The sequence below is a fragment of the Schistocerca serialis genome, chromosome 5 (assembly GCF_023864345.2).
Source record: "Schistocerca serialis cubense isolate TAMUIC-IGC-003099 chromosome 5, iqSchSeri2.2, whole genome shotgun sequence".
NCBI classification, from domain to species: Eukaryota; Metazoa; Arthropoda; class Insecta; order Orthoptera; family Acrididae; genus Schistocerca; species Schistocerca serialis.
This window is the reverse complement of record NC_064642.1, coordinates 445,028,795-445,172,973: the sequence shown is the minus strand read 5'-3', so window position 1 is coordinate 445,172,973 and position 144,179 is coordinate 445,028,795.

Here is a 144,179-nt window from a genome sequence, read left to right as displayed (position 1 = left end):
TATATTTTATCAGCAGGGCGCATTTCGGTAGCATGCTGCTATCATCAGGGGCATTTTCATTGTAGTTAACATAAAATGATGATGATTTCCTTAGCTGTTTGTTTCAGTTAGGTTATGGTTCGAAAATTAATTCTGTTCAGGAAGATAAATGTGTTATCGTGTGTGATAAGCGTGGTTAGTAATTTTGTTAGTGCATTCCCTTACATTTTTGTTGGTAATTTCGTTGTGTGGCGCACAGAGCATAGTGACATCACAGCTTAACACATTAACAAGCGTTTGTTTACAAGAATAGAAAGATTCTTAAAAACTAAGATAAAATAATTTCTGTTGCTAAAACAGTACTATACATTGAAAATGAAACATTTATATGTACAAGGGTTTATGTCACGGCAAATATTAGGTGAGTAGCTACTAAACACAATATTTTTAAAAACTCGGCAATAGCCACCGATACAAAGAAAGGACACCCATTCCATGATATTGCGCATGATCTTCATATGTTTCATAAAATGGACAAAGGACACCAAATGAATGTATATGAAGCACTGGCAATATTCATTCATGGCACAGTATGTGGAGACATGTTACTAAATAATAACTTGGAACTCAAAATATTAACTTCTTTTAAAACTTCTTCAACGTTGAACGCCTATCTCATGGTAAAAAAAATCGTTGTTAGCAATTACTCACCTAATACATTTGTCATAATATTAACACCTCTAGCAATAAACAATTAATCTTCTCTGCACACTTCTGCTTTAGCAACAGAAACTAGTTTATCTTAGATTTTAAGACTCTTCAGAGTGATGTAAGGAAATAATTGTTAAAGAATTGGGTTTGTAGTGTACTTGTTACTGTGTTCTGTGTGCCAGACTACGAAATTACCAACAAGAATGTAAGCAAATTAACTAACAAAAGCACATAATCATTCTTATCACATAATGTACACACGATAAGATATTTAGCTTTCTGAAAAAGCGTCTTTTTAGACACAAAAAGTCACTGACACCTACAGCAAAGGAAACTAGCCTCATTTCATATTAAGTACAATGTAAAACAACTGTAACTGCTCCTTATGATGGCAGCATGCTGTCGAAACTAATAAAATATGAATAACAAGTGAGTGTTGCTTTATATATTACTTCATACAAATCTTACACTTAAGTCGTAGCCTTCAAATAACAACCATATAACATGGATAAATTCAGGTAAACTATCAATGTTACCTAAATAATTGTTGATAAGATATGGGAATAGTATAGCTGGAAAAAGGATCCCGAATCAGAGTTTGGGAAACAGAAGAGTAGAAGGAGCCTTGACTTGGGGAAGAAAGAAAGGAATCTATGAGATCTAGAACTAGGAAGAAGGATGATTAAAGTTTAACGTCGCGTCATTAAAGGCGAATGGGGAGTGAAAATGGCAGTGTACATTTAAAACTAACTAACCAGACACATTAAGAGGTTTAAGGAAACCACGGAAAACCTAAATAACAGGCCGGAGTTTTAATATACCGGCTTCCAGAACGCTAGTGCATCTTTTTCCATCGTGTCACCTCACTCGGTAAAATGTCGGCGAATATGGAGACAGATTTACGATCATATACATGCAGAAATTTTAATAATCCTGGGTAGCTAGAATGCTGTAGTAGAGGAAAAAGGCAGAAAACCGAGTAATGGCGGAATATGGACTCGGTAGTAGAATGAGAGAGAAGAAAGGCTAATTGAGCTGTGCAATAAGTCTCAGCTAGAACGACGATACACTGTTCGAAAATTTGGAGATATACTTGGAAAAGGGATATATACTTAGAAAAGGCGTACAGGCACTGGATTGTAAGACGTACTCAAGGGCATTTATGGACTCAGTCCATAATAATGATGAACAGACTGAATATGTGAACCGTCCGGAAGAATCAAGTGGAAAGAAGTGCGATACTGAAGTGCTGAGGAATGATTAGATGCACATGAAGTTCTCTAAGGCAGCAGATGTTGCAATAATGAACATCACAATAGGCAAATTGCTTGAATAACAGTGGACATACCGTAAAAGGACAATCACAGAAGTCAGACACCAAAAGTTTACTGCGAAGCAGCCTTGAATACTAGAAGAAATACTTCAATTGATCGACAAAAGAAGGAAGTATAGTAGGTGCTGGTACGGACAGTAAATGTAAGTAATTTAGGAACTAAAGAAATGGAAAGTGCTACGGAACGAAGGCGCAATGGCTACAGAAGAAATGTCAAGAAATAAAAAAAAAGTTCATGGATAGGGCTGACTCAGCATATAGAGAAGTCAGAAGACCCTACGATGCAATTAAAAGCAAAGGTGTCACCATAAGAGTGCAGGGCGAGTGGATGGGTGGAAAGAGTACAACAACGTCATGGAAAAACAAATGGAAGTCAGTATTTAACACATAGAGAACCCAGTATTCGAAGCGGAACATAACATAACTTTGGAAGACTTGCGATCAAATATGGCGTTACGCATAAATAACATTCCTCCCAAATATATGAAATCTTTGAGGACAGTGGCAACCAAACAACTGTTCAAGTTCGATACGATATTTCAGTGCCTTTGTTGTTAAGAAGAATGGTGTAATGTTCATTCGGACATGCACGCATGCATGTTCCTAACAACACAAGCACTGCGATATTATTTATATCCGCCGAAAGCAGGCAGCGACTTTAATAAGTGTCATCCCTCAGCTGTAATTACATAATGTGTGTACGAGTATAAGCTGTGACGTATGACTGTCTGGGTGTGGCCGTGAGTCGTACACGGTTAAGGCGACCACTCGCGTAAAACGGGTTCGAGGCCCGGTCCGGCACAAATGTTCATTGTCGCTATTCCCTTCGACAACCGGTGGTTGTCCGCATTCGCATGTGCGAGTACATTTCATGTATAGCTATTCACGTCGGTTGTAGGCCTAGAAAAATCGTTTGACAATGTAAAATGGTGCAAGAACGAAATTTTCCGGAAAATAGTTGAGAGTTGCAGGGAGTGGCAGTAGTACTCAACGTGGACAAAAATCAAGAATGAAAAATAACAGTGGAGGATCTAGAACGAAGAGCTCTAACCAGGAGGGTGTAAGATAATAATTCGTTCCTGTTGTTCAAGCTATACACAGAGGCAAATAAAGATTTGGGAATGTGTCAAATCTCACGGTGAAAGGATATCAGCAACAAGATTCGCTGATGACATTGCTGTCCTCATTGAAAATGGGGAATAATTGCATGACTTCTTGAATGAAATTTTAATGAACATGCAGTATGGGCTGAGACTAAATCGAGGTAAGATGAAAGTAAGGAACGAAACAGGAGTGAGATTGATTGATTGATGACGAACGTATCAAAACTATGGTGAAGAAATTCTGATACCTTGGAAACAAAATAACACTTGACGACAATGACTCATAAGACTCTTTTTGAAACGGCGGTCTGCCTTAACTTGAGCAGAGATGTCAAGAATGTAGCTGTATGACGCAACACTACACATTAAGGCATTTTACATGCTGCTCTAGTGATTGGCAACGTGGGACGCCTGTCAGCAAATATAATTTTTAACAACAATTGATTTATTGATTTCAGACATGTTCAGAATTTACGTAATGATTTCACGCCTCCTCAGCAACTTTACGTTGCAGCTAAAGTACGTATGAAGGAGACTACTAGAGAAAAAGAGGGTATTTCTAGCCAAAATGAAAGAGCTGATATCAAAGGTCGACTGTATGAGGAACCCAGCATGTGGAAGACAATAACAAGACGGACAGGTTTATAGGGTGTAGGCGTGCTGATAAGAGTGATTTCCACAGAATCGGTGAAGGGCGGAAGATATCATCTATAAGAAGAAAGTAGTCGATGACAGAACATGTGTTACGACATCAATGAAAAACTTCCATGGTACTTGAGGGAGCTATACAGGGTAAAAATTATGCAGAAAGACAGAGACTGGAATATCCCTAAATAAGAACGGACGAAGTTCAGTGCAAATACTACCCTACGCTGAGGATGTTGACAGAGAATAGAAATTTGTAGCAGATCGCATACAACCACTCAGAATACTGATAGAATCTTTTTTGGAAAAAAGATGGTTTGATGCAGCTCGCCACGCTGATCTAGACTGTTCGATCCTCTTTACTAGCGCATTCTTATTATAACCTCCATCTATTTGAACCTGCTTACTGTGGTCACCCTTCGGTCTCCCTCTACAGTTTTTACTCCCAACACCTCCCTAATGTACCAGGCTGCTCATTCCTTGTGTGTCCCATCAACCGATCCCATCTATTATTGAAGTTGTGGCATGTAGTTGTTATCGTCCCAAAACTGTTAAAAACTTCTTCATTAGTTACACGATCTACCCATGTAATCTTCAATGTTCTTCGGTAGTACCATACTTACAAAGATTTTGGTTGTTCGTGTCAGAAGTGTTTATCGTTCATGTTTCATTTCCTGCAAGGCTAGAACTTAGAACTCCTTCAGAAACGAGTTCCTAACACTTAAAATTTTATTCGATGTTAACATATTCCTCTTTTTAACAGAAACTCTTTTTTTGCCATCAGCAGTCTATATTTTATATACTTTTCACCTTATACATTGTTAGTTACTTTACTTCTCAAACAACAAAAGCGATTCACTACTATTAGCGTCTGCTTTCCTTATCTAATTCCCTCAGCATCGCCAGATTTCATTCTACAGCATTCGGTTGCCGTTGTTTCACTCCTGTTGATAACAAACTTTTAATCTGTTTTCAAGCCATTATCGATTCTATTCGACCGATTCGAGGTCCTTTCCCATCTGACAGAATTACGTCATCACCCAACCACAAAGCTTTTACTTCTTCTCTCTGAACTTAAATTTACTTTCCAAATTTCTCCTAGGTTCATTCCACTGCTTCTGAAATATTGCCACCCTTGCATACACATCGGCTCCTTCCTGTACAAGTTGTAGATAACCTTTGTTAATTGCATTATATCGCTGCTACCTTCAGGATTCAGTGTATTTTCCACTAAACATTGTCAAAAACCTGTGGCATGTATTGTCACTGAATCCTCATTTACTGTCATAGTAATGAAGCGTAAATAAGGTGGTGCATCTCATAACCCCCCCCCCCCTCCCCTAGTACTTTGATAAGCAAACGTCATTGCAATATTACGTACTGCCACTTGTTTAACTGCTCAAAGTCCATTTCGCCTCTGATTTCACTGTGGGAGTTTATTTACATAAAATATTTTGTAACTGTCAGATAAAATATATAAACTGGTATCAGTCAACTAGTTGTTTCGCATACTGAGAAAAATATATTACCTTAGAGTAAGCTAGGATAGGCGCTCCATAAGCAATACAACACATTATTTTGCGAAAGCAGGTCAGTTGTATTCCCAATTATTTTGACTAAGAAACCCTATTTTTCAATATAATCTCGTTCAATACGACGACCTTACACCACGTTACTGGGAGGCCGTATATGCCTGCGAGATACCGCCCTACTGGTCGACGTCGGAGCCAAAGCCGTACTGTATCAATAGTGTCTCCATTACCCATGTACTGCTTCCCGCGGAATGCATCCTTCACTGGGCCAAACAGATGGCTGTCTAAAGGTGCGAGATCCAAGCTGTATTTCGGATGAGGAAGAACAATCCAATGAAGTATTACGAGCTTCTCTCGAGTGAGCAACAAGCGTGAGGCCACGCGGGAGATAGGGACATTTTGGTGCGACCCTGTTGCGATGATGACATACGCCTCGCTCAACGACTCAGCGTGCTTTTGTTCACTGCCGGGTCTCCACAGACAATCTGAAAGCGTCTATGAATGTCTCTGATGGTCTAATTTCCCTTGCAGACAATAAACTGGTAGCCAAGATCGCAGGAGTTATTTTTACCCCATGATTACCGGTTTCGGCGAAACTAAAGCCGCCACCATCGGATCTAGGGAGGACAGAAAACACTATAAAGTTGTGCTTGGATTCCACTTATATATGTATACATATAAATTTAGTTACATATCTTAGGACACATACAGGCTACAACATCAAGGCAAACAATGGTGATATTAATAATTGCCTATAACACGCAGGCCTTACAAAATTGTTGTAAGTAGCACATTGGCCTCAAAGAGAGATGACATTATAAATGTTATGTGCCTCCATCACATACAAGCGCAAGCTAGGTACTACCGCAACTCCGGCTCTGTTCTTACACTACAGGCCGCGTCGCGAGATGGCTCTAGCAGAAGAGGAGCCAATGAATGTCACAGCTAGGGTCATAACAGGCTCTGGTTGTGTGGTAAGACTACGTCATTAGGGCTTGTCCATAATTCTAGAGATTACTGTATCACGTAAACATACACAAAATTTATGAAAGCTGCAGACCTACACAACTGCACATCTGCCTGGTCGCATATACGACATATCGAAAAGCAAATGCAAATTTCATGAGAACTGCGGAATTACACAAATGTACGTCTGTCTGGTCCTATGCGTAATAAAATACGATCATACACAGATATTTTAAACCCTGTAGATCCCACAAAATATCTATGTATGATCGTATCTTATTACGCATAGGACCAGACAGACGTACATTTTTGTAATTCCGCAGTTCTCATGAAATTTGCATTTGCTTTTCAATATGTCGTATATGCGACCAGGCAGATGTGCAGTTGTGTAGGTCTGCAGCTTTCATAAATTTTGTATATGTTTACGTGATACAATAATCTATAGAATTATGTACAAGCCCTAATGACGTAGTCTTACCACACACACAGAGCCTGTTATGACCCGAGCTGTGACATTCATTGGCTCCTCTTCTGCTAGAGCCATCTCGCGACGCGGCCTGTAGTGTAAGAACAGAGCCGGAGTTGCAGTAGTACCTAGCTTGCGCTTGTATGTGATGGAGACACACAACTTTTACAATGTCATCTCTCTTGGACGCCTATGTGCTGCTTACGACAATTTTGTAAGGCCTGCGTGTTATAGGCAACTATTAATATCACCATTGTTTGCCTTGACGTTGTAACCTGTATGTGTCCTAAGGTACGTAACTAAATTTATATGTATACATGTTATATAAGTGGAATCCAAGCACTCCTTTATAGTGTTTCTGTCCTCCCTAGATCCGATCACGGCGGCTTCAGTTTCGCCGAAACCGGTAATCATGGAATAAAAAGAATACCTGCGATCTTGATACCAGTTTATTGTTTTACAAGCATCTAGATCGCTCCCACATGAGCACAATGTGCTCCCTACGAAATAGTCCACATTCTAATTTTCCGCCAGAAGAAACTCAATGACAGCTCTCTGTTTGGAACTCACCTCCGTTTTAGATGCCATTTTGAAGGCTACGTATAGCACCGCCACCTATCGTAACTTGTAAGAGGTCCGAACAGATGTAATTTCGATGTATTGCTCATGAGCTGCCTGCGATATGCAAGGTCTCTGACCAGAGAGCAGTGTTGACTGCAGTAGGAACTGTGTAGCTGTAGCAGTAAGTTGTTGCTAGTCTGGAGTCTGCTCTGGTCTGGTCTGGTGTATCGTGTTGGCTGGCCCGGTCGCGGTGCAGCGATGCCGGAGCCTGAGCATTATTGTATAAGGTAAAAAGCAGCCTCGCGCATATGTAGTAATCTTATCTCAACTCCCATGTAAATGTTTTAAAATTCTCGTAATAATAATGTTTCTCATAAAAAGTAACTTTTAACAACCATTCATTTCAATTTAAAGAATTTACTGATTTCTCCAAGCCATGATCATCCCGATTGTTGCAAATGAAAAATCAGTTGCTTTCTTTCATAAATGACAGATAGGTCGGCCAGCATTGCACAGAGCTGTGCCGGAAAAATTTATTGTAAGAGCAGATATATCCGGCGACTTCATTGAGGTAAGAATTTTTCCTTTTTTTATTCAGAATGACCTTTCAGGGCTATGACGCAGCACTGCTGTCGTCCAAAATTTACCAGGTTAAATTCACAGTGAATTATTGAAAAGTCATGAGTGAGCGACAATTTAATTGAGAGGTTAGTGACATTGTTCTATTACCAGGTTACTGAGTTTATTTTTTTATTGGGACGTTACACTGAATGTGAACGACATAATTATAATTTTTACTGTTGGGAGGTTTAGGAATTTTTGTGTTGTGAGGTTACGCTAAATGTGAATGAATTTTGAGCTTGGATTAAATCAGAAAGAATTTTGTGTGGAGGTTAAACGTGAATGAATTTCTGTAGGGAGGTTATAAATGGGAACGAATTTTGTGGGGAGGTTACACTGTGAAAGAATTTTGTTTTGAGGTTACACTAAATTAGAATCTTATTCATATTATTTATTTATTTTTTTTTATTTTGTGGGGAGGTTACAAACTTCATGAAACGATAGGGGCTGAAGTGGGAATGATCCCTGATGTCCCACAACAAATTCCGAATTTTTGCAACAGAAACTGGTTGAGAAAAAAATGTGTTACATTACTTATCGAACGCCCCTCGTGGTAATCGTTTTTCAGTAGCAACAGATTTGGATCGATACTGGAAGGTTTTATGCGTGCGCCGTTGCGTGTATTAGCTGATAAGAGAACCAGGCTTTCCCGTTATTGCAGCGGACTCCCGGGGTGCTGCGCAAGGCGTCTCGGAGACACCTCCCACTCCCGCGGCGAGACCGACGCGAAAGGCACAATAACGGCGGCGAGCGCGGTTCCTGCCGACAGTCAAAACAGGGGCAGCGGGAACAAAGGTTAGATCAATAGCTGCCGGTATTCAGGTCGTGTATTGAAGGGAAGATTGAGTCCACGGATGTAGGGGCATCGATCTGGCACGCAGGTGGCAGCCCTGGTGCCTCACCCCGGAGTCCTGTAGGGAACCGAGTATTCTCGCGGGAGACCGGCCCGCTTTCGCTGCCTTACCTCTGCCCTTCGCAACGGGACACAGCGCGTCAGTCCTCGATTCCTATGAATTTCAACCCTCTGTCTCCTGCATACCAATAGGGCGGCACACAGGAGGGAATTGTCGTCTCCACCTGTCCCCGTCAGGGACAATACCCTTTGTTTCCTGGAGCTCTTTCACCGCTTTATCTGAAGCTATACATCTACATCGTATTTCACATACCTCAGACGTCTGCAGTGTAATCCATCACTTATTCATGTAATACATTTCTGTATCTCAGCTACGTCTCTTCGGGTCTCTTCAGTGCGCAGACAATGAGACGCAATTATCCTGTACATGTTCAAATCCTGGCCTTAGCACAGATTAGGTACAAACTGCGATTCATGTGTGCTTCTAATGCGTGTATCAAACGAAACATATTCCCTGTACTACATTTGCAAACGTTCTGTCCCCTTAGGTCCTTAACGTTTCTCATGCGCGTTTCACTTATATTTAAGGCTTTACTCCGGACAAATAGCTTCAGAAAAGATTTTCGAACACTTAGATTTGCATTCGTTGTTAGCAAATTTCTCTTTTTCATGAGCTCTTGTTTTGCTACTGCCAATCCGTATGTTATATCTTCTTTTTTTCGGCTACCATCAGCTATTTTGTCACTGCCGTTAGAGTGATACGGAAAATAACTATCGACACAGACCCTAAACTAAATAACTGCGCGGAAGGAAAGAAGAAGGGCGTCTGCTGTGCTGTTCGAGTTTAGGGGGACTAGCAGTTGGCTGACGCGTGACGGAGACGTTTTAGGGCAGTCTCTGCAGATGTAGAAAGTCGTATGTCAGGGTGACAGAGCGGTTAGCACTTGTGCCTAGTGAGCAGGAGGCACGGGTTCGAAGTCCGGCCTTGCAAATTTTCATTCGACGCTTCAGTCTGTACATATACTTCACAGCTGTCTGAAACTTGCAAAGGTCTCTGGAACCGTATACGAGGGTCGTTCCGAAAGTAATGCATCCTAAGTTTCTCCTGGCATATACAACTTTCAAATGACTTCCGGGATTTCAGCCAGGTAATACTCTCAGCGACCGCCGATATTTCGGCGGGAGAACCCTCCCCATTTCCAAGGCAAACTGCAACGGACAGGCGACGTACATGCAAATTTAAAACCTCCGTTCTCGGAGTGATGCAGGGAAGATAATACACACACTGAACCTATTTCTTTACATATGTGGACGATACCTTTGTTGTTTGGCCTCATGGTAGGGAGAATTTGAGTGCCTTTCTAGAACATCTGAACTCGATCCACCCGGACATTCGTTTTACGAAGGAGGTGGAAGAGGATGGTTGCCGTCCCTTCCTTGACGTGTTGGTTAGGAGGGAGGATAATGGATCATTGGGATTTGCAGTCTACAGGAAACGTAATCACATCGACTTGTACTTACAGGCTAATAGTTGTCACCATCCGGCTCAGCGTGAAGGGGTACCTCGTACCTTGGTACACAGGGCACTTGTCTCTTTCTGACGCTGAGACTTTGCCAGCTGAGCTGTCCCATCTTGAAATTACATTTCTTCAAAATTGTTATAGTGACAGACAGATTGAACGTCCGTTGCGCTATCGACCAACTGTACATCGGGTGATTGATGATAATTCTGACTCGACACCTAAGTCTACTGCCTTTTTGCCTTACGTAGGAAACACTTCCAACAAGATCGGTCCTATTTTATGGAAATACGATGTGAAATGTGTTTTCCGATTTCCATTAGAGCGCTTTTGAGTTCTTTTAAGGATGATCTTGGTCTGCGTAAGGCGGGTGTATATCGCATTCCTTGTAGCTGCGGCATGGCATATATTGATCAAACTATCAGGACTGTGGAGGACCGATATACTGAGCATAAACGGCACACACGATTACAGCAGCCAAGTAGATCTGCTATTGCCGAACATTGCTTGGATACTGGTCACCTTATGTTATATAGCAACACCGAGATATTGGCGTGCATGTCCACCTATTGGGACAGTGTTTTAAGGAGGCTGTTGAGATTAAATTAGCGAGCAAACTCGTTAACAGGGATGGAGGTTTCGGTTTAAACCCTGTTTGGAATCCGGCTCCCTCTCTTGTCAAAAAACAGAGGGACAGAGTCAATGCTACCTCACCTGCGAGTCTGTAGTCTCACTATCGATAGCTCTGGTCATCTTTGGTGGCACTAGTGTTCAGTGTGTGTGTTATCTTTCCTCCATCAGTCCGAGAACCGAGGTTTTAAATTTCCATGTACGTCGCCTGTCGATCGCAGTTTGCCTTGAAAATGGGGGGGTGTTCTCCCGCCGAAATATCTGCGTCGCTGAAAGTGTTACCTGGCTGAATTCCAGGAAGTTATTTGAAAAATGACTCCTATTTTTTGTGGTGACTTCGGATGACCGCGCTATATGTCGTTGGTGCAGTGCTAATGCTTTTACCTTCCTTTTCACTTTCAGGTCGTTCCGTTGTTCTGATTTCGTTGGCGGCAGCAGAGATGTGTTCCAAAATAGTCTGATATGAACGCGCGTATAAAACAGCATGTGTGATTGAATTACTCACTGCTGAAGAAATTGCACCGAGTGAAACCCATCGATGCTTTCTTAACGTTATGGGGACGATACAGTAGATGTCAGCAATGTGAGGCAATGAGTACGGCATTTTCGAGGTCGTGAAAAGGTATCCATGACAAGCCATGTCTTAGCCGACCTTGCACAGCTGTCATCTCTCGCAATGAAGAGTATCTTGAGCATTCATCCGTGCTGATCAGCGGATGACGACCAGAGAATTGTGTGGAAAGCTGAATGTCGGCTGTAGTGCCTTAGAAACAGTGTTGGAACATATTGGATATCGCAAAGTCAGTGCGAGATGGGTCCCACGGATGCCCACAGAAGGGCTAAAAACTCATCGACTGGACATGTGTCGGGAACTGCTGGACCAATATGATGAAGATGAGACGTGGTGTCACCACTATGAGTCAGAATCCAATAGACAATCCATGAAAAGCCGGCATAGGAATTCTCCGTCAAAGAAGAAAGACATAGCCGCCTGCAGGCAAAGTGATGTGCACAATCTTCTGGGATAGCCAAGGTGTGGTTCTTTTGGAGGCCTTGGAGCCTGGAGAAACTGTCAGTTCATCACGCTACAAGACGACACTGACTAAGCTGAAAACCCGAATTTCCAGGGTAATACCAGAGAAGAAGACCAACTTTCAGCTGCAACATGATAACGCCAGGCCCCACACCAGTTTCGCTGCCACGCAACTCAATGTAAAATTCTACTGGATTGTCTTACCACATCCACCGTACAGTCCCGACTTATCTCCTTCAGACTTCCATCTCTTTCGGCCTCTGAATGATGGACTATGTGGCTAACATTTTCAAGACACGGATGCTGTTGTAAAAGCTGTAAGGATATGGTTAGCCTTAGCCAGCTCCGATTTTTACAACAGAGGCATGCAGGAGGCTCTGGTTCATCTTTGGCAAAAGTGCCAACAAAAGGTGATGTCTATGTCAAAAAATGACGGTCTGTAGTTGAAATATTGCTCTATGTATCTGTGCTGTCGTGATTTATGTATCTTTCTGTGGTTTACATGAATAAAAATAGGAGGCATTACTTTCGGAATGATCTTCATAGTTTCGTTCAGTGTGCATTAATAACTGTTTGAGCTTCATAATAGAAAGAAAAACCTGCGAGCGGTACCAAATCGTCGTCACGATAATCAGCCTTGGATGTTACACAAAAGCCATTAATAATTTGACCACTGCACACGATGGGAACACCATCACATTGTAACAACATCCTAACTATATTCGTTAAATAAGGGTCTCCTAATCATGGGAAGAGTTGTGAGAAGTAGGGTTTATAAGTGGAAGTCGATATCATAATAGTAAATATTTAATCGAAGTGAAAATGAACATGGATTCTTATTACAGTCTGTCTCGTAAAAAACTGAAGGACAGGAAACTAAAATAAAATACTGAAGTTAATTGTGTGATACTTTGATTGACATTTTTACGACAACTGAAGAACAGTCGAAATCAGAGTTCCTTATCTGCTCAACTAGCATTTTAACATCAACCCAATGAACTACGCATCCAGAAAAATGGGAACTGTTCAGAGTACGGTCTCTGAGATATGAATTTAACATCTCATGCAGTAGCAAAAAAAGGGCACTTACACCTTTAAACTGTATAGGCAGCACTGGACGACAGGCAGGAAGAAAATGATAGGAGACACTGTAAGAAAACGAGTAACCAGAATGGCTATCCCTGCGGTGGCGTACAAATACGCAAGGGCTCTTTCTAAGGTTGGTACCCAGTTTGAACGGTCTTGCGTTATTGGAGGGCGTATCTCACGCAGTGTATATAAGGCAATTCACATGATTGGCCAAATGAGAGAAGAACTGTTGAGAGGGAGCTAAATTTCTCAGATAAATTTCTCACTTTTCACAGCAACGGGAAGGTAAAATTCTTGTTGGTACCCAGGCTGAATAAGTACCTGCATCTCATGTGGGAACTGCGGGATAAGGCACAGCTGCTGCTGCACGTCAAGGATAAACTCCCGGAAATCACAAATTCAGAATATGACGAGCAGGCCCTGCAAACCACCAAAGAATCCCACCCAACTTTTGAACGAAGTTTCTCTATTGTACAGGGCACTGACCAAAGACAGTCTCGGAATTCGCTTCCTTCCTTGGAATACTTCCAGAAACTATCCAACAGATGCGCAGTTGCTTTGTATATGAAAATAAAATGTAACTGGACTGATACATAGTAGTCTAGCTATTTGTACCGGTCATGTTATATAGTATCTGGATCCACATGCGTCATTTTTCTGACATCAAACGGTGTCAGGGGAGGGTACTCGCTGCACTGGTTTTTTACGCCATTGGCGGCTGCAAGAAACTGAATGTATTTAATACCGCGTGATCAAAAAGTCAGTATAAATTTGAAAACTGAATAAATCACGGAATAATGTAGATAGAGAGGTACAAATTGACACACATGCTTTGAATGACATGGAGTTTTACTGGAACAAAAAAAAAAGTTCAAAAAAATCCGACAGATGGCGCTTCATCTGATCAGAATAGCAATAATTGGCATAACAAAGTAAGACAAAACAAAGATGATGTTGTTTACAGGAATTGCTCAATATGTCCACCATCATTCCTCAACAATAGCTGTAGTCGAGGAATAATGTTGTGAACAGCACTGTAAAGCATGTCCGGAGTTATGGTGAGGCATTGGCGTCGGATGTCGTCTTTCAGCATCCCTAGAGATGTCGGTCGATCACGATACACTTGCGACTTCAGGTAACCCCAAAGCCAATAATCGCACGGACTGAGGTCTGGGGACCTGGGAGGTCAAGCATGACGAAAGTGGCGGCTGAGCACACGATCATCACCAAACGACGCGCGCAAGACATCTTTCATGCGTTTTGCAATATGGGGTGCAGCGCCATCCTGCATAAACGTCGTACGTTCCAGCAGTTGTTTATCAGCCAGGCTGGGGATGATGCGATTCTGTAACATATCGGCATACCTCTCACCCGTCACGGTAGCAGTTACAAAACCAGAATCACGCATTTCCTCGAAGAAAAAAGGCCCGATAACGGTAGATGTGGTAAATCCAACCCATACCGTGACTTTCTCGTAGTGCAATGGAGTTTCCACGACAGTTCTAGGATTTTCGGTAGCCCAAATTCTGCAGTTGGGGGCGTTGACAGACCCTCGGAGCGTGAAATGAGCTTCGTCGGTCCACAACACGTTACTCAACCAATCGTCATCTTCCGCCATCTTTTGAAACGCCCACACCGCAAATGCTCTCTGCTTCACTAAATCGCCAGGTAACAGTTCACGATGCCGATGGATTTTGTACGGATAGCATCAGAGGGTACACCTAAGTGCCAACCAAACAGTAGTGTATGGAATGCCGGTGCGACGTGCGACTGCACGAGCGCTGACTTCCCCGTGCAAAGACGAACCCGCTACAGCCTCCATTTCTTCCTGAACTGTCTCAGCAGAATTACGCCTTGTGCTAGGTCGGCCACTACGGGGTCTATCGTCTAAACAACCTGTAGCTTCGAACTTCGAAATCATTCTCGCCACAGCTGCATTTGTCGACGGACCTTTACCCGTTCGAATCCCCTTGCTACGGCGATAGAATCGTAACTCTGAACTAGCACATTCCCCATTCTGATAATACAGCTTCACTAAAAGCGCCTTTTCAGGTAACGTCAACGTGCTGTGACTGCTGGCGCATCTGATTCTCTCTCTCATTACAACTCCTTTTATACACGATTGTCATGCGCAGTCACTGATGTTTTGCTGTCCAGCGCCATCTGTCGGACGTTTTGTGAACTTTTTTTTATTGTTCTAATAAAACCCAATGTCATTCCAAGCATGTGTGTCAATTTTTACCTCTCTACATTATTCTGTGGTTTGTTAAGTTTTCAAATTTATACTGATTTTAGGCTGTGTACTCTGCCTGACGCAAAAAGTAAAAGCGAGTTCATTTAAGGGTAAATAATAGTACACTGCCTAATATTCTCTTTCACTGTTCCGATATTCGCAATGGACGTCACTTGATTTTTCAAGAACAACGCCAGAACAGTAGAGCAAAGGTTTATACTATCTGATCAAAAGTTTCCGCACACCCTTATGTAATACGGAACTGACCACTAGATGTTACGAGGCGCGGGCCCACCAACATAAAACGAGAAGCAATAAAAGCAGAACGGGTGGGTCAGGAGAGCTCAGAGAACGGGAACTAGTCATTGGATGTCACATGAGTAACAAATCCATCATGGACATTTTTACCCTTCTAAATCTGTCCATGTCATCAGTTGGTGATGTGGAGGTGAAACGCGAGGGAACAACAGCTAAACCAAGGCCAGCCAGACTTCACGTGCTGACGGACGGGGACCTTGGAACACTGCGTAGGATGATGGTAAATAATCGCTGAGCAATGACTCACTCGTGAATTCCAAATTTTTACGAGAAGCTTAATGACTTTTTGTAACGACTGAAAAAGGAAGGGCTGAGCCGTGGTAAAATTTGCTGTTTTGAAGAGCGCGCCGCAGCGCGTAGTGTAAAGCAGTTGCCTTCCGTTTCTGGCGGTGGCGCCACGGTGGAAATTGCAGCTTTTGTGTCTCCCACTGGTGGGAAAGGGAAAAAGTGGCCTGTTCACGTGCATTTAAGGGGCGCTATGAGCTCGGCAGTTTGTCAGTCTGTCAGTCTCGCCGAGTCTGGTCAGTTGGTCAGCCGAGTCAGTGTGGGGCAGTCAGTGTCTGTCCGTCGTCCGGAGTGCTAGTATGTGTTAGGCCGCTAGTCTGCTCAAGTTGCTCAGGCAACGGTCATTGGCGGTTGGATCGATCGGTTGGTCGGTCGCGCACTGCGACACAAGATGGCTTGTCCGCCTTGAGCGTCGGTGCATGTGAGGTCGCCACTTAAGTCCAGTGGGCCGCGCCGCATAGCGAGGGTTAGTGGCTTCACGGTCGACACGAGAGCAACAGGAGCCAACCCACGACATCGGTCTGGCCGGGGCGAGCCGCGACGCCGTGAGACGGGAGATCGGCGTGCCTTCCTGTGTCCGTTGAAGCGGCTGGCAGCGGACGGTTCGGGAGAGCGTTGGAGGTGCTGCGCCAGGTCCTCGCCAGACATCGCAGTTTTTTTTAGATGTTATGTGATTCGTGGTATGTTGTTTCATTTACTTGTTAAATTCTACTTGTTTTCTTGGTCAGTCCCTCGTCCCCAGCTAGCTCGTTTGTCTCTTGTCCGCATTTGTTAGGCAGTTAGTGTTTGTCTGTCTGTCTGTCTGTCTGTCTGTCTATCTGTCGGTCTACCGTATGTTAATAGCGGCCTCTGTCATGTTTGTCGGATTCGGTGTTAACGAATTTATTGCTTAAGGTGTAAAAGCCGAATTCCTGAAATATGTTTTTATCTTGTCTATCATCTTGAGAGGTGGTATATGTGTAATGTAGAGCATGTTTATACATTTTACGTAAGACTGCATTTCATGGGTTTTATTTAAATGGTCATTTTAGTATATAAAGTTGCCACCCGTCCACCGTAAGAGTTCTTTTAAAAACAAGTTGCACTTTCGGCGGCAAATAATTTTTAATGTGAGTGTTTTGTACCATTCCCATCCCTCTTACGGGGTTCATAGTTAATGTGTTTGTGTGAGTTGTTAAAATTTTTAGTTTAAAGTAATCTGGTGTGTTGCAGATTTGCGCCAGTTTAGTCTTTCAGAGGTTGTTGTGAGCGGTCGTGACTACGGCCGTGTTAAAAGGGAGCGGCAAGGTCCTCAGCCTGAAAGCTCATACTATCAACTAAAAAAAAGTGTTATTTCTGCCTCTGAATAAATTGTAACTTGATATTTACAGGACGCTTTCGGTTTATAATTAAATCAGTTAAAAAAATAAAAAGCGGCTTTTACGAATAAAATTTCCATTTATTAAAAAAAAATTTAATTTGTTCATCAGTTACCCATTGGCAACTACTTCCATGTTCACATAGTGTCATTAAATGTGTTAATGTTCTTGATGAATCGCTAGTAAATAAAGTAACTTCTTAAGAAAAGGTTTTGAAAGTAAATTCACGGTTCAAGGGCTACAACAGACTATCAGCTTCCCATACGCGAAACATTTCTGTAGTAAATTGTAAGCGACGCCTGAGACGGTGTAAAGAGAGACACCAGGGGAGAGTGGATGACTAAGATTTGGAGAGATGAATCACGCTACACCCTGTGGCAACCTCATGGGATTGTTTGGATTTTGCGAACGCATGCCAGCAGATGTAGTGCCAACAAGAAAGTACGAAGTAAGTAATATTGCAGTATTGGAATCTTCTTCGTGATTAGAGAGTTAAGGAAATGCTAAATGTGAAATATATGAACACATTTCGCAGTACAAGAACATTTCGGAGACGTTGACAATTTGTATCAACATGACAGTCACCTGTCATGAAGTGGTGTCGATGAGTCAATGAATTGTGGAGAATGACATTCCTGAAATGAATTTTCCTGCCCGGAATCCTAACCTCAATCCAATGGGACGCCTTTTAGGATTTATAATGTGTGCTTTGCTCCACATCCCATTGTCCAACGTCACCATCTTCTGTGTTTCGGCTGTTGTGACATAATGGACTGCCTTTCGTCCACAGACATTCATAAACCTCATTTAATATGAAACCAGCAGAGTTCAAGCCGTCGTGAAGGGTGTGTACACTCCATATTAAAGTCCACTATTTACTGTCGGGATACATTTGCTCAGATAATGTATAGAACGCAGGTCACCTTAAAGTGTGTTACTGTGGGTGCGCCTGCAAATACGACATTTTCGCTCATGGCCCTAAGTATTCTCTCTGATTACAGTCTGTCATAGCTGAGGGTAGTTCTTAGAAATATCAAATGCAGCCAACATAGCTCCCGAAGCTGGAGACTGGAGACTGTAACAAATCTGGAACAATCGAGTGAGCTGATAGACAAGGCTTAAGTGAAACTACTGTACACTAACGTGGCTAAAGCGACAAAGAACGTGAGACATGGGTTGGCTGCTGATGCTCTTTAATACGTTATATAATTGTGTTATACTTGATGTTTTCCCCCACACTGTGGCGTTCTTAATCCCCTCCTTGTGGTTTTGGTTCCTCACACTTCGAACGAGTAGGTACCGATTGCGCGCGAAAAGGTCTACTGTTTGCCCGACTGCACGCGTGCACTTACCGCAGCAAACATGTCGACTGCGCGCGATGAGGTTGGTCATAAAGAGGACGACTGCGCACGAGTGTTTCATTTGCCACTTGGAAATGTTTGCTCTGAACCGTTGGTAGCACTGTTATCATTAGTCACTTTCTCTAAGTGCTGTGCTGTGCTGTGAGTGCCGGTTCCTGCTCCTCGATTGTGACGTGTAAGTCATGTATTTACTGAAACGATTCTTCAACCAACACTCGGTTTACTAAGGAAGCCAGTCACAATCATGCAGCCGTTGATAACTTAAACACACAAATTTTGTAAGACGGAAGGCTATTACTGAATAATGTGGCAGACATTTAAAATTAATTCCTAAGGACGTTGCCTCCAATGGACTCGGTATATCCAGCAAGACAACCACCTACATTAACATAAATGACATATATTGCTTCACGGATCTAGTAATAAACGTGAGAAACATAGAAATATGCGCAGGATTTGATGTTATAGAGCAGGAATGGTACTATGACACTTTTGAATTTTTTATAAAGCGTTTCTTATTATTGTCATAGGGAACAAATATAGTTTCCGTGTCTTTTTAAGTACTTTGACAAGTGCCCCATTATGGGCGTCAGTATTTTATCGAGCGTTTTTAGCTGTACCTGTAACTGTTCCTGCTTAGCGGTCACAGAAAATGCGAAGAAAAATGCTTAGTGCCAACTTGTGTTTTCCTCCGCGCGCTGTTAACTTGGCTCAAAACTCGACCATCACGCGCAGTTGACCATTCCGAAAAGAGGCCGCGAGCAACTGATTTCTCAAATAGCAGGTAAAACTTTGGATCTGCTCGCAGTCGGGATCACCCGTATCGATAATACAGACTTATCATTGCTAGACGTGCAAGAAAAAAACCTTTGCTGCTAAAACACATTACTGCTTTTCCACTATACTACCTCTTTTGTTCATTCAACGAAGGTGCCACCCTTGTATTATTAGCGAGATGTAGTATAATGTTTTTGCAACTCATGTCTCAGCCCTAAAATCCCAGATTTAGACGATACTCTCTTGCCACCCTTCCCTGTTACATTCGCAAATTGTACGTGCGGAAAAAAAGGATTGTTGGCAAACTCTGTCCTAAGCTATAAGTCGTCTGATCTTCTCGTCGTGGTCGGTTTGCGAGACTCCTGTGAGATGACGTAATATGTTGCCCGACTCTTGGAACTTACTCTCATGGAATTACAATAAACTTCTTCGTGATTTACAATGCCACTGCCGGCCGGTGTGGCCGAGCGGTTCTAGGCGCTTGAATCTGGAACCGCGCGACGCTACGGTCGCAGGTTCCAATCGTGCCTCGGGCATGGATGTGTGTGATGTCCTTAGGTTAGTTAGGTTTAAGTAGTTCTAAGTTCTAGGGGACTGATGACCTCAGATGTTAAGTCCCATAGTGCTCAGAGACGTTAGAACAACGCCACTCTTGTAATGTCTGCAACTCCATTGAGCATTTACGCAACGCCCTCGCGCCGACTAAACCATCGCCTAACGAATCGTGCCACTCTTCGTTTGATCTTCTCTTTGTCTTCTATTAATATGAACTGATAAGGGGCCCAAACGAGCAATACTCGACGATCGGTTGACGAAAATATTTGTAAGCCAATTCTTTCGTGGATGAATTAGTTAATTTGCGTTAAGATTGTGCCAGTGAATCCAGGCTTCATTTCCGCTTCCATTACAATTAGTTTTACGTGGTCATTTCACGTTATGTCACTCAGGATAGTTACTGCTAGGAATTTTTCTGATGACACTTCTTTCATTGATTTGCCACTAATCCTACAGTAGTGTCTCTCTTCATCTGTATATCCCCGATGTTTCATTTATTTGCGTTCAGCGTCAACTGCCAACTTCTGCTCCACTCGTCTAGTGTCTGGAGGTCTTTCTCGATCACACTGAAGTTTTCGTTTTTTACAACATTCCTATAGAATCCAATTTCGTTCGCAAATGATCTCACAGACAATCCAGCATTGCATCCCAGATCACTAATATACCTGATGTGTCAAAAAGAAGGACCTCATTTTAGAGTGTAATAATTACGAAAGATGGGCCACACCGAACAGGAAAAGTTAATTAACTAAATGGGCAAGGCTTACAGTTTTAGAGAACAGCTAGATGTCAGCCCGTGAGTCTACTCAGTCAGTCTGGAAAAAGATGGTGTCCGCTGAAGAGAAGGCGTTTTGTGTACTAGAGTTTAGAACACGTAAGTCAGTGAGTGCAGTCCAGAGTGAGTTTAGACGTTGTTTAGCGGCTGATCTTCATTCCCCGAAAATCATTCGTCGTTGGTATCGTCAGTCTGAAGAGAAAGGATGTTTACGGAAAGGTGAGAGTCCAAGTCGACCCTGCACGTGTAGTGAAACGGTGGAAAGAGTTCGGCAAAGTTTGTGCGGAGTCCACAAAAGCCTGCTCGCCCAGCATACAGCAAAATTTCAATTTCTCATATGACCTGAGTGTTAAGGTGATGTTTGTTCTATAAACCGTACAGACTACTATAACTAGGTTGGTGATGAAAGCAATGTACTTGTAGGAGACGAGGAAGATGACAGATTTCTATCATTGTTAGTCTTCAGTGTTGCAACATTTCATGTCAGCGGTAAAGTCAACCAACAGAACACGTACGTATGGTAATTTAGAACTCTCATAAAACTGTTTAGCATGAAAGAGACGTCCAAAGTGGAAGATTTTCGTGCCATTTCTTATGAAAAGTTACATGACCCCTTCTGTTTGGAGGAAAACACAATGACTTTAATGAGATATCTTCGAATTATGCAGATTTGGATCTCCTAAAACGCGAGGAACATTGTAATAACTTCATATTCCAACAAAATGGAGTTCCACCCCACTAACACAACACTGCGCGACAATTCTCAAAGAAGGACACAGGATGCGATATTGTAATGCCCGTCTTATTTCGAATTAAACACAGTTAACTCAATATCATATTTATCCGCCAACACCAGGCAAGCGACTTTCAAGTAAACTGTCTCCTCTGTACGGGAATATACGTAATGGATGTAGAAGCATAGGTTGTAGACACGTGGTTGACGGCATATGGAACTTCGGATCTGGCCTTGAGCTCTGCTCGGGAAGCCAAATAGTAAAAGGCGACTGCTCATGATGAATGGGAAATCCTGTTTCGAGTCCCGACCCAGCACAAATTTTCAATGTGTCATTCCATTATACGTCTGATGTTTCTCCATATTCGCAACAGCAAACACACTTCCTGTACACAGAATGTGTCCGTTTGCTTTTCTTGTGTTAATATTATTATTAAGTTATAACAGTACGCCCCGGGCGTTTCTGGGCACGTAAGTCGCGATTCATAAGGTAAGCTGCGTAAGCGCCAGTATAACTTTGTGAAGCACCCTGAAGATAGTTCTTATGACGTAGTGAGCGGGGACTAGCCCATTCACTCTTCAGTTTAGAGATATGTGAAGGAGCAAAATGCATGACCACAATCCGGTGACCAACCCACCCCCCCCTCCCCCCCGGGTTCTACCCCCTTCCCCTGGTCCACCCCTGCCTCCCGCCACTGGACCCCTGGACCCTGTTACACCTCCATAAGACCCTATGTCCATCAGTAGGGCTCTGTAGTACTGAAATGTGTTGCATGCATTTAATTTTGTTCTTGAACCACTTCACTGAACAATAAACATTAATTTTTGTTGTTGAAACACTATTTTAATAATCAGCGGTTTTCTCATTCCCTGCAACGCGAAAACAACTGCTCTTCGTGAAAAAAAAATCAATTGGACCCTTTTTGCAGCAAATGTAACGTATTTACTAGATGCCTCGGTTATCGAGTTATTCAACAAAAATATAAAAATGTGTGCTTTAGATGCATTCCGAGCCCTTTGCTCACACCCCACCGGCTGGTTTTTTTTTTTTTATGCTTTCCACGACACTCCCTCCTAACACCGTACAATAATTTTGCGACTACGTAAATTACTTCCCCTGTTGACCTTTTCTGGTCTTCATTGACTGGGCGGAAATGGTCTCCTACGCCAGCAGTGTGCTTGAATACCGGCATTACGCTAGAAACCTATCCAAAATTCTGGAACCAAAAAATTAATACAGTACCGGTGGTCTAGGGGTAGCGTCTTTGATTCATAATCAAAACGTCTTCGGTCCCTGGTTCGATCCCCGCCACTGCCTAAATTTTGATAAATAATCAGCATTTGCGGCCGAAGACTTCCGGCATAAGAAGTCAGCCTCATTCTGCCAACGGCCTTGTCAAAGAGGGCGGACGAGCGGATAGAGGTTCAGGGCACTCTCTTGTCCTAGGGGTTGGAAATTGCCCCTAAAGGCGGAAGAATCAGCAATGATCAAAGACATGAGGATGCAGAAGGCAATGGAAATCACTGCATTAAAGACACGTAACGTGTATCCACAGGACATGTGGCCTGTAATTGAAGAAGTGTCATGATGATCTCTCCATTGGCAAAAGATTCCGGAATAGTCCCCCATTCGGATCTCCGGGAGGGGGCTGCCAAGGGGGAGGTTACCATGAGAAAAAGACTGAATAATCAACGAAAGGATAACGTTCTACGAGTCGGGGCGTGGAATGTCAGAAGCTTGAACGTGGTAGGGAAACTAGAAAATCTGAAAAGGGAAATGCAAAGGCTCAATCTAGAAATAGTAGGGGCCAGTGAAGTGAAGTGGATGGAAGACAAGGATTTCTGGTCAGATGAGTGTCGGGTAATATCAACAGCAGCAGAAAATGGTAGAACAGGAGTAGGATTCGTTTTGAATAGGAAGGTAGGGCAGAGGGTGTGTTACTGTGAACAGTTCAGTGACCGGGTTGTTCTAATCAGAATCGACAGCAGACCAACACCGACAACGATAGTTCAGGTATACATGCCGACGTCGCAAGCTGAAGATGAACAGATAGAGAAAGTGTATGAGGATATTGGAAGGGCAATGCAGTATGTAAAGGGGAACGAAAATCTAATAGTCATGGGCGACTGGAATGCAGTTGTAGGGGAAGGAGTAGCAGAATAGGTTACAGGAGAATATGGGCTTGGGACAAGGAATGAAGGAGGAGAAAGACTAATTGAGTTCTGTAACAAGTTTCAGCTAGTAATAGCGAATACCCTGTTCAAGAATCACAAGAGGAGGAAGTATACTTGGAAAAGGCCGGGAGATACGGGAAAATTTCAATTAGATTTTATCATGGTCAGACAGAGATTCCGAAACCAGATACTGGACTGTAAGGCATACCCTGGAGCAGATATAGACTCCGATCACAATACAGTAGTGATGAAGAGTAGGCTGAAGTTCAAGACATTAATCAGGAAGAATCAATACGCAAAGAAGTGGAATACGGAAGTACTAAGGAATGACGAGATACGTTTGAAGTTCTCTAACGCTATAGATGCAGCAATAAGGAATAGCGCAGTAGGCAGTACAGTTGAAGAGGAATGGACATCTCTAAAAAGGGCCATCACAGAAGTTGGGAAGGAAAACATAGGTACAAAGAAGGTAGCTGCGAAGAAACCATGGGTAACAGAAGAAATACTTCAGTTGATTGATGAAAGGAAGAAGTACAAACATGTTCCGGAAAAATCAGGGATACAGAAATACAAGTCGCTGAGGAATGAAATAAATAGGAAGTGCAGGGAAGCTAAGACTAAATGGCCTAAGACGAAATGGCTGCAGGAAAAATGTGAAGACATCGAAAAAGATATGATTGTCGGAAAGTCAAAACAACCTTTGGTGACATTAAAAGCAACGGTGGTAACATTAAGAGTGCAACGGGAATTCCACTGTTAAATGCAGAGGAGAGAGCAGATAGCTGGAAAGAATACATTGAAAGCTTCTATGAGGGTGAAGATTTGTCTGATGTGATAGAAGAAGAAACAGGAGTCGATTTAGAAGAGAGAGGGGATCCAGTATTAGAATCGGAATTTAAAAGAGCTTTGGAGGACTTACGGTTAAATAAGGCAGAAGGGATAGATAACATTCCATCAGAATTTCTAAAATCATTGGGGGATGTGGCAACAAAACGACTATTCACGTTGGTGTGTAGAATATATGAGTCTGGCGATATACCATCTGACTTTCGGAAAAGCATCATCCATACAATTCCGAAGACGGCAAGAGCTGACAAGTGCGAGAATTATCGCACAATCAGCTTAACAGCTCATGCATCGAAGCTTCTTACAAGAATAATATACAGAAGACTGGGAAAGAAAATTGAGAATGCGCTAGGTGACGATCAGTTTGGCTTTAGGAAAAGTAAAGGGACGAGAGAAGCAATTCTGACGTTACGGCTAATAATGGAAGCAAGGCTAAAGAAAAATCAAGACACTTTCATTGGATTTGTCGACCTGGAAAAAGCGTACGACAATATAAAATGGTGCAAGCTGTTCGAGATTCTGAAAAAAGTAGGGGCAAGCTATAGGGAGAGACGGGTCGTATACAATATGTACAACAACCAAGAGGGAATAATAAGAGTGGACGATCAAGAACGAAGTGCTCGTATTAAGAAGGGTATAAGACAAGGCTGTAGCCTTTCGCCCCTACTCTTCAATCTGTACATCGAGGAAGCAATGATGGAAATAAAAGAAAGATTCAGGAGTGGAATAAAAATACAAGGTGAAAGGATATCAATGATACGATTCGCTGATGACATTGCTACCCTGAGTGAAAGTGAAGAAGAATTAAATGATCTGCTGAACGGAATGAGCAGTCTAATGAGTACACAGTTTGGTTTGAGAGTAAATCGGAGAAAGACGAAGGTAATGAGAAGTAGTAGAAATGAGAACAGCGAGAAACTTAACATCAGGACTGATGGTCACGAAGTCAGTGAAGTTAAGGAATTCTGCTACCTAGGCAGTAAAATAACCAATGACGGACGGAGCAAGGAGGACATCAAAAGCAGACTCGCTATGGCAAAAAAGGCATTTCTGGCCAAGAGAAGTCTACTAATATCAAATACCGGCCTTAATTTGAGGAAGAAATTTCTGAGGATGTACGTCTGGAGTACAGCATTGTATAGTAGTGAAACATGGACTGTGGGAAAACCGGAACAGAAGAGAATCGAAGCATTTCAGATGTGGTGCTATAGACGAATGTTGAAAATTAGGTGGACTGATAATGTAAGGAATGAGGAGGTTCTACGCAGTATCGGAGAGGAAAGGAATATGTGGAAAACACTGATAAGTAGAAGGGACAGGATGATAGGACATCTGCTAAGACATGAGGGAATGACTTCCATGATACTAGAGGGAGCTGTAGAGGGCAAAAACTGTAGAGGAAGACAGAGATTTGAATACGTCAAGCAAATAATTGAGGACGTAGGTTGCAAGTGCTACTCTGAGATGAAGAGGTTAGCAGAGGAAAGGAATTCGTGGCGGGCCGCATCAAACCAGTCAGTAGACTGATGACCAAAAAAAAAAAACCGGTGAGGTATACTTATTGACTCGTCTCGTATGTGAGCCACACAGGGGTGGCACTACATAATGTAGGCAATAAAAGTCTTGTGTCTTTGCGCACAAATATTATATACAGGAAGTCTTCCCAAGAGTCGCGAAGCGCAGGCTCGCTGATGTTTCGGCATATGCCGCATTTGCAGATTCGTTTTTGTAATATGTAGATAGTTTCAGACAAACAAATACTGCACATCACGCCTTTTGTGCGTCGGGGGAAAGCATCGGTAAGAGTTTCGAACCGAAATTTTATGTGCTCATTCGGTAGAGCGGTCTCATATTAGTGTAGCGCGATTTTCTTTTTATCGACATGCATTAACAGCAACAGTAAACATGAAGAACAAACAGCAATCCAACAACAACATCTCCAATCTGTTTCGCGCTGACTGCTAGCGTCATACAGCAGCACAGTTCAGTCGCTCCTGGACTAATGGTTTTATAAAGCCAGTTATTTGTAACGAGAAGCGCACCAACACTTCCTGTCGGCTCTAGGCGTCGCATATAATGCATGAAGAGCAATTTTTGCTTTGGCTGACACCAACTACATACTGGAAAAATGAAGTTACGAATATCTGCCGGAACACCAGAGAAAATGAGCCTAACGGCTCTTACGAGAGATACCCAGTATATTTTCGATTGGCTCTCACTTAGCTCTTCTTCATTCTAATATAGTTGAAGGGTACATTACAGAACTGTAATTTGCACAAGACGCTGCAGTACAAAAAATAAATGGACTGATAGGCACACCATTACTCACGCCTTAAAATAGCATAATCGATTCGGCATAACAAGATCCCTGACATTTGCAATAGGTTGGGTGGGTAGTTTCACGTGCCTACCTCGACCAGTCATGTAACTCGATTTTCTAACAACTCCGTTGTGAAGCTTCAGTGTTGTCACAGCTCTACCGACGGTTACCGTTTTTCGCCCACTGGCGTTTGCGCATCGAGTTGAAAGCTGTCAGGGATCTTCTTACGTCGACTGTGTTATAGTCGTTTTGGGGCTCTGTGGATAGTGTAGAATGAACCACCCAGTAATGTGAACTCCATTTCTGTATAAGTTATAGCACTGACCGTGATATGTATGTACAGAAAGCTAAATGATTACATCAGGTTACCGTCCATTCAGCGGCTGTTGCACGCAGCGACCGTTATTTTGATTTGTAAATAATAGATTTCAGCTATCAGTCGTCCTTTGGAATTTTTACTGGCAGATCTAGATTTCAGCTAGAGACTAGCCTTTCTCAATGGACTATCCTTTTTTTGTCGTCAATGCATGTAATGCTTGTTGGTCTGGCTTTGTACACAGTTCATTGAGTATTCAATGAGTTTCTAGCTGAAATCTAGATCTGCCAATAAAAATTCCAAAGGACGACTGATAGCTGAAATCTATTATTTATAAATGATTACAATTTCGAAAAAATTAGATGATCGGCAGGCATTATCTTGTAGAAAAGTAAGCCAAGGATGGCTTGTCATGAAGGGTAGGAAAATTAGCGTATAATACGTCGACATACGACTGTGAACAGATATGGCACTCCAGAGAATCACTCATGGTTGTCGGGCCATATGGCGGGCCACTGTCAGGCTGGTATTCCATCACTGACCAGGGCGTCTCCATACACATCTTCGGCCAGGAATCCCGTTCACTGGAGAGTGGTTGTCTTCGAAGATGAGTCCCGCCTCGAATTGAGCCTGATTGACCGGCTAAGATTTCTCTGGAGACATCCTGGACGGTGGTGGGGTACCAACCGATTGTCGCCCACCTTATGGCCTGACGACTGCGAGTGATGGTCTAGGGTACTATTTCTTTTCATAATAGGACCCATTTGTTGTCATCCGCGGTACCCTTAGAGTGGTACGTTGGCGACATAATACGCCTGGTTTTGTTGCCCTTCTTGGCGAGTCATCCAGAGCTTGCATTTCAGCAAGTTACTCCCTCCAGCATACGGTGAAAGTTTCTGCGTTAATTTGGTGCTTGCCAAATACTATCTTTGCCAGCAAGGTCCCTGGATCAATACCCAATTGAGAATGTTTGGAGCATTTTGGGCAGGGCCTTCAATCGGCTCGGGATTCTGACAATCTGACACGTCAACAGGACAGACTTCGGCACGATATCGCCCAGGAGGACATCCAACAACTAACAATTCTATCAATGCTTGCATAAGGGCCTGAGATGGACCAACGCGTTGCTGACTTCTTCATATTTTGGCTATTTCTCTTGAATTTTTCTGAGATTGTGATCATTTGTTTTCTGTACTGGACATGTACAGCACATCTACCGATTTACGTTCCATACAGACAATTGTTTCATGGTGTATCGTCTTTTTTTTTTTTTTTTTTTTTTTTTTTTTACTTGGAGTGTAGTTGCGTCCAACCTCCTACAGGAAAGCTACAGCTCATACAGTTTATTTCTCAGACACACCACACACACAGACACACACACACACACACACACACACACACACACACACACGTCCTCTCCCCCCCCCCCCTCCCCGTCTTATGAAACAGTATTCCATATCTAATTACTTCATTTTGGTGGGGTAATAAACCATACCCTAGCTTTTTGTTTAGTGTGTGCATAAATTCTAGAGATCTATGTATTTATAAGGTCATAACTTAATATTATGAACGTATAAGGTGACGACAAGAACTGCAACAGAGGAAATAAATTCTGGTTGTGTTATCTACAAGTCCAACAGCCAAAACAAATGTGACTATCAGAATCAGACGCCAATAGTAAAACAAAGGTTATGTCATCCGGTACTTTTCAGTGCTTCATCTCCGGAAGCATCATTATAACAGAGAACTGAAGGAGTCGGACGTGTGCGCTGATTTCAGTCAGCTAGAAACGTAATGCAGCAATTTTCCGTGAAATGAGGCTCTGGTTTCAAATTTAACGATGCGCCTGCAGAGCGCTCCCTCATCTGAAACAGTAATAATGCACCGTTTTCATGCCCCAAAAGGGCTCTGCAAATAGAGGAATCGGATATCGACAAATGGATGCCGAATGAAAGCTGTAGAACTTCGGCATAGGGGATGGAGCATGCCTTCATATAACTGTAGTTGCTGCTGTTTCATCAGCTAGTTCTCCTTGTTTCAATCTGAAATAAAATTTACTTCATCAGACGATGGTATTCACAGAAGTATACATTCCCAGAGTCACAGGTTCCCACTAAACTGAACCTTAGCGACGACGCTTCAGGTACGTACATGGACGTCATTTGCTGCAATTGTATTCAAACTAGGTTGCGCTCTAACAAATTTGCGGTTCGGTAGGCGTGGTAAAGAACGTAAATGAAGTCATGAATGGTAGGACAACCGGTAGAACTGATAACATTGCTAGGGAAAAACCATAAACGAATGTGAGAGAGAAACGCTGGGAGCTGATGAGTTCTCCTCGTTTTTGGTTTGTTTTGCTCATAATTAGAACCGCATATCGTTCAATGTTAGTCCAATAACTACTTTGTATTGTTACAAAATACAAGCAGTACTTTATAAGTTATAGAAAGCTAGCTGATCGCGTAACTTCCGCGTTTTTATGTAACCAAAGCAGTTACTTTTCATGTGAGTACAGTTTACATGCGCGAACAAAAAGAAGTCTGTACTGTTATTATTATTTTCTACTAGTGTTTTTCGTCATGATCAAAGGCAAGAGTTTCCTGTTATTATTGATATGTGAGAAAGTTGCTTATGAATAACAGAAATATATTTTATATAAGCTGGACGAAGTACTGAAGCGATGTTTAATATATTTTTCTTTTGTGTTTTTATTATTTTCGTTTTTGCATTTTATAGCGCTATGTGATTTACCAGTATTATTTAAAATCCTTTCACTTCTTCAACATCCCTGTGTTTCACTTTATAACTCAACAATTTTCTAACAAAACCAGAATTAAGCTTTGACAATTTCAAGTTTGCTATAAATACTGCTTATATACAAACAACGGTGGATGATTATTATATAGAACAAAAATCTTTCGAAGCTTTCACATCCATCTACAATCCTCACTCAGCTCCTAGACGCTTCACCGCTTCCGTTTTCGAGGGGAACCTTGTAAGAGACTGAAGGCATATGTGGAGAAACAGATCGAAATGAGGTAACGCCCGATAGGTATTCAACACACCTAACTTACAGAAAACGCAGGTGAGATTTTAGCTGACGAAAGCGACTAGTCTACACGTACCTACTCTATGTGGTCAAAAGTATCCGGACACTGCTAAAAACACACGTTTTTCATATTAGGTGCATTGTGTTGCCACTTACTGCCAGGTACTCAGTGGTCATTAGACATCGTCAGAGAGCAGAATGGGGCGCTCCGCGGAACTCACGGACTTCGAACGTGGTCAGTTAATTGGGTGTCACTTGGGCCAGACGTCTGTACGCGAGATTTCCAAACTGTTAACCATCCCTAGGTCTACTGTTTCCGATGTTATAGTGAAGTGGAAACCTGAAGGGACACATACAACACAAAAGCTTACAGGCCGACCTCGTCTGTTGAGTGATAGAGACCGCCGACAGTTGAAGAGGTTCGTAATGTGTAATAGGCAGATATCCATCCAGATCATCACACTGGAATTCCAAACTGCGTCAGGATACACAGCAACTACTATGACAGTTAGGCGGGAGGTGAGCAAACTTGGAATTCATGTCGAGCGGCTGCTCATAAGCCACACATCACGCCGGTAAACGCCAAAAACGCCTCGCCTTTTGTAAGGAGCGTAAACATTGGACGATTGAACAGTGGAAACACGTTGAGTGGAGTGTCGAATCACGGTACATAATGTGGCGATTCGATGACAGGGTGTGGGTATGGCGAATGCTTGGTGAACGTCCACTGCCAGCGTGTGTAGTTCCAACAGTAAAATTCGGAGGCGGTTGTGTTACGGTGTGATCGTGTTTTTCATGGAGTGGGCTTGAACCCCTTGTTTTGCGTGGAACTATCACAACACAGGCCTACATTTATGTTTTAAGCACCTTCTTGCTTCCCATTGTTGAAGAGCAATTCGGAGATGGCGAGCACCTGTTTATAACGGACGGCCTGTGGCGGAGTGGTTACACGACAACAACATGGATTGGCCTGTACAGAGTCCTGACCTGAATCTTATGGAACACCTTTGGGATGTTTTGGAAAGCCGACTTTGTGTCAGGCTTCACCGATCGACATCGATACCTCTCCTCAGTGCAGCACTCCGTGAAGAATGTGCTGCCATTCCCCAATAAACCTTCCAACACCTGAATGGACGTTTTCCTGCGACAGTGGAAGTTGTTATCAAGCCTAAGGGTAGGCCAACACCATGTTGAATTCCAGCATTACCGATGGAGGGCACCACGAACTTGTAAGTCATTTTCAGCCAGCTTTCCGGATACTTTTGATCACATAGTGTATGATGGTCTACCGCAGCCTACAGTACTTTTACAACTCTCATTTAAACTGTATTTGCTTCGAATTCATCTTCAAAGGCGTGCTGACTACAGTGAAAAAATAGTATAAGGGGGAGGGGGCGGGGGGTGGAACTCGAATTACAAGACAGGATAGCAATTTTACAATCACTTACGTAACTAATCTTGAAACTGGAAGTAAGTATGGGTATCAGAGACGTATGGAAAAATGGCGTTAAGTAACGAGTGGGGCAAGAGGTCTAGTAGCACAGTTTAAATCCTTATATAGAGAGAGCACCACAACTAACGTGTCACATGGTGAGACACTAAATTCTCGGAAAGTGAAGGCTCTAAAGTAGACTACTATCGTGTGCAGTGCTCGAAGTGTTGTAATTTTCGAGACCTACAACATGTTCTTGTAGAATAATTAGCCTGATATTTGGTCTTTGTCTATTACAGACGACTACCTTTAACAATGTACATGTCACAGTCATTATTTATCCGCATCTTATCCCTGTAAATCTTACTCCTGAAAACAAATAATTTTAATATAGCTCACTGGGGCAAGTTGACGACCTCTCATTTGCTAAGCACTGATTATTTCAAAACTGCTACCGTCGCTAAGACAGTTAAGCGTTCAAAGAATGGTAGATGAACCGTATGATCCCCTTGTGTTTACAGATTATGATTTTGCTACGGTGAAAAGCACACCTCTAGTTCTTGTTACGGTTTATGGCGAAACTGAAAATGCTCCGGTTCAGGTTGCTGCACGCAAAGGATCACTCAAAGAGACGCCTAATTAAACTCTTCATGAACATGAGGTTGTGCATAATCAAGAAACATGGCCTTCAAATAATGTTGTCGCAAGTGAGCCAAAACGGTACCTAACTGTTTTCCATTCTAATCCGTTGCCATGTGGGAAAAACGGAAGCTCGCCTGTAAAACCGGTGTCGATTGACAAAGAATCACACAAGATGGAACATGAATACTTGAAACAAGAAAGAGACACTTCCAAATAATGTACAGTACAGTGTTCTGCATTTAATAAGATGCACATTGACCCTCGACCAGAACACTGGATAAAGTGTATCAAACGTCAAATGTGGTGCGATGGGGCCTGCACAAACCTTGGGGAAAAATTTGTGTCTTCGTTTTCTGCCTCAGATGTTGAATCCCATAGTACTCAGAGCCATTTGAACCATTTTTCATTTTCTGAATGAAAAACACTGATCTAAGGTTGTAATAATTTTCATCAGAATAGTACTTTATTAAATATTGTTAAGTACAAAATATATTGCCGTGTTTGATTAATTAATGTACAATATTATATTTTTCATAAATATAAAAATAATAAACATTGCCTGGGTCTCAACATTTTATTACCGATTACCGGCACAGGAGAGGAATTCGTGGCTGGCCGCATTAAATACAGTTAGAAACAAAGTGTAATTCTCCTGAGAGATTACACTCTTGTCTTATTCATGTTTCAGAAGGCAGTAACTACAATAAAGAGTCTGAAATTTTCCGTTATTTTAACCGCCCATATATGTATTATCTGATTCCAAATCGTTGGATTAGCCCAGCCTAAACGGATATGAAAAACCTCTTCAAACACATTCGCAATATGATCGGCGCACCACACAATCTTTCATGCACGTTTCCGTCTGAAACATTCCTCAATTGGGGTGAAGAACTACTCTCTGGCGTCATTCATGTCTCGGATAACAGTAATTGCACTGAAGAGCTTGACACTCTTGATTATTTTAACCGCCTACATTTCGTATTTTTATGAGGCGAAGACTGGGGTCCAACCGACGTGAAACGATCGTGCAGAACATCCCGAAAATCACCCTCAGGTTGATCGGCTTATCAGACCAACGATCGATAATAAGTGCGCCATCGCTTCTGACCAGGCTGCATTACTTTATTCAGCAGTATTGGCTAGTTCCGAAAGTGTACTCACTCTCAAACGCACGACGTGTGTAGGTACATCATCCTTGTAAGCAGTAGAACATTGAAGCCTCACGCTGTGCTCAGTTATGCATAGCGTAGCCGTCAGTGCACACACTGTCTGTAACTCTGCATTGCTTGTGGTTTATGTTTCATATTACCAAAGAGAATGACGTACACATGTCTCTCATGCACTTTGAAATGAGCGCACGCTCTCAACTAGCTAGAAGTGCAAAATAAAGTGATGTTGTCCGCAGCTCGTGGTCGTGCGGTTGCGTTGTCGCTTCCCACGCCCGGGTTCCCGGGTTCGATTCCCGGCGGGGTCAGGGATTTTCTCTGCCTCGTGATAACTAGGTGTTGTGTGCTGTCCTTAGGTTAGTTAGGTTTAAGTGGTTCTAAGTTCTAGGGGACTGATGACCGTAGATGTTAAGTCCCATAGTACTCATAGCCATTTGAACCATTTTTAAAGTAATGTTCTAAAATAACATTCTGGACGAATTCGATGGCTTTCTTTAAATTTATCGAAGTTTTGGTACCCACTGAGTAGAAATAGTTGCTAACCCGTAGTGCATTTCCGATTAATGTCTTCATTACGCCCTGTCTCGCACGCTGAAGACCAGATCAGTCAGCAGACGATATAGAAAAAAAATATTTTTCGGAAACTCTGGGCAATGCCACAGGCGACCCATCAGCACATTGTGGAACGTACCACGCCCCCCACCCCGCACCCCGCCCACCTGAAATCGTGTTAAAATTGCACTGGGGATCCGGATCAATTTGTAAGTTCTCGCTTTATTGTTAAATCTGAGGGCACACAAGGATGTCTACAGAAAATCGTCTGACTGAAACGTCCTCTTATAACATGAAAGTTGCTGACCCACGAACATTTTATTAGACGTGATCTGACTGTATTTTAAGAGCAAGTCAACACGTGGAACACTTACTTTACGAAAAGTGTTGATGGCTGGATATAAATGAATATTTGAAAGGATTTTAATAAAAAAAATCGTTCAAATGGCTCTGAGCACTATGGGACTTAACTTCTGAGGTCATCAGTCCCCAAGAACTTAGAACTACTTAAACCTAACTAACCTAAGGACATCACACACATCCATGCCCGAGGCAGGATTCGAACCTGAAAGTTGTGAATAAGCACGATTGTTGAAGGCAAATGATCATGGCAGGATCGCTACTAAAGTTTAATTTGGAAAACGCATGAGCGCATGTCATGCTAAACCACAATCAGTTTAATAATGGCAAGGAACGCCAATAAATTCAGAGAAATCGTAGTCAAGCTAGGGATTATTTAAACTCAAAACACAGCTCATGCAACATGATGGAATACAAATATTTATGTGTGAAGCACATAGTGTTCTGTGCCATTGCATCAAAAAGAATTGTCGCTCAAATTATCCAAGAACCCTAAGACAAACTGACCAATGGTTAAGTAAATTAGGACATGATTTATTTCGTTCGCCTCTGATGAACTACAGAGAAACCGATTTCTCTTTCACGTGAATCTACGTTTACATCTACATAGATATTCCGCAAGCCACCGTAAGGTGCTTGGCGGACGGTAACCCTGTACCACTGCTTGTCATTTCCCCTTCTGTTCCACTCGCAAATAGAGCGAGGGAAAAACGACTGTCTGTACATTTCCAAATGAGCCCTAATTTCTCGTATCTCACCTTCGTGGTCCTTACGCGCGTTGTATGTTGGCGGCAGTAGAATCGTTCGGCAGTCAGCTTCTAATGCCGGTTCTCTAAATTTTCTCAATAGTGTTTCCGGAAAAGAACGCCCCCTTCCCTCCAGGGAATCCGACTTGAGTTCCCGAAGCATCTCCGTAACACTTACGTTTTGTTCGAACGCACTGGTAACAAATCTTGCAGGCCACCTCTGAATTGCTGCGATGTCTTCCTTCAATCCGACCTGGTACGGATCCCAAACACTCGAGCAGTACTGAAGAACAGGTCGCACCAGCGTCCTATACGCGGTCTCCTTCACAGGCGAACCACTCTTTTGTAAAATTCTGCCAATAAACCGAATTCGACGATTTGCCTTCCCTACCACAGTTCGGATATGTTCGTTCCACCTCATACCGCTTTCCTAACTTACACCCACATTTTAACCGACTTGAAAGTGTCACGCTGGACACTAGTAATACTATATCCGAACATTACACGTTTGTTCTACCTACTCATACTCATTAACTTACATTTTTCCACATTTAGGGCTAGCTGCCATTCATAAAACCAGCTGGAAATTTTGTCTAAGTCATCTTGTATTTCCTACAATCACTCAACTTCGGCACCTTACCATTCACAACCGCAGACTGCTGCCCACCCTGTCAACCAAATCATTTACGTATGTAAAGAACAACAGCGGTCCTGTAACACTTCCCTGCGGCACTCCCTTGTCTCTGATGAACACTCGCCGTCGAGGTCAGCATACTGGGTTCTGTTATTTAAGAAGTCTTCGAGCCACTTACATATCTGTGAACTTATTCCATCTGCTGGGGCACCAAGTCAAATGCTTTCTGGAAATCTGGAAATATGGAATCTGCCTCTTGCCTTCATCCATAGTTCTCAGTTTATCATGTGAGACAAGGGTAAGTTGAGCGAGGCCCTTTAATGCTATGCTGATTCGTGGACATAAGCTACTTAGTCTCAGAAAAGTTTACTATATTGGAACTGAGAATTGTTCAAGGATTTTGCACCAAACAGAAGTTAGGAATATTGACCTGTAATTTTTTGGGTCCGTTCTTTTACCTTCCTTATATAATGGGGTCACCTGCGTTTTTTTCCAGTCGCTTGGGACTTTGTGCTGGGCGAGAGATCCTCGGTAAACGCAAGTTAGGTAAGGGACCAGTGTCGTACTCTTTCTAAAATGTAACTGGAACTCCATCCGCAGCTGGTGATTTAATTGTTTTCAAATCTTTGTATTGCTTCTCTCCGCCCGGCATTCTTATTTCTGTGTTGCCCTTACGGGAGTCTGTCCAATGGTCGAATGTCGGTATGTCTATATGGTTCTCCTGCTTGAACGATTTCTTGAAACTTAAATTTAAAACTTCGGCTTCCGTTTTGCTATCTCCAATTGCCACACCAGACTGGTCAACAAAGGACCGAGTGGAAGCAGACACGCTTGGCGATTTTATATACAACCAGAATTTTCTCGGGTTTTCTGGCAGATCTTTTGCTAAAGTGTAACGGTGGTAGTTATTGTAAGCTACACGCATAGATCTTTTCACAGACGCTCGAATCTCTACTAACCTTCGCTTGTCCTCGTTTGTACATTCCCTTTTGAACCTAGAGTGCAACAGCTTCTACTTCTTTAGCATCTTACGAATTTCGTTACTAAACCACGGTTGCTCTTTTCCATCATAGGCACGTAACTCTGCAGACCAAGATTTATAGTCTGCTTAAAGTTTTCCCATAATTCCTCAACATCAATCTTGCTGGTACAATGTGATGGCAATTCACTGTCTAAGCGAGATGTTAATAACTGCTTATCTGCTCTATCTACCAGAAACACTCTGCTAGCCTCCTTGACTGGTTTATTAACTTTCGTAACCATAGTTGCTATAATCACATCATGATCGCTAATCCCTATCGCTATATTGACATTAATCCCCCTTCTATCTTGACATTGTCGATAAGGGTCGGCCTATTTATAGCTACTAGGCCTATGATACTTTCACTGCGTGTGGGCTGCTGACCCGGCTGCTAAGGACAATTTGCATAAAACGCGTTCAAAAGTATTTCACATGACTGTCTGTCTGTACCCCTCGCAGTGAACTCATAGACATCCTAGTTTACACACAGCAGACTGAATATCTTACAGTAAGAAGAATGTTGAGTCCCGTCATTTGTAATGCCTCAGTACGGACCCGAATTTGCATTCAACTAATACGCGAATCTGGGATGTGCAGTGCTCAGTGTTTTACTTCGTAGCTCGGAACAAGAGAATACAGGAAGCAAAAATCATGGCAGACCCGTACCTCAATCTCCCCCAAAAGGAACGTCTCAGCTCAAAGCTGCTCATACAGGCCAAAGCAGTACGGATGGGAGACCGCGATGAGCTCCTAGTGGAAGAGACACTACCCACCAGAGAACGTCACTGCCGGCCGAGGTGGCCGAGCGGTTCTAGGCGTTACAGTCTGGAACCGCGCGACCGCTACGGTCGCAGGTTCGAATCCTGCCTCGGCCATGGATGTGTGTGATGTCCTTAGGTTAGTTAGGTTTAAATAGTTCTAAGTTCTGGGGTACTGATGACCTTAGAAGTTAAGTCCCATAGTGCTCAGAGCCATTTGAACCCTCGAACGTCGCTCAGGCTACCCATCTCAACTGGATGAAAACCGTCTTCGTCTCTGTCATCTCATGCTGGGCACAAATACGTCAGCAAGTGTTCGCTAGTTACAAACTGAAGAAAACAGCGAAAGCTGAAATTTGAAGCATGTGAAAGCGACTTTTTTAAGTTCATATAACTTTCTTGTCCACTGGTCGTTAACTGCCGCACTTGCACCCAGGTCATAGTGCTCAGGTCACGAGAAGACCTGGTGAAGCATTATTTTCTTGTTGCTAGCCCCGCTGAGACCTCCTTCGGAAGGGCACGTAACTCAAGTTCGCGGGCATGAACTCTTCCCTTTAACCGGGAATATGCGCGTGATAAAGTGGTCACTGGGGCATGATGCGTCTGCGGCGCCGCTGCACAGCAGTTGGCTGCAATACAACTTGAGGCGCCCTCCTGGGGACGTCACGCACAGCTGCCACGCTACCAGCAGCCGCCCGGTGCCCTCAACGACCGCGCCAGCAAATCAAGCCGATTATACCCTGGCCGGGCCAAAGGTTACTTCCACCACACACTCAGACATCGTTGCCACACCACATGAGGAAGATCCAGAACAGTGCGTCGAGGTGGCAAACATGAACAAAAAGGTTTTCACAGCAACTGAAAACGGGAACAAACCCCGAGAAATTAAACACCTCCCAACGGCTTCTATGAATTCCTCTCGCCCCTCTCGTCGTGAGAAGGTACTTTTCGCTAGGCTGCGTATTGAGCACTGTCGTTTCAGTCACCGTTATTTGTTAAGTGGAGACCACTCTGTGCTCACTGCAACCAACTATTGACAGTACACCTTTTTTCTGATGCGATGCCGATTTTATAACCGTTTACGTTTTAATGTATGTTTGCTGCAGATCATGTTTTACTTTTTAATCGTAGCGGAAATATGGCAAAGGAAATTTAATTTTAATCCGTTTGAGCTACCTCCTTTAAAGGGTAATGATCGTTTTCAGCTACCCCTTTACCCCAACCGATTAGGCTGTCGACATGATGGATTTCACATTCATTTGGTAGTTGACACGATCGCTTATAATCTCAGCCTGTTTGCGTCCTGAAGCAACAAACAAACCAAACAATAACTTATCATACAAGAGTTCTTCATCATTAGAAGTTTTGAGCAGTCTGATGCCTCTTTCTTGTCTACGTGAAACAGGACACATGAAATCGAGTACGTTTGTGAGAATGAAGTCTTTCGCAGGGCCTTGTAGTACAAAATATTCTCAAACTTCTTGCCGTATCAGTTCAGAGTAAAACCTCTAGCTTTAGACGATTACCTCTATCGTCTTCGTCAGGAGCGACTGGCACTTGCTCCTGAGCAAGAGGTAATTGTTGAAACCTTTAAGTCTCACCCAGAACTGATGTGGCAAGAAGTCCGAGTCAATTGCTCCTGTCGATGGAGGTAATCGTTGAAAGCTTGAGGTTTTACCCTGAACTGACGCTGAAATAAGTCCGACAATATTTTATACGAGTTGAAAGCTTGAGGTTTTACCCTGAACTGACGCTGAAATAAGTCCGACAATATTTTATACGAGTTGAAAGCTTGAGGTTTTACCCTGAACTGACGCTGAAATAAGTCCGACAATATTTTATACGATTACGTCAGTATCAGAATCAAAAATGTTCCTATCGTAGCACAAAAAAGGCGGATACGTCCTCGGCGGAATTAGGGATATAAAAGACCTGGTTAATGTTATCAAACATAACGAATAGAGCCAGAATGGAAAGTGCTCCTATTATACAACAAAAAGGTGAATACTGGACAGATCTAGGGATGTGAAAGAAGGAAACTAGCTTTGGACGAGAACTAGCTTTGCGATTTATCTGCCAGTTTCAAAGACATTTAGATCAAAATATCTAGATCTTTTCGCCCTTTTTTACTTGGCAGACAGTACGAATGTCACGCAATATAAATCATCGTGTCAAGTATAGTAATATGAAATATCATGTCATGTTGTATAAGATGGAACATTCAATCATGTCATCCAACATGGCATTTCTCGTGTCGTGCAATATGGCACAACGTATAATTTTAGTTCAGGATGCATGAATCCTCACTCAGAGATACTATTACAGATGCACCCGCACTCTCGGATACTTCCTATTGTAGTTGCATATCACTCTCTAGAAGCATATAAATTTGTGTCGATTTGTTCTTACACATGCTACCAAACATGTAACATGGAGTGGGTCTAAGGGAGTTCACTGCGCTGGGTAACTTGGGTTAACTCGCAAGAAAGAGCGAATATTTCAAGACGTTTTGATTTAAATGTGTTTGAAGTTGCCACATAAGTCGAAAAGCTGGTGCCCTGGTGCCCTAACTCAGCACAGGACGTGTTCATCTCTTTTTATAGTGCGTTAGGAGCATTTTTAATTCCGGTTCACAACTTGTTCTCTACCACAATTTTTGCATTACATCGTCATAGCTCGGCGACCGGTATAGATTCGGCCGACGACTGATCCGTATAGTTCTCTTTATTGCCTTTCGAGCCATGTTGCATACATCGTGGCAAAGAATAAAGCTTTCACAAAACAACAAGACGACCATTAATTAAGTGTATTTGTTTATAGCCTTACAAAATTTGGACCAATTCGCACAAGTTCGGAACACAGAAGTGGTACCCGTGAAAAATAATCATAAAAATCTATTTTTTATTTATTTCACGCACTTTAATCGGCTTCCATGCATTGAACTCATATAAGAACGAAGTTTACGTGCTACATTGAGCTCGGCTTTAATCCATCACATCTAAAAAACGGATAAAGATCATACCATAAAAAAATTGTTTTGACTGTATCCATTTACCTACCTCCGAGCAAAGTTTGAATCGATTCATATAAGTTCAAAGTATGTGGTGCGCTTCAGGAATCTCCGAGAAAACCCTGTATTTGCTCATAAAATACAAATGAAGCAAGATTTTTTCGAACGGTTAAAACTTATGTTAGACCAAGGTTTTATACAGCGGTGAACCAAATATAAACCACCAAACTCGACCCAGTTCGGAGTTATTTAAGGGTTTTTCTACATAATCTGTGAAGGAGGGTAATTGTTTTTGCACTTAAAATCCGAAAGCTGCACATTCAAATGGTGCCATTATCTGAGCGTTAATTTCAGCCCAATTAAAATCTGTTACAAAAGAAAATAACAGTGTCTCGCAATTTGCCTGGACGCCAGCTCCGGTTTGTCGTTCAAACCTTGGTTAATGTACCATAACATAGAACAGTAAAACAGATGTTCTAATGGATATAGAAATGGCCGCTGGTCCGGACTAAACCAAAAACTTCGTACCCCACGTTCGAAGATCAAATAGGAACCGAGCACCAAGGCTCCACATCACGATTCTGCGCACGGGCATTTCAAGCGTTTTGTTACGGCGCTTCCACGCTGTAGCGGTAGTGGCAGATAAACTTGTTCTGGCCAGAGTAGGAGTCGGGTGTTACGCTATCTGGGACAATTGTGTAGATCACTAGCCTTTCCTGAGAACATCTACCAGGATAGGAGTCGTGTGGTACTCTATCTGGGAGGATTGTGTAGATCACTAGCTGTTCCTGCGAACATCTGCCAGAATGACTCCACAGGAAGAAAGTAAAACCACTGCATGAATAACTGGAAATCCTTCAAGAGGATGTTCAGCCGCTTGGTGAGAGTTTCTTAATTTGGCACCGCTTCAGCGACTTGCGTGCCCTAACCTACCTCAGTAATACTGTTGGAGAAACGGGATCTACATTGTAAAGTGGAATCTTAACGACGTGTCTTTCCTATCATATCTTCAATGAAATGTGCAGGCTAGGGTAGAGGAAGTCTGAAAAACTTCGTCTGACCCTGACTGTATCCCACAGCGTTCCGCTTTCCGAGCATGAGCTAGGTCACAAAGCCCGACAAATGTGAAGAAGGATCGTTTGACAAGAAATTACTGTTCTAAGAATTCAGCGGGCAATGAGGTGCATACAAACCCAGTTAGCGATAAAGAAATGGCGCTCTTATAACTGATGCAACAGCAGCTCAGCAGTGACACATTTAATGAAAAGAGGGAAACTTGCAGGGTACACAATCAAACTCAGCTGAAATAAGCCTTTATTGAAGTACGTTAACGGCGTTGCGACCCGCCGGGATATAATACAATGCAAACGGCCGACGACGCTGCTACCCAAAAAGTGACGCATTTGTGTTAACTTTCATTACATCATTGTTACCAGAGCATACTTTATTCACTTTATTCTACTGATTGTAAGGCTTTGTATACGAAATTCGCTAAGGTGCTTTAAGAGTCAAAAGTCTGACCACATCACAGGGTGTTCCAAAATTAAGCTGGGATTTTGAATAAGCGCTACTGAAAAACTGTTCATCTGATAAAATAACTGTTATGATTTTGTTCACGGCTGTATTTCAGCAAGTGCAGAATATATCAATAAAGATAGAAAATCAGTCTTCAACTGCACAAGAAAACATTTATTTGAGTCACTTTACCGGTTTCTACAGTTTAAATAGTGATCTTCAGAACTGAAATAGGCTCAATTAAACCAAACTAGTCGTTGACTTTCGTCATACATACCACGTACGATGTGGAATATGATAGTTTGTGTTCCACTCATCGCACATAACATATATTTTTAGCCATGTCAGTGTTTTATTGATTCTGTAGTAAAGGACACCATAGTCCTTTTTTTTTTAGTTTGGCTTACGATTTGAGCCTATTTCAGATCTGAAGATGACAATTTAACTGTCGAAACTGTTAAAGCGAACGAAATAAGTGTTTCCTTGAGCAGTTGACGTGTGGTTTTTTATGTACATTGTGACTAGGTGTTGTTTACCGTGCCGCATGAGGCCAAACGTTGATCTTGACATGCCCCAAAGAGTTGAGCACTAGTGTGCCGTCACTTCGACTCATAGCACGATGTTGACTGTGCAACAAATGGAACAGTGTGCTCTTTGGTACACAATCAATTGATAGTATGCAGCGTCGTTTTCGGTATTAACTAGGACAGCATGCACCCGATGACAGAGCTGTTCGTCGATGGTTCAACTAGGTTTGAGATACAGAAAGCCTGTTGAAAAGAGTTTCACTAGGCTGGCCTAGAACATGTGAATACAAATTGAAGAAATCCGGCAGTCATGTATCAGAATCCCGAAGAAACCTCTTGCCCGACGAAGTCTTCATTTGAAGAAACCTAAGGCAACACTCTTCAACGTCATGAGTAAAAGGTCACGACACATGCCTACAAAACTGAGATTAGACAAGAAATAAAACTGATCCCCCTATGCGTACAAACTTCCCCAGTTTAATTCGAAAAGACATTGATAACAACCCAAATTTTCTTAAATAAGTAGTTTCCAAACGAAGCAATATCCGATAGAAATGGTTGTGTTAATTGTCAAAATTGCCGGATATGTGGTTCAGAACAACCTAGCGCTGTGCACGAATATGTCCGTTATTCCCCAAAAAGTGAACATTTGGTACGGGCTACTTAATAATTAAGTTGTAGGCTCTTTATTTTACGTTAAAAGAACAATTGCAGGCATGATTTATCGGGTCGTAGTTCAACTGATTGTGTTTCCTCAGATCGCTTAAGGAGAACAACAAATTGGCCAACGTTGTAAGTAGGCTGTTTAGGTCTTTATGTAGGCTGTTTAGGATTTTATGTTGGTAACGTCACGTAGCGCTCTGTATGAAAATCGCTGACTGTGCTGTGTGCAGTCTGTGGCTGGTTTGCATTGTTGGATTATTTGCTACTGTAGTGTTGGGCAGTTGGATGTGAACAGTGCGTAGTGTTGCGCAGCTGGAGGTGAGCCGCCAGCAGTGGCGGATGTGGGGAGAGAGATGGCAGAGTTTGAGAGCGGACGATCTGGACGTGCGTCCATCAGAAACAGGAAATTTGTAAGCCTGGATGTCATGAACTGATATATATATATATATATGACTTTTGAACACTATTAAGGTAAATACATTGTTTGCTCTCCATCAAAATATTTCGTTTGCTAACTATGCCTATCATTAGTTAGTACGTTCAGTAGTTAGAATCTTTTATTTAGCTGGCAGTATTAACGCTCGCTGTATTGCAGTAGTTTGAGTAACAAAGATTTTTGTGAGGTAAATGATTCATGTAAGGTATATGTTATTGTTAATCAGGGCCATTCTTTTGTAGGGATTATTGAAAGTCAGATTGCGTGGCGCTAAAAAAACCGTTGTGTGTCAGTTTAGTGTTGATCAGAATAAGTAAAGAGAGAAATGTCTGAGTACGTTCAGTTTTGCTCAGCTGTTTGAAAATCAAACAACGTAGAGGTTTTTCAGCACTGTCATTTATAATTTTTCCTAAGGGGATGTTTCAACGTGTCATTTTCGTGCAAAATGGCACCCCGCCTCGTCACCATCTCGAAGTGTGCAACACACTAAACAACAGATTTCTAAATTGTTGGATAGGCAGGAATGTGCCTCTTCCCTGGCCTCCCCTTTCGACTTCTTCTTCTGTGGCTACGTAAAGAACATTGTAGATGCAGGAGAAAAAATTAAATCTGGGGCATCTGAGGAAGAGAATTTCGACAACCATCAAGACTGTAACACCAGACGCTTTGCGAAACGCATGGCGTGAAATCAAACATCATTCTGATACCTGCAGAGGAACACACGGAGCTCACATTGAAATTTATTAGGATATGAAAAAAAACTTTGTTTTTTTCCTCTCCAGTTTGACATTTAAATCGTTTCAAGTCTTGAACAGTTTTTCTGCACGCTTATTCTATATCCTGGCATTTTTCGTGGAACACCCTGATCATTAGGCGATGGAAAATGTGGCATACGTCTGGGGTCCTTAACAGACTGTATTACTAGAAAAGATGGAGACGATTCATCGAAGAGTGGCGCGTCACGGGACCGTCGACGCGAGAGCATCTATGAGACGCTCCACAAACTCCAGTGTCAGACTCTGCAAGATATCCGTTAGCATCTCAGAGAGGTTTTTGCTCTTGCAATTCCGAGAGCGTACAACCCAGGAAAATTCGCGGAACGTGTTTCTTCCTCCAACATAATCTCTCAAAATTATGTCAATGAGAAAATTAGAAAAATGAAAGATCAGACGGAGGTTTACCAATAATTCTTCCTCTCACGTACCAGTCGCGACTGCACAAATGAGTAGAAGATGGTAGTAGCAGAAGTACCCCCCCACACACCGTAGTGTGCCTTACGGGGCGCAGATGTAGTTGCAGAAATTGCCATCTGGACGTTCTCTCTTTCCCTCGAATGTTTTGTGTGAATACTGGTAAGATTCCTTCGAAATGACTTTGGACGATGTTTCTCCCATTCTCGTAAATTGAGAGACGGCTAAATCTATAAAAGACATCAGTGGCATGATAATTCACTGCTTGGCGCAGCAGGACGATGTAAAATAGCATTTAGAGTAAATTTAAGGTTCATTGATGTCATATTCTCGTGTAAATACACGAAAACAAATATGCAGTATATCTAATAATGTAGCTATGCTCCATTGTAAGTGTCTTTCAAGTAATCTAAATGAGCTTGCTAGTGAGGAGCTGCTTCGAGCGATGGTATAAACAAGTGGTATTTCGAAACAGAAATATAAAGTAAGTACTTCCGTAGTTTTATACAACACCGACAAGATTGCAAAACGCTGCAGTTCTTTAAGGAGAATGAAATTCAAGAGATTGGAAAATCTGCAAAAGATCTAAAGTCTTGTTTAGATAAGTGCACGAACGTTCTCTATCCTGACGTGATTGCGAAAATGAAAATAATGAACCCTAAAGCCCCAGCTTTGCGTGCCTAAATTAAAACTCATAAAGAGAATTACCTTATACACCCTCTATCTAGTGATATCTATAGCCCGGGTGAACTTGTAGAAAAATTTGTATTCAAGGAGAACTTCACAATATGTAACCGGAAGGAGTTAGTTGATTCATTCACTGCTAGTGTCATCCCATCTAATTGTCTTCTGATATAAACGAGCACAAAAAAACCTTTACACTATTGTTCCGGTCAATCCATCAATCACTCTTATACGAGAATACTCTCTTATTTAGACGAAACCAGTGAATTCTTTTGTATCCCTTCGCTAATGACGGTTTATAATTACTTTTCGTTTAACGACAAATACTATAGGCTAACCGACAGCTTGGCTACGGGTAGCTCCTTAGCAGGTTTCATAGACGATTTATTTATTAACAATTTTAATAATAACATAGAGAATTCCAAACAAGTCCTTTTTTATCATCAAAGTGTATTTAGATTTGCAGGTACAACCCAATGGAGGTAGCATACAGTTTGATATTTACCGAGAACCTACTACGAGCGACATGGAGGTACGTGATCTTCTTGTCACCTGTTCTGTTAGAAACTTACTTTCTTTAAGGTTATGATTCACCGGATTTGTGAACTGCCATTATCTCCAGCCTTCACAGCGAAAGAGCTATGTATTCTTAGGTACGTCGCCGTTCGCAAAGGCTATAACCCGTTGGTATTTGATAAACCGTACAGAAAAAAATACTACACTTAATGAGAACATCTCTCTTACATCTCCATAATGAACACCCACATACAGACAAATGTAGCGTTTCTGGGGTATAAATGATTGACTGCAGAGACTGTGATGCACCATATATTTGAAAAACAGGCAGACGTTCAAGAAGAGATTCCACGAACATTTATTGAACAAAAGGGATCAAATGATATATCACTCAGCATTCATTGAACACCTAAATGCTAGTCGTCACCATCCCCCGACCTTAAATACTTCAAGTGAACTTCATTTTCAAAAAAAGGGAAAAAATTGAACCTACTCGAAGAGATGGAAATGTCTCTACATTTAACTTGTAGTACTGGTGGGCTTCAGAATGATCAGTTGTTCAAAAAGAACCATACTTTTTATGAAATTGTGATACCTGTCATAAAATGTCTAATTTGTTCCCAGTTTTTTCCTTATTTTCCATAGTGTACTGATACGATTTTAATGCACTGGAAGTTTCATGCTCATAAGTTTATTCGTTATGTTTTATTTACACTCGTTTGAAACTGCTTGAAATCCTTTACTGTTTTCGTGGCAACATTTCTGTTATTATATTTCTTAATGTCAGTTTCCTTTAACTTTTAAGCATTATGAATTTTCATCCTACGCGCCATCATTATTTCAGTTAGGGGGCTAGCTTATCACTTTTACTTATTGCATGTAGCCGCTTCTTCTTACACCTTGATTAGTTTAAGTTTTACCGACACTAGAGCCTTCTATTGTTGTACTGCCCTACTAGTGCCTGAAACGTGGTTTTCCTCCCTACTAGTTCGGGAAATGTGGTTTTCCTCTGTGGATGAGGAAAACCACGTTTCCCACGCTGGTAGGTACTCTAATTTCAATGTGGCCGTCTGTTAGACTGTTTAATCACCTGATATCCAAATCACTCAATGTACGTGTGGCTCTATGCTGCGTTCACCTGTTCGCTCTGACTATTTTTAGTTATTTCTCGTTCCTCTGTGCACTTTCCTCCCATTTATGTTCGTCTTGATACATTTATCTCCAATTTTCATCCTTTTAAGTGTATGCACTTGGTTTGATTCGAGTGAACCTTGTTCGATCGTTCTCCCCTGAGATGGTTTGTTATCTCAGTTCTGACTAACCGCCCTACCAGCGGGTAATACGGAACGCTTTGCTAGTCTTTCGTGAATGTTAATTTGCTCTTTTACTCCCCCCTCTCCCCCCCCCCTTCCGCCCCCGGTCGGCGTTTCGAGTTCTCCCTCGAGTCCTCGAGTCCTCATTCGGGCATGGGTGTGTGTGTGTGTGTGTGTGTGTGTGTGTGTGTGTGTGTGTTGTCCTTAGCGTAAGTTAGTTTAAATTAGATTAAGTAGTGTGTAAGCTTAGGGACCGATGACCTCTGCAGTTTGGTCCAATCAGACCTTACCACAAATCTGCAGATGTCCTTATTACGTATCAGTAGGGAGAGGCAATATCAACGCCCACTCTGTGCCACGCCCAGATTTGGGATTTGCCCCCCGTTGGAAGCTCGGATTTGCTAGAGTTCACAGTGATGTAAATACTTCCATGAAACGTTCTTTTTTAACATTGTTAAACAGTGGAAATGTGTCCTACAGGACACCCTGAAAATAGCTATTTATCGAAAAGTAACACAGGAACAAGAGGGAAATGATGAAAGGAGATGAGAAAAGAAATGAAAGCCTTTTGGAAGAAATCGTGTCCACTAAGAGCCACTTAAATGAAATACAAACTACAAAATGACAAGGTTTAATAGTTCTGTTCGAATTAAGTGAAGGAGTGCTCCTAAGGAGATATACGGCAGTATTCTTAAGATAATACGCATGCGGGAAAAGCGAGTAACAGGAGAAACAGTGCGTTTGCTAGGCGCAGGAACTAATGGCAGATTTTACGCGCAGAGATCGGCATCATTGGGGTTAATCGTGAGAAATGATTATCCGATAGTCTACTTGCTGGGATAGATCCACCAGGGCTGAGTGCGGCGGCACAGTCCCAGTACGAGAGCTCTCCGGTCAGCACTCCGCTGGGCGACGATCCACTCCAGCCTCCTCGCGCCATTGACAACACTTGACGCCGCCCTTCCCAGCGCAAGTCAACGAGCGAGTCTATCGTGCCGCATGTGTAGCGGCAGCTAAAGCACTGAGACATCGTGCAGAATATGACGTCCTCAGTCTAATGGAGCAATACGTGTGCGTAAGCTTAATAGAGAACGCCAGGATTCATATTAATAAATTTTTGGTACAGACATAGCTTTATAAATTAAAGATAAGTGTGTAGTCTCAGTTTAATTCGATCTTCCAATAGAGCCGTATAGGTAAATGATCGTCTCAATTTTGTCTTTTTGAGCTAGGTCTCTGTACGTTAGCATCATCCCTAAACATTTAATCCACTTGGTATTTTCCTTTTCTTTACATTTTTTAATTTTTATTTTTTCGAGTCACCAGTCTTCTGACTGATTTGATGCGGCCAGCCACGAATTCCTCTCCTGTGCCAGCCTCTTCATCTCAGAGTAGCACTTGCGACCTACGTCCTCAATTATTTGCTGGATGTATTTCAATATCTGTCTTCCTCTACAGTTTTTGCCATCTATAGCTCCCTCTAGTCCAGTGGAAGTGATTCCCTAAGAACTTAACAGATGTCCTATCATACTGTCCCCTTCTCCTTGTCAGCGTTTTCCACATATTCCTTTTCTCGCCTCGCAGAACCTCCTCGTTCTTTGCCTTATCAGTCGTTCTAATTTTCAACATTCTTCTTTAGCACCGCATCCCAAATATATCGATTCTCTTGTGGTCCTGTTTTCCAACACACCATGTTTCACTACCACACAATGCTGTGCTGCAAACGTACATTCTCAGAACTTTCGTCCTCAAATTAACGCCTTTGTTTGATACTAGTAGACGTCTCTTGGCGAGGAATGCCCTTTTCGCCGGTACTAGTTTCCTTTTATGTTTCCCTTCCTCCGTCAGTCATGGGTTATTTTGCTACCTAGGTACTACTTCGTGATCACCACTCCTAATTATATGTTTCTCCTTCTTCTCATTTCTGCTACTTCACTTTACTTTCATCTTTATTCCATTTACTCTTAATCCATATTCTGCAAGCATCAGACTGCTCATTCCATTCAGCAGATCCTATAATGCTTCTACACTTTCGCCGAACCGAGCGAGGTGGCGCAGTGGTTAGCACTCTGGACTCCCATTCAGGAGGACGACTATTCAAACCCGCGTCCGGCCATCCAGATTTAGATTTCCCGTGATTTTCCTAAATCGCTCCAGGTAAATGCCGGGATAGTTACTTGATAGGGCACGGGCGATTTCCTTTCCCATCCTTGACGCAATCCGAACTTGTACTCCGTCTCTAGTGACCTCGCTGTCGACGCGACTTTAAGCCCAATCTTCCTTCCCGTTGTTTCTCACTTTCGCTGAGCATAGCAATGCCATCAGCAAATCTTACCATTGATATGCTTTCTCTTTAAATTTTAATCCCACTTTTAAACCTTTCTTTTATTTCCCTCATTGCTTTTTTAAAGTATAGCTTGGCCAGTGGGTGTGAAAAACTACATTCCTGTCTTGTAGCCATTTTAATCCGAGCACTTCGTTCTTGGTCTTCCACTCTTATTGGTCCTTCTTCACTCTTGTACATATTGTATATTAACTTATCTCCGCATATCGTACCACTATTTTTCTCGGCATTTTGAATATCTTTCAGTATTTTACATTGTCGAACGCTTTCTCGAGGTCGAGAAATCCTATGACCTTGTTTGGACTCTTCTTTAATTTTGCTTCCATTATCAACAGCAAAGTTTCAATAATCTCTTTGGCCAAACTGAGCTTCATCTACTTGCTCTATGATACCGTTTTCTATTACTGTTTTTGTTGCTATTGGATTTTTTGCACAGAAAGCGATGACTTTTATTTTTTCTATTGAAATCTGCTTGTTATATACCTGATATACTTAATAAATATTTTGCGTACTTCATGGCCAGTCTTCTGTAGCGCTTCTTCACCGATCAAGATTAAAACTTGATCATCTGCAAATAGCGTCATCATTAGATTATTTTGTTGGTTAATGTCATATGCGCAATTCTGGAATTTAAGTTTCGATTGCTGTACAGGTTCGTCATTGCATGAACTATAAATTAATATGCCCTGTTCGCGCAGAAAAGTGGTAAGACTTTACCTTCCTCGTTAGGAAATCCAGTATTGCACGTCAATTTATCTGTGACTAAAATGCTCAGCTGTGAAGGCCGCAATCTCATTACATCAGCCGACAAAACGGAAACCGACATCACTGCCCAATCCCAATATCGAGTATCAGTCCTTTTGTTATTCTGATTTAGTTACGATCCACTAACCGCGATCCAGTATTAGAATTTAAAAGCGCTTTGGGAATACTTAAGATGAATTTAGGGAAAAAGGATCGCGGACATTCCACCAGAATTTCTAAAATCATCGAGGGAAGTAGCAACAAAACGGTTATTCACGTTGGTGTATAGAATCTTCACAGGTGATATACCATGAGACTTTCGGTAAAACGTAAGCTACACAATTCTGAAGATTACAAGAGCCGGAAAGTGCGAAAATAATCAGCTTAACAGTTCAGTTTAACAGCTCACGAATCCAAGTTGGTGACAAGAGTAATATACAGAAGATTGGAAAAGGAAATCGAGGATCTGTTATATGACGATCGTTTTGACTTCAGGAAAGGTAGTGGGGCAGTTATAACGTTGCGATTGATAATGCAAGCAAGACTAAAGAAAAACCAGGGAACATTCATAGGCTCTGTCGAACTTGAAAAAGTGTCTGACAATGCAACACGGTGCAAGGCGTTTGAAATTATGAAAAAAATGGAGGGAAGCTTGGAGACAAATGGGTAATATACAATACGTACAAAAACCAAGAGGGAACAATAAAACTGAAAAACCGAGAACGAGGTGCTGAGATTGAAAGGGACAAGGATGTGGTCTTTCGTCCCTTCAGTCTACATACCGAAGAAGCAATGACAAAAAATAAAAGAAAGAGTGAACAGTAGGATTAAAATGAAGGTGAAAAAATATCACTGGCAAGATTCGCAGGTGACATTGCTATACTCGGTGAAAGAGAAGGAGAATTACAGGACACATTGGATGGAATGGACAGTCTAAGGAGTACAGAATATGTGATGAAAGTGAATCGAAAAAACACGAAACTAATGAGAAGTAGCAGAAATGACGACAGTGATAAATTTAACATCAAACTGGGGACCACGAAGTAGACGAGGTTAAGGTACTGTGCTACTTAGGCTGCAAATTAACCCAAGATGGACGGAGCAGCGGGAACATAAAAATTAGATTATTATTGGTAAAAATGGCATTCCACACCAAGAGAAGTCTACTAGTATTAAAGACAGCCCTTAATTTGAAGAAGAAATTTATAGCAATGTGCGTGTCGACCACGGCACTGTATTCCAGTGAGACATGAACTGTGGAAAACACAGACAGAAGAGAATCGAAACATTTGAGATGTAGTGCTACAAAAGAAGGTTGAAAATTTTAGTGGACTGACGAGGAATCAAGAGGTTCAGCATAGAACCGACAAGGAAACGAATGCATGGAAAACAATGACAAGAAGAAAGGATAGGATGATAGGAGGTGTGTTAAGACTTCGCTGTATAACTCTCATGGTACTAGAGGGAGCTAGAGAGGGTAAAAGCTGTAGAGGAAATTAGAGATTTTAATTCATCCAGCAAATAATTGAGGACGTAGGTTGCTACTCTGAAATGAAAAGGTTGTCACAGGAGAGAATTCGTGGTGAAACCGCATGAAACTAATCAGAAGACGTGATACAAAAATACGAATTTACGGGGAAAGGGAATACGCCAGTTTAGTTCTGGAGCACTTGAGATGTCTGTCATCAGCCCTCCTCCATCCCCTCCCCTACCCTGCCCAGTCTCTGTCTCCGTCCGCTGGCAGCGAATCGCGAGGAGAGCTACAAGGAGGGGGGATGTGGCGGTGCCTCGGTGTCTGCCTTAGTCCCGGTTACGACCAGGGCCCTCATCAGCCTGCCGGCGCGGCAGACCCGTGACCGGCGGCCAACGAGCGGCCAAGTGCCGGCGCGCGTTTTACGCCCTCGCCGGAGTCGCCTGCTCGCCCGCCCGCCCGCCTTCCCCGGTCGCAGAGACGCTGATGGACGCCGAACCGAAGCACGCGCCGCCGCCGTAAAGCCGCTGCGACTACACTGTGCTGCGAGCGAGCGGAGCGGGGGCCTGCTGTTTGCACTGCAACGTAAATACGTCCCGCCGGGAATAAACAAGTCCGAGGGCTGTATAAAATGAAAGGCGGAGTGGCGGCGGGGGAGCAGGCGGTCTGGCAGGCGAGTGAAGAAGTCGCGGATGACGAACGAGGCGAGTACCGGCTCTGTCAAGTTACTGAGGAAGTGAAGCATTCTGCCACAGCAGATGGGGGAGATCGTATTTTTTGGACTCAGACACCACTGTCGTTACGAAATTTTCCTGTCGCCCTTATTTATATAATTTCTCTTTCTCTTTCTTTTTTTTAGTTTTTAATATCTATTTCACATGAAATACCGGGTGATTATAATTAAAGTGCTGCTATTCACAGAGGTCCAATGTGGGCTGTAATTATCGTATGGCAGCGAATCTCGGTAGATATGCTAATCCGTTAATGCAGAGCCGATTAACGCTGGAAAGCAGTTAAGTTCCAGTTTTGGCCACCAAGTGCAAATCGGCCGCTGTAAACTCTTCGTATGACCTATGACATTCACGCTACCATATGACAAGCCATAACGTGAGTGAATAGTGGCCGGCCGGTGTGGCCGAGCGGTTCTGGGCGCTTCTATCTGGAACCGAGCGACCGCTACGGTCGCTGGTTCGAATCCTGCCTCGGGCATAGATGTGTGTGATGCCCTTAGGTTAGTTAGGTTGAAGTAGTTCTAAGTTCTAGGGGACTGATGACCTCAGATGTTAAGTCCCATAATGCTCAGAGCCATTTGAGCCAGTGAATAGTGTTTATTTTATTTATTTATCTTATTTATTCCAGTCTGCTGTAGTATGTTGCCCATAATTTAAATACAGTCTGTATTGATTTTTACAGAAATCATGCAATATACATTAATACTTCATCCTCCACATTTTACCCCCGTCACCAAAACTATTTCAGACATTACGGCTATCGAGAAGAGGGACGATGTGCTATAGCAATTACGTTGCTGGACAGAGTATCGCCGAGTGAAAGATATGAGGAGAGCTACGACGTCATTAAATTGTTTAAAGAAGATCACATTGAAATTCCAAACCATGGGTGAGCTTGGTGTCACATCTGGAACACGAAGCCATCCTATCGTGGTGGAAGTAATTGACGAGGTTGCTGTAGCTGTAACTGACCATGCAGCATATGCCCCGGGTAGCACTAGTACTCGAGCAGTGTCACGAGAATTGTCCATCCCCTGGAGAAGAGAAACTTAGTACTCGAGCAGTGTCACGAGAATTGTCCATCCCCTGGAGAAGAGAAACTATGTCCTATAGTGAAACTGTTTTACGTGAATGGCAGCAATTACACTGCTGGAATCACAGAGTATCGACGAGTGAAAGATATGAGGAGAGCTGCGATGTCATTAAATGCTTTAATGTAGATGACAATGAAATTCCAAACTACGGGTGAGCTAAGTGTCGCCCTGGAAGAGGTAGGCGTCTTATCCCAATGCAAGGTATTGAGGACGTTGCTGTAGCTGTAACTGACCATGCAGTACGTGCTTCAGTAATTGTTAGTGCTCACGCAGTGTGACGAGAAGTGTCAATCCCATGGTCAATGGTACAGAAAGTTTCGAGGTCTATTTTACACTGGCATCCGTACAAGATCCAACTGAAACGTCATGATTCCCAGCAATGTCCCGAAATTGATCTTCGGTCTCTGGCACCGACCGACGTTGATGACTTGTGGCCGCGCAATATTCAGTGGAGTGACGAGGCACATTTTACACTAGAGGTTGCAGTGAATACACAAAGCTGCCTTATTTGGGGTACTGTTACTCGCGTGTTGTGCACGAAGAGCCATTGCACTCGCCGTATGTAACTGTGTAGTGCGCATTCACGAACAACTTTATTCTCGGTCCATTTTTCTTTGAAGAGAATACACCCAGAGGGCGTGTCAAATATACCGTGATGTCTGCACGTTTCGAGACCTCCTTGAACAGCATATAACTCCTGATTTGGAAGGGCACAACAACAAGAGTAAACAGAAATTACTTTGTGGACCACGAAACAAAGATTTGAGGAAAAGACTTGCCAAATGTTACATCTGGAGCGTTGCACTATATGGTGCGGGGACCTGGACACTGAGAAGGGAAGATGGAAGAAGATTGGAGGCACTAGAGATGTGGATATGGAGAAGAATGGCAAATCTGAAGACCGAGTAAGGAATGAAGAAGCATTAAGAAGAGTTGGAGAAGAAAGAAGCATGCTGAAATCTATCAGAAAAAGAAAGCTGAAATGGATTGGACACTGTTGGAGGAGGGACTGTTTATTGAAGAAAGAAATAGTGGGAATGGTGGAGAGAGGGGGGGCGGGGGGCAGGAACTCATTCCTCAGATTCCACCAAAACGGCTGCGAGAAACTGTTGATCACTTCGTTTTACAGTTGCAGCACCTCCCGACGTCTTCGGTGCTCAAAATGAACAAATTGTGCAAGCAGCAGTTAAAAATAAAAATCAACATTGTGTCTTTCTCACTTGCTTCACCTTTTCTGGCCACATCCCCTTCGATTACAAATGGAAATATTTCTATGTACTTCTTGCAATCACAGCACCAGATCTGCTCCTAGCGGTGAAAATTGAAACTTTTTTTTCAGCATAAATTGGTTCCGCATTAAAGCTTTAGGATATCCACCAAGTTTCGCTGAAATATGATAATTACAGTCCTTCCAAGTGAAGCCATGGTTTAATTTTGACTACCCACTGTAAGGTGCGTCTCAAAAGTTTGCTGAATGGTCCCATATTTTAAGAGCCGCGCTGGTTTAGAGGAAGTTCCCGCGCAAATGCATTGAAAGACACGCAGACAAGCACTCTGTATCGCGCAAATCACCGAACTTCAGAAGTGGGGCACGATGCGAACAAGCTAAACGAGTCACAATGAAAACTATTGTCACTGCAACATGGACAGCAAAACGGAGCAATGAGATAACATAAAGTTCAAAAATGTTCAAATGTGTGTGAGTTCCTAAAGGACCAAACTGCCGAGGTCATCGGTCCCTAGACTTACACATTACTTAACCTAAAATATCCTAAGGACAAACACACACACCCATGCCCGAGGGAGGACTCGAACCTCCAGCGAGAGGGGCCTAACTTAAAGTTTTGCTTCAAATTAGAGAAAACGGTGATGGAGGTTCATGGAATGTTAGTGCAAGTGTGGAATGTTAGTGCAAGTGTATGGTATTGAAACAGTGAGTAGATAGTGAGTTTTTGAGCGGTTTAAACGCTTCGAGAGAGGAGAAGGAAAGTTTCGAGAATGAGCCGAGTTCGTGTCAACAGCCAATACGCACAATCTCAGACTACGTAGAACGAGTGCGATGAGTACTTGCAGGTGATCAGCGACTGTCTCTGACGATGACAACAGAAGACTTGAATGTAAGCAAAGACAGTGTAACCGTTACTGTTCACTAACTTTTGAAAAGGTGGAAAATCTGTACCGCACACGCTACCAGACGAGCAGAAGCCAACTGGAATGGAAACTCCTGGAGATTTTTGGGAACCATCATTACGGCTGGTGCTATAACACGGTTCGGATACGAAGCAACAGTCAGTGAGATGGTGTTAATCGTCTTCCCCGACTCCCAAAAAATTCGGCTCACAAAATTCCAGGTTAAGATGATGTTGATCGCCTTTTCCATAGCAGTGGCTTGATGCATCACGAATTTCTACTCGAGGATCAAATTATAAACGCGGAAGTTTATGCAGGAGAGGTTTGAAACACATCTGGCGGGTTCCTCGGGAAATAAAACGTAGTCGTCAGTCCAAGGCAACGCCCGTCCATAAGTCTTGTTTCCTACGTTTTCTGAGACCATTCGCCAAACTTTTCAGTCCTACCTTGAATACTAATGAACCAAAACATAATGGCCGTCTTCTTCAGAGCATGTTTGTCAGTCTTTTGAACGGTGTACATAATTCATTCGGGATATCGGGAATCCGACAGTTTGGTAATATGTTTGTGGAGGTATGTGGTATTAGTTGTTTACGCGCAGGTCACTTAATTCGCGTGAATAACTGACCGCTGATTCGCGTAGGCGATGATGCTGCCCGATAGCGACCCAGATGGGTTCCGTAGGGTTTACATTAGGCGAATTAGGTCTCCGAGACATCGACGAGTGTTCACTATAATGTTCCCCAAACCATTTTAGTAAGGTTCTGGCTCCGAGACACGGACCATTATAATGCTGAAAAATGACTTGGTCGTCGTGGAAGACGTCAAGCGTGAAGAGACGCAGGAGGTTCTCAGCTTTCAGCTTGTTTTGGGTTACTACCTCAGGTCCCATGGAAGCGCAGAAGAACGTCTCCCGTAGCATAATGCTGCTCTCACCATCCTGCGTCCGTGGGGCGCTGCACTTTTCGAGGCACCGATCACCTTGATGACGGCGTTTGTGCAAACAACCGTCGACCTACTGTAGCAGAAATGTTGTTCACCCGAATAGTCGAGACGTTCCCATGATCGACGGGCGAACAGGAGTCGTCTGCTGCGAAGCCCCGTGTTCAACAAGGTACGATGAACGGTGTGCTCCGAAACACTTGTGCGTGCATCAGCTTTATGCTCTTACGACAAAGATGTCACAGATCACCATCTATCCTATTTTTCAGACCAGACAAGCCTCCGAACCCCACGTTCTGTGCAGAGTCGTGGACGTTCAACCATTTAGCACGTAGTGGTAGTTTTACTGCCTTTCACCTCTATTCGTAGACGTTTACAAGACTAGCGCGTGAACATTCGACCAGCTGCCCCGTTTTCGACGTGCTCATGTACACGCTCTGCGTAATAATAATCTGCCCTTTGTCAGAGTCGCTCATCTCAATGCACTTCCCCTTTTTGAGCCCATATCTCCGCTAGTGTGATCCACCTTCCGTGCCCTCTCCGCTTACGTACCTGTTACGCGTCACGTGCTCGCAACGTCGCCAGCTGGCAATCAACTTCGTATTGGGGAGTTATTATAATATTTTGGTTTATCATTTCACACAAATGCGTGTAAGTATTGCACAAGTATATCTTCTTGTATGAGCTCTATGCCCAGAGGTTTTAAAATATGTGTAAAATCTGAGATATAGTTGAAGGAAGGTGAATGGAGAAGAGAGAGAACAGAGCGCTGACGTGAGATTTTCTGGACATCACATGTAAGAAAATATGATCGCGCCGTTACAAATGTATATCGGGCACTGCGATCAAATATGGCTGAAAAGCGGCGATTGTGAATAAATTGAAATATTAACCTTATCTTGATGATTTACACTTTACAGAAAAAGTTGTTTTAGCCAAGCCATTTCGTCGAACAAATTCGTCTATAATTATTTTTTTCTATTTTCCGCGCAGCATCAAGACAGACGCTTATCTAACTACGTAAAATCTGGAACTGCAGCATCCCTCGCTGTTTTCATACGGCACGGGACAGGAGAGACCTTAAGCATCGAGGAACATTGACAGCAATAGTAAACAAAATAAAGTGTCACGTGTACATGGCAAGGACGAAATTAAAGCTTTTTTTTTCTTTAATGACACAAACTTGCAGGCGAAATGAAATGGACAATGGATATATATGTTTGGTTTCTGAAATTGTTAGGTAACTTGATGATGACGGTGGAGTCCTCGCCGCCCAACAAATGACCACTAAAGGAGTAAAGTATTGTTTATGGGAAATTGATAGTGCGTGACGAGGTTTATTGTCACGATATTTGGTCGAACGTCGTCACAGGCGATCATACATGGCTTCATCATCCGAACCGAAACAGAAACTACAATCCACGAAGTAGCGCCGCACCACACCTCTTCCGAAGAAAAAGCTCTACACCGCACCCCTAGCCGGTAAGTCCTAGTGACGGTCTGCTGGAACTCTCAAAGGGCATTTGCTCGATATCTTCCTTCATGGTGGGTCGATCAACTCGGATGTGTACTGTCACACGCCCAGGAAACTAAAGAAACGACTTCAACATGCTCGTCACCACAAAAAAGCAAACGAAGCTCTCTTTCTCCTCACACAAGTCAGGAAACTAAAGAAACGACTTCAACATGCTCGTCACCACAAGAAAGCAAACGAAGCTCTCTTTCTCCTCACACAAGTTTGCGCACCCGAGAGGATCTCACAAAACTTCATTGGACTGTTCGTCCCAATCCACCCATCTCGGACGCTCCGACTTTCATCTGTTTGGCCCAACGAAGGTGCACTCCCCGGGAAGCAGTACGTGGTTGATGGGAAGGTTATTGACACAGCTCTCAAAGGGCATTTGCTCGATATCCTCCTTCATGGTGGGTCGATCAACTCGGATGTGTACTGTCATACGCCCAGGAAACTAAAGAAACGACTTCAACATGCTCATCACCACAAAAAAGCAAACGAAGCTCTCTTTCTCCTCACACAAGTTTACGCACCCGAGAGGATCTCCCAAAACTTCATTGGACTGTTCGTCCCCATCCACCCATCTCGGACGCTCCGACTTTCATCTGTTTGGCCCAACGAAGGTGCACTCCCCGGGAAGCAGTACGTGGTTGATGGGAAGGTTATTGATACAGCAAGACGTTGGCTACGAAATCGATCAGTTGAGTGGTACAATGGGATCATACAGGCTCTCCATCAAGGTGGTGTAAGGCTACCGCATTGAACGAGAGTGATACTGAGAAACAGGTTTTTGTAGTCAAAAGTGGGGAATTATATAGTGTATTTGAATCCTGAATAAAGCCACCCAGCTGTCAGAAAAAAATGTGACGCGTTACCTATTGGACGCCCCTCGTAATTACGTCACATCAGTCAGGTGAGCTGCTGCCGTCACATCGTTTTATATACCTCTTCTGCAGTTTTTGGTCTTTCGTTTGAAGCGGTTAAGTTATCAAGATCGCAATCGGAGCAGAAATGGACAAGCAGCGACACCAAGTAGTTGTAATTTGTCTCTCGTGGTGTTCATGGCATAACAAATGTAATTAAAGGTTCAACGTACAGAGAGTACCAAAAGAATCATCCGAATCGGAACGTCTATATTGAATTATGTCTTTTGATGAACGAGACCCTAAAAGTTTTTTTTCATGCCTTTTCATGGAAAAACTGGTAGAAGCCGACCAGTTTGGATTCCGTAGAAATGTTGGAACAAATGAGGCAATACTGACACTACGACTTATCTTAGAAGAAAGATTATGGAAAGGCAAGCCTACGTTTCTAGCATTTGTAGACTTAGAGTAAGTTTTTGACGATGTTGACTGGAATACTCTCTTTCAAATTCTAAGGGAGGTAGGGGTAAAATACAGGGAGTGAAAGGCTATTTACAATTTGTACAGAAACCAGATGCCAGTTATAAGAGTCGAAGGGCATGAAAGGGAAGCAGTGGTTGGGAAGGGAGTGAGACAGGGTTGTAGCCTGTCCCCGATGTTACTCAATCTGTATATTGAGCAAGCAGTGAAGGAAACAAAAGTAGGTATTAAAATCTATGGAGAAGAAATAAAAACTTTGAGGTTCGCCGATGACATTGTAATTCTGTCAGAGACAGCAAAGGACTTGGAAGAGCAGTTGAACGGAATGGACAGTGTCTTGAAGGGAGGATATAAGATGAACATCAACAAAAGCAAAACAAGGATAATGGAATGTAGTCGAATTAAGTCGGGCAATGCTGAGGGAATTAGATTAGGAAATGAGACACTTAAAGTAGTAAAGGAGTTTTGCTATTTGGGGAGTAAAATAGCTGATGATGGTCGGATATAAAATGTAGACTGGCAATGGCAAGGAAAGCGTTTCCGAAGAAGAGAAATTTGTTAACACCGAGTATAGATTTAAGTGTCAGGAAGTCATTTCTGAAACTATTTGTATGGAGTGTAGCCACGTATGGAAGTGAACCATGGACGATAAATAGTTTGGACAAGAAGAGAATAGAAGCTTTCGAAATGTGGTGCTACAGAAGAATGCTGAAGATTGGATGAGTAGATCACATAACTAATGAGGAGGTATTGAATAGGATTGGGGAGAAGAGGAGTTTGTGGCACAACTTGACAAGAAAAAGGGATCGGTTGGTAGGACATGTGTTGAGGCATCAAGGGCTCACAAATTTAGCATTGGAGGGCTTCGTGGAGGGTAAAAATCGTAGAGGGAGACCAAGAGGTGAATACACTAAGCAGATTCAGAAGGATGTAGGTTGCAGTAAGTACTGGGAGATGAAGAAGCTTGCACAGGATAGAGTAACATGGAGAGCTGCATCAAACCAGTCTCAGAACTGAAGACCACCACAACAACATTTCATGGTGTTCAGTATGTCCCCCTTGAGTTGCACAGCTTACCTCAATGCGGTATTCAGATTGTTCCCACATTGCAGAGAGCATGTCTTGAGTTACAGATTCCACAGCTGCTGTTACGCCATGTCTCAGTTCATTCACTGTTGTTGGTAACGGAGGCACATAAACAGAGTCTTTTATAAACCCCCCATAAGATATAACCACATACAGTCAGGTCGGGTGACCTTGGAGGCCAGTAATATAAGGCAGAATCATTTGGTCCAGTACGACCAACCCATCGTCCAGTAATTCTTTGATTTAAAAATTCCTGCACCTCCAGATGCCAGTGTGGCGGTTCCCCATCCTGTTGGTAAATGAAGTCGCTATGATCAGTCCCCAACTGTGAGAAAAGAAAGTTTATGCTGAGCTATCGAGCTGCAGGTTGAAAGGATTTCTGCGGACTTCTTGTGAATCTACAACGGATGCGTTCGACGTCTGTGTCAGACACTCGGGTACGGCCCCGCGATCTGCCTTTACACAAACAACCTGTTTCTCGGAATTGTTCATGCCATCATATAATGTACTCTACGCTGTGGGAGGATCCACACCATGCCTAGTACAAGATCAAGCTGAACTGTAATTACTGAATCGCACTGCACAAAACGTAGAACACAAAACACTTTATGTTGTCCCGACACCGTTTGCACTAGAACTGAAGAGGGAACACACTGCTGCTATCTAGCAGCAACCATGTAAAACTCGACATTTTGCTATTGTTCACTATCATATCTAAAATAACGTAATAGTTGCGAACTTTTTTTTAATCGGATGATTCTTTCTGATGCATACCGTGTATGGGCTGCAGATCTAGCCTGTTGCCACGACCAATATGGACAACAATGGTGACAGCGCAGGCGCTCGAAGCATTCTTTCAATGGATACCTGTTTGATAAGGAAGCATGAAACTGCTGTTTCTCTACAGAATTTTGATACCGTCGATTAAATGTTCAGCAGATTGTGGTCACGTATTGAACACATTCGTAGACTTTCTCCAAATCCTTGAATACAGAGCGAAATGGTGCCTTTCGTAACGGAGAGTAGCGATTAAGGCGTAAGATGTATCTCATAAACGAAAGCACGGTAGTTGGCACAGCGTTGTTTGGCGGCGTGGTTGCGATAGTCCAAAAATATTTCTAATATTCCGCATATTCATAACACGAGGCGGACAGTATGGTTGCTGGTGCATTCAGCTGGGTTATCAGTGTTCCCCTCGGTTCCACAGTGATATAACACCATTAGAGATTCGCGTTGATAAGCGCAAATTCTGAGCTACGTGTGCCGAGAAATTTCTGTGTAAGAATCTGGTGTCCACTAAAGCTTCAGCTAAAGGTTCTCGAAGTTGAACACCACGCATCTTTTAGGCACCTGTGTACTGGAAAGCATTATTCCAAGTGGCCATCAGCGATATTGGTAGTTTATCACGGCCGTCCTTTACATGGCCGCTTATCGAGGTCGATAACGCACGTTAGTGTCGCGGCAAGCGATGTGAAGACAGCCTGTTCGAAACCAGGTGGCAGAAGTTTACATTCCCAGTATGTCAACGTATGAAATGCTCATGAGAAACAAGTGTTATTGAGAGGGGATGGTTCTGGATGGTAAATCTTAGGCTTTAACATCGCATCGATGGTCAAGTTGCTGGAATGTATCACAAGCTTGTGACGTACAGTATTTGTCATTTCATGTGACATTTTGCACGTGATTTTTGTCAAGTTTTATACATATTTTACCAAGTTTTATACCTTTTATACCTTTCACCAAGTTTTATACACCATTTTGAGCGGACTGGTTTTGTACAGCCAAAATAAAGTCCTATATAAACCGAACCTAGTTGCAGAATAACAGGTAAAGAAACAAGTTCAGCTGTTGTACGTTCAATGATATTCCTCTAATATCTTACACTTGTCAGCGACCCCTTACGCAAAATCTTATATTATTTTATAAATTAGATAAACATATGCAAGCTGTATGCTAGTATAGTAAAGGCAACACACACTTACGCTAGCCACTACTTTAAGTTAACTTACGCGTACGCATTTTCTCTGCTTTTAAAAGAGGCATTTCACTGTATGGATCGTGCAATACTTTAGCATAAACTGGTACATTGTGGAACTAAGGAAAAAGTTCAGCAATGTTTAACTTCTTATCCGTAAAACGGGAAGCAGAAGGTTGTCCTTCAGTGTCAACAACAAGGAAGAGGTTTGAATCAGACTGGAATCATGTGATGCAGGGAGTGGCACAATGTTCTGTTCCAGATCACATGTATATACAACGCGACAGATGAAATTTCGTCCCTTTGCAAATGATAAAATTGTTGTTGTGTAATGTAATATAATTTAGGTAGTTAATAAGATAATGGGTAATACCGGCACATGTTTGTAAGAGAACAGACTAATGCTGTAATGCAGCCATCCTCAAAGTGGTGGGCGCGCCACCCTGTTAGACGTGAGGCTGGGTAGATACAGAGAGGAATGGAGATGCTGCCGGATTTCAGTGAAATGTTTATATTTTATACACTTAATAGCCTAAGAAACTGGTACACCTGCATTATATCGTGTTGGGCCCCATGAGAAAGCAGAAGTGCCGAAACATGACGTGGCATGGACTTGACTAATGTCTGAAGTAGTGCTGGAGGTAATTGACACTTTCAACTCTACAGGGCTGTCCATAAATCCGTAAGACTACTTTGGGATGGAGATCTCTTCTGAACAGCGCGTTGCAAGGCGTATGCTCAATAATGTTCATGTCTGGGGAGTTTGGTGATCAGCGAAAGTGTTTAAACTCAAGAGAGTGTTCCTGGAACCACTATTTGGCAATTCTGGTAGTGTTGGGTATCGCTTTGTCCTGCTGGAATTGGCCAAGCCCATCAGAATGCATAATGGACATGAGTGGATGCAGGCGATCAGACAGGATGCTAACGTACGTGTCACCTATGACAGCCGTATCTAGTTTTATCAGGGGTCCCATATCACTACTATTGCACCCCACACCATTACAGAGCCATCACGAGCTTGAACAGTCCTTTGCTGACATGCAGGGTTCATGGATTCACGAGATTGCCTCCATACCCGTACACGTCAATCCGCTCGATACAACTTGGAACGAGACTTGTCCAACCAGGCAGTATGTTTCCAGTCATCAACAGTCCAATGTCGGTGTTGATGGACCCAGGTGAAGCGTAAATCTTTGTGTCGTGCAGACATGAAGGGTACAAGAGTGGGCCTTCGGCTCCGAAAGCCCATATCGAAGATGTTTCGCTGAGTGGTTGGCACTCTGACACTTGTTGATGGCCCGGCATTGAAATCCTTGGTCCCATTCTTGTAGTAATCTTTTCCGTCCGCAGCAATGTCGGAGATTTTATGTATTACCGGGTTCCTCTTATTCACGGTACACTCGTACCCCACTTCATCACTACGTTGGAGATGCTGTGTCTCATCACTTGTGCGCCGACTATGATATGACGTTCAAACGCACTTAAATCTTGATAACCTGCCACTGTAGCAGCAGTAGCAATTGCGGCAGACACTTGTTGTCTTCTATAGACTTGCCGACCGCAGCGCTGTATTCTGTCTGTATCTCTCTATTTGAATACGCCTGCCTATACCAATTTGTTTCGCGCTTCAGGGTATTATCTAAGGAAAAAGCCTTCCGATGAAGAAATGTTGTTGCGTCAGATTCTCAATTCCATGAACCAAGTTAAGAAGCTCCCCCCATTGTTAATTCGCTGTCTTTCTTCACAAGAACTGACCAGTCCATCCTGTTAACAGTAATGCTGAGAAACGTCGCGAGTAATATTTCGTCAGGCAGATCGGTCAGTGTTACTTAACATTTATCAACCACTAATGACAATAAGCCGGTTGACAATGTGACCGTCACCTTCATACAACAATGACAACAACAATATATTGTTAATCACAGCCATTCTTGCTGTCACTCAATTTCAATCAAGCTCTCGAAGGCATTTCAAATATAGTGACTTCGGCATTCTAGGACGTGTTCAGTGGCAGTAGTTAACCTGATTTAAAATAAAGTGATAAAAGTTCGGCCACTTTCGTGGATGTGTTACTGACGCGCAGTGGTAACACGGGATTTCATGGGACTGATTCACGGAGTGTCTCTCCTCCTTCGAAATAACGCAGTACAAGTAAAGGTAAAGATCCGAATTTAATCAAAGTATATACACTGTTTTGTCGCATTTCGTCTGTTACTCGAGAGTGTGGGTGGGAGGTGCGGAGGGGGTATGTGTGGAAGAACACATTTTGTTTCAGAAGGGGGCGCGATGGAAAAATTCTGAGATAACCTGCTGCTATAGGATATCATCATAGTATTTGCCCGTTAATGAACACAGAATTACAAACCAAAGTCTACGATCTTGCATGAAAATAGCATCATATAATGTTGTAAACATTAACATGGCGTCTGTTGACGCAGATGTGTTTACACGGAATGGATTGCGTCCTCAGGATGTTCGTCTACTTGCAGATGATTTTCAGCCATTGATGGATGTCATGTTTCCAAATAACGATGAATTCTTTTATGAATGTGAATGCTACATGTCGCCGGATCACAATTGTTGGCGATAGAAACGAAGAGCGTTCTGGACTATTCGAGCGAATGGTTTGGCCACCCATATCGAACATTTATGGGACATAATCGAGAGGTCAGTTTGTGCACAACCTCCTGCACCGGCCACACTTTCGCAGTTAAGGTCTGCTATAGAGGCAGCATGGCTCAATAATTTTGAAGCGGATTTGCAGTCAGTGCCACGTCGAGTTGCCGCATTACGCCGAGCAAAACGAGGTCCGACACGATATTAGGAGGTGTCCCACGACTTTCATCACAATGTATTCACAACTGGCTGGAAGTCATTTAGAGTGCGGTGCGTTTTCTTTAGTCACCACTGAATTTGTTTACTGAAACGTCACCGTTTGGCCGTCCGTAGTGGCCGTGCGGTTCTGGGCGCTACAGTCTGGAGCCGAGCGACCTCTACGGTCGCAGGTTCGAATCCTGCCTCGGGCATGGATGTGTGTGATGTCCTTAGGTTAGTTAGGTTTAATTAGTTCTAAGTTCTAGGCGACTGATGACCTCAGACGTTAAGTCGCATAGTGCTCAGAGCCATTTGAGCCGTCACCGTTTGTTTCCGGTTACGGCCACGCATGGACATGTGCAATAATATCGTGGCCACGAAGTAACGTCAACATTCATTTAGTGAACACTAGACGGGCATTGTATAGAAAGATACGTACTACTCAGCAAGTTGCATCATCCATAGGCTTCCAGCAGAATTGTGTAACTTGAGTGTCGCGCGGGGTAGCCGCGCGATCTGCAGAGTCTTGTCACGGTCCGCGCGGCTACCACCGTCGGACATGGGTGTGTATGTTGTCCTTAGCGTAAGTTAGTTTAAGTTAGATTGGGTAGTGCGTAAGCTTAGGGACCGATGACCTCAGCAGTTTGGTCCCATAAGACCTTGCCACAAATTTTTCTTGTAACTTGATTCGTAAGTCCCTTCTGTTCAAATCCAAGTTGAAAGGTTTCCTTCTATGCTGTCCAGACGTTCCTTGCGGTAGTTGAGGACTTTTCCTTTTAATGTGTTATTTACGCCATCTTGTCGAAAGTTGACAATTTGAGAACAGTGACTGTAGCACGATTACAAGATATATAAATTGAAACTAAGAATGTGGAGCAGCCACAAGTAGCATAGAATTCTTCTTTATTTTTACAAATGTCGCTCGTCAGACGAGAGTCCGCGAGTTAAACGGGTTAAACGTTTCTGACTTCGGCGCTGTGCACACCCAGAAAAATTAAACGCGTGGCCTTTGCCTGCTAAATTTCTGAAGATGCTCGCGTCTGACAACCGAAACATGAAAAATAGAGGAAAGCTGTGCGTGACTTGCGGCTGCTTCACAATCTTATTTTCTATGGTCGCTGGTCTCCCTGCAGGCGATGCCCGTGCTCACTAAAGGTGAATATTTATTTATTCTTTTTTTCTTTTGTACATGTTGAGCGTGCGTGCTGCCATAAAAAGTAGAATGGTGCGTGGTCAAACAGGTCGCCGAGGAAGTTATCACCACTCTCATGGTGCACGTGGCAAAATGTGAAAACTACGTAGATGTGAAAACTGCTGTATATAATACTACGGTGTGTTGATGATTTTCACTTATGGACCGTCTGACAGCAACTGAATAAAACACAATTTTAGTGCCATACGCGTTTCGCCTTTATTTTCTGCAAGGCATCATCAGTGGCAGGTTGCGTAGACAGTTTCTTATATATTACGCTCCTGTTACATTTTTGGTCTTATTCTTCTTCCTATGAGCGCCAATTTGCTGTTTTTTTCTGCATTCCACAGCACTATGCACTGAACGCTTTTTTTTAATGCAAATTTGCATTAAAAAAAAGCGTTCAGTGCATAGTGCTGTGGAATGCAGAAAAAAACAGCAAATTGGCGCTCATAGGAAGAAGAATAAGACCAAAAATGTAACAGGAGCGTAATATATAAGAAACTGTCTACGCAACCTGCCACTGATGATGCCTTGCAGAAAATAAAGGCGAAACGCGTATGGCACTAAAATTGTGTTTTATTCAGTTGCTGTCAGACGGTCCATAAGTGAAAATCATCAACACACCGTAGTATTACGCGCAACTGAGGAGGACAGGACCAAAAAAAATTGAAGATGTCTGCTGTATATAAATATACACGATGTAAGCTTTTGCCACATTCCAATTTTGTTAACCTTAGCGGCATTTCATGTATGTTTCTGTAAAGGCAAAAAAGGAAGGATAACATCACTCATAAGTTATCCGAATTTTGAACGAAAAGCTTTTGTTTGTCTTAGTACAACAAAAGCAATAATGATTACAAAACGAGGCCCCAGCAAGAAAGCAAAACGATGTGTGAGAATCATCTGAAGGTAGTTTTGTTATAGATCCAAAATCGTTAATGGTTTGATTTAAAGAAACTTTTCCAAACAATAGTTGTGTGGTTGCACCTTCAAATTACAAATCTTATAAAGTATCAATTTGTTGTACAATCTCAAAATTTTCTGTGTTTCATTATTTATTTAATAGTTTTGTTGATAAATTTTCTGACCATAATTGTAGGCTACGTGCTGAGCCGTTCCGTGACCAAATAGCTGTTATTTGCATGCATCCTGGGAGCCTATACATAAATAAATACATTACAATCAATGTATGGAACAAGAACACTGTGGAAGTAGTTAGCACTAGCAGGAACGTTAAAATAGCCAATTAACCTTCGCGATCTAGAAAATTTCATTAGATACAGAGGAAGAACTCCGAGAAGTACGAAGCAGTATTGTACGTCATTAGCGAAATTTGGAAGACAAACTGAAGTAAAAAAATAAATTACGTAACGCAGAGTAGGTTTCCTTTGCAAAAGAAACATACAGTGCTGCCTTGTACTGAAGAAAAAGTTTCTGAATGCTGGCTTCCGGTGTATTGCACTGTGCTAAGGGCGAAAAATTATAGAAATAAACAACTCCTGAACAGGTCTCAAAGACCCAACGGTACCGACCGGCCGCCGTGTCACCCTCAGACCTTAGGCGTCATCGGATATGTATACGGAGGGGCACGTGGTCAGCAGACCGCTCTCTCAGCCGTTGTAAGTTTTCGCAGCCAGTGCCGCTACTTTTCAACCAAGTAGCTCCTCAATTGGTCTCACGCTTGCCAACAGCACTCGGGAAACACGGACGGTGACCTATCCAAGTTCTAGCCAGGCCCGACAACGCTTAACTTCGGTTATTTGACGGGAACCGCTGTTACTAATGCGGCAATACGGTTGGAGAGAAAATTTGTGGGAAATCTAAATTTAGTGCGGTAGAGACATGTTAAAATATATCTGTACCGGTAAACTTGGAAATCTCGCAATATTGGTAACAGTAGGTGACCCGAGTGGTCAGTATTACTATCAAAATGTAGCCGTAAGCTGTAGAATGTTCTTTATTAACTTCAGAACGGAGCATTTCACCCGGATAGTGCGTCATCAGGTTGTGTTAAAAGATCAGAAACTGTCTGCCAAAAAGCATCCGTCAAGAAGGCATGACACCGCGTGCATTCTTGACGAATGCTTTTTGGCAGACAATTTCTGATCTCTTAACAAAACCTGATGATGCCATATGCGGACGAAACGCGTCTTTCTTAAGTTAATGAAAAACAATCTGCATCCTATGACTGTTTTTTTTTTTCATAGTAACAATAGAATGTTTGCTGTACCACCATACCAAGACGGAATGGAATAATTTTTATGGACAGTATGACTGATTACAACAAGGAAAAACCTAGTTCGATCCCTGGTGTCACCAAAGGACATTTTCTCTGTAATACTAAGACGAAGCATTTATTCTCGTTGGAGGAAGTAATGGAATGGATAGCGGAGGAAAGCTGATCAGTAAAAATGAAATGCTCCTTAAAACGTACACGGATGCCAGATGAGAAAAAAGTACTTTTTATTTAATCAAAATACGATCCTATTATTTCAGGATTTTTGTAGCGCTAGTCCCAAATGTAAGGATCTGCACGTCACATCTACATCTGCTTCACTGCCCTGCCATTCATAATTAAGTGCCTAGCACAGGGATCATAGATTTACGTCCAACTATTTTTCTACGGTTCCACAGTCGAACAGTGAGGTGAGGAGCAGATATAACGAAGGGATTGATACGAAAACCCCATCGTTATAAAGTATCGCCGCGGACGACAGTGAATAAAGGTGTATCACCTCTGACGCGCTGTTACTGCTATCCACGCTCAGCGATGGCAAGGCTCCAAAATGGGAACTAAATCGCACGGACTGACGGTACAGATCAAAACCAATCCGCCGTGCAACATGATGGTCACTACGGTTGTGGTGCACTAGTGACGCAGTAGCTTCCGAAATAAAAGAGTGGCTGGCAAAACTCTTATTACATCCACAACGTGTGAGAAAGAAGCTGTTTCTAAGAAACTGTTCTACTGGAATACTGAGACGGGAAAAAATCGAGTTTAGTTTTATGTTATCCCGTGGGACCCGTGTGTTTCTTCCCCCCTCCCCCCTCCCCTCCAACCCCACCCCCCTCCAAGGTCCACCCTTCTCCACAGCAATACGTCCTACTTTCTGTAAGTTACAGCGCCAATCTTCTTTTACTGTAAAACGATCCATAAAGAAGGAGGCCGATTCAATCTGCAATCGATAGACTACAGCCATAATGTGGGCTGGCGCAGTCGGGCCGAAAGACAGGGAGCGAGCCATGGCGGCAAGGTCCCAGGGGCGGCGTGGCGTCCATCCTTTTACGGCTCGTCATCTCAATGGACAAGCCGTAAACGTCGGCCTTCAGAGCAAACTTTTCCTCGCGGTAGCGCCGCTGTCACGGGGTGAAGTGGTCCCTTAATCCCACACACCCAGCACTCGCTGCGTGCTAAGTGACCCCGTTCAGAAAACGAGGTAAGAGCTGTTTTAATGTATTATTAATTTTAAAAATGAATTTTCACTCTGCAAAGGAGTGTGGGCTACTTTGAAACTTCTCTCCAATTTCAATATTTTGTTTGTACATGATCAGCAACATCTTTTTTTTAATATTTCACGAAGCGTTTATTAAAAGATCTGCTACAGTTGCAGGAGATATGTTTGGCTACTAATTTCGAACCAACTACTTCATTCCCAGGTTTGACCTGCTGAGGCTACACTGAAAGTGCCTGATACTCATAACAAACATCATAACGACAATACTCGCTTTACAAAGGAGAATCTTGTTTCTGACTTGCTAAGTAGACACTTGTTGATTGTGGTGGTCATCTGCGATTACTTCATAAATCATTGACTGCCATGTTGATTTTTGTTATTAAGAAGAGACACTTTCAGCGCAGACTTACTAGGTCAGGGTTGAGAATGAACAAGATTGTTCGAAACTGGTCGCGAAACATTTGTCCTGCTCTGTGACAGTATTATTAAATAAACGTTTCATGAAATATATTGAAACTGATCATAAATGACAAAATTTCATTATACTAGTTCGCATCATTATCACTAGCCAATATAATTGCCAGTGTTAATCGCTACTTGTATTATTATTTTTCAAAAGGACGAAATGGAGATAGAACTTGGCATAAACACGCTAGTGGCAAATGCAAACTGATATAAGGCGAATGATGTGAAGAAAATGTTCTACAATTCGGAAGATAAGAAGGGAACTAACCACTATAAAAGGGTGATAGTGATAACAAATATGCAGCAGTGACATACACTGGTACACGTGGTAGGGCAACTAGAAAATCTGGAAAGGGAAATCTATCCATAGTGGGAGTCAGGGAAGTGAAATGGAAAGAAGAGAAGGACTTCTGATCAGATGAGTATAGCGCAATATCAACAGCAGCAGCATAAAGTGGCATAATGGGAGTAAGATTCGTTACGAATAGGAAGGTGGGGCAGAGGGTGTGTTATTGCGAACAGTTCAGTGATAGGGTTGTTCTCATCAGAATCGATAGCATACCGACACCGACAGTTATAGTTCAGGTATACAAGCCGACGTCGCAAGCTGAAGGCGAAGAGACAGGGAAAGCAAATGAAGATAGTGAACGGGTAATTCAGTATGTAAAGGGAGATGAAAACTTAATAGCCGCTGGGGCTGGAATGCGGTTGTAGGGGAAGGAGTAGAGAAAAGGGTTACTGGAGAATATGGGATTGGTACTAGGAATGAGAGAGGAGGAATACTAATTGAGTTATGAAATAAATTACAGCTGGAGTACTCTGTTCAAGAGGAGGTGTACTTGGAAAAGATCGGGAGAAACGGGAAGATTTCAGTTAAATTACATCATGGTCGGGTAGAGGTTCCGAAATCAGGGGATTGTAGGCGTATCCTCAGATCACAGTGTAGTTGTGGTGAAGAGTAGGTTGAACTTTAAGAGATTAGTCAGGAAGAATCAATGTGCAAACAAGGGGGATACGGAAGTACTAAGGATTGATGAAATGCGCTTGAAGATCTCTAAGGTTACAGATACTGGAATAAGGAATAGCTCAGTAGGCAGTACAGTTGAAGAGAAGCGGACATATTTAAAAAGGGTAATCACAGAATTTGGAAAGAAAAAAGAAGGTAAGTGCAAAGAAACAGTAGGTAACAGAAGAAATACTTCAGTTATCTATGAAAGAAGAAAGTGCAAAACTGTTCAGAGAAATTCAGGAAAGCAAGGAAAAGTTATTTAAAAGGCAACCTCTTCTCCATCGGGAAATTCCTTGTTCCGGTGCTTCTACGTTCTGGTATTATAACTAGAGATGTCCGCGTACATACGACTTATGTTTTCCTGATATTAAGATTATGGATCCTTGCAGAATGCTCTTTAGTCCAATAAAAAAACTGAGCGGTGTAACAACCTAGCCAGTAAACGATATTCTCTAACAGAGCAGAGGCATATTTCCCAGCAGAAAACAAAACGAGCCCCTGCAGGTGCACAGATTGATGGTTACTCTGAGCCTATTTGTGACCAAGTCACTTTGCAATTCAGATTATTTGGTGCGCATATTTCCATTTTGTTTTTCTTACAGTGGTATTTGAAAGTAAAAGTGCTGTCAGTCATCAGTCCCAGGTATTTCGGAGCGAGACCACGGTGTAGTCTTGATATAGTGGGTGCTCATCTTGTCGGTCACGCTGTTGATACTCTAATATTACGAGAAACAGTGGTAATCAGTTGTCAAAATTTATACAAGGTGTATGTGAAAAGTAATGGGTGTAAGGTTAATTAAAATTATGTGCATTAGATAAAACTTTTAGTGCCCCTCTTAGTTAGCTACAGAGTTATGTCAATTTATCGCATAATCGCCGTTCCTTTCAAACCATGTAATATCACACTACCACTTCCAGTCCCTCTGCGTACGAATTATACGGTTGAGAACTGAACCAAATGACAATGGTGGTTTTGAATTCCTCGTTATCTTTGAATCATAGTCCAACAAGCAAATTTTTGCAACGCACGAAAAGAGAAATATTCGCTGAGTGTGAGGTCGAGACTAGAGTCGGTAGTTGATAACTTACCAACGTAGATGGTGTATAGAATTGGTTTTTTCTGTTGGCCCACAACTATTTTCGACGTCGATCTTACACACAATTTGTCACATGCAAGTTCTTCGCAACACTTGTGTGTACCGTCCAAAATGAAGAAATTCATCAACCAGCGCACAAATCGTGCTGAAGTTTTTTGTCCAGTTGTTGCAGGATTTCATCGGTCTGAAGACTGGTCTTTCTCGTCGTCTCTTCATCATGCAAATTTTAGGTTCATTTTTATGTTTCTATATCATCGTATAACCTATACTTCATTCGTTACACTATGCCTTCAAACTAAGTACCGTATAATGTCTGATTAACATGACCGCCTGCAGATACATTTGCACAAAAATCGAATAACGGAATGCACTTCATAACTGGCGAGAAGAATCATTTCAGAAGCCATTGTTGTTTGCTTTCCTACATTGTCAGACGACTACTGAATGAAAACAAAGTTTACGTAGTTTTATAGACAGTAACTGGATGGTATTTCCTGCTACAACTTTGTTATCAACTGCCAATATTTAAAAGTAAAAAATGTCGATTTTTCGTCGTCACTCTTCTGACTCGTTTGGTGCACCCCGCCACGAATTCGTCTGTTGTGCAGGCTGTGCAATGGACAGTGTCCATCCAAGAAAGGCACTTGCACCCATTGTCCTCTGTTATTTGTTGGATGCAATCCAGTCCCTCAATTCCTTTACAGTTACTATCATCTACAGCTCCCTCGTCAAGTACTATGGAAATTATTTCCTGATATCTTAACACAAGTGCTGTCAACCGTCACTTCTTTCTGTCAACGGTTTCAAGTGTACGTTTCCTCGTCGATTCGCCTGCGAAACACCTCATTTTTTATCTTGACAGTCTACCTGATTTTCAACATCGACTACCATGAAATAATTCTAAGAACTACGCACAAATATCATAAAATGCACCACATTGGAATTCCGACAAGATATTAAAACCGTACATGGTATTTAGTTGTAGGATCGGTTACTAGTCATGTCTTCAATAAGAAACTCTACCAGAGTTGATTAACCGGTGGAAAAGATTCAAAACTACCATGCCAAGACTATGGAATGGCTGGCACAGAACGTCCATGTTTTACTGATGCCCATACGTCATGTTCTGTGCCCCTTAAAATTTAATGTATGCGCCAAATACATTACCTAATGACAAATAGCGGAAGTACATTTCTGAGTCAACATCTCACACCGGTAAAACAGGTTCACCAAACACCCATCCCTCTGGTTTATCACAGCAGATTCCGGCTCAGTAAACAGCTCCGATGTCCGTTTGGCAGAAACCTGCAAAGAGTACGCGGTCTCGATCAATCAAGTTCCCTCCATTCAGAATCTCGTCATTCATGTATGCCGTTAATATCAGCACCTCCATCAATCATGGTTAGTCAACTCATGAATAAAACATTAGGAACACCCGTTAAGCGGGATAGATAATCAAAGCAATCGCTTTAATTATGTCTGATTTTGCACTTGTAGCATTGGTCATATGGGAAATGAATCGACCGACGGACACCGAATACTACATGCACTGCAGAAAGGTAACTAGCTGCAGTGCTTTTTCGCTTGTGATTGATAGATTTTTAAGCGTAATTTTATCGTCTTTGTTATTCGCTGTTCTTCCGTCTACAATTAGAGAGATTTTTCTTTCCAGTCAGCAAATATTCATTCCCTCTTGTTCCTTATGATTACTACGAAGTAGCAATAGCAAATACTATACAAAACCAGGAATTGCAAATACATTTGACAACGGACCTATTCATGGAAGTAAGAGCTACTCGAAGGGAAAATAGGCCTTAATTTTTTAAGAGTTGTGCGTTGTACTTGTTCTCGGGCGAGGCTTTCTATCACACTATATGTACATTTGTTCGACGTCTTTGTCAATGAGGCAGGACTAACAGCCTGCAGAAGGAATTAATTTTAACAAATGTGTCGTCTTCTTGATATTCATTTGACATGTTTCGTCTGTTGAGGGTAACAGTTTCTCTCCTCGTGAGCGTCAAGCTGAGAAACAAAGGGTGGTGTGGAATCTATTGTTGAATCGGCCAGGACCATATGCTTTTGATGTTACGGTCAATGATCAGTAACTTTGTCCATTCCGTTTTTGCTTGGATGGCGGCTCTACTACGATAGTAACTGTACGGTACATGTACGTCTTGTAAACACTCTTCCTCTCGGTTTAGCTTATAAAAAGGCTTGTGTCGTGTATTTCTGACCAACTTACCACGTGTCTTTGTACTCCTAAGGGGCTCTCTGTTACTCTGATGGGCTTGATTTTTGAATTAATTATCGAGACTTGGAACTTAAATATTCTCTCTTATTTCAACATCCCTGGTCATTTTATTCTGCAGGGACTACATACTCGCGAGTGACGAAATGCAGCCTTCCTCTCTGATAGCAGTTGTATTTGGTAGTTATCGACTAAATTTCATATCATGGATTGCATCTCCTGCTCCAAACACGTATTCCCGCTCTGTTCCATGCATGTCACACCAGATAAGGTAAGTCCTGATGCAGCTGTAACCCAGAGAGACGCTACACATGATTCTACAGAAGAGCACATGTTCAGGGTTTTTTGACTGTTGGGAGGGCTATTCAGAAAGTGAGGAACGATCGGTCGCGAAATGGAAACCACTGAGAAACTCCGACAAAGCTTTTCCCAGACGTTTTGGACAGTGTCTCTAGTATGCCTGTCGATCACATCAAGACGCTCTTTTCAGTTGTGAGTCCACTAAGAGCAAGTTAAGGCGCCTTTGACAACAATGTCTCCCGCCAAGTAGGAGGGCCTTCTGAGAGGCTTCGCTTTAATGCATGCAGCCCACCTGCCACGCACTTCCTTCTTCATGGCAATTCTCAGTCGTACTTTGCAGGGGCAGTGAAGACCCTCCTGCAGCCTTTTCGATGGGAAGTGTTCAGTCACCAACAACACAGCCGTAATTGGCTCGTCCTGAATGTCATCTCTGTTAACGTGAAACGCAGTATACGAAGACAACGCTTGGGTGCAGGCTACGCGCTATCGATCAGCATAGAGAACTATTGGAAAGTACAGGAGGCTACCTTCTTTGACGATGGTGTTGAAAATTTGGTATAACGCTCCGTCAAATGTCTAAGTTGGAGCGGCGACTTTGTAGAGAAGTACCTGGAAGGTGTAGCTAAATGTGCAAAGAAAACAGTTTTGATTTTCACTATGGTTTCCATTTCGCGACCGATCGTTCCTTACTTTCCTAACAATCCCCGTATAATTACAAAGCGTGGTTTACATCCCCAGTGAACTGCGAGATACTATAAATCCAGTTGCTAAAACACATTCATTATTGGTAGAATAACACAGATGGTTCTTCATGTCCACTTGTGTTCCGTTTCCTGGATCTATGCTTGTGATTTTGCTTTGAAGCATTAACGTAGGTGTGTTCTGCTGACTTAACTTCTATTAGTCTGGTTACAGTCATTAATTAATTATCTGGGTAACTACTTTGTCCATTATAAGGTTTAGCGAGTTCAAATCATGACATGTTGGGATTCACTTACATTACTTACCTAAATTTTAAACGGAGCGGACACCTTACAGGGTTCAATTCATTTCCCTGCAGAACCCGTGGGACTGCACGTCTGAGAGGTACATTGGTACGTGGCCGCCTCCACCTTGTTCCTGGACGACCATGTGGCATCAGACAAATGGTGAATACCTCGTTGAGAAGAACACATGGCTCTGCAATATCCTTTCTTTCAGGAGTGCTAGTTCTGCAAGGTTCGCAGGGGAGCTTCTATAAAGTTTGGAAAGTAGGAGACGAGGTACTGGCAGAAGTAAAGTTGTGAGGACGGGGCGTGAGTCGTGCTTGGGTAGCGCAGATAGTAGAGCACTTGCCCATGAAAGGCAAAGGTTCCGAGTTCGAGTCTCGGTCCGGCACACAGCTTTAATTTGTCAGGAAGTTACATATCAGCGCACACTCCGCTGTAGAGTGAAAATTTCATTCTGGATACAGGGTTGCTCTTTCATTTGACATATCATTTATAACTGTAAGTTTAATGTAATAAACATTATAAAGCGTTAAAACCCCGATATTCATTTATAAACACCCTGTATAAAAGAGAGAAATACACTGCGCATGTCACTGGGTAGAAGAAGTTTTGACACAGCTGCGTTGTTCATTTGTTGCAACACGGCGATCACACCACAAGAGGAACCATTTCGTGTGTTGGAATTTGCGTGACGTCAATCAATTGATCAAATGCGACGCCCACTCAAAAGTCGATTTACCAAGAAGCTGCCTATGCCCAAGTACATTATTTGATCGCCATACAAAATTCTTGGAAGTTGCTTGCATGTGCAAAGGGATGAGCACTGGACGGCCACGCACATCTGTTGAAAAACTAGAGCTTGTCTGAGATGCGTTCACACGGAGCCTCCGGAAGTCCATAAGACGGGCACGCCAGGAACTTCATTTTCCTCAAACAATGATACTGTGTGTTCTGGAACAAAGCCTGCATATGAAGCGTTACAAGCTACAGTTACTACAGCAACTGCATCCCGGCGACCGTAACGGAAGGTACGAATTTTGCAATTCAGTTCTCCAGGATATGGCAAGAGACACTATTCCGAATGACTCATCTTTTCGGACATATCGATGTTTCTCGTATAGGCCAAAGTAAACCGCCATGATGTGAGAATTTAGAGGTCACAAAATACTGCCGTCGTCGTCGAACATGAAAAAGACTCATCGGAACAATGTGTTTGCTGCCGTTTCTAACGTCTTGCGATTTTTTTCTCTGCCGCTACGTAAAAGAGTCTTTGTTCCATCTATGGTAGCTCTGAAATCGAATTGTTGATGCTGTCGATTCAATGAACAGGGACCCGTTGATTCGTGTGTGGAACGAAATGGGCTGCCATTTCGATGTTTCTCGAGCAACGCATGGTGCTCAGTTTGAGTGTATAGTATAGTGATAGAATATAAAACACTGAACCGTCCTCCACCCAGTGAGATGTCCAATGTGTTTCTATCTTTCATTTAATCTGTGAACTCGTTTTCGATCGAAGGCCGGAACCCGAAATAAATTAATATGGTTGAAAACCATTTGTGTCTTTAATTGATAAGAAATCGTAAATATCACGTGTTACTAGGACATCTTATATTAGTACCGATGTCTGAAAGCTGACGCGGTGCTGTGACGTTCTTTCTATTGGATGACGAGCAAGACGGTGACGGTAAGGAGCGAGAGAAAAAGCTGTGATGTGAGAAGGGAAGAGGGGAATATGTAGTGATTTGGAAACAGGAAAGAGAGAGAGCGAGAGAGAGAGAGAGAGAGAGAGTGCGTGTGTGTGTGTGTGTGTGTGTGTGTGTGTGTGTGTGTGTGTGTGAGAGAGAGAGAGAGAGAGAGAGAGAGAGCACTGTGATATTTATTTATTTGATGAGATGAATGGTTCAAGGACAGTAGCTCAACGATCAGCCGTTTATTTTCTACAATGGCCAATCAAGATCTGGTCAGAAACATCTGAGTGTGAAAGGTTAGGAAGGTGACGTTCAAAAAATTCATATGTTTATACAACTGAAATCACTTGTATATTCTGTGAAGGCTGCAGTAAAATAGTTGTAAGTTCCTACAACAAAATAAAAAAAGCATACAGTCACTGCCAGTTGTTAAGAACAAGTAGTGCCGTTACCGGTTTCCAACAGCAAGTTTATCGTCAGAGAGTCGTTCACGTTTAGAATTATGTTTAGCTTATGGTGTACATGTGATTATGGCGACGTTTGCTTGAGTGGTGGGGCCCCAACGAAATAAAAAAAAGCATGTCATAAATTATTATTTTGTAACATTCATATAGGTACTGTAGTGTCCCTGACTAACACATTCTGTGGCACTTTTTTCTCTTTGTATAATATCATCTTTGTACGTACACACTCGGTTGGTCGAAATGTTTAGGTTTGTGGGGCTCTACACTGTCTGTACCGTCAAAGTTTAGAAAAGTGTTAAAGCTTGTTTAGTACTGAGTGAAATATGAACGTCTACAAAAGCAGTCAACAAAGATGTAAAAAATGCTAGGTTTTTGACGAAAGAGATACAATAGTAAAGCAGCTGTTATCTTAGAAATAGGTGCGCTTACCGTAAAGTAAAGCAAAGATTTTTCTGGTTGATTTATAGAATCGATCAGTCACGAGACAAATCATGAGAGTTTCCGAAAAATGTCATCCACACAATACTGGAAGTAATGAGGATAGATAAGTATGAGCACTACCGTACGATCAGATTAATAGCTCTTGCATCCAAGTTGCTGACAAGAATAATACACGGAAGAATGGAAAAATAAATCTCAGGATCAGTGTAAAGAGGATCAAACTGACTTTAGGAAAGGTAAAGGCATGTAAGAAGCAGTTCTTACACTAAAGTTGATAACAAAAACAGCACTTTAGAAAATCATGACATGTACAAAAGATCTCTTGAGCTGTAAGAAACATTCAAAGAAATGAATTGGTCCAATAGGTTACAAATTATCAGCAAAAACAGTGTAAGCTTCGATTTAAGACGGGTAATATATAACATGTCAAAGATCCAATAGCGAAAAATAAGAATGTAAGACCAAAGACAAAGTACTGGAGTTGGAAACGGTATAAGATAGGTATACAGCTTTGCAGCAAAACACTCGTTCGACCTATACTTGAGTATTGCTCATCAGTGTGGGATCCGTACCAGATCGGTCTGACGGAGGAGATAGAGAAGATCCAAAGAAGAGCGGCGCGTTTCGTCACAGGGTTATTTGGTAACCGTGATAGCGTTACGGGGATGTTTAATAAACTCAAGTGGCAGACTCTGCAAGAGAGGCGCTCTGCATCGCGGTGTAGCTTGCTCGCCAGGTTTCGAGAGGGTGCGTTTCTGGATGAGGTATCGAATATATTGCTTCCCCCTACTTATACCTCCCGAGGAGATCACGAATGTAAAATTAGAGCGGGCACGGAGGCTTTCAGACAGTCGTTCTTCCCGCGAACCATACGCGACTGGAACAGGAAAGGGAGGTAATGACAGGGGCACGTTAAGTGCCCTCCGCCACACACCGTTGGGTGGCTTGCGGAGTATAGATGTAGATGTAGATGTAGTAGCAAAAGTGGCGGAAATAAACGAAAGGCTTAAGACCGAGATTAAAATTCAAGTGAAATGATATCGATGATAAGATTCGCTGATGACGTCGCCATCATTAGTGACGAAGAGGAATAATTGCAGGACCTGTTGAACTGAACGAGTTGTCTAGTGAGCCCACATTTTGTGCTGAGAGTATATCGAATAATGCCGAAAGTAATAAAAACAGCAGGAATGATAATAGCGACAAACTTAATGTAAAAATTGAGTGCAGCTTTGTAGATCGAGGATTGTGCTACATTGCTAAGAAAATATCACATGACAGAGAAAGCATTGTAAAAAGAAAAGAGGAGAGACAAAGAGTGCATTGCTGGACAAAAGAAATCTGCTAATATAAAACGTAGGCTTTAATTTGAGGAAAAAAATTCTGAGGATGTTCGTTTGGAGCACTGCACTGTATGGGTATGAGTCATTGGCAATGGGAAAACCGGAAAAGAAGAGATGTGTGGTATTGTAGCAAGATGTTGAAAATTAGTCTCACTGATAAGATAAAGAATGAGGAGGTTCTTCTTAGAATAGGCATGTAGAAAAACTCGAAGATATCATTGATAAGAAGAGGAGAGATTATGGTTGAACATGTGTTAAGAAATCAAGGAATAATTTTCGTACTGCTAGAGTGGCCAATAAATGAAGACGTTCGGTGTAAGTGAGCTCTGGGATGAAGATGTTAGCACAGAAGAATTCACAGTGGGCTGCATCAAATCAATCAGATGACTTTTCCATAAGTCGTTTTTAGGGTTCCTTACCTCAGTTCGTAAGAACGAATAATTTTTTTGTCCGCCCGTCTGTCTGTCTATCCGACTGTTAAAAAGCCTTTCGCTCAGAAACGGACAAGCGTAAGACGTTGAAATTTCTGACACTTACTAAGATCTACAGTCCCTTGGCCGAGTAAAATATTTGATCTCCTTAGTAATGCAGTTGAAAGATATTGCTATTAAAATCACATATGTTGACACTCGCAAACTCACTCATCGAAGTCTGTAAGGTAATTCTCGTAAACCTATAATCATGAAATTGGGCAAGAAACAAGGTTTAGCAGTACAAGTAATGGAAAAGACATCCGAAATTAGTAACGGCCAAATCTTTTTGCCATTACGACTTATGTTAAAGTCCATCTCTGCCATTAATTGTGTGTTAGTAAGAAAATAAAAAATTATTGATTATATCTTCTCTCTACATATGTAATTACTTTTATAATACGAAGTCCCTTGCTAGCCTCTTTTTTATGTTTGGAAGGTAAATAAGGATATTTTCTTAAATCAAATGGTTCCAAATGGTTCAAATAACACTGAGCACTATGGGACTCAACATCTGAGGTCATCAGTGCCCTAGAACTTAGAACTACTTAAACTTAACTAACCTAAGGACATCACACACATCCATGCCCGAGGCAGGATTCGAACCTGCGACCGTAGCAGTCACGCGGTTCCGGACTGAAGATCCTAGAACCGCACGGCCACCGCGGCCGGCTTTCTTAAATCTTCTGTCTCTACATACACTATGCTATCAAAAGTATCCGGATATCCCCACAACATACGTTTTTCATATTAGGTGAATTGTGCTGCCACCTACTGCCAGGCACTCCATATCAGCGACCTCATTAGTCATTAGACATCGTAAGAGAGCAGAATGGGGCACTTCGCGCAACTCACGGACTTCGAACGTGGCCAGGTGATTGTGTGTCACTTGTGTCATACGTATGTGATCGAGATTTTCACACTCCTAAACATCCCTAGGTCCACTGTTTCCGCTGTGATAGTGAAGTGAAAACGTGAAGGAACACGTGCAGCACAAAGACGTATAGGCCGACATCGTCTGTTGACACACAGACCGCCGACAGTTTAAAAGGGTCGTAATGTGTAATAGGCACACATCTATACAGAGAATCACACAGGAATTCCAAACGGCATCAGGATCCACTGCAAGTATTATGACAGTTAGGCAGGAGGTGAGACAATTTGGATATCATGGTCGAGCGGCTGCTCATAGGCCACACATCATGCCAGTAAATGACAAACGACGCCTCGCTTGGTGTAAGGAGCGCAAAACAATGGACGACTGAACAGCGGAAAACGATGCGTGGAGTGACCAATCACGATACATAATGTGGCGATCTGATGGCAGGGTATGGGTATGGCGAATGCCCGGTGAACGTCATCTGCCAGCATGTGTAGTGCCAACAGCAAAATTCCGAGGTTATGGTATGGTCTTGAAAGGAGGATGTAAGATGAACATCAAAAAAAGCAAAACGAATATAATGGAATGTAGTCGAATTAAATCGGGTGATGCTGAGGGTATTAGATTAGGAAATGAGACGCTTAAAGTAGTAAATGAGTTTTTCTATTTGGGGAGCAAAATAACTGATGATGGTCGAAGTAGAGAGGATATAAAATGTAGACTGGCAATGGCAAGGAAGATGCTTCTGAAGAAGAGAAATTTGTTAACATCGAGTATAGATTTAGGTGTCGGAAGTCTTTTCTGAAGGTATTTGTATGGAGTGTAGCCATGTATGGAAGTGAAAAGTGGACAATAAATAGTTCAGACAAAAATAGAATAGAAGCTTTCGAAGTGTGGTGCTACAGAAGGATGCTGAAGATTAGTGGGTAGATCACATAACTAATGAGGAGGTACTGAACAGAATTAGGGAGGAGAGAAATTTGTGGCACAAATAGAAGAAGGGATCGGTTGGTAGGACATATTCTGAGGCATCAAGGGATCACCAATTTAGTATTGGAGGGCAGCGCGGAGGGTAAAACTCGTAGAGGGAGACCAAGGCATGAATACACTAAACAGATTCAGAAGGATGTAGTTTGCAGTAGGTGCTGGTAGATGAAGGATAGAGTAGCATGGAGAGCTGCATCAAACCCGTCTCTGGACTTAAGACCACAACAACATGGTATGGTCGTGTTTTTCATGTATGGGACTTGCACCCCTTGTTGTTTTGCGTGCCACTAGCACAGCACAGGCCTAAATTGATGTTTTTCTGCACTTTCGTGCTTCCTACTGTTAAGAGCAATTCGGGGATGGCGTTTGCATCTTTCAACACGATCGAGCACCTGTTCATACTGCACGGCCTGTGGCGAAGTGGTTACCCGATGATAACAAACCTGCAATGGACTGGCCTGCACAGAGTCATGACGAAAATATAGAACACCATTGGGATGTTTTGGATCGCCGACTTCGTGCCAGGCCTCACCGACCGACATCGATACCTCTTCTCAGGCCAGCACTTTGTGAAGAATGGGCTGCCATTCCCCAAGAAACCTTCCAGCAACTTATTGAACATATGCCTGCGAGAGTAGAAGCTGCCATCAAGGCTAAGGGTGGGCCAACACTATTGAATTCCAGCATTACCGATGGAGCGAGCCACGAAGTTTTATGTCATTTTCAGCCAGGTGTCCGGATACTTTTGATCACATAGTGTACATAATCTGAATTTCCTCGCATGCCTCTTCTTGTACGTCCGATGCAATCTCTGCTCTTAGCATCTGCTGCACAGATTATGATACGTTCTTGGAATTCCCGGGACCGATATATTTCCAGTGTCGATATCGATAAAAGGCAAAAATCTACCTGATTCTCGATCCCCAATATGGATGGACTATCTAAATATACAGTGTGTATCAAAAAGAATCATCCGATTTAAAAAAAAATGATAACTATTATGTTTTTGAGATACGTGCATGAACTGTTGGACAAAGCAAACCCTCAAGTTTTACATGGTTCCCGCTAGGTAGCAGCAGTGTACGCTACTTCCATTCTAGTAAAAATGATGTCGAGACAACAGAAAGCGTTTTGTGTTCTGCGTTTTGGACAGTGCGGGTCAGCAGTGACTGTTCAGTGTGATAGTGTGGATCCTCCTACAGCATAGAACATTAGACGACGACATGAACAATTCGGAAAAACGGGTTGTTATGTAAAGGCAAATCGCCGGTGCGTCCCCGAGTGTCTGACACAGACGTCGAACGCGTTCGCCGTAGTGTCACAAGGACTCTGCATAAAGCTGTTCGCTGTGCATCTGCCGGCCACTGTGACCGAGCGGTTCTAGGCGCTTCAGTCCGGAACCGCGCTGCTGCTGTGGTCGCAGGTTCGAATCCTACCTCGGGCATGGATGTGTGTGATGTCCTAAGGCTAGTTAGTTTTAAGTAGTTCTAAGTCTAGGGGACTGATGACCTCAGATGTTAAGTCCCATAGTACTTGGAGCCATTTGCATTTGAATTTTTTCGTTGTGTGGCTCGACAGCTCAGCATGCCACCAATGCCCGTCTGACGTGTGTTGCGTCGTCGTTTACACGTGAAACCGTACAAAATTCAGTTACTGCAAGCTGTTTGTGAAGGTGATGAACAACAACGTGTAGAGTTCTGTAATTTCGTTCTTGACAAAATGGAGGATGATAGTTTTCTTCCATGCTTAGAGTTAGTGACGAAGCTACATTCCATTTAAATGGAAAGGTGAGCCATCGTTATGTGAGAATATGGGGTACGGAACCACCACATTAAGCACATTAAGTAGTACAACATGAGAGGGATTCTCCAAAATTTTAAATGTTTTGTGAAGTTTTGAGGAAAAAGGTGTATGGCCCATTTTTCATTGCCGAGAAGATGGCATATGGTTCAAATGGCTCTGAGCACTATGCGACTTAACATCTGAGGTCATCACTCCCCTAGAACCTAGAACTACTTAAATCTAACTAACCTAAGGACATCACACACATCCATGCCCGAGGCAGGATTAGAACCTGCGACCGCAGCGGTCGCGCGGTTCCAGACTGAAGCGCCTAGAACCGCTCGGCCACGCCGGCCGGTTCATTACCGAGAATACTATTACAGGAAGCACGTATGTCGTTATGCTTGACACCTTTCTTCTCCCACAGTTGCAAACTGATTCGAATGACTTTATTTGTCAACAGTATGGCGTTTGGAAGTGAGGGATTTTTTTAAATCAAACGATTACTGAACGATGGATCTGTTGCACTTGATCATATGATTCAGCTTTACATTACTGACTTCCAAGTTCACCGGACCTGTCTGTATATGATTATTTCTTGCGGGGGCTTATAAAGAACTCTATGTATGTACCTCCGTTACCAACAACAATGAATGAAGTCAGACATCGCAGCAGCTGTGGAAGCTGTAACTCACGCTCGCTGCCGTGTCGGAACCATCTGAATACCACATTGACTTACGCCGTGCATCTCAAAGGGGGAATCTTGAACATCTATGAAAAGATATGTAAAAAAACTTCTTAGGTTTTCCGTCCAGCAAAAAACTAAATTCATTGTATATTTTATTAGTTTCAGAGATACAGACTGTAACACTTATATCGATTAGGAGTAGGTTAATTTTTATGTGTCTCTCTCCACTTTATGAAGAGCATATTCTGTGTTGTTAAGACTCCTTGATGTGTGGCAAAAAAATTAGAGTTCTGTAATGGATAAATGAGAAAAGCAAAAGAATATGTTGAAATTTTAAATTATTATGCCTCGGGCATGAATATGTGTGATGTCTTTAGGTTAGTTAGGTTTAAGTAGTTCTAAGTTCCAGGGTACTGATGACCTCAGAAGTTAAGTCCCATAGTGCTCATAGCCATTTTTTCGCTCCAAGTGACAGTGCAATATTGTGTAAATATTATTGCAAAGAACACCTGTTTCACGGGTAATTAAAGTTCAAGCACATATAAATTTTTTATGAACAGATTTACGATAGTACTGTTAGAAGCAAAATGATGCACATTTTCAAAGAAGGTGTAGTTTGTGTACTCATCATGACATGTTCCCTTTTGGAATTAATGAAGCCCAGTCTTGTATCTTATTGCCTTGCAAAGTAATTTAAGTGAACGATTAGCTTTTAGAGTTAGTCTTTACTATTGTAATGATCAAAATGCTTTGACTAGTGAGACTACACTAGTTTATGGGCTCCCACCATATTCTCCCTTATTACTTTTACTAAGGAAAACTGCTATCTGTAGAGGAGCTTAAACAGTGTGTTTATGATGTTATTCCCCTTTTTTCTGCTTTTTCTTTTTTCATGACAGTCAAGATAGGAGCCCCTCATGTCCCAATGTAGTTCTGCACTTCATGCAGTACATTTCCGTATTTGATTAAGTAATGCTCTTGAGTGTGGCTGTCATTAGTATGAGCTTGGTGCAAATTTTCTCCCCATAATTTACTGGTGTGTGTGATATTGGTAACTCCTACTACACACAGTACAGAGTGCACTGTGTCAGTTTGTGTCCTATTTGCTGTTCAAAGGGAAATCTCAAGAAAATTAACTTTGATAACCAATAATCCATTTTCTCAAAGATGTATTTCCAAATTAATGTGCGTAATTGTGCTGGCGACCATTAATTTTTTTAATTCAGTTATGAATGTACCACTTTCGTTGACTCCCAAGATTAAAGCCCGTTTGGTTTTTCTGTTAATTTCACCGAATTCAAAATTATAAGCCGATGCACTTGTCCATTAGACAGACTCGCTGTGCCGACCGCGGTGGCCACGTGGTTCTAGGCGCTGCAGTCCGGAACCGCGCGACTGCTACGGTCGCAGGTTCGAATCCTGCCTTGGGCATGGATGTGTGTGATGTCCTTAGGTTAGTTAGGTTTAAGTAGTTATCAGTTCTAGGGTACTGATGACCTCAGATGTTACGTCCCATAGTGCTCAGAGCCATTTGAACCATTTTTGAACAGACTCGCTGTCGAACTGCGAAATCCTCTCAGAGGGTAACATTTTCGTGTTTCACGGCACGTTAGTGTTATGAGACGTGCCAAATGTGGTAATTGTTTTGATAAACCCTGTGTAATTAAGTTTGTACGTTACATTCAGGGCTCAAGCTCTCCTCTCACTTGGCCATTTTTTTATGCAGTAGGTCAAATCCTCTCGCAACGAGAGACAGCCAATGTCGCATGATCGCTATAAGGATACCCTACTGGTTCGCAATCGCTAACAACGGGTTTTTGGTCTTCATAAAGAGCTATTCTGAAAGTATCTGGTAACTGTTAATTAATAGCAGGTAATCGCTGTCGCACCACACCAGTTTTTGACAAGTACCATAGTAGGATGTTTCTTCTGTGGCCCAACTCCGTCGCTGCCGCTCCGACTGGAAAACCAACAGCGCATAAAATATTCACTCTTGAAATCTGTTTACTGGTCGTGCATTCGGATGCGCATAACGCCGTCCCGCTCGCGCTCGACGGCCGGCAAAAGCTCGTCTCCGCCAAATAAAGTCGGGTCCGGAGTCGGAGGGGTGCCTCCCTGCGGCGGGTCGTAATCTCCGTGGCCTGGCTGTAAACAAGTCGCTTTATAGCAGGCAATCGCATGTGTCGTTAGCTTGGCGGCCGGCCAAACTGCCGCCCAGTCGTAAACGATGGCCAGGGTCCATCTTGCTCGCATATTCCTCCGCTCCGCCGGCCTGCTCAAATGGCTCGGATGAAGCACGCGCGTTTTAGAAGTTGTCCCGCCCGCCTCGAAACGGTGCCTCCGACTGACCCAATTTTGTACAGACGCTCACTCTCGGTTTGTCAGAGAGAGAGGGCTGGAAATGGGGTTCTCGTAGTTTCCCTGTGTCTGGCCGGGCCCTTAAGATAGCGCCATCAGGTCTTTCTCTCTCTATGTCCGCTTGAATTTGTTTCGAGCATTTCGTGCCGACGTGTATTGTGTAGGCGACGTGTTTGCTTTCACGATAGGCTATAAAACTTGAAGTGCTTGAGGAACTCTTCTCAATGTAATTCCCGTAACTTGATGCAAGAGATTCTCCGAAATGCCACGCGCCGCTGAAATGTCATGAGCCGTTGCCAAGGTCGGCCGTTTCCGCCGTGATGTTTAATTCCTTTGGTGGTATGCAGATATGAACAATTATTATGCCATGATGGTTCCTAGAAAATACATTTTGTATTCATAAAGACAATGGAAGTAAAATACGAAAAATATATTACGTAACTAGAATATCACATATATTACTTCTCAATGGGGTTCTTGTATCAGTACGCCATATTTCCCGTATTTTTTAATCGAAATTAATGACTGAGACATCATTTTCAAGATTTCGTTCACTATTAATGACGACAAGTACACAATTAGTTTAAAGCTATTGTATACGTTAAAATTATATATTCTAAAGACCTTTCTTATAAAGCCAGTGTAAACGGTGCCATCTATCGACAATCTGTTTAACTAAAATGCACGAGAGATGTTGCAGTTGTCTGGTTTCCTTACGCACCATCTCTGTCATTCACGCCGGTGTAAAAAATGGAGAAGGTGCCATCTGTTGCCAATGTAATTTTACTATTATGCACAACAGCGGTTGGAGTTGTTTACTTTCTGAAAGAAAGCACCCACTGCGCAAATAAACTGAATTATATCAGAGATAAGTACCGTCTGCCTTCAGAACTTAATAAATTTACATAATTTATTTAACTTATAATTCGTCATTACTTCACAACTTGTGCAATGTTATGTTACATCTCTCCCAATTTCAGTACCATTATTCTACATCTTAATTTTCGTAACTTAATTCTTCGTTACTTTACAGTGTGTGCAACGTTACACTTCTCTTACCTTAGTACCATTAATCTAAGCTCTATTATTTTATTTACAGTAGTTTTATTACGAACCTACTCAGTGCCACAGAAGTCAATGAACAGACTCTTTCGCTGTTCTATTCAAAGTCGGCGCAATGGTTCTCACTCTGTCCAACTTGAAAAAATTAACAGCGTTAAATTGTACCCCGTAGAATTTTTGAACTTTTCAAATTCGTCCGGTTTCCTGCCTCATCTATTGCTTTTACAAAAAACCCTTTTACTACGTTAACTTGAAATCTTACCGATAATCTGGCATTAATTAATGTTCTAATCTTAGTGTTACATCTCGTAGGCGAGTACGACGTTACTGCTAAATCCATTGACTTCCCTAAAACAGTGGTCATACCACGCATTGGCCTCACACTGTCTGATCCAAACAATAAGATGCAAATTGCCATCATTATCTATTTGCAGGGTTCTATTAAAAATGTGACCTCGTAAAAAGCTATACAAAAAATAAAACGTTGCATAAAACATAAATAAAACAAATAACCTCGGAGCTTTCAGACACCGAGGTTATATATACACGAGGAAACGGAAAATGTGCTTCGTACACGATGCAGAAGGAAGCACCGCTACTCTCGTTAAGCTTCATCATCCAGGTATGTCTTCAAGCAAGTTGTACGTTATTCTAGCGATAATCGGTCGTACTCAAAAATGTTCAAATGTGTGTTAAATCTTATGGGACTTAACTGCTAAGGTCATCAGTCCCTAAGCTTACACACTACTTAACCTAAATTATCCTAGGGACAAACACACACACCCATGCCCGAGGGAGGACTCGAACCTCCGCCGGGACGAGCCGCACAGTCCATGACTGCAGCGCACTAGACTGCTCGGCTAATCCCGCGCGGCAAACGGCCGTACTCTACTCAGCTCAATGAATGGTTAACTCCTACTGCCTGTTGATGATCCAGCTGCGTGGAGGGTAACGTAGGGCACTCCCTAAGTAATTACAAAAATATATTCTTACAGCGACGTTCTTGTAGGTAGTTCCAGCCGTCCAACGTCCAATACATCTTTAGGTTCATCGTGAAATAAACATTGCACTGCTTGCCCACGGGCACACATGACTGCGGGAAATAGAGTTCATCCGGAAAAAGTAGAAGCCGAGGTGCGATATGTTCCGGGGCCAGCTGTAGAAAGTACGACAAAATTTGTTGCACCAAGCGCCATACGTCTTCTGCTGCGCTACATCTGGGATGGTGCTCGTCCGTGTCTGATACTCCGCAGTCCGCACTTACAAGTGAGTCCGCCATCTTTATCCTGTGAAGACGCAGTTGGTTGATCTGTTTACTGTTGTCTTGGATGTATCATGTTGATCGCACCTCTGTATCAAGTGTAACCGCGTGTATCGTCCGCCACACCACCTTCCAACTAACATGGGGATTCTTGGCATCCACAACGATTAGTGGACGCCTCTGTTCTAGGACGCGATATACCGGGTGATCAAAAAGTCAATATAAATTTGAAAACTCAATAAACCACAGGATAATGTAGACTGAGAGGTAAAAATTGACACACATGCTTGGAATGACATGGGGTTTTATTAGAACCAAAAAAACAAAGTATTGCTAGACGCGTGAAAGATCTCTTGCGCGCGTCGTTTGGTGATGATCGTGCGCTCAGCCGCCACTTTCGTCATGCTTGGCCTCCCAGGTCCGCAGACCTCAGTCCGTGCGATTATTGGCTTTGGGGTTACCTGAAGTCGCAAGTGTATCGTCATCGACCGACATCTCTAGGGATGCTGAAAGACAACATCCGACGCCAATGCCTCACCATAACTCCAGACATGCTTTACTGTGCTATTCACAACATTATTCCTCGACTACAGCTATTGTTGAGGAATTATGGTGGACATATTGAGAATTTCCTGTAAAGAACATCATTTTTGCTTTGTCTTACTTTGTTATGCTAATTATTGCTATTCTGATCATATGAAGCGCCATCTGCCGGACATTTTTTGGACGTTTGTATTTTTTTTGTTCTAAAAAAATCCCATGTCACTCCAAGCATGTGTGTCAATTTGTACTTCTCTGTCTACATTGTTCCGTGATTTATTCAGTTTTCAAATTTATACTGACTTTTTGATCACCCGGTATCTTCCGCGTCGTCACCTGTTTCGTCGGTGGTACTGCGGTATGGATATAACTGCGTCCAATGTAAAAGTGACCGAAGTAATAAAAAGGTGGGGGTATGTCTTGCGTCATCAGTGGTGGCGTTAGGGAGAGCAGCGAAGCCGTCACACTTTCTGGGTGGTGCCGCCACGACCTGACGTGCGAGGTTACAAACAGGGCCACCGCTCTGTCGTGTACAGTGATTAGGTCAAGATCTCTCCTGTCTGGGGGAAGGATCAGCGATTCATAACTGACTTTGGAGGGCATGCCTGTACTGACTTAGGCTCCGAATGACGCTAATATACGTCGAACCGTCAGTAGCGGTATCGAAAGTACACGCGGTATGTATGGAACGCGCGACGCTAGGTAAACATTGAAGAGGTGTGTCCTTTGAAGAATGTCTATGGTCCGCAGACGAAGGTTGAAGATCTGGATCCGAATTTTTTGCAATAAGCGGTGGTAGTTAAGGGCTGCAGTGCGCCGTACGTCGTCGTGAAACTGTAATGTGAGACATTTGATAGGACCGCTAAGCTGTAGGGGGTCGACGCATGCTAGAGTCAACCCGTCTCCTACGTTTATGGCGACAGCTTTGGTGGCGTTAAGACAGTTGCCCTAAGCCATTCCGTATTTAGCAATCCATTCTAAAGCGCTGGTTAGATCGTCGTGGTTGCGGAGTACGAGAACCAGGTCGTCTGCTTAATGCTGTACAGCGAAATGCGACGCCATGTAAGATGTCCGGTGAGGCTTTGAAGGAAGCCGCAGAGGAGCGGTTCCAGTGCCACAGCATAGAATAAGATCTACAGGGGCATCCTGGAATTCGGGAGGGCCTGTGTGAGACGCCCGTTAACGAGCGCCTTGGAGGTCGCCCCTTGGAGGAGACGCGTCGCGACCTCTATGAATTATTGAGGTTGCCTCATGTGTTGGAGATCGAACGTCAGTTACACGTGATCCAATCGATCGAAGACTTGGTTAAAATCTACCGCGATGCGGCATGCCCTCGCTAGGGCTATTACGTCCCAGTATCGACACAGTGCTGTGTGTGTGTTATTGACACCCCCTACAGAAGCCTGAAGACTGATCTGGTGAAATGACGCGACGCAGGGTCGGTAGTGTACGGTTTGCTAATAGTCTGGCGAATATATTCATGTTGCAGTTGACGACTGCCAGCTGGCGGCAATCATGTATTCGAGCGCCACATGTCGGATTGTGAACCGGAATAATCATTCCTTCTGCGAAGGCTGCGGGAAGTGGCACCGCGGGGACATAGGCTCCCGACAGATTTCTGTCAACTTTGGAGCCAGTAAATATTTAAAATTTCTATAAAACTCCACAGGGAGCAGGTCGGGGCCAGGAGACTTGTTTGACCCTCCTTTGTCTATGACGACGTTGTCCGTAATTTCTTTCAGTAATTCAGTTTGTAACTCCTGTGGAACAGTGCCATAAACCAGTCGTGAGCCTCCTGTCATCATCTTTGCGTCGGAACACTTAGCTGAATGAAGTCGTGCGTAATGGTCGAAGAAGGTTGCACCAATACTGCATTGTGTGGTGTCGCGACGGTCGTCCTCAGTGGTGTGAGCCTATATTAGTGCCAGTCTTAGCTGTTTACGTTCTCAAATGACTTGGTGGGTCATTCCGTTGCTAATCTGTCATGTGTTCGCGCTCGGACAGTCGTCCCTTAGAAGCATCGGCGTATATGGGCTACGAACTGTGCCTTTGCACGCTGCTCTGTCATCTGTCGTTACGGTGTGGGTGGCAAGGAGGCACAATCGCGAAGGATGGTGAAATGAAAACCGAGGTTGCGCCGCCTCCAAGCAGCACTCTCATGACCATAGGTAATCAAGGTTCTCCGCAGGGCCGGCATGGCGCAGTTTAACCACCAACTGATCGATTTAGGATACATTGAGAGGTGGCGGACGCACGAACTCCACGTGTCCTCGATGGCGCTCCGACTATCCGGAGGAGCGAGATGAGCGAGGTTTCACTTCCAAGTACATCGTCTGCGACACGCCAGTTGGCGACGAAGGCTGAAGGAACATATATAAGCCTCGTGATCAGAAAAAGCTACTCGCCACACCTCCGCGTCACTCGTTGTTGGTGCAAGAGAGCGGAAGACGTAAATCCTATCTTAGGCGTTTGGATGCTATTGAAATCGCCCCCTACCACCAAGTCGTCGTGCTTCTTTCCAAAAGGTACGCCACTCCTTCCGCGAATAAGAGCGATCGGTCCATACGGCGATTCGTCCTGGATGGGAAGTACACATTGATAAACTGGACGCCTACCACCGTTACGGCCATTCCTCTAGCATCGGGGAGGAATCACACTTCGTCCGCCTCGAGGACCTCCCTGCGGAGAAGTGCGACACCGCTGTTAATCGGCAAGGCGTGGGACACATGATCCGTATAACCTTACGTACCCGGGAATTCGTCGACGAAGACCTCTTGGAGAAAGTCAATATCAATGTCTGCTGCACTGAGCATGTCTTGCAGCAGCGGCAAATTCGTACGTGTCCGAATGGTGTCAACGCTTGTAACCTCCCTACAAAAATTTCTTCACATTTAGTGTAACCTCAAACAAGAAAAATTCCTAAAGTTCTCAACAGTAAAAAAATATAATTATGTCGTTCACATTCAGTTTAACGTCCCAACAAGAAAATAAATTCAGTAACCTGGTAATAATACAATGTAACTAACCTCTCAATTAAATTGTCGCTCACTTATAACTTTTCAATAATTGACTGTGAATTTAACCTGCTAAATTTCGGACGTCAGCAGTGCTGCGTCATGGCCCTGAATGATCATTCTGAATAAAAAAAGGAAAACTCTTACCTCAATGAAGTCGCCGGATAACGCATATATATCTGCTCTTACAATAAATTTTTCTGGCACAGCCCTGTGCAATGCTGGCCGATAGATTTGCCATTTATGAAAGGAAACAACTGATTTTTCTTTTGCAATAATCGTGATGCTCATGGATTGGAGAAATTAGTAAATTCTTTAAATTGAAATGAATGGTTGTTAAAAGTTACTTTTTATGAGAAACATTATTATTAGGAGATTTTTAAAACATTTACATGGGACTTGAGATAACATTACTACATATGCACGAGGCTGCTTTTACCTTATACAATAATGCTCAGGCTCCGGCATCGCTGCACTACGACCGGCCCAGCCAACACGATACACCAGACCAGACTGCTCGCTAGCAACAGCTTACTGCTACAGCTACACAGTTCCTACTGCAGTCAACACTGCTCTCTGGACTGAGATTCTCTTATACCTTACATATCGCAGGCAGCGCGTGAGCAGTACATCGAAATTACATCTGCTCGGACCTCTTACATAACCCTCCACTGGGGGGGGGGGGGGGGGGGGGGCAAAAATTTGGCAGCGATGGTGAGGCAATTGGACTTGCCATGAGCAACAAATTTTTCTAAAATCTATTTAGTTACTAAGTCTACAGTCACAGAGTATATACATTATTGATAAGTGCAGAACATATTAAGTAATGAAATAGAGTGTACACGCACAGAGTACAGAATATATCAAGAAATGACAAAAAGTATACACAATGAGTACAAAAGATATTAACAAATAACAAAGTGCACACGCACTGTATATTCTTTAGCATTTTTACATAACATATCATGAAGTGAAATAAAGTGCACACGCACTGAATACAAAATATATTAACAAATGACATAAAGTGCACACGCACAGTAGAAGTCTTTAGCATTTTACAAGAACTGATTACCCTAAAAATGAAATAAAGTGCACACGCACTGTAGAAGTCTTTCGCATATTTACAACATATCATGGAGTGAAACAAAGTGCACATGTACTGTAGAAGTCTTTAGCATATTTACAACATATCATGGAGTGAAATGAAGTGCACATGCACTGTAGAAGTCTTTAGCATATTTAGGACGACTGTTCATATTAACAAATGAAATAAAGTGCACACGCACTGTAGAAGTCTTTAGCATTTTACAAGAACTAGGAAAGGAATGGGAAGGATTGCATCATGGTTGTAGCACAGTAGGTTGCACGTAGTTGCACCGAAAGTCCATATCTTTCTGCAGAAGCACAACACCAAGTGAGACAATCTGAAGTTCTCTTCCCTGAAGTATTTATCAGTGCAGCCAAGACACTGAAATGTTGTATTAATATTCAATGTTATCATTTTGGTAGTACATTAGGTACACCAAACAGTAGGACCATAATAACATCTCCATCGTTCAAGGTGGTGGACAGCATGATGTGTCAACACCACATTCTTGTAGAATCCATACTCTTTCACCAACGTAGAATTAGTGCAAAAACCAAATATAGTGCTCCATGATCATGAGGATGGACAGGACAAACGGATATTGCAGTAATTTCTGGTAATTAGGTCAGAAGGTGAAGGACATTAAGTCTTATGCTAGTCATCATTGAGAATTACACTAGCCTATCAACTGATTTGAGTAATTGTTGGCACTCATTGCCTAGTTACTAAACGTTTCTGTACTATGTATGGAGTATTACAGAACAGTATTCATAACTCATCTGATTACACTAAATATTGGCACTCATTCGCCAGTTACAAAGCATTGTTTTATGCATTATTCAGAAGTCAAGGTCTATTTTTTTTGTGCTAGCAATGCATTGCGTTGGGATCGATAATTAATTGCTGGGGCATGAAAATATTTGCTTTTGACTTATTGCTGGAAATAAGGATTAATAACGTCATTCGTCATGAGTCAGCTGTAGCAAGGTTATGAAACAAGTAGAGTATATGTGATCACATTCATGAATGATAGACAGAAATGGGTAAAAAAATGCAAGTACTAGAACAGGTTTAATGACTAACTGCTTATAGCACATTAACTTCATGAATAGCTTCTCCTGGAAAAAATACAAAATGGGTTATTGAGCTGAAAGAATAAACGCATATTATGCTGAAAAGTAGTGAACTTCGAATTAACAGGTAATGAAACGTGTACTCAGTATGTATGTACTCTAGCTGTCCTTTCCAAACATTCAGTCATTACACCATGCGACATAAGACATACCGTCAAACGGAACTGCAACAAATACTTAAATAACTACATAGCATCTCTTAACTAATAGTAAATATATAAACTTCATCATTATCATCACCTGCAAAGAAAAACTTCATTATTCATATTACCATAACTTCATCACTATCATCACCTGCAAAGAAAAACCTCATTATTCATATTAGCATATTTTTCATATAATTATTAATCATCATTTATTATCATCTGCAAAAAAGGACACTTCATTATTCGTTATTCATATTACCATTTACTTCATACAACTATTCATACTATAGAGTTTCTTATTTCTAGCATATTTCATCACTAAAACTAAGATGTGTAGTTCTGTCTGACAGCGTGCATCAATCGCCTCGTATTCTGAAAGAAAAATACTTAGTAAAGACTGCTATCATACGATGCGTATAGTATATTCTGGTTAATGCTTGTTAATTCTGATCCATTTACTCTTCATGACAAGATATTGCATTTTCTTTCCTTCATTCTGATGGTAAAATTTCCATTTCATAGTAAACCACTGTTGTTATTTAATTTATTTCTTTTACACGGTATTGCTATCGGAAAATGATGAATAAGGATTAATATCTAGCATTTAAATGATATACCCATTAGATAAAAACTTGTTTCTAGTGATACAACTAAGCATACAGCATAGCATGACAGGAAACATATTAGGTCAAAAACATAGACAGTTTTCAAGTGCAAAAAATGCACAGTATCATAATGTAGTGGCAAAAGTGTAGAATAGTCAAGATATTGAGATATCATAAGAAAAATGTCAAATTCAACGGGTGTTTGTTATATCTTAAAGATTACATAGTGCACAAAGACAAAAATTCTACTTTCGGTAGGAAAACAATCATACATACACAAAAAATGGACAATGTGCACGGTCTGATATATAACGACAACAAAAGCGACCTGCTAACCTTACCATGCCGGGCACTTCCCAAGAAAAAATATGATAATCATCAGTAAGTAGTCACATAGACAGAATTGCATAAGTGGTCACAAAATGTGTAAGTTTATCTGGAAAAATGTGCACGGTCTGATGTGTAACGACAAGAAAAGCGACCTGCTAACCTTACCTTGCCGGGCACTTGCCAAGAAAAAATATGATAATCATCAGTAAGTGTTCATATAAATATCTGCAAATGGCATTACAGTGTGATAAATCATAAAGTATATTCATTCAATAAAGGGTTTAATATTGGAGGCATTGCCTTTGCTTTTTCTGGTTCTCAAAGTTTCGACGTGTACTACACTGGGGTGAGGAACGCTGCGAATTCGATATGGATCTGCGTATAGAAGCTCAAATTTACTGCATCTACTCTTTCCTCTGTTGGATAAATAGTGTGTACGTACTAATATCTTCTGTCCAACGTGAAAGTCACGCCGTGTACAAACCTGTTTCTGCTGTCGTCTCCAGCGCTCTGCGGCACGTTTCATGTTGTTTAGCGCAATGTCAATAATTTAATGGTGGCGTAGTCGACGAGATGTAGGAAAAGATACTAGTTCTTTAATTTTGTTGTGTGGTTCAACATTTTTCAGTATAACAGCCGGAGATAGGATAGTAGATTCATTTGGTATGGAGTTAATTGCATCCTGGAATGAGAGTATGTATGTATCCCAATCAATATGTTTTTTATGGCAGTATATTCTACATAGTTTACCAATTTCTTGCATTAGACGTTCACAAGGGTTCGAAGAAGCATTGTACCTGGATATATAGATCGGAGAAATGTTTATTGTTCGTAACATACGTGTCCATATAGCAGATCGAAACTGCGGTCCATTGTCGGAAATTACTTTCAATACATGCCCTACATGAAATAAAAAATATTTTACAAATGCATTCGAAACAGATTTAGCAGTAGCTTTGCGTAACGGAGTGAAGGTGACAAATTTCGAAGTGAGTTCAACAGCGACAAAGATGTACCAAAAACCTCTATTAGTTCTGGGAATCGGTCCAAAAATGTCTACAGCGGCCATGTGTCTCAATTTAACGGGTACAATAGGATGTAACGGAGGAATATGTGAAGTCGTGTCTGATTTAGCTTTCTGGCAGATTTTACATGACGCTAAAACTCGTCGAATACGTTTCTCCATGTTGGCAAAATAACGGTTCTGTCTCAGTATAAGAAAACATTTTCTGGCTTCGTAATGTGCGTAACTTAAATGAGTATACCAAATTAATTTGTTAACAAGCTCGTCAGGAATACATAATAACCAATTCTTGCTGTCAGGGTGAGAGCGAAGAAAGAGAATGTTATTGCATACAGTGTAATGGTTTCTGATGGTAACATTATTCCTATCTTGCCAAAGGCGTTTAATTTCTTTCCATACGTTGTCTTTGCTCTGCTCTTGTACTATGTCTCGTAATGACGATGAAATGAAGTTTTCAAATGCGACTTGTTGAATATACATGACGCTAAAATTCGCTTGGCAGAAGTTGGTTGCAATGTCTTGCTGATTGTTGCTGAGAGAACGGTATAGTGCGTCTGCTACAACATTTTGTGTACCGGGAATGTGAACAATTGTAAAATTAAATTCCTGTAAATAAAGTTTCCATCTGCTTAATCTGTCGTGTGTAAATTTTGCTGAAAGTAAAAACTGGATAGCTCTATTATCTGTGTAAACGTTCGTATGTCTTCCATAAAGAAAATGCCTAAATCTCGTAAATGCCCATACAACACATAATGTTTCAAGTTCTGTGACAGAATAATTGCGTTCAGCAGGTGACCGAATGCGACTTGCAAAGGCGATGTTTTTAATTACTGTAGTACCGTCTTCTTCAATTTCCTGAAAAATGTGTACGCCTAAAGCGGTGTTAGAACTGTCGGTGGCAATGGAAAAATTTCTAGTAAGATCTGGGTGTGATAAAAGTGGTGCATTCAACAAAGCTTGTTTTAGATTGACAAATTCAGACTGTGCCTGGCTATCCCACGACGAAATATTGTTTTTACCCGTCAACTGGCATAATCTAGGGGTGTCTAAAGCAGCGTAATGAATAAATTTACGGAAAAAGTTAATTAATCCCAGAAAGCTGCGTAATTGTTTCTTCGTCGTAGGAACAGTAATGTCACGTAAAGCTTGAAGTTTGTCCGGGGACGGCGCAATGCCTTCTGCTGAAATTACATTTCCAAGAAATTTTGTGGAAGTTTTACCAAAGTGCGATTTGCTAAGATTAACTGTGAGTCCTTGTGCACGAAAAGTTTGTAACAGTTGTTCAAGAATCAAATTGTGTTCAGTCCAGTTAGCTTCTGCAATAAGAATGTCGTCTACATACGTTGTGATTCTGTCTTTAAGTTCTGTCGGAAGTATACTATTCAAACCGCGAATAAATGCTGCTGAAGAAATTGTTAAACCGAACGGTTATTTGCAAAACTGGTAACAGTCACCAAAACAGAGAAACACTGTGTACTTTCTGCAGTTCGGATGGAGCTGAATTTGCCAAAATCCCGATTTCAAATCTAATGTGGAATAAATAGCAGTACCATGAAATTTCTGTAGAAGTTCTTCTAGTGTCTGTGAGCGATCTGTTTCGTTAATAATAATGTCATTGGCGTGACGCGAATCAAGTACGAGCCGAAGTGAACCATCCTTTTTCTTAACAATATGGAGCGGGTTTATGTACGGACTAACTGCCGGTTCAATAGTACCTTGGTCAAGCATAGCTTGCAATTCTTTCTTAACTTGTTTTCTGTGAATATACGGAATGGGATAATGTTTGGCTTTAGATGTGTCGTGCTGTTTAACTTGAAATTTATACATGAAACCGGACATAGTACCATGGACGTTGTCAAAAACTGGAGCTTCCTGTAAAAGAATATTGCGTAGTTGAGTACGTTCGTCGTCTATATTTGCACTGCTCTGTTTAATTTTATCAGCAATCATTTGCATAACGTCATAGTCAACTTCGTCTGGTGTATTATAGCTGTGTACGTACGTATCTGTGAACAATGTGGAATGACAATCTATGTTACGTGATGCAGAAATGACCTCTGTCCGATTAATTGTTTGTTCTTCCGCAGATAAAGAAAGCTGAAATTCTAATGCCAGTTGTACATTTTCATCCTTTAACATTAAATAGGAATTTTGAAAGTCAATAATTGCGTCAGGTTGTACCAGAAAATTCGTACCTAAAATAACGCCTGTTGTCAATAAGGGAACAATCCAAAAATTTGAGTGGAACGTATGACCTGCAATACGAAATGATATGTGTGTCTGTTACTTTACATCTACTCCTTTACCAGATACTGCTCCTTTTACTTCAGTTTTGCCTAATGGTGACGTATGATAAATATTCTCTTTGTAGCATTCATTGAGAGTTTCCTCATTTATAACTGACATAGGTGATCCAGAATCGATTACTGCAGAAAATGTGTATGATCCAATCTTCACTTCAATGACAGGGTGAGAAATGGTTTTTTGAATAACTGGTTTTTCATGCAAAAGTGTGTCTCGGATGTCGTCAAAAGTAATAACATTTTCGTGTACAAGATTCTGTCTATCTGAAGTATTGCTTACGTTGCTGGAGGATGCAATCTGTACTGTATCTAGTCAAATTCTATCTGACGTGCTATTATTTACGGGAGGATGCTGTGGCATTTCAACTATTTGTACTGTTCTGCTATTTCTTCCTGACGTATTAGGTTCGGGATGATATCTACTGTCTGGTTCATTCATGATAATCTGTTGTTGCGGATGATTCTGCTGCTGGTAAGACCGACTGTTATGCTGAAAACTGTGCTCATTGCTTTTACGTCTGTCATGATAGTCATTACTATACGGCGCGTTACGATAGGAGTTAAAATGATGTGTTTTCTGTACGTAGTGATTTCCTTGTTGCTGTGTGGTACTATTTGGCAGAGCCGATGCTATACGTGTAGTCGGCGAAACATTAAAGCTTGGTTGACCTTGTACATTACATTGTTGGTTAGGTATGCTAACATGCTGGTTTTGTTCCTGTTGTTGGGAAAAACCTCTATTGTTACCAAAATGTGGTTCCTGTTGCTGATAATTTTGTCGATACTGATAATTAAAATTTTGTCCATTATTAAAGTTCTGGTGGTTGTCGTTCCTGGAGCGTCTATTACCTTTGCTATTGAAATAGCGTGGCTGATCGTAATTACTGTATGTTGGTTGGCCTTGGTTATGATGTGAAAAATTTTTGTTTATGAAGGAATAATCTGATTGCTGAACTTCCAAAAGCTGTAACAGATCTCTGAATGCCGAAATATTTTCTTTCTGCTGATCTGTTAAAAGTGACACTCTTAATGATCGTGGTAATTTATAAATGCTTAATTGAATAAGTGCAGATTCACTGTATGGTTCACTTAAGTACTGGTTTTGTTGGACCATGTGCTCAAGAAATTGCGTGACAGTGGAAAAATTTGAGTTCTCATAATTCCGTAAACTAATTAATTGATCCTTGATTCCGCGCTGTGTCGTCTTCGACCAATACGCTGACAGAAAAGCATTCTGAAATTCTTCTACGGAGTAGCATTGTCTCGCGATCGGTCTCATACGAGTTGCCGGTTCGCCTTCCATAAAACTGCAAATAAATTAAAGTTTGTGTGTTACGGGCCAAGTTGGTGGAAAAGCAAAGCTAAATTGTTGTATCCAATCCAAAGGGTGAATCTGTGTTCAGTAATTTTTAAATACCTTAAATTTTCTCACGGATAGAAAGTGCTTGTAATCAAAATTATCGTCTCTGTATGTCTGAACAGGTTCAGGATTGTATGATAATCTATTTGTCTGTGACTGTTCGGAATCTAACTCACGTACTCTCTGTAAATTACCTAAACTATACTGGCTGTGTGAGTGTCAGGAATATTCGGAATGTGGCGTATGCTGTGCCGTGTTAAAGGCTGAAACATTTTTCATCTCTGTCACTTCTTGCTGTAAAGATCACAATTTTCTGCGTAATGTATTATTCGACGAACCTATCTCACCGATTGTCTGCTGTAAGTTTTGGAATTCGGGTGTTTGATTGAACGAAATTGGTGACGTATCGTCTGATTTAGTGTCGTTATTTTCGATAACCTCAATACGACTGGCCAATTCATCAAATTTTTCAGTCAGTGCTTTTACGTGATCGTCGTTTTTAGTGTCACAACCATTAATTTGTTTTTGTATTTTACGCGTGGTTTTGTTCAATTTCTTAACGTCTGCTTTGATGGCATCGGGATCCTGTATTAGTTCTAATTGTTCAAGTCTGTTGGTCACTGTCTGAAAGTCTAATGTGTGTGTGTCTGTTTTTGTTTTAAGATCGGAGATTTCATATGCAATTCGTTGTTCAACTGTTTGATTTCGTCTGATACTGTAGCAATATTGTTGTCTACGTATGTTTTTGCTTTCGTAAACAATTTACGCCCTGTCTCTGTGCAGTAATTGTTTCCATGACTTTTTTCTGTACTTTGTTGCCGGCCGAAGTGGCCTTGCGGTTCTCAGCGCTACAGTCTGGAGCCGGGCGACCGTTACGGTTGCCTCGGGCAAGGATGTGCGTGATGTCCTTAGGTTAGTTAGGTTTAATTAGTTCTAAGTTCTAGGCGACTGATGACCTCAGAAGTTAAGTCGCATAGTGCTCAGAGCCATTTGAACCATTTTACTTTGTTTTGTTCCTGTATAAATTTACGGTAACGCGTTTCACTGTTTTGTAGGTGGTGATTAAAACATTCGTCAATTTGTCTGTTCTGTATGTCAAATTTCGTGTCTACTTTCGTATCCAGTGTGCGTGAAAGTTCTGATGACATTAATTTAAACTCGTCGCGTAACTGTGTTGTGTTTTCATAACATTGTTTAGCGACTGCACTAATTTCATCTCTAAGTAATTTAGTTGTGGCTGCATGTGTATTACTTAATTCTTGTGCCACAGATCTAATTTCTTCACTGCTGTTCCTAGCACAAGCCTTAATTTCCTCGCGTAATTGTTCTTTAGTATTATGACATTGCGCGGAAACGGCTGTAATCTGTTCACTAAGTTGTTTGAAATTGTTGTCTTGTTTATCATTAAGTTGTAGCAATACTGTCATAACTTGATCCATGCCAAAATTAGCGATTCTATTTTCTATGCTGTGTGTTGGTGTATCTGCATTTGTCGCGTTTTATGTAACCATTTGGTCATTCTCTTATTCTTGAAAAGGTTTGCCAATCGGACGTGCACTGTTGGTCACTACATCGCAATCAAATAAATCTGACGTATTCTGACTACATTGTTCATCTTCGTGAGAAAAATTTATCTGTTCACAATGCAAATTTAGCAAACCGGTTGTGTCAAACTGGGCAGCGTTCATTGTATCGGAACGTGCCGCGTCATCTATTGTTAAATTTACTGTGGACATAGTTGAATTTGTTTGCCCATCATTAGGATTTAACTCAATACTAGTGGTCGGCAGGCACTGATTATCTGTAATTAGACGATTATCACTATTACACTGAGTGTCGCAAGTATTATCGGTCAAATTATTCGAGTCGGCTATTTCACTCATTGCACATCGCGATGTACTGTTAACAGATTTCGCGACATTTTTCACAAATCAAAATTAAGCACAAAATTAAACAAAGACGAAGCAAAAATGGAACAAACACAATTACAACAAAGAGCAATAAATTGCCGATGATCTGTGAAAGAAAGAATGACAAATTAGTAAATCCGTTGCGCCAGATGCAAACTACATTTAAGTAAATAAGAGCAGATATATAACTGACCACTTCTCAGAAATTCACAAAGAAATACGATCCTGGCCGGTTGTCGCCAAGTGTAACCTCACCACAAAAATTCATTCACATTTAGTGTAACCTCAAAACAGAAAAATTCCTAAAGCTCTCAACAGTAAAAAAATATAATTATGTCGTTCACATTCAGTGTAACGTCCCAACAAAAAAATAAATTCAGTAACCTGGTAATAATACAATGTAACTAACCTCTCAATTAGATTGTCGCTCACTTATAACTTTTCAATAATTGACTGTGAATTTAACCTGGTAAATTTCGGACGTCAGCAGTGCTGCGTCATGGCCCTGAAAGATCACTCTGAATAAAAGAAGAAAAATTCTTACCTCAATGAAGTCGCCGGATAACGCATATATATCTGCTCTTACAATAAATTTTTCTGGCACAGCCCTGTGCAGTGCTGGCCGATAGATTTGTCATTTATGAAAGGAAACAACTGATTTTTCTTTTGCAATAATCGTGATGCTCGTGGATTGGAGAAATTAGTAAATTCTTTAAATTGGAATGAATGGTTGTTAAAAGTTACTTTTTATGAGAAACATTATTATTAGGAGATTTTTAAAACATTTACATGGGACTTGAGATAACATTACTACATATGCACGAGGCTGCTTTTACCTTATACAATAATGCTCAGGCTCCGGCATCGCTGCACTACGACCGGCCCAGCCAACACGATACACCAGACCAGACTGCTCGCTAGCAACAACTTACTGCTACAGCTACACAGTTCCTACTGCAGTCAACACTGCTCTCTGGTCTGAGATTCTCTTATACCTTACATATCGCAGGCAGCGCGTGAGCAATACATCGAAATTACATCTGCTCGGACCTCTTATACGTTGGCGGTCGCTAAGCGACAGGTCTGTAGATTGTCTCCTGCAATAGCGCCGCCGTCAGCGTCGCCGTAAATCTTGTGGCCTGTCACTTGCAGGCCGCGTCCGCGCCTTTATCAGCTGCTACTCAGGAGGGGCCGAGGGGTGGAAGTAGAGACCCCTCTCCTCTCCTCATCCACCACAGTGGGCCCAGAATCGTATTCAATGTTGTCCGCCCAGGACCCGTAAGTTAACTGTGGCTGAGGTAGGACACTACACTTGATAGCTGAGTGATCAAGGTAGAATCCGTAGTTGTATCTGGCTGCGTACCGAGGCCGGGAGCTGCGGAAGCCGCGCACACTGCCCAGTGACTACTGGTCCAAAAACATTGTCCCGCGATAAACTGCTTCTTTCTTTTTTTTCTGAGACAGCCAAAGGAAATGGACAAACATGTTACTGGACGTTTTAAATCAATAGTTACTTGTGTTTTACTAATAGGATTTTTTGGCAATTTATACCGTTTACACCCTCTACAAATGACTAAAGCTTTGCGAAAGTTGTAAACAATTTTTATAAAACAAAAAGTGTATTAGAGGAACCATATATGTATGCAAGAAGACTGGGCTCCAGACAACCACGTGGCACTACAGAGAGGGAAGCACATGCTGCTCCGTTTATGGCCTTGGTGCATCGTACCGTATATGCAGCAGCAAATCTGAGCAGCAGTTGGCAGCATAGGCCGGCTGGGGTGGCCGAGTGAGTCTAGGCGCTACAGCCTGGAACCTGGGTTCATCGAACGACGAGCTACTAAGTGTCATTCACGGTCAACACTCCAAACTACAGTAATCGGAAGAAATGAAGGGTTTCAAGGTGAGTCATGCCAGATTGTAGTTTAAATTAAACCTTTTCCAGCAATCTAATGCAATGTAATCAACAAGTACGAGAAGGCTGTGCATAATTGGTCTCGAAACACTGGTAATAACTTTCTCTGTATCAGTGTAAAAGGAAACTAAGGTAGGTGTCAAAAATCAGCAATTTCATTGCAATGGATACTGGCCAAGGCAAGTAAGTGCTCCATTCGACCTCAGCTTGACACGTGATCAGTCCCCTAGAACTTAGAACTACTTAAACCTAACTAACCTAAGGACATCACACACATCCATGCCCGAGGCAGGATTCGATCCTGCGACCGTAGCGGTCGCGCGGTTCCAGACTGTAGCGCCTAGAACCGCTCGGCCACATCGGCCATGTGATAAATAAGAAAGATAAAATAATTACATATCTTTCATCACAAAAATTTATTCGTATCACTTCGCAACTGCAAACCTCATATGCGTGTCTTTCTCTTTGTATAAAAATTCGAGAAAAGTCGTTGGACGAGTTGCACACCCTTCATGTTCGTCACGAGAAGGTCGAATGGTGTAGCGATGAGTATGGAAGAAGAGGGAGTGTCAGAAAAATGCCATTATTCGCATCACGTTGTTTTTATTTTCTTTAAATGTTGGAGTTTCCTGATTGCGAGGAGGAATGGAGAAGTCAGGGAAAGCAACAGGTGAGGCCGAGCCTGTGTCACCCACGTTTCCCGTCTCGTTGGCCGTCAACTGGAGAAGACGACCACAGGAAGCAATCGTCTAGAGTGTACAACATCTAATTTTGTTTCCTAGGTGACATCTGTTTTCGTACGTGGGTTTCTGTGTCCGGAACAGCGTGAGGTTCCCGCACCGCATCCCCCTCAGGGAAAAATACTCTTTGACCCTTTATTCTAGCCCCTTTCTACTTCGTACCTTACACTCTCTTCGCCCCGAATGTCTTTTTGCCATTAAACCGCGCTGTTGACGCGCAGTTGTCGATACGGTGTTGCAAGAGGAGAAGTACGAGGCGTCCGTTAACTGTTTTTGTACATGCTCTGGCTGCAATTCTACACATCTACACTAACGAACAATATGCACATCTGCTGTATGTTTACGGCTTCTGCGGTAATAGTGGTCCTGCTGCTGTCGAAAAATACCGTCGGCGCTTTTCGGCGTCGAAATCCTGCGGCTGCAGTTTTCACTTGTTTTCGGCTACCCAGAGTAACAGCAAATCAAGGCCAGGTTGGCTGACGTTACAAGGCTAGATCAGTCAATCATTCTGACTACTGTAGGATCGTAAAATAAAATATTGCCATTGAATTCCTCGCAATCATTTACTACCTGACAATGACCGAGAAGAACGTGGTCTGAAACTTGATATTTAACTTGATGCGGTTGGATGCTCAGTGGTACTGTATTAAGTTGTAAGTCTTGCCACTGGTTTGATTTAGTATTTCCTCTCATCCTATTCTTTTCTCCCCTCATTTCCAGCTGTCTTCTACATCTAACGTCTTCCATAATATCTTACACACTGCTGACAAGAAAGGAAGTACCTAGAACGGATAGAATGAAACGAATCGAGCCCACTCATCAGTGTGACTATACCGCCCCTTTAATCTGGAAGAATGGACTGATCCGGTATGGAAGGGTGACAAATGTCATTCTGTCCTCTCCTAATGCATATTGACCCACAGTTTCTGTCACTGATCCTTGATTTCTAAGACTCTGGCACTGGGATAGAGTTGACGTCCAAGTTGGTCCCCGAAACGTTCTATTGGGTACATAGTTGGAGAACCTACTGGCCACATGAATACCTCAGCATCACGCACACTCTTCATAGAGGCACGCTGCCATCTGTAGACGAGCACTGTCCTATTGAAAAATGGCACCATTAACCTGTCATATGAGAGGTAACATATGAGGAAATATGATATCCGTGACGCGTACTTGTGCCCTCAGATTTCCCTCACTCCTGAAGACACATCCTGTATCTCCCCACACAATGACGTCGGCACTAACGCCATTGAGCCTCTTCATAACAATGGAAGATTGGGTCTTCTTCCCAGGTCGCCACTCTAGTTGCCGATGACTGTCAATCTGGATAGTGCAGAACCGCTGTTCATCGCTGAACATAGTGCGATGCCTTTCAGCAGCAGTCCACACTTGCCGGCCATGTTACTCATTCAAACGCAGCCATTTGTGTTGCGATGTTAACGGCAGTCTGCACGTGGAACAGTGCAAATTCGGCTACTGATATTCTCCGATCAATGTTGCTGGATGACACAGTACATTGCATGGAGTCCATTACATGATCTCGGATGGCAGGCACGGGTAGGAAGGGATTACGATGAGCCTACTGCGCAATACTGCGTTCCTCTCTTTTGATGATCAGACGTGGTCGACCAGAATCTTGACGACAAGTAATAGTGCCCTCACCGCCCAGTGGAGTCCAACGTCGGGACACTGTTACAACCGAATGCCGCACATATCCAAATATGTCACTGCTCGACCAGCTTGGGGGCCCAGAAGGAGGCCCCTTTCACACCCAGTTCAAGTGCTGATAACGCTGTCTCATACGAGTACGTGACATCTCATCTCTGCGTCCTTCGGAGTGAACAGTCTGCATCTGACGCTGTTCACACCACTCGTATAGCCTACCAGGCCTGGTGACAACGTTAAATACCAATTGCACTAATGGAACCTGGTAGCAGTTCTATCGTCCACAGACAATGGCAACGCCAATCCGCTGAGGTTGCCTAAATACATGCACGAAGTTACACTGACATCCGGCATTGTCTTCGGGGTACCGTTATTTTTGTCAGGCTGTGGGTATTGGCCCTATAACGTTTCGATTTACGTAAGTGACATTTATGGGAGCATGTGATTCTGTGATCGATAAGTATAACTTTGTTTCCATCAATAACACAGTAACTTCTAACACAAATAGATCAGTTTTTCAGGTTACCTTCCATTGGGAAAGTGGGTTCACTCAGCGACTGTGATATTGTTTATAAATTATAGAGCGGAGCAATGAGACGTCCTTTTTTTGCAGGTTTTATTTGGCGAATCCAGATTTCGGCTAGTGCCTAACCATTATCAATGCACTATTATCTAGTCTCGATTCATGTCAGTTCCCTGTTGTTCGGGCGTCAGTCACAGTTCTTTGAATACAGTATCTGCCAAAATAACCGGCAAAAAAGAAAAAAAATGGTTCAAATGGCTCTGAGCACTATGGGACTCAACTGCTGTGGTCATAAGTCCCCTAGAACTTAGAACTACCTAAACCTAACTAACCTAAGGACAGCACACAACACCCAGCCATCACGAGGCAGAGAAAATCCCTGACCCCGCCGGGAATCGAACCCGGGAACCCGGGAGCAAAAAAAAAAAAAAAAAAAAAAAAAAAAAAAAAAAAAAAAAAAAAAAAAAAAAAAAAAGGACGACTGATTGCTGCGCTCTATAATTTATTATAAATTTTAGAGAGCTTTCTTCTGCTGTGGCGTTCTGCTTATATTCTCTTTGTAATTTTATTCCCCTTTCCCGTACTGAAGTTTTCATTTCACTTGCTTTGCTACATCTTCATCAAACACGTAGGAGTAATCTTAGGCATCCTTTCATATCTATATAAAGTTATCATTATTGGTCTCCCACACGTAATCTCCCCCTCCTTCCTAATTACAGTTATTGTGCAGATATTTCTATTGGTGACTGAAGACGGTGTACTGAAGAACATTACTTCAGCATTTGTGTCATTTTCAGACTAATAATTATAGCTGTTACAAGTCGTATGTTAGTAAGTTGGCTAGTACCTCCAAGTACATGTGACAGGAGCAAGCCATTAATGCTTATTTTCCCTGGGCAGTAGATCCGGTGTTCACGTGTGCACTCGTAGACACAAAACGGTTGGTCTATACTCACCATCGCGGTTCCCTTCGCAGACCAGGTATGGTTATGCAGAAAACATAAGGTCGTAAAGTTTGTGACGTGTTTGTGGGAAGACTGTCCGATGCGGTATCCTGTATGTACTTCTTGGCCGATGGCTATGTTAGAGCGTATTAGGAGTCAACATTTCTATTCAGCCCATACTGGAGGACCAGTTAACCGTTACAGAATTTACACGAGGATTTGACTGAAATAAACTTTATACTTAACATTAATGTGATAACTGATGGTCTTTGCTAGTAGCACGGCAAAAATGGAAATAGCTGAGTCTAATTATGATGTAATAGACACCATATATTAGTAAAAGTACTGAAGATCTTGCTATCTAAAGTGTTAATTAGAACATGACTCTCCATAGTACATTTTCCTGTACGACTGATTTGGAGAGGGGGGGGGGGCGGGGGAAGGGGCGTGGCGGGGAAACAACATCAATCACGTTATGCACTAGCATATGTACGGGATTACAAACTCAATAATACGCAGGTAGAAAAGAGCAGAAATGCGGAGACACAAAATAGCAAACCCTTTTCATTATGACTGCTAGTAAATGCACATTAGGCATAATTAAACAGCCACATTAATGTCCGACTTATAGCTTTATGAATATTGAGTGGAGAGAACAATTCCACATTGAGATTATGTATGCCATACAAACAATATCTGCGTAAATTTGCTGCTAGATGAGCTTAATGCGACCGCTGTCACCGAGAATTCAGTGATGAAGAGGTTTTGAATCTCACGTGACGGGTTCGCCGCTGGTTGTGTTACGATTGCACTACCTATCTTCTCCAGAGTGCTCCCCTGCAACGTTAGTTGTGGCAGTCTCAGTAGTTCAGGACCACGACTGAAGCACGACGTTCAAACATCTGCTTCTTATTCGCATCCGAAGGCTATAATATGTGGCAGTAATATAACAGTACTACTAAACAAAGGAAAATAAAGCAGACGAATGAACTTCACGCGCCCTCTTGCAGGTCAGTTAACATCTGAAAACGGCATAACAGCCGAATTTGGCCTATAGTCGAAGGATACAATAATTACAGTCGACTGTGGAAACATTGTCAATTTATTAGGTTTGTTACAAAATTCGAATCGCAACCGTTTCAACAAATTTCATTTCCATTATATGAAATCAGACGGAAACCTGTGTGGACCTTCCCGGCTGACGTTAGGTTCACTTCTTCTTACAAGGGAACCTCCCCATCGCACCCCCCTCAGATTTCGTTATAAGTTGGCACAGTGGATAGGCCTTGAAAAACGGAACACAGATCAATCGAGAAAACAGGAAGAAGTTGTGTGGAACTATGAAAAAAATAAGCAAAATATACAAACTGAGTAGTCCATGCGCAAGATATGCAACATCAAGTACAGTATGAGGTAAGGAGCGCCGTGGTCCCGTGGTTACCGTGAGCGGCTGCGGGACGAGAGGTCGTTGGTTCAAATCTTTCCTCGAGTGAAAAGTTTAATTTTTTATTTTCAGACAATTATTATCTGTCCGTCCGTTATGTTTTCATCACATCCACAAGGAAACCTAAATCGGGCAAGGTAGAAGAATCTTTTTACCCATTCGCCAAGTGTACAAGTTAGGTGGGTCAACAACATATTCCTGTCATGTGACGCACATGCCGTCACCAGTGTCGTATAGAATATATCAGACGTGTTTTCCTATGGAGGAATCGGTTGACTTATGACCTTGCGATCAAATGTTTTCAGTTCCCATTGGAGAGGCACGACCTTTCGTCTACTAATAGCACGGTTTTGCGGCGCGGTCGCAAAACACGGACACTAAACTTATTACAGTGAATAGAGACGTCAATGAACGAACGGACAGATCATAGCTTTGCGAAGATAAATAAAGTAAACTTTTCACTCGACGGAGGACTTGAACCAAGGACCTCTCGTTCCGCAGTCGCTCACGCTAACCAAGGGACCACGGCGCTCCTTAGCTCACACTGTCCTTGATGTTGCCTATCTTGCGCATTGTCTACTCAGTTTGTATATTTTGCTTATTTTTTTCATAGTTTCACACAACTTCTTCCTGTTTTCTCGATTGATCTGTGTTCCGTTTTTCAAGGCCTATCCACTATGCCAACTTTTAACTAAATCTGATGGGGGTGCGATGGGGAGGTTCCCTTGTTAGGTAACAGTACCACGCGCACCCAACAGTAGAGCTGCGACGTCTCTAAACGATAATATTCCTATTATTAAAGTTTTCTCTTTAATGAAATACGTATTTGTTTGACGAAATGGTTCACTGTAATTAAATACATATTTGTTTAACAAAATGGTCTGCAGATATGAGAAATATATGTCACAATATAACAAAAGCATGTAACTAATACAAAATCAGAGCTAGGGAGGGTAATTAAGTTTCAATGATCCGTCAATTTCGTGGTCGTTAGAGACGAAGCTTGAGGATAAATGCGAAATAAAATAGAAACCATCCAGCCATTTGCCGTAATAGACGTCGGGAAGCCACAGAAAACTTAAATCTGGATGGTAGTCAAAAAATTATCATGGAATGCACACCACCTTACCATACAACAAAATCCCGAAACAGACTAAAACTGTTAGCAGGCTGCACATGGGGTCTACATCTTCCTATTTTTATCCTTACCTACAAAACCCTCATCCATCTCATCCTAGCGTACGCCAACATTATCTGGATGTCTGCCTTCCCTAAATTCTACTGCAATCCGTCAAAATTCTGGAAAGGTAAGCACTCCGCCTCGCCTAAACCATCCGCCTACCTTCCCCAACACGCGTCCTGTATCAGCTCATCGACTTGCAACACCTATTCCTAAAGAACCTCAGGATCCAATGTATTAATCGAAAATCCCACTCCCAGTACCCAATATCTCATCCAGAAATTGCCTTTCCAGGTACCCTGCCGGCCGCGGTGGCCGTGCGGTTCTAGGCGCTTCAGTCCGGAACCGCGGGACTGCTACGGTCGTAGGTTCGAATCCTGCCTCGGGCATGGATTTGTATGATGTCCTTAGGTTAGTTAGGTTTAAGTAGTTCTAAGTTCTAGGGGACTGATGGCCTAAGATGTTAAGTCCAATAGTGCTCTGAGCCATTTGAACCAGGTACCCTGCTGTACCACTACATAGATATCCCGCCATCCATGCATCTTTGTGTCGTATCCGTCATCTCCTGTTGGAATCTTAATCAACTCCCATTCCCTAACGATGAAATCGACCTCGAAATATGAAGACAAGTTGGCTGTTTTGAGAAACAGAACAGTAAAATTTCAATAAAATCTCATAAATAAGGTATTTTAAGCACACGGAGATTTTTCATCGAGAAAAGTCATGGTTTACAATAACTATCATTTTTAAAGTGGAGAATTCTACCCAAAATTTTATTGTTAAAAATTCGTTAATGGGTACTTAACATTGTTTAATTGGAAACTGAGTGCGTTAACATCCGTTAGTGCTGACTTACCACTGTTTACTTGGTGGGAGACTTAACGAAACGTTAGTCCAAAACCTCTTCGAAACACGAATTTAAACGACCCAAGTTGTTTCAGTTTTTGATACTGAGATTAGTATTAATTTTTGCAACACCTGTGTATAAAGACCTCAAAATTTAACCTATGATCCAGCAGAATATATAATTAATTTCAGCAAGCACCTTACTATTGTGCATAAACGATGTTAAGGATGGCAAGCAAGATCTCTGCCATCAAATTGTCATGTAAATTCACATGTATTGTGGCAACGGTCAGAAATTAACATTTTTTCTCGCTTACTTGATTAGCAACTACGTTTGAAGCGCTTTTGCATTCGGGAACGCATTCAGAATCTTTATTTGAGTCTTAATTATCCATAACATCCTCAGATTCATCAAGATCGCTCCCGAAACGCATTTTCCTGGTACGTATACAACACCAGTTCCTACAACTGTTTCTAGCAGTTACTAATATTTACATGCACACTTCTCAACAAAGCTGCCATTCATGAGAATCTGAAATCCATACAATTTACAGAAGTGGACGTGTATGTACATAAATGTGTGTATGAACGAGACGCATTCAATAAGCAAGGCAACACTTTCTTTCTGAGAGCAAGTTGATTTCATTCAGGATTCCAGTACAAGCTATTCCCCATTCCTTTGTCCACAAAACTCTATTTTTCAATATAATATTCTTATACCCCTTACTGGGAGGGAATGTTCAAATATGTGTGAATTCCTGAGGGACCAACCTGCTGAGGTCATCGGGCCCTAAACTTACATACACTACTTAAACTAACTTATGCTAAGACAATACACAAAAAAATGGCTCTGAGCACTATGGGACTCAACTGCTGTGGTCATAAGTCCCCTAGAACTTAGAACTACTTAAACCTACTAACCTAAGGACATCACACACATACATGCCCGAGGCAGGACTCTAACCTGCGAGCCGGCCGAAGTGGCCGTGCGGTTAAAGGCGCTGCAGTCTGGAACCGCAAGACCGCTACGGTCGCAGGTTCGAATCCTGCCTCGGGCATGGATGTTTGTGATGTCCTTAGGTTAGTTAGGTTTAACTAGTTCTAAGTTCTAGGGGACTAATGACCTCAGCAGTTGAGTCCCATAGTGCTCAGAGCCATTTGAACCATTTTCTAACCTGCGACCGTAGCGGTCGCGCGGTTCCAGACTGTAGCGCCTAGACCACACACACACCCATGCCCGGAGGAGGACTCGAACCTTCGGCGGGAGGGTTCGCGCAATCCGTGACATAGCGCGGCCACTCCGAGCGGCTGGGAGATAATGTATGTCCTCATGTTATCACTCTAGTGGTAATATCTGGGTACTCGGATACTTAGCGATAAAGCTGTCATTTCTCGGATAATCGCAAAACTATCATCTAACATGAATAAAATTCATCACTACCATGTGTTGAATGCAATAGCTCTTTTTCTCCTCTAGTGACCGTTACCACTGTTTATTGCCGATTCATATACCCTCCTTCCCAGTCCTAATCACTACGCTCGAAGCCATACCATCCTACATTTTTTCCACCCTCCCTCTTTCGACTACTTCAACGACTTTTAGTCAATTTCTGTGGTTCCACGAGCTGCCATCCTACAGGGTGTTTATAAATGACTATCGGGGTTTTAACGCTTTGTAATATTAATTACATTAAACTTACAGTTATAAATGATATGTCAAATGAAATAGCAACCCAAAGGATTTTACCAAGAACCTAACTAACCTAAGCACATCACACACATCCATGCTCGAGGCAGGATTCGAACCTGCGACCGTAGCGGTCTCGCGGTTCCAGACTGTAGCGCCTAGAACCGCTCGGCCACTCTGGCCGGCGAGAACTTACTATCCAAATTTGTAGATGGTTTGAGGAGGGAAATAAAAGCCACTGCCTCTTTATGATTCAAATACTCCATCATCACACTGTAATCCTCTGTATATGATGTTATCTGAAAGACAAATCTCCCACACTTTGCGAGAAAGAGGAGGAATTTGACTGTTTCATAAACGACAATTCCGCGAGACGTGTGCTACTCTGCGCCCTGAGTCCCCTGGAATGGAAGGATACACGCTCTCTCGTAGCGGAGCGCGAGCCGCTCTCGCCGCCGGCCTAAGCGCCTTCCTCCCCCATTCCCGCGGCCTAAGCTTTCCGCGATCAGCCGTTGCCCGCGCGCTCGCACGCCCCTCAGCTACAATGGCCGCGACGCCGCGCGCGCGATAGGGAAACACGTCAAGTGCGCCGGCTCCATTTATGAAAACAGCTTCCCTGCTGAATAAGGCGGCTTTACTGGCGGTCCGAGCCGGGGGCGCCGGATGTAATGACAATCTCCCCCTCCCCGCACCCCACCCCACCACCCTCGCCGCTACACGCACGGCGAGCCTCTGAAAGGGCGGCAGGCAAGGTGGGCTTTGCGAGCTTCCTCGGAATAGCGCCTCTCCGATTCCCATCTGCACAGATATACGGCGCCGAACATAGTGCGCTGTTTACGGACAACAAGCGATCGAGACTGAATTTCCTCGCCCTCTATAGAAGTGCTGAAGACGTCCTTTGTCAGAATTCACAGAGGAAAAAGGATGGTAGTATTTACGGCGTACAATTATAAATTGTGATTTACGTAAATAACTTTCGCAAGGAAATATCACCAACTCCACCTCGTTTTTAAGGGGGAGGAAGCACACTTCCAAGATACCAGCCACAGCACTGAGTCCGGCCCGAAGATTTGCGTCATAATTCTGATAGTACGCCCTTATGACCTTCCGAATGCACAGTTTTTAAATATCGCTCTCACTGGTTATTTATCATTCGCTCCGTACCACTGTAGCCACTTAATATACGAACGAGAGGTACTGTACAGTGAAGTGAGTAAGAGGACTGTCAAATACTGCTGTAACATTGATAACATGCTTCGTTCATTATGTCAAGTTTTCTAACCTGTATCTTATGCCAAATAATTCCTTGTTTTGGACATTTTTGTGTTCCAATTCACAAAAGCAGTGAAACGGAATGAAACGAGTAAGTGTGTCATTAAAGAAGTAGCGGACAGTTTTTTCATTATTAGTACCACTGTTGGTGCATTATTTTCTTCAGATTTTAAAGTTGCTATTGTTAAAGTGAAGTACATACACAGAAGATGCGCTTTTCTGATTGGCACGATTAAATTGGAAATCGTAAATAATTAATTCCTCAGTTGCTTGGTTTACACATTTTGCTTTCGAGGCGTATATATAACGCTATCATTTCAATACAATAATATGTTATGTACTATACTCATATCAATTACTTATTTTCCGCGTAAAATAGTATGTCCTCTCAAACTAGATTTTATAAGACTGGCAATGTGTCCACCTCCCCTCATCTTCCCTCGCCTTCAATGAGGGTTCTGGTTATCACTCGACAGCGCAGTACATAGAGTTTGGGCATTAGGTCGCTGCAGTGGGAGGCAGTTTGTGACAAACAACCAGTTGTTTGGTTTGTTGATTTTCGGGGGATGGGGGATTTGGTAAGGGACAAGACAATGAGGTCATCAGTCCCTCGTTCCAAAAGTGGTGCTTCTGAAAGTAGAAGCGTCCACCAACAACGTTTCCCTATGTAGTCGGGAGATTCATAGCAGTAAAAGCGACAAGACTAAAAACATAATGGACATATTTTGTACTGCCAATAATAAAAGCACGATGATGGAGATATGGAAATCAGCCAGTGGGCGCCCACGGGGTCTGTATGCGACAGAGAATGTCCCACCCACAGCTGTCCCACTCCCGATCCACTACAGTCAAGATCGACCACTATTCAGCAAAGTGCGATCCCCCAGAACGGAAAATTGAGCACGGCAAAAAGGAAGCGAAGAAAATATAATCTCTCTTCTAGGGATGGTGGAATAGCCTGGTCGAGGAGGTACAGTCGGGGACCCTCCAGACCTAGCATACAGTGGGAGACATCCTAACCACAACCATCTTGGCGTTCCTCTGGAAGTAGATCAAAACCTTATAACTGAAAATAGAAACCAGTTTCACCGAGGAAACTGAGCAACCATCCGTGAATCATCAGCCATTATTAGAAGCAATGAGTCCAGAGGTCCATTCTTAGCACTGGGGGCCAAAGGAGGGGGCATTTGACCAATGTATGAGCTATTGTCTGTAAGGTTCCACGTCCACAATATGGAGGGGGGGTGACTCATTACACAGAAGACAGCTATGGGTTAACCTAGTATTACCGATGTACAGCCGATATAGTACTGTGGATTCCTTCTGGGAGAAGAGGAAGGAAGGCACAATGCTGCAGGCGTCTCCCTGTTTGTGCGCAGTTTATTGCGTGGGCTGTATCTACCAGATGTCATTCCACTTCTGACTGAGAAGAGAGCTCTAGTGCACCTGCGAATCCAAACGTTGGGTCAGCAAAGTGAACAGGGAGCGATTAAGTGCTCCTCTTGCCAAACGGTCGACCAGTTCATTCCCCAGGATACCCACATAAACTGGGACAAAGGGAACTGAGCAGGCAGCACGACAAAGGTCAGCACCATGGTCATGAATAGTGCAGACCAAAGGGTGGCAGGAATAGCATCAGTAAATATCCTGGAGACTATTCGTTGAGTCAGTACATGTTAAAACACGGCCAAGGAAGGCCTGTTTAATAAAATGGAGGGCTTTGCTACGGGCTGTCAGCTCTGCTGTAAATGCGCTACATGTTCCCAGCATCAAATGGAATTCCATATGGCAGGAAATGAAAATGCATATTCTTCTGATCTACAGATTTAGAGTCGACTGTGTAAAAGCTGGAAGCACCCTAAAAATTTTTGAAGAACTGGACAGACCCTTAAAGATCATGGGAGGTTCCAAGACATTAGGACCTTAGAAGTGACTGGTCCTAATCTGTGGCCTCGGCACCTTCTAAGGGAGAGCGCACAAGGAAACATTTGGAGCATAATCCAGGGAGGGAAGACAGAGATTTCGGTAGAGGGAATCGAGGCACATTCCGACTGGTGTAGGAGCCCAACGACAGGTATCAGGCGGACGACACCCCTCGTGATATTTAGGAGACCAAGAGCTGGTACTGTGGAATCTCAAGAGAGTACACCATCCCTTATTGCAAGGAGAATGTCTCTGGGACTGGACCGAAAGGCACCAGTGGCCATATGCACGCCATTATGGTGGACTGGGCTAAGCTGAAGGAGCTACTGAACTGTAACTGGCAATCATAGTCCATTCAGGACGAGACTGGTAGCCCAGTAAATATGGGTTAAAGTAGCACAATCTGCACACTTAGCTGTGGGAGCAAGGAAGCAGAGACCTTTACGCTTTTGCATCCAGTTCTTGGTCAGAATGGACTGTATTATGATGGCAGAAATGCATGAATAGCGTTTTTGTAGGAGAAAACTTTAAACCATAGGGAAGAACCAATCCAAAGACCTGCCAAATGGCACCCTGGAGCTGGCGTCCAATAAAGGCTAGCGAGTGGGAGCTATCTTAAATGCCAAGATCGCCCTGGCTGACATCATTAAACTATTAAAGGCGTTGAGGAAAGGAGTGACAGTCGATACAGAGGGACACCATACTCTTGGACCTATGGAGAACTGAATGAAGTGCTGACACTAATCAGGAACAACTGATGGGATAAAAACTGGTGAAAGAAAGTGGGTAGAGGGCTACGGAAGCACCAGACATAGAGGGTGAGTGAAACATGATGACGCCAAGAGATATTAAATATTATGAAGGTCAAAACAGACACCGACAAGTTACTGACATCTAGAAAAAGCCTGTGGAATCGGTTTCCAACCTAAGCAGCCAGTCGGTTGCGGATCGTCCCTCGCAGGAAACATACTGATAGGAGGACAAGAAGCCATGAGATTGAAGATCCCAGCATAAACCACGGCCAACTATCCATTCAATCAGCTTGCAGAGTATGTTGGTCAGGCTACTCTGCTGATAACTTTCGAGAGACGTTAGGTTCTTGCCTGGCTTAAGGATTGGAACAACTATCTTGCCATTACGAGGGAAGGCACCTTGGAGCCAAATACGATTGGACTCTTAGGAGATGTTACCTTGGGGGAACGTTCAGAAGCTGGATCACACGACTGAGAGTTGAATCAGGGCCTGGGGCAGTGTCGTGGGCCAGGGCAAGAGCCTGTAGTAGCTACCAGTCAGTGAAGAGTTCATTATGGGATTCAGCTTGGTGGGGAGCGAAACATAGGGGATGTCTTCAACCCGTCGCTTCTGTGTGGAAAGGTAGCCGGATAGGAAGTGGTTACCGACTCTGTCGTGAAGTTGGTTCTGCAGGAAGTGATAAATTGGTACAAAGATCGCCCTGTAGGACAAGATCCAGACAAGCTGTTGGTGGCCCAGAAGACTACAAAGCTTGCACACACCAGAGATGTAGAAACATAAATTTCCACACAGGAGACTTTCAGTATTCGATTAAATAAGGAGCTTTAGCACGAAATCTTTTGAAAGTGATAAGACTCGTCTGTCAAGGATGTCGTCTGAATCGTTGTAGGCTCATTGATGCAAAGTATGTGTCCGTTACTGCACTGGCCGATGGTGAGCGGGCTGGGGGACTTGTGGAAATGGGAATAGCAGTTCCTGTGCTGTGCAATATCGCTTCTTAGACACCTTGGAAAACCTCCGCAATAGAAACTGACAGGGAGGCGGTGACTAATACTGGTGACATACGAAGACTAGTTGACTCTTTGAAGCGCTCAACATGGTAGTTAAAAAAATGGCTCTGAGCACTATGGGACTTAACTTCTGAGGTCATCAGTCCCCTAGAACTTGGAACTACTTAAACCTAGCTAGCCTAAGGACATCACAAACATCCATGCCCGATGCAGGATTCGAACCTGCGATCGTAGCGGTCGCGCGGTTCCAGACTGCAGCGCCTAGAACCGCTCGGCCACCCCGGCCGGCCGATATGGTAGTTGTTCTGTCTGGCAAGGAAACAACAGGATTACTGGAAAGTGGTCACTGTCACAAAGGTCGTCTTGTTGTAACCAGTGCACCAAAGCTACAAGGTTAAGGAAAGACATCCCTAAACCGATAGCTAAAGTGAATAGGAGAACCATGAATGAGGAGGCACACGTCATCTGTGAGAGTCTATTAGAAGGTCCCTGCCATACAAAGTGGTTCTCCCAAACAGGGCATGCTGTATGTTGAAGTCCCCAAGCAAGAAAAAAGGAGGGGAAGTTTTTAGATTAATGCAGTCAATTCAAGACAAGTAAGTGGTCTTCCTCAGGAAGGTAAACGCTGCAAATGGTAATCACTGTGTTCGTTTGCATCTACAACAAGGCATAAAGGAGAATCAATTCACCAACAACTTCTGTATGAACCACCTTACTGACCCCTCCAGCTGCCCTCTTGGGCACAATGTGGTTCTGACAGAAAACTCAATAACCATGGAGCATTGGAGAACGGTCACCTGTGAAGTGCGTTTCTTCTACACTGCAAACTGTGGAAGAAAAGGAAATAAGTTATTGTAGTTCCAGAAGAGAATAATAGAACCTGTTGCAATTCAACTAAATGATCACATGACGCAGATGAAATATGAAGGGACCAGGAGAGCCATTTACACCACAGAATCGCTCCTGTCACTGTTGGGTATGGAATGACATCCACAAACAATGACTGAAAATCCGAATGTGTGTGTGGTGGTGGGGGGGGGGCTAGGGGGGGGGGAGAAATATGGCGTTTTCAGGTGCTTCGGAGGAACCTCGTCCAGATTCTTGCTCTTCTTCTTTTCTTCCTTTGCTAGGTTAGCAATGCTCATTCAAGGGGCTATACTCATTGAGTGTGGAGGGAGATAAAGCGCAGACAGCCCTAGGCTATACAGACCTTAGCTTCTTCAGCCATTCTTTGGCTTTGGGGTTCCGCTTAGGGGTTGCTGGGGAAAGGGATTCCACGAAGGAGCCATGTCACTGGCAGACGCTGAAGAATGAGAATGCTTTTTTGACCTGGAGCAGGAAAATGGTTTCTAATGAAGATACTGTTGGAACCAAAAGAGAGGAGTTACGGGGAAGGCTAAGAGGACGATGGTCATGTTGTTATCGTAACTGATCAACGTATCCACAGAATATAGGTATTCATATTTTTTACATGTCTCACAGTATGACAGATAGTCAATAGATACATATTCCTGGAACTTCTTTCTTCAAAATTGAACATACTGGAGAATGGGGAGAGTGATTTTCTGTTCAACGTCACACAAAGCTCGATGTTCACAAGGACTACCTTCATGGAGTGATGGTCCACAGCTGTCACATTCTGAGTCTGACATACAGCAGAATGATGTATGCCCAATACATAAACATCTATAGCACTTCATAGACGAAGGTACATATTGTTTCACATCACATCTGTACACCATGACCTTAACCTTCTTCAGGAGTACATTCCCTTCAAAGGCTAATGTAAAAGCGCCTGCAACTGTGCAGTTATCCTTGGGGCTTATGTATGCCTTGCTGCCGGAGATTAGTCCAGAACGCCTCATCTGTTTGGAGCGTAAGATACCTGTAGAAGATTCCTTAACCATATTCAAAATTTTTTGTGAGGGAGTGGTCACGAGTACACCACCTAGACGATCCCAAGCTTGAAGGGCTATAGATTGGGCAGCAGAGGAAGCTTTAATTAATAATGAAACTTCTAGCATTTTCCCCAGACATTCAACTTTCCCAAATTTGTCTTCAATGTTTTCAACAAAAAATAAAAAGACCGCATTCTGGATGTTTAGCCCCCAGACGCCTGGGTTGACCCTCTTACCATGGCATAGCCAGGGAAGGAAACGTCGTGCTCAACTTCCGTGCGAACTTTCCAGCTCAGGCACCGACTGTGCGATTCCTGCACTCTCTCCCCTCCCTACCCTCCCCACTATCCCACAACGGAATGGCTAAAGTGCTGGATTTTGGGTGTAGTACCTTTGAAAGAAAGGAAGGCACAAGAGTTGGAATATACGCCGGGCTCAGCGACGTTATTTGCATGATCAGTACTTCTGTAAAATTTGGGAGACGAGTAGCAAATCAAACACAATTAGGGGACCATTTAGGCAAGAATGAAAAGTTATAGACTGACGGAATGGTAGAAAACGAGTATCCAAAATCACAAACTAGATCTGAGCATAATCTGTATCAACAAGATAATCCAACGGAAAGGCAGAGAGAAAAAAGAATAGTAGAGTTTCAACTCGGGAAAGCAAGTATCGCTGCAACAGCTGGAGCCTCGAGGTAGCCAAGCACGTACTCATGAAAGAGATGTGAGGTTCCTTGGGGGACAAACAACGGGTGCTTGCCAAATTTACATTCAGAAGCCCATAGCTGCGTACTATTAGAATTACAACCGAAGTTTTCATGCGTGATCGCTTGCTGGGGCTGGCATCTTGTAGGTGTACCTCTTTCTCTTTAAAATAAGAGGTCGAGTTGCTTCTGTTGGCGATGGTGTCAATCTTCGGCGACCAGGAACCATGCAGATGATGCATCGATGTCTCTACCAGCGTCCATATACTTTGTCAGGTGCTGCTTCGTTGCCTTGGAACGGCTGCTACAGATTATTAAATTGCGGCACCACACAATCAGCTGGCAGAGACGCTCAAACAATGTTAGTCGTATTTGCATCAGACAACGTTCCGAGTGCCCTGCTACTAACGATATTTTAAGTAACGCGGGCCTTTTTTTTATTTTTTGTTTTATTTTCGATGCCAGAGTAAGAACGTTGCCGTACACGCCGATGTGAACAATTTTATGATACCCACCGATGATCGCTTGAACAGAACTAGTGATACTGAAATACACCTTTTTTTCAAACACGATTATCTCTAACATCCCATAATAAGACTGTGCGACATATTACTCGGAAATATATAATCAGGAAAATTGGTATGCTAAATTTCACTATTTTCCGTTAATTCCTTGAAACCAAACCACAAATGCACGATTAGGAAATCGAAAAACTGTGTTTCGCAATAAATTAGCCCACTATTAGACACGTGAATTTAATTCTAATTAACCGGTATAAAGTAAATAAATTGTCCGTGGTCACAAAGTTGTGCTGTTACAGTTCAGTACCGTTACGTACACGTCTCTCAACGGAATCTCAATTAATTCCAATAAAATATGTCTCCCCACAACTATCCGCGATAATTCACACTTCCCTATACTAAAAGCATCAGTGCAAAACCAAATTTTCGCAAAAAGGCTAATATCTACTTAATACCAGTTCCTCAAGACAACAATTCTCAGTCTCGCGTCAGTTTTAATACGATCATATTTGAAGGGGATTAACATAAGAGTGTTGCGGCTGAAAAAATCGCTTAAATAGGAAATACGGAGCTCTTACCAAATACATTTCACTACGAAATTTTACTATTATGCACTCTAGGACTCCAGTCTTCCATTCAGACGCTAACCGCGCTCACCGGAAATGCACGAGAAAGCATGAGCACTGACGTACAGACAAACACTTTCTGAGTAACGGAGTCTAGCAGCGGTGTGATAAACTGTTGTCCATCATTCGGCTACCAAGCGTACCTTCTGATATGCTCCCTGTCAACACTAGGTAATTACAAACAAATAGATTTTGAAGTGATACTGAAATCATATGAAATTTCAATCTCTGTTGGTCCATCATGGTTCAAATGGCTCTAAGCATTATGGCACTTAACATCTGAGGTCATCAGTCCCCTAGACTTAGTACTACTTAAACCTAACTATCCTAAGGACACCACACACATGCCGGAGGCAGGATTCTAAGCTGCGACCGCAGCAGCAGCGCGGTTCCGGACTGAAGTGTCTAGAACCGCTCGGCCACAGCAGCCGGTGGTCCATCATGATCAGTAATTTTCAACCGTTGTTCCTTCGTATGAAGCAATTGTATAACGATTGGATTTCACGATATCCAGTGATTTATGGCGCTATACAAGTTTGTTTATTTGGATAGACGCGTATGGTGCCTGAAGATGGCAAAATGAAATGCCAAACCTGGTGTCTTTTAGAATAAAATAAAATAACTTCAAGTATACGCCTGTTGGTGAATTTTATTGACATTGAAAAACATGAAATTTCTCTTCGGAACAGGCACTGAAATGGCTAGTTTCTCAAGTTGCAATGCTGAGAGTAATTTAAGGCTTCGTAGGAGGGGTTGTTTGTTCCCTGGTGTCACTGCTCCGTGAGACGTCCAGAACAGAAGAACGGACTATTAAAATGACAATTGGTACCTTCTAATGTGGATTCATGTTCTTTTTCCCATCTTTATTAGGCTTACTCTCGATCTGCACCGGATCAAAGCTATAAATTATTTTCATATGGCTTGTGGACTCAGATGCTCCGTCTAAATTCATATCAAGCATTGTGACGAAACTACTAAAAGCTAGCTCCGACTTATAAAGCACTTCCTCTGCCGTTTAGTTGGGCTACCGTCAGTCACTTACACTATTCCCCGTATCGGGATTAGTTCCGAGTAATTTTCCTCCAATCAACCTTTTAACAGATTTGATGTCTTGAGTCTCATCTTACCTTGTCCTAACCTCATCTATGTACACCTGCAACGGAGACGCAGTCTGTAATGTACACTGAAGAGCCAAAACAACTGGTATACCTACCTAATATCGTGTAGGGCCTCCACCAGCACGCAGAAGTGCCGCAACACGACGTGGTATGGATTCGACTAATGTCTGAATTAGTGCTGGAGGGAATTGACACCACGAATTCTGCAGGACTGTCCATAAATCCGTAAGAGTACGAGAGGGTGGAGATTTCTTCTGAAGAGCACGTTGCAAGGCATCCCAGATATGCTCAATAATGTTCATGTCTGGGGAGTTTGGTGGCCAAGAAGAGAGTTCTGGAGCCATTCTGTAGCAATTCTGGACGTGTGGTGTGTCTCATTGTTCTGCTGGAACTGCCCGAGTCCGTCGGAAGGCACAATGGACATGAATGGATGCAGGTGATCAGACAGGATATTTACGTACGTGTCACCTGTCAGAGTCGTACCTAGACTTATCAGGGTCACACATCACTCCAACTGCACACGCCCCACACCATAACAGAGCGTCTACCGTTTTGAACAGTCCCCTGTTGAAATGCAGGATTCAGGGATTCGTGAGGTTGTGTCCATACCCGTACACGTCCATCCGCTCGTTAAAATTTGAAACATGACCAGGCAACATGTTTCCAGGCACCAACAGCCCAATGTCGGTGTTGACATCGTAGATGTTTCGTTGAATGGTTCGCACGCTGACACTTGTTGATGGCGCAGCACTGAAATCTGCAGCAATTTGCGAAAGGGTTGCACTTCTGTCACTTTGAACTATTATCTTCAGTCGTCGTTGGCCCCGTTCTTGCAGAATCTTTTTCCGGCCGCAGCGATGTCGGAGATCTCATGTTTTACCGGATTCCTGATATTCACGGTACACTCGTGAAATAGTCGTACGGGAAAATCCCCACTTCATCGTTACGTCGAAGGTGCTGTGTCCCATCGCGCCGACTATAACACCACGTTCAAACTCACTAAAATCTTGATGACCTGCCATTGTAGCAGCAGTAACCGATCTAACAACTGCTGTATACAGATGTTCCCGATCGCAGCGCCTTATTCTGCCTGTTGACGTATCTCTGTATTTGTATACGCATGCCTATACCAGTTTCTTTGGCGCTTCAGTGTATTTGACAGATACTAGCCCTGCTTATCCAGTCATTACATCACTCGTGCTGCTTTTTTCCGTCACAATGAACCGTTCCTGAACGTCTGAAGTCATACTGCTTAGTAGAAACATTCATAGATTTTACCACTTTTATATGGATGTGTTTAAAATTTATTAATCTATGTCGGTACTCGGCAAGCCTCGTTACTGTTGCGGAGGATAATACGAGGGCAGTTCAATAAGTAATGCAACACATTTTTTTCTGAAACAGGGGTTGTTTTATTCAGCATTGATATACACCGGGTTATTCCCCAATCTTTTAGCTACACAACACTATTTTTCAACGTAATCTCCATTCAATGCTACGGCCTTACGCCACCTTGAAATGAGGGCCTGTATGCCTGCACGGTACCATTCCACTGGTCGATGTCGGAGCCAACGTCGTACTGCATCAATAACTTCTTCATCATCTGCGTAGTGCCTCCCACGGATTGCGTCCTTCATTGGGCCAAACATATGGAAATCCGACGGTGGTAGATCGGGGCTGTAGGGTGCATGAGGAAGAACAGCCCACTGAAGTTTTGTGAGCTCCTCTCGGGTGCGAAGACTTGTGTGAGGTCTTGCGTTGTCATGAAGAAGGAGAAGTTCGTTCAGATTTTTATGCCTACGAACACGCTGAAGTCGTTTCTTCAATTTCTGAAGAGTAGCACAATACACTTCAGAGTTGATCGTTTGACCATGGGGAAGGACATCGAACAGAATAACCCCTTCAGCGTCCCAGAAGACTGTAACCATGACTTTACCGGCTGAGGGTATGGCTTTATACTTTTTCTTGGTAGGGGAGTGGGTGTGGCGCCACTCCATTGGTTGCCGTTTTGTTTCAGGTTCGAAGTGATGAACCCATGTTTCATCGCTTGTAACAATCTTTGACAAGGAATTGTCACCCTCAGCCACATGACGAGCAAGCAATTCGGCACAGATGGTTCTCCTTTGCTCTTTATGGTGTTCGGTTAGACAACGAGGGACCCAGCGGGAACAAACCTTTGAATATCCCAACTGGTGAACAATTGTGACAGCACTACCAACAGAGATGTCAAGTTGAGCACTGAGTTGTTTGATGGTGATCCGTCAATCATCTCGAACTAGTGTGTTCGCACGCTCCGCCATTGCAGGAGTCACAGCTGTGCACGGCCGGCCCACACGCGGGAGATCAGACAGTCTTGCTTGACCTTGAAGCGATGATGACACACGCTTTGCCCAACGACTCACCGTGCTTTTGTCCACTGCCAGATCACCGTAGACATTCTGCAAGCGCCTATGAATATCTGAGATGCCCTAGTTTTCCGCCAAAAGAAACTCGGTCACTGCCTGTTGTTTGCAACGCACATCCGTTACAGACGCCATTTTAACAGCTCCGTACAGCGCTGCCACCTGTCAGAAGTCAATGAAACTATACGAGACGAAGCGGGAATGTTTGAAAATATTCCACAAGAAATTTCCGGTTTTTTCAACCAAAATTGGCCGAGAAAAAAAATGTGTTGCATTACTTATTGAACTGCCCTCGTATCATTTCATGAAGAAATGTAACTAACCTCCGAATTAACTTCATTTTGATTTTCTTGTCACGGTAATTTGACAAGATGTGTGCCGTGCCGTGGATCGATAGGTTGCTTCGCGCCCTCAGGTGTATTCATCTTTGGCCGGGGAGCGTGGCTAGCGGCTTGAAATGCTGCTCCGGGAAGAGGCTCGCGCTCTTAGAAGTTTGGCCGTCGGACAGAGAGGTTTGCTGAGGAGCCGGGAGTGGGGCCGCAAATTCACTCGCGGCTGGCTCTAGTGACCTCACGTTCTGCGTCCGCGGCTCGCCACCGGAATCCTCCCTGCTGCACGCGAGGCGTGATGGTCACTCGGACTAGGATGGATCAGAGTGGGTCCGACTGCGAGGAGTAAGCCGTCTGGCGTTTATCGCCGCAACAGCGTTCTTGTGACAGCTGCTAGCAGAGAGGGAGTCCTGCCACTGAGGGAAGGCGGCTCTCACAGCGACGTCAACCTGTGGCCTCTACCAGCTTGCCGGATATTTATCACGGCTGAGCGCGTTTTGGAACTTCCCTGGGGTTACCTCCATTGTGTCGCATGTTGTGGTCTGGGGGCTAGGCAGTTTGCTGTGCTTCCAGAGTCTTTAGGGAATTTAAACGACGGTGTTGTGTTTTCTGCTTCTCGTATAACTTGTTTGTGTAAATTTGGATTTTCCGGGACCGACAAGCCTGTTTTAAATTGTAAAATTTGTATGCGGTGCAACTCACACTAAAGTGTATTGTTATGTTTTTAAGAACTTGTCCCTTTAAATTTTGTGGTTCGTAAAAGAATTCTGTGATGAATTTCATGCTTGTGCTGCGTCTGAATGGGCTGCCTAAATAGGTTGACCGCTAAAACATTGAGTTAATTAATTCCGTTCCCTTTCTGTGTGTGTTGACGAGAGGTGTCATCATTACTTGGCACAGTAACTTGGGCTAAATGTTAATACGACGAATCGGGTGTCCGTGCAAATTGTGTTGGAATTTAGCTCACTTGTTAAATAACTTTATTTTATCTAAGGTTCAAATGGCTCTGAGCACTATGGGACTCAACTGCTGTGGTCATAAGTCCCCTAGAACTTAGAACTACTTAAACCTAACTAACCTAAGGACAGCACACAACACCCAGCCATAACGAGGCAGAGAAAATCCCTGACCCCGCCGGGAATCGAACCCGGGAACCCGGGCGTGGGAAGCGAGAACGCTACCGCACGACCACGAGATGCGGGCTTTTATCGAAGGTATTTATTCTAGGGTTGCTTGGATGCCCGCTCGCTCGTTATTTAATTGTTAGCTCTAGAGTAATAGATTAATTCAGGCTGTGTCCTGTATTCAAAATGTGAGAGCGTCTGTGTTTATGGAACTTTGTAGTATCTTAAATCGATATCAGGTATGCTTTTAAATTGCCTGTCAGTATTGTTGAGTAAACAGAAGTAAGACTTAGTGCGTTCGGCAAATTTTGGACACCGTTGCTATTAATTTTTCTGCGTATTTATTTTGCCTTCTAAACTTGCTGATAATTTGTCTGAGGCGCGTATTTTGCTCGCAGTTTTGATCATGCTTGTGGCATTGAATTTCTTTACGGTCGATTGCATTCAGCGACAAATTTGTATTTTAAAAGAAAGATATTCTTGCGAGCAGTCACAGTGGGCAGTGTTATTGCACTCGTACGCATTTCAAGGTTTTTTTAATATGTTATAGAGTGAGATGGTGTCTGAGTTCCTCCATCAGCCTAATGTGTGAAGCGACCCGATTAGCCTGAGGCGTCGGAGTGTGAACATATTCTCTTCATTTTCAGCTGGCATTATTCATTTCCAGTATTAATTTTACTTTGTCAGAGAATTTAGAATTTTAAGCTTATGTGTGTCCCTGTTTGCCCAGTCCTTCCGTCGCCAAAGCAATTAAGTGGCATGCCGCGTTTCAGGACCGAGAGGACGTATTTTGTTGCCTCAACCCTCTTAACGGTAGGTTTTTTTATAAATAATTCTTCTACTACTAGTTTTTTGTGTGTATTATGACATTTCTAGGTGACTTTGTCGATGTGTGAGTGTCTGCTTCATTTCGTTGACTTTACTGCAATATGTAAGAAACTCGAGATTTTTAGTTGGGCATTTTGTGAAGTCAATGGCGAAGTTTAGAAGACTTTGTATTTACAGCTCTCTTATGATCCATTTGTATTGAGTCTCACACACACTAAACATCACACACAACTTGCTGTACACTTTATATATTGAAAATATCTTTCACAAACAAAACAGTTACAAAGATGTTCCTATAAATAGTCAACAGAGATAACATTGTAGGTCTTCCACACAGGTTATTTATCTTAACAATTTGGATCATAATTTAATTATATCGATTTTACAATTGTGCTTATTTCTATGTCTTACTATTTTTATTTAAGTATACTGTCGAAACATCTGAAGAAATTCACTGATTCACTTTCATGTTTTTCGTTTAATATTTTATCTTCATATTTTTTGTGAAGTGAATATATCTCCAGTTCTTCTAGCAAATCCGTCTTATGTCATTTATTTAGTCGGTGGGGAACTTTGACATTTTGCTCTGTTTTTCCAAATGACTGTCCTGTATTAGGTGTTCCGTATTATGTATGTGTATTGCTATGGCTGATGTAGTGCGTATGTTTTGTGTGTAGGCTTCAATGTGCTCTGAGTACCTGGTGTTGAAATGTCGTTCTGTTTGTCCTACGTAAAATCTGATTTGATCCATTATAAATGGTTCTGAAAGCCTGCGACGTAAGAGGACACGTTTATGGATATTCGTAGTTTGCAGAGAAAGAAAGCAGGACCTTCAAGAGCCACCAGGACGCTAGAAAAAGTTGAGGAAATAACGCTAGCGACTTTGAATTCCCGAAGTCGATCTGGACGCAAGCTTACAGCCGCTCTTGCAATTTCTGACAGCACAATAACACGAATTCTTCATGAAGACGTCAAATTTTACCCATACAAACTAGCCATGGTGCGCACACTTAATCCACGCAGTTCTGGTTCACGAAAATATAAACCACCTTCATGACGCCGTTGTGTTCTTCAGCAACGAGGCACATTTTAGTTTGGTTGGATGCGTGTATAAAAACTTGCGTTATTGTAATGACACGGACCACCGAGAACTTCATGAGCAGCCCCTGCACATAGAACGTGGAATCCTTGTTGTGCATTAACCAAAACTGACATTATTGGCACATGTTTTTTTGGAGAGATGGATATGGCGCTTACGGTCACTTCTGAGTGTTATGTCCAGATGATTGAGGATTTTTTTTCTTCCTGTACCTGAAGAAACGGATGTAGGGAATGTCTAATTCCAACAAGACGGCCCACGTCAACCACTCCCTTGCGTGAACACGTCCCCGACCGTCACATCTCTTTGAGAGACGATCTTCAGCGATCTTGGGTGCTAGTACGCTCGCCAGATTTAAATCCCCCACGACTTTTTCTTATGGGGCTGTCTTAAGTCCTTGTTGTATACCAACGGCCCACTGACCCTGTGTGAGCTGCAAAACAGTATTCGTTGTGGTATTGTCAACACAGACAGAGAAATGCCGAACATGTGGACCGAAACTTACGAGTTCGTCTCTCAAAATGCACTGAGCATAACGGAGGTCATCTTAAAGACATCAGTTTCAAACACTAATGAAATAAAACTTTAAATATACCCACACATAAGGACAAGAGAATTAAACTGATATCTCCAGTACTTTCTGTTTTGTGATTTTTTTAAAATAAGGAAGTTCCCGCGCATCTTGGTGAAAATAGTATCAAAATCCTTACATAGTTTCTGAGAATAGCCTTGACGTATAGACTTAAAAACGTGGCGAGGGAGTTTTTAATATGTCCTGATGCCACTGAAGTTTGATAAGAATGTCTGTGTTGCTCTCGCGCGTACTAAGCGAAACGGTAACGAAATTTATCACACTTTTTCGAAAGTTCCCTGTTTCATCTATCAGTCCTATTAATCCAAAGTAGTTACACGTTTGAATTACTTTATAATAATGGATAGGCTATGACAATGTCACTCAATTGTTTGAAAAGCGATTGTTTGAGTGCACTGGTGCAATCTGTAAACGGAGTTTAACATGTGCTGTACTGTGTGCTGTACGAGCTATTGGACTGTTATGATAAAGGGTGTACAGCGAAGGAATCCCCTATGTTTGGAAATTATCTATCTCGGAAACTAACATCGAGATACGAGTTCAACGAATGGTTAAGTTTGTCAGAGATATAAGAATTTTATACAGAAGTTTCGAAATAGTTGAGACAGCTGGTAATAGATGGCGTTGTAAACGCGGTATGTAGTTCGTATAAAAAGTGTGCAGCAGCTCAGAACGATCAGTTCCACCGCTAAAACGTGAAATGAGATTAGCGCACCGAAAGAAGAGATCGAAATGTATTCCAGTGAACAACCTTCTTTTCCGGTACTGGAATACCACAGGATGGAACACAGTCCTTTAGCAACAAGGCGCAGTTTTCAAACACAATTTAATATTCCAAAAGGACTCGATGCGAAAACTATTCACAAGCCCTTCACCAAATGCCAACGAACAGCAAGCCTGATCTAACGGGGTATGTTGGCCCCACACAAACTGTAATCGCTCCTGAAAATGTCGCCACCATTTTTGGATTTATTCAGCAAAATCCCAGGAAATCCGTCCCAAGAATTGCAGCGAAGACATGTTTGAAGGATTCCAGCATGCAGAAACTATTAGACAGAGCCTAAATACGTTTCCATTCAAAATCCAAAGCCACTTGGCCTTACCTGTACTAACTGTCCAAAAGAAGATTAATTTTGCTTACCATATTTGTACAATATTTGAGAATGAATGATTAGATGTTGCCTGGTACCTAGATGAAGCACTCGTCCACATGTATGGAGTCGTGATTAACAAAACTGGCGACTTAAGAGTTCAAAAAAATTCCAATTTATGTTAAGTGACACCATTGTATTCTCCCAAAGTTACCGCTTGGTCTGCGGTACGCAGCAGAGGCATTATTCGCCCCTTTTTCGTGCGATTACCGTTCACTAGAGAACGTTAGGCTGCAATTTTGGAAACGTTTGTCGCTACACAGCTAGCGGCGGAAGATCGATCAAGCACCGAGTGGTTCTTGAAGGACGGAACCAGACCACATCCCACCGAACAGGTGTTTCGTATTCTTGATGAACACTTCGGGAATAATATCTGGGAGTATGCGTACGGAACGATTTGAAGTGGAATGATCATATAAAATGAATTGTTGGTAAGGCGGGTGCCAGGTTGAGATTCATTGGGAGAGTCCATCAATAAAAGAGGTGGCTTACAAAACACTCGTTCGACCTATACTTGAGTACTGCTCATCACTGTGGGATCCGTACCAGGTCGGGTTGACAGGGGAGATAAAGAAGATCGAAAGAAGAGCGGCGCGTTTCGTAGTGGCAGACTCTGCAAGAGAGGCGCTCTGCATCGCGGTGTAGCTTGCTGTCCAGGTTTCGAGAGGGTGTGTTTCTGGATGAGGTATCGAATATATTGCTTCCCCCTACTTATACCTCCCGAGGAGATCACGAGTGTAAACTTAGAGAGATTCGAGAGCGCACGGAGACTTACCGGCAGTCGTTCTTCCCGCGAACCATACGCGACTGGAACAGGAAAGGGAGGTAATGACAGTGACACGTAAAGTGCCCTCCGCCACACACCGTTGGGTGGCTTGCGGAGTATAAATGTAGATGTAGATGTAGATGTAGAAGAGAGTCATCGTGTCGGATTATTGCAAATTTACTAGCGTAGGGATGGATTGGCCTCCAGAATCGCTCAATATTACTTCCTCTCACTACTTTTTATATGGCGAGTTGAAAGACGTTGTCTGGCGGAACCATCCCTCCACGCTGGGCGAGCTTCAATCGGCGATCTGTGTGCCATCTGAAAGCATTTCTGTTGAGACGCTTCAGGAAGTGATGGCAAATTTCAATTTCCGTTTGCGCCACCTCCGTACTGCGAGTGGTGGACTTTCCGAAAAGACTGTGATGTATATGCAAAGAGAGCTTGCGGAGGACGAGTTCCATAATGAGCGCTCTTACTCTACGAGCTGCACAGTGTACAGCGCCACCTGTAAGACGCACTTCGATCTCGAAACTTCTGTATAAAATTACACAGCGGTATCTTTTGTTGCACTCATGTATCGCCCTTAGTTTTCGAGATATTTAATTTTGAAATCCGGGATTTCTTCGTTGTAAGAGTACGTATTCGACAGTAATTAATAAGTGAAGCAGCTATTAACCACGTAAATAGTACAGGATCTTTCAAAAAGTTTCATCAGGTTTCACAAGGCTGTATCCTGTCACGAATGAAATTAAAAAGTTGGGGTACATTTTAACCTTTCTATCGGAACTAAAAGTTTACCTGAGCGCCAAATGCAAGTTGCCCGTTCATGTGCGGTAGGAGTTTCTCTGCTACAGTTAGCTCGCTCACTTCCTCGTTCATTACCGAGTGTCGAAACTAGATGGCGATAAAACATTGAGAAGAGATTACATTGTCTGTGTTGTTAAGAAGTACGATGCTTATCCTTCGGATATGCATGTTTGTCCGAAGGAACAGTCACTACAGAGACGACTGCCGTCATGAAATATTCGTATATGAATATGGACAACCATCAGCTGTATAATGGATGGACGACAAGGAAAATATCTGCCGGACAGGGACTCGAAACCGGATATCCCGCTACACGCGAGCGGTCTCCTTCACGGCTTCGGCTATCCGTGCACGAGTCCGGGCCACACCCAAACATCTGTATGTCGTCGTTCATGCGTCACAATCTGCAATCGTTCTTATCACGTAATTCCCGTACAGGGGGAATATATTTTATCTTCAAGTTGACGAAATATGGACGTATGAGTCGCCATGAAGCGGGCTTGGATAGCCTAGTGGTAAAGCGACCCGCTCGAGATAGATGGGAAATCTGATTTCGAGTCCCGCTCTTGTGCAAATTCTCGCTGTCGTTATTCCCTCATACAGCTGATGGTTGCCCATACTCGAAACTGTGAATACATTTCATGTATTCCATAGCGGCTGCAGTCGTCTCAGTGCCTGTTCCTATGCATGTGCAGGCATGTCCAAAGGAATACAGCATCGTACTTCTTGACAACATAGGAACTGCAATATCGTATTTATCCACCGATACCAAGCAACGACACTACCCGCGAGGGTAACCGATAGTGCTAACGGTCTGCTTCCTGGACTCGGATAGGCGCGCCGGCCCCGAATCGGATCCGCCCGGCGGATTAACGACGAGGGCCGATGTGCCGGCCAGCCTGGATGTTGTTTTTAGGCGGTTTTCCACATCCCGCTAGGTGAATACCGGGTTGGTCCCCATGTTCCGCCTCAGTTACACGGCTCGCAGAAATCTGAACACATTCGCACTATTCCATGGATTACACTCGACGCAGACAGTTGGGGTAGACTAATTCCATCCCGGGGGGTACGGAGTGGCGGCAGGAAGGGCATCTGGCCACCCCTTAAACATTAACATGCCAAATCCTATTAATGACGGCTTACCCAGAGTAACTGTGGGACAGGGCTCAAGCAATAGATGGATAGAACACTCAATTAAAATGTCCTCCTGCTACACGGGAAGTACGTAATGTGTACGAGTGCAGATCGTGACGCATGAACAACGAAATATGGAAGACTAGATATTGCTGTGCGTCGTGCACGGATAGCCAAAGGGGTTTTGCAGACCGCTCGCGTAAAGCGGGAAATCCGGGTTCGCGTCCCGGTCGTCATTCTATTTATACATCCGATGGTTGGCCGTGATCGTAGCTCTGAATAAATTTCATCCACATACAAAAGAAGTTTCTCTGTCTCTAAGCCGTGACTTCCTGCGATACTCTCGGCTAGGTAGTTTCTTTGTCGAAGTTACGCGCTTTGTGGCGTCCTGGTTGGCTAGCGCCCTCTATATAGGATGGCCACGGCTGAGAGGAGAGTCTCGGCTGGGGCGGCGCGTACGTCACGAAGGTAGTCCTGCGCTCGCCTGCTCGCTCAAAAAATAGTTCAAATGGCTCTGAGCATTATGGGACTTAACTTCTGTGGTCATCAGTCCCCTACAACTTAGAACTACTTAAACATAACTAACCCAAGGACATCACACACATCCATGCCCGAGGCAGGATTCGAACCTGCGACCGTAGAAGTCGCGCGGTTCCGGACTGAGCGCCTTAACCGCGAGACCACCGCGGCCGGCTTGCTCGCTCAAATCAGGAGACAAACTACGTTTCTACACCTGTTAACCCGTAACTAGGCGTGTCCTTACAACCGAAAACTGAATCTTCTACTGGAATCCGCTATTATAGAATCTTACTGTCGTCAGTCCTATAATGATGTGAAGTCCATGGGGCTGTTTATAGTTTGTTACAGCTGTACTGGCGTACAATAAAATAAAATCATGCTAAAATGATTATCAGATGCATAAGGCACCTCTTCCAGCATGTAATGAGTACTTTTAAGCAGAATAGACTAAATGCTATAAACAAGCCGTTATACCATTTATATTGAGTATTGATCTTAAATTAAATTTTGCTTTAATATTATTAATCAGTAAGACTTCATAATAGCAGATTCCAACGCAAGATGCAATTCTCGTTAGTACTTACCCGCCAAGCTGCGAGTTAACAGGTTTAGAAACGCATTCTGTCTGCTGAGCTGAGCGAGCGAGCGAGTTCAGGACTACCTTCGTGACGTAAGCGCCGCGGCCTGTCTTTCTCGTGGGCCTCGCGGGTCGGGGCAGCGACGGAGACTCAGTCGGCTAGAGATGGGTCGAACTCGTTCATTCTCGTGAACTACTTCATTCATTTCACTCTTTGCCGTGAAGCATTCAAATGAAGTAGTTCATTCATGAAGTACGGAAGCCTGGCGAAGTTGCCCAGTTCGCCGCTCAGCCGCGGCTACGCTCGCTTCGCCTCGCTCGTACAATAAAGCTTCGTAATACTTCATAATTTTACCAACAGATGGCCGAACTATGCAGTAGCGTACACGCAACGTTTTGCGTCTTACAGCGTCTGACGTGAGTTAACTTAAATAGAGCATGGTCGAAGGGGACAAAGGAAAGATAAACAGAGAAGCATGTCACATATAAAGAAGGTATTACGTTTAATCTTGCTCGACATTTTCTCATGAAGCGCCAAAATAAGTCTTCATCTGCCAAGTGAAACCTTATTTGTTTTATTCATGGACTGAAAACTAGGGCTACCAACGAAATGCAGTCCAATTTTATGTTCCTTTTAAAATTTAATCCAGAATGAAATGAGTATGTTTACCACTGTCACAAAGTCTATATACCTATGTTACGTAATTATTCAGAAGTTTTCCTGTATATTTTAATTTTGTTGAGAATAATAACCCTCTAAATTCAAAACGTAAACTGTCACCTGTAGTCATTGGTACGATTTCAGGTAAAATCCCTCATTATTTTATTCGTAAAGCCGTTTTTCTTTCTGTTCACGCTTATACAATGGCTAGCAACTCACGACCGCCTAAAAGTAGTGAAATTTGGGGTTTCTTCGCCGGTTTAGGTGATGGGAAAGCAAAGTGCAACTGTTGCTCTAAGTGTATTTCACCGCGCGATTCGTCGACAGGCAGTAGAGGGAGGACTGAAGTGAAGGAAGAATGAGTGACGTAGCGCCGATGTAGTGGAAAAGGGAGAGTGGAAGAGAGTGAGTGAACTAGACAAAAGTGTGGAGTGTGCTATCTGTGAAGAGTTTGAAGTGCCAGTTCATTGAAATTGAGTGGTTAGTTCACACTTCACTGGAGTGAAGCGTTCATTTGAACGACTCGTTCACGAGCTCCCCATCACTACAGTCGGCTGCAGTGACAGAGGGAAAACAGCGCACGGGGCATCGCGAGTAGTCAGTCGGCGCTTGGTGTACTGCGAGGACGTACGGTGTTGATAATCCAGCGCCTGGGTCTGGCGGCGAGCGGAACTGGAGTGCGGAAGCAGTCACCGGTCAACATCGGCTATGTTTAAGAATCGTGTCTGTATCAATCCTGAGGAGAGCGCGGGAGTTTACCTTGGCGTGAATGTTAACAGCGAACTCCTGCATTATCTCTAAACGTTGAGCCATTTTGTGGTGGAACTTTTGGATGTGACTGTTCCGTGTAGCCATTTTGATTTTCGCCAGTCATTCCTAAAAATCACTTGGACGTGGTTCCGGGATACTTGGTATTAGGAGGCCATGTAACTGCGCTGTGCCCTGGTTCCGTTGCATTTATCTTGAACTACAAGTGTGGCCGATATTCGGCGATTTCTTTTTTTATTATTATTGTTAAGATGTTAAGTGGACAATTTATTGCATCAAAGTTTATTCTGTGTATAAAACTTCAACTGCTAATTTAAATTGGAATTGCAAACTTTTTTCTTGTTGACAACTATAATAGTAGCAATTTGGCGCCATCAAACTGTGCTTTGGTATTTAAGGGTGTGTGCGGATTGTCTGGTCTTTATCACCTTGAGTTAGTTGTGGTTTATAAATCTGTCAAGTGAAATTTCACGTCATTGGAGATCGTTCAAGGAACTATTGCTTTAGTAGTAACTGCGGTTGTCACACTATAACGTTTAACAATTCTTCCTGCATTTGGCACTACCCATTGCTTGGCTGTTGGTTTTAGTATTTTGGTGAACTGTGTGTTAATACTGGATGTGTGTGTTCTAGAAGTCGTTATTGGTGTGTACAGGCCCTCCTGCCTATTGCTGTAACTTGAGTTCTCGAACACGGAATTAACATGCGCGGCCGATGTGAACGCCCAACGTCGAGAGTATGCTGATTGCTGCGTAGATCTTTTAGGCTATTATAACATCAAATTGCCAAATGTTTTCCGTAATAATTAATCCACGTGTTTATGAGAACGTGCTATTTGAGTATTTTTGAAACCTATTAGCTTTTACAACTATTGTGTTCAGATCTGCAGTTTTGTTAAAGTTATATTTGTGTTAAGCAATTTTTTGTTAATTTAAAGTTGGGGGCCACAAGGCTGATTTTCTATTACAATTTTTTTGAATTATTCTCATTGCTTTTATACAATTGAATGACCGGTGTAGATCACCACAATTTGTAAATGCTAATTAATCATTGTGTTGTGGCCAATGCTCTGTTTTATTTAACGTGGTGGAAATAAATTTTTGTATCCACAGACGGGATCAGCATTCCACTCCAGCAGCCTATGTGCCCTGCTTACCACTCTCCATTTGGATCGATGCAATTCAGTTACAGCTGCAATAACGATGGGTCGTAGGGGCGTACTGATCTAATAACATTGGTCTCCTGGGTTGCTTGATCGCGCGGTATGTGACTTTTATTTGTGGAGGATTGTGAAGGAGTTCGTCTATGTGCATCCCTTTCCTACCACTTCGTGTGAACTGAGACAAAGCCCAGAAACAGCAGTTAATTCAGTAACTCCAAGACATGGTCGTAAACGTGTAGTACGGCATTGACTGTCGCCAAATTTTTGTCGTACTTCTGGCGAAGGGCCCATTGAATATTTATGGCAGATTAATGAAAACTTTGATCCTAAATGTAACTGTACTTCTACACAGTTTTATGTGCAAGTATATAAAGTATATACCGTTGCAAAATCTGATGGTTCTTTTAAAAATAGCAACATTATAATACCATGCGTTTGGTCAGCATCTTTGCTACACCTTTGAGTAATACTAAATCTTACCATATCTCGTTTTTCATTTTAACCATACGCCTGTGAAGAAACTACCCCTGTAACCTGCCTCTTATTTCAAACCATTCTTCGTTCGAAGAAAAATGCTTTATCTTTCTTAAACAGTGTGGCTGCCGTTGGATCATATCCCAGCTGTTTCCGTTCTGTGCAACAGTGAACGGGTAACGCTCTAGCATTCTAAAAAACCATGTTTTCCTCGTTACTGACTATTTATATTTTTTCTCTCTCTCTGATCTGCTAATTTTGCCTATTATTCCTTGCTCATCCTCTAACAATCAATTTCCTCAAAACGATTGTTTCGGTACTACTGCCACAAATTAATGTCAGATATTACAAACATTTTACAAGAGCACAACGGGGACCTTGTTTAACACAGCGTTATTCAGTCTATTTCTTAAATTATATAAGGCCTATATGAGACTGTGCATGTGGTTGGATGCCTGGTTGGGTATTGCTCATGTACTATGTAAATTGTAACGTTGGATCACAAAGAATGTGTGGTTAGATGTAAGACGGCATGAAAGCCCTAATCTAACCAGCTGAAAAAAGCATACACAAATAAATTAAAATTCATCCTATTTCTGTTATCATTCATTTAGAAGGTTTAGTCTAGTAAAGTTGGATAAATCTCCTTGAAAACACCATATAATGCACTGAGGAACATGAGGTGATGTATTTATATTAACATTGAGCAATAAGAAACATGTCTCAAGGTGAAATTCTTTGTGCAATGTAATCCGTTGGTAATTCTGCACCCTGATAGAGTCGAGTCCTATAATAAGTGTTCCAACTGAGGCCAGCGGTAAAAAAAAAAAAAAAAAAAAAGAACAAGCGCTTCACATAGCTTGAAACATTACTAAATAATATATCGGCATCTATTCGTACTGTTTTTCGATTTGCAGCAAAGTCGTCGCTATGAATATCTACTTCATAACCAGTATTCTAATTACTTTACAAGATGAGCCGAATCCTCATCAAAAAGATATGAATTCTCCACCTTTATTTGCGCTTATTTCAAAGTGGAGCAAAAACCCGATTTAGTAGATGTTTAGCGATAAAAAATACGGCTGCCGATACAGCAGGGCATTTATTAAATTTTGATGTGGTGCGTGGGCTAATGACGGCGGTCTTTGGTTGGCGGCGCGGCTGCCCCCCTCGTACGCGAGTGATAATAATAATGCCGCGAGCACTCAATTTAAAACGTACTGGTCCGCGCGATGCGATGCTCCGACACAGTACAACACGGAACGTGGCGCTCATGTGAAATTCACCGCGGCGCTGAATATTATATCTGAGGCCGTGTGACAGGCATTCCGGGCTCACAAAAATGGTGCCGAAAAAATTGGCAGGAGGAGCGGAGGACGGGGAGTCGCAGAGAGTAGTGACAGTTGGCGGTCGTGGTGGGGAGCGAGGAGGCAGGGGGGAGAGGGGGGGGGGAAGTGTAGCACTAGGAGGCGGCCTGACGTGACGAACGGTTCCGCGGATAAAATAACGAAACGAGGACGCGTATTCTACCGGCTCAGCGGCTGCCTGCTCCGTTGGGGCTCCATCAATATTGACGCGGCAGCGGACCGCAACTTGGTGTGGATTATGCAGCCCCGTTAGTTCTTACAGTTTCGTGCTTCCTCTGGTCCCCTGACCGTGTCCGTCGTTTCACAGGAAGACCATTGCCCGGCTGTGTTGAGTGAGTGTGTGTGCGAGAGAGAGAGAGAGAGAGAGAGAGAGAGAGAGAGAGCCTCTGGATAGCTGCTAGTCTGCGTCATCAGTGTGCAGAGATGTGTTTTGTCAGGGTTTCCAGCCATGTGAAGGAGCGAGCCTGAACAAACATTGAGTCTGCAGATAAATGACGGCAGTACAAAGGAGTCGAGCAAGGGATATCAACCGGACCGTTTCCCTTCTCGCTTTCTCTGTGGCTACCGCACGTTGTCCACTCAGTATTACTCACACTTATACGCCAATCCTACAGTCCATTTTTTGTGTTTGTTGGGAAATTGTTAATAAAACACAAATGTTGCTGCTCAACGAAAATCTACGTTGCCCGACGGAATTAAATGATAACATTTTCGAAACCATTTAACTGTCTCGCATTGCGACCTATAAGTTAGAAATCTGGTTTAAAGCTGCCTACCACATTCCTCTGTAACAGTGCGAAAACGTGGTGTCCCGCTACGTCATCCTTGGGCTCCAAGATGCTTCAAACAGCAAAGTGTCGACACATCGTAAAAAGGGGTCAGAGCTCAGAAGTTCATGAGATGTGTGAAGTGGGTTAATGATGTCACACTGACACCAGATTAACAACCACAATTCTGCCCAACGCCACCATGGACGTGTCGGAAGATAGGAAGGTCGTCACACACCTGCTTACCCTCATTATCCCCTTCTTTTGACGCATCTATGCTAGAGGTCAGCGCCTAGCGTTCAGATCAGGCGGTTTTCTTATGGGTGCCCGAGCAAATTTCAGATAAATAACTGCTCAGAATCGAAACAAAAAGGCCTCAGAGGGTGTCATAAAGGACGTCAAAGAAACCACTCTTTGCCTTGGGTCGTAGATTCCCATACATTTCGCGGTCGAAAATGACAGTTCGCAGTGTGATGAGAAACAGGATGACGTTCTTGCGCTGTTGACACCGCCTGGGAGATTCAACCCTTCTCGGCGGACATCATGTGGCTTAAACCCGCTAAATATGATTTCATCATTTTGGAGTGCAGTGCGACTGCAGTTTTTGCTCTATTTTACACGGTGGAACCACTAGGGACCGTTCGAGACAATTGGACGTAATTTGAACATGATCTGAAACGCTAAAGGGTCCTTCCGCTTTTTCAGAGTAACTGTTTCACGTACTTCTGTGGCGTGATCTCAGAGCGGTGCGATGTTGACACACGCGTGGATGAAAGGAGAAAAGGGTCTCCCTAAGACTCTGCAATTCGGCAGAACCCTCGATGGCACCCGCCCACGTTTACTGAGAATTTAAAAAATGTACCTACAGAGAGGAAATCTGCGAAGTAGCCGGCGCCAGCAGAAATAAAACAATTTGGCACAGTTCCGAGGCCAGTTGTAACCTACAGACTCGCTGGAGTATTTCGAAAGTTTTCTGTACAAAAGCACAACGTGGTATTTGAAGCGTTGTCGACCTAGGGGTGATGTTGCAGGGTGTTTTGGAAAGGGAGACAACAAGTGGCCGTTTAATTTGGCAGTTCAGTGTACGAGTATTCTTGAGGTAGCGGAAGTAGGCCATTTCATGTTAACTGAAATAGGCGAAGTTCACAATGAAAACTGGCAAGGGTACAGTGGTTGATGTATGCAACTACAGACGGCCTGAAATTTCTTGGGAGGTAAACACTGTGTAATGAACAAGGAAAACAGAAATACAATTCACTGAGGAAGGGAATAAATAGGAAGTGCAGAGTAGCTAAGACGAAACGACTGCACGAAAAATGTGAAGAAATCGAAAAAGAAAGATTGTCGGAAGGACTGTTTCACCAAAAAGTAAAGTCGAAACAACCTTCCGCGAAATTAAAAGCAAGGGCGATGACATTAGAAGTGCAGCGTGAAGTCCACTGTTAAATGCAGAGGAGAGAGCACATAGGTGGAAAAAGTGCACTGAAGGCTTGCATGAGGAGGAAGATTTATCTAGCTTCATAGAAGAAAAAACAAGTGTCGATTTAGAAGAAATAGGAAATCCAGTAATACAATCAGAATTCAGGATTGGATAACTTAAAATCAAATGAGGCAGAACGAACAGATAACATTCCATCAGAATTTCTGAAGTCATTGGGGGAACTGGCAACAAAACGACTATTCACTTTGTTGTGTAGAATGTATGAGCCTGGTGACATACCGTCTGACTTTCGGAAAAATATCATCTATACATTTCCGGAGACTGCAAGAACTGACAAGTGGGAGAATTATCGCACAATCCGCTTAACAGCTCATGCTTTCAAATTGCCGACAAGAATAATACACAGAAGAATGGAAAAAATTGAAGATGTGTTATATGACGATCAGTTCGGCTTTAGAAAAGGTAAATGTACCAGAGTGGCAATTCTGACGCTGCGGTTGATCATGGAAGCAAGACTAAGAAAAATCAAGGCACCTTCATATGAGTTGTCGACACGAAAAAAGCGTTCGACGATGTGAAATGGTGCAAGACGTTCGAAATCCTTACAAAAATAGGGCTAAGATACAGGGAGAGACGGATAATATACAATTTGTACAAGAACCAAGAGGGAATAAGAGTGGACGATCAAAGCGAAGTGCTCAGTTAAAAAACGATGTCAGACAGGGATGTGGTCTTACGCCCCTACTGTTCCATTTGTACATCGAAGAAGCAATGACGGAAATAATGATTTAGGTGTGGGATTAAAATTCAAGGTGAAAGTAAATCAGTGATACGATTCGCTGATGACATTGCTATCCTGAGTGGAAGTGAAGAAGAATTATCTGATCTGCTAAATGGAATGAACAGTCTAATGAGAACAGAATGCGGAATGAGAGTAAATTGAAGAAAGACGAAAGTAATAAGAAGTAGCAGAAATGACAACAGCGAGAAACCTAAAATCAGGATTCATGATTACGAACTAGATGAAGCTGCCTTGGCAGCGAAATAACCGAAGATGTAAGGAGCAGGGAGGACATCAAAGGCAGACTAGCACTGGAAAAGAGGGTATTCCTGGCAAAGCGAAGTCTACTAATATCAAACGTAGGCCTTAATCTGAGGAAGAAATATCTGAGCATGTACGTTGGGAGCACAGCATTGTATAGGAGTGAAAAATGAACTGTGGGAAAACAAAAACAGAAGAGAATCGAAACATTTGAGATGTGGTGCTACAGACGAATGTTAAAAATTAGGCGTACTGTTAAGGTTAGGAATGAGGAGGTTCTGCACAGAATCGGAGAGGAAAGGAATATGTATAGCCGCATCAAACCAGTCAGAAGACTGATGAATCAAAAAAGGAGAAAAAAAAAGAAAATGAGCCGGGACTCGAACCTGGAACCTTTTCATTTCACGAGCAAGAGTTTTAGTCGGTGACGCACTTGTTGCGAAAGGCGGAAGATCGAGGCCCGATCCGGCGCCCGCGTTTTAAGCTGCTAGGAAATTTTCAATCAGCACACACTCTGCTGCAGAGTAAAAATTCATTATGATAGAGACATTCCACTACCTGCCGATATGTGCGTGAATTGAAAAAAAGAGAGGAAGAAAAGATAAATCGAGTGAAATCAGAATTTTTTCTGCAGGTGGTTTCCAAAACCTCGTGCATAAGAAAGTATTCTGAAACAATTTTATTTTTGACGTCCAAAGAACTTTTTCATATCAGTTGATGTAAATACTTCAATGATTCCTGATGATGATCGGTTGGCCGAAACTGGTAGTTAATAAATGTTTGTTACACCAGCAACTCCTCTGGTTCTAAAATACGAATTTGTTTCAAATAAAATCAGTTTTAATTCATGAACGAAAAATAGGTATGACGACATCATACCGAACGGCCTCTTTGCTTAGGTAGGCCACATTGGAAGAGGAGTGTTTTTGGTTGGTACAACAAAATATACCTTTTTTTTAATAGTCATCAGTCTTGTAACTGGTGTGATCCGGACCGCCACGAATTCCTTTCCTGTGTTAATCTCTTCATCTCAGAGTAACACATGCAACCTACGCCCTCAACTGTTTTGTGGATGTGTACCAGTCTCTGTCTTCCGCTACAGTCTAGGTAAGAGTCAAAGTTATCTCATACGCAAAGGAGATTCGATTTCAGAGAGCCGCAGAAGCTCTGCCATTTCAAGTGCGTATCTTCGAAGTCCAGACAAGCACGAATGGCTATCCTTTCATGAAAACAAAATAGGCTATTTATTCTTCAATAACGGCG